This window comes from Lonchura striata, chromosome 1 (assembly GCF_050655825.1).
Source record: "Lonchura striata isolate lonStrDom1 chromosome 1, ASM5065582v1, whole genome shotgun sequence".
Lineage (NCBI taxonomy): Eukaryota > Metazoa > Chordata > Aves > Passeriformes > Estrildidae > Lonchura > Lonchura striata.
Window position 1 is genome coordinate 72,058,022 of NC_140703.1, and position 142,624 is coordinate 72,200,645.

General features: G+C 37.0%; 3 protein-coding genes across 5 annotated transcripts; 2 read left to right on the top strand and 1 right to left on the bottom strand.

Moving 5' to 3' along the window:
* Positions 1–1,497: 1,497 nt before the first annotated feature.
* On the top strand, positions 1,498–5,220 carry LOC110470765 (uncharacterized). The gene is made up of 3 exons (XM_085556628.1): positions 1,498–1,795; positions 3,313–3,375; positions 4,283–5,220. Exons 1-3 carry the CDS (start codon positions 1,630–1,632, stop codon positions 5,086–5,088), a joined length of 1,035 nt encoding a protein of 344 aa, XP_085412754.1. The 5' UTR covers positions 1,498–1,629; the 3' UTR covers positions 5,089–5,220.
* A 1,405-nt stretch (positions 5,221–6,625) lies between these two features.
* Positions 6,626–71,567, top strand: MIPEP (mitochondrial intermediate peptidase). Its single transcript, XM_021530635.4, has 19 exons — positions 6,626–6,826; positions 9,839–10,012; positions 11,800–11,888; positions 12,900–12,986; positions 13,948–14,011; positions 15,695–15,877; positions 17,350–17,506; positions 17,909–17,957; positions 18,585–18,645; positions 19,302–19,354; positions 33,271–33,424; positions 34,349–34,426; positions 35,409–35,613; positions 38,386–38,495; positions 44,264–44,338; positions 49,909–50,028; positions 63,591–63,712; positions 64,521–64,594; positions 71,326–71,567. Exons 1-19 carry the CDS (start codon positions 6,650–6,652, stop codon positions 71,418–71,420), a joined length of 2,127 nt encoding a protein of 708 aa, XP_021386310.2. The 5' UTR covers positions 6,626–6,649; the 3' UTR covers positions 71,421–71,567.
* A 14,878-nt stretch (positions 71,568–86,445) lies between these two features.
* TNFRSF19 (TNF receptor superfamily member 19) lies at positions 86,446–141,807 on the bottom strand. Of its 3 annotated transcripts, none has more exons than XM_021530631.4 (10): positions 141,755–141,807; positions 129,911–129,999; positions 129,269–129,379; positions 120,455–120,633; positions 117,729–117,814; positions 95,845–96,009; positions 94,461–94,586; positions 93,559–93,661; positions 91,126–91,526; positions 86,446–88,710 (listed from the first exon to the last, which is right to left on the bottom strand). In XM_021530631.4, exons 2-9 carry the CDS (start codon positions 129,974–129,976, stop codon positions 91,133–91,135), a joined length of 1,230 nt encoding a protein of 409 aa, XP_021386306.2. In that variant the 5' UTR covers positions 129,977–129,999; positions 141,755–141,807; the 3' UTR covers positions 86,446–88,710; positions 91,126–91,132. The 3 variants fall into 3 exon arrangements, with proteins under 3 accessions (XP_021386306.2, XP_077637586.1, XP_021386307.2); XM_077781460.2 differs by lacking the exon at positions 141,755–141,807 and adding an exon at positions 136,550–136,654; XM_021530632.4 differs by lacking the exon at positions 141,755–141,807 and adding an exon at positions 136,045–136,299.
* Positions 141,808–142,624: the final 817 nt, after the last annotated feature.

Genomic DNA, 142,624 nt, shown 5'->3' on the forward strand with positions numbered 1-142,624 from the left:
GTACATTCCTTTACCGAAGTTTCTACACTCAGTTTAAAGATGCCCAAGAAGACTGCAATTACCAGGTGAACAAGGTAAGTACAAATGTCCTGTATACATGATGATGATGTTGATGTCAGATTGTGGAGAGGAGTGCATGTATGGAAGCCAACCACACTGTCTATTCTTTAGGCAGGAAATGCTTCCCTAGACACCTGGGAATGGGGTTTTCTGTAAGTGGACATGGACTGTCAGACTTCTCCATGGAATGCATCATTACCCAGCAGTGTCATACAGAGCACTTCTTCCTTTTGCACTCTTATCCTTTGACTAAGGCAGCAAATATTTATATACCTCAGAAGGAGCAAATGTCTTATCTATTTCCATCTCTCTTTAGTGCCAACCAGCAGCAGCAAAGTGGGACTTTTCTGGTTGGTGATCTCTGAGTAAACCCATTGGCAAAGACCCCATAAATAATTTCTAATAATGGTTCCAAAGTGGAGGACTTTTCTGAACATAGAAGAAAAAAATTAAGGAACATGTCCCAAAGCTAAAGTCTTACTCTATAAATTAGATTAAGGGTGTAATTATTCTTATTGAGGACATACTGGTGTCTCTCGTATTTGTGTGCATTGTTTCATGAGAGTGAGAAACTGTGGTGAAAGTATTAAAGAGAAGACATATTTTTTTAGTTAATGCTAGTTAATATTGCAAAAGACATAGTGATTATACTCCTTATTAATAAAAGAACCGATTCCAAAGCCAATTGTGTAAAATTTACTCATACTAACAATCACTTTTACCTGTTTGAGTACTTAATCTATATAGTTGAAGCTTCTGTGCATTAGACATTTATGGATATTAATTCCAAATAAAACAGGTATTAATTTTGTTGTTATTTGCTTTTTATTCTTCAGTCTAATCTCTTCTCATCAATTGCTCTTACACTGAATTAAACCAGCTGTGCCCAGGATTAAGTCTTAATGTATTTAAATGGGCCTATATTCAAAGACATTATATAGGAGGGACTCTGTAGTGAAAAGATAAATATAAGATGGACTTTCAGTAGCAAAGTTACATGTATTGGGAGCACCCAACTAAACACTTGATTTTGCCAAAAAAACTATCTTGAACCCTCACACCTTTGCCCTCATCTCACTCTGCTCCAGCTCTAATCCCTCCTCTGAGGTCATTCATTTTATTAACCCAGTAGGGGACTAATTCGAGTGAATAGCAATTAAAAAAATTTAAAAAGTGATTGCTTTGTGCTGAATGAGGGAGTTGAATTGCCTTAGCTCTTCTCCCATGACACCACCTCCTGGGAGATGAAAGGTACAACTGTGCAGTCATAAATAGGTGCAGGGAGAAATGTGGAAGGAGAATTGTGTAAAGCTAGTATTTCAAAGGTAGAATGATGCCAGAACTGATATGTCCATTAAATAATTATTTAAAATAGAACTCGGTAGTCTCCAGGACTGTAATTAATGCTACAGAGAGATTTATAAATAAAACATAAGAATAAACATGGTGAAAACCCATTTCCTTATTTTCCTCCCTGTACCACCCTGCATTGCTTTCCAAGGTAGACATAGGCAGATGTACTTTTTCTTCTTAAATATTTCAGCCAAAGTCATATCACCTATCTAAAGAATGAAAAGCTGGATTGTACTGCTGGCTATTGTAGTCAGCACAGCAGAAACACAGAACCAGGACGTTTGCACCCAAGGGTATCCTGGCATCCCTGGCACTCCTGGGCACAATGGCATACCTGGCCGTGACGGACGTGATGGGTCAAAAGGAGACAAGGGAGATACAGGTACTATGTTCAGAATGAATGATTTAATATATCAAATGCAAGGCCATTCACTCCCTCTGTAGTTAGTCTGCATGAATAGGATTGTTCTGCCTTGCCTTCATAAACCATTTCAGACATTTGTCATTTACCTGTTTGAAGAAGGAAATACAAAGAAAGGCTTAATGAAAGCAAGACAGCAAATACTATGGAGATGTCAGGTTCATGGGATAAAAACAAAAGAAAAAAAGGATTTACCTTTTATCATGGGAATATTTTCAAGTCTATTTGAAAATTTTAATGCCTGCAAACCTACTCCTACTCGTTTAAGATATAAACTATATTTCTGCAAGGAGCTTCAAGTCTACTAAAAAAAAGCAACAACTGATACCTTGTTTGGTGTACTAGGAAGTATGCAGTGGTAAGATTCTCTTTCTTATCAAAATTATATATTTTTAGGACTTGATTCTGAGTGTGCCTACTTGCTGTAACTCATGAGCCGCTGGAATAAGTTCAGAAATGGAGACTATTGAACAACAATATAGGATTTGTTTCTGCTCCAGCAGGCGATAATAGAGATTTGTGTGAGCTATCAAAGCCAGAGATAATCTCAGCATCCTAAAGCTAATCACCCCCATAATACCTTAAGCCTTAGGTTAATGATGGCCCTTGTATCCATGCTGGAATATCAAGGTGATAAATCTGCAGGCATGTGGACATATAACACTTATATAAAGAACTGTTCTCTAGTCCATATGACTGGAGAGCTACTCTTGGAGTATGATTACAACCAAACAGCCAACTCTGTTTTAATTCTGTTGCTACACTCGGGATGTATTCAGTTACTTGATCAATCTCTTGGGCATCTGTACTACCTCTGTACTACAAAAGTCACTTCTATAACTGCTCTCTGTAGAGCAGCGGAAAGTCCATGTCATGCTAGGTACAGGGACCAAGAGTGTGAATGCCTTCCTCAGCTTTATAGGCAATATTATTCCACTGTAATGATCCATTATGATTGGTCAAACTCCTGCACATCTCTTATTGAGGTGAAAGTTCACCATTCTTTGAATCACAGAATCATTACAGCTGGAAAAGGCCTCTAAGGTGATCTAGTGCAACAATTAACCCAGCATCACCAGGCCCACCACTAAACTACATCCCTGTTTAACTGTAGGCTTCATGCCCCGGCAATGCTTCTTGCTGAATTTCCATGGATGGAGGCAACAAGAGAAGACATTTTCACACTGGCGATCCTTGCCAGGTTATAACAACTGTACATGTCTCAATAACTCACCTCTTTATGCCAAGGATTCCTTCTGCACCCAAAAAGCACCATCCTCAAGCAGAGTTTCTCTGCTCTTTGTTAATCTTGTAGTAAGACAAAACTAACAGCAGTGGCAGACACTAAAAGTCAGAAATAAGGGTATGCTTTACATTACTGTTTGGCCAGGCTTGAGAAGGAAGGATTAAAGATGGATTCTTCCCAAATTTTCTGGTAATTTGTTTAATGAATATCTGTGTTTTTATTTCTGTACTAGGTGAACCAGGAATTCCTGGCAGTCCAGGAAAAGATGGTGTCAATGGAGAGAAAGGTGAACGAGGTCAGAGAAGTGCTTCAATTTAATATTTGTCTATGAAGTGCTGCCCTTGTGTTTGTGAACTCATCATACAATCTCATTTATTTTAAATTCTCTCATTTCTAAATTGAGAACAACAAACTGTACAAACAGCATTATTCCTAACATGAGAAGCCAAAGGCTGTTGAGCAGAATTGATCAGCTTATTTTCTTGATGAATTGAGCATATGCTCTTTATGGTGTCTTTTGTCTATCAACTGCAAAAGTGCCTTTCACATCATGAGATCTTCACCTTCAAAACCTTGTGCAGCAACCAGAGCAGTTTTGAAGGCTTTGATCTTCTGATAAATGATGGATGATGGATAAATAAAGCAAAGGGTGGCAAGTAACCAGGACAACACACCTTTAGTTGTGCTGCAGTTGTTCTATGTAACCCAACAGAAGTAGAAATTATACATAGAAATTATGGAAACATGTGACAGTTCAAGTCAAGTTCAGAGTGTTGTAAAAATCCCCCCTTCCTCTTCCTCTGATTAAATTGTGAACCCTCTCATCCATTCTGTACACCAAAGTCTGTAAAAAAGTGTGGACAGATGTTGCTTTTGTATGAGATGATGTGAGCTGTCAGTGTTATCATCAACCCATAGAAAACCTTCCTTTCTTTGAGCTTATTCTTGCTGCTGGCAGCCAGAGCACCTGTTTTCTAACAAAATAGCAGGCTCTTCAGACATTATGCTTATCTTGCACTTAAATGTATGAGAAACTCTCTGTACAGTGAGCACAGTGGATATGCGCACCTGCACATGTATCTCCTCAAGATGAACCTCAATTTGTGCCTTCCAGTGGAGGATCACAAGAAAGTTGTGGAATTGTTTTTTTTTTCTTTTTATTATTATTTGGTTTTGGTTTTGTTTGTTTTTTTTCCCTTTAGGAACCAATGGGACTGTTGAAGAGAAGGGGAACAAAGGAGATAAAGGAGAAAGAGGACCACCTGGGAAACTGGGACCAAAAGGATTTATAGGATCAGTGGGTTACAAAGGTCAGAAGGGAGAGCTAGGACTGCAAGGACAAAAAGGGTTAAAAGGAGACATTGGACCCATAGGTCCAAAAGGGACAAAGGGTGAGATTGGCCATCCTGGAAGAGTTGGTTTCCCAGGGCCGATTGGCCCAATTGGTCATCCAGGTCCTAAAGGTAATACTGGAGGTATAGGGCCACAGGGTAATCCAGGAGTTCAGGGGGAAAGAGGCTTGAAAGGAGACAGAGGAGACAAGGGGAACGTAGGTGCCCCAGGAGTCCTGCCAAGGAGTGCTTTCAGCGTTGGCCTTACAGCCAACACCAAGTTTCCCCCTCCGAATCGCCCGATCAAGTTTGACAAGGTGCTGTATAACAGTCTGAATGACTTCAACTCAGCTACTGGCAAGTTCACCTGCAAGCACCCTGGTGTTTACTATTTCACCTACCACATCACCGTCTACTCAAGGAATGTGCGAGTAGCTCTCGTTAAGAACGGCATCAAGATGCTGCACACGGTGGACAGGTACCAGAGCGGAGAGGACCAGGCCTCGGGAGCCACCATCCTCGAGCTGCAGGGAGGAGACGAGGTGTGGCTGCAGGCCCACCAAGGAGAGGCTTTCAATGGGCTGTTTGCAGATGGCGATGACGATACCACCTTCTCTGGGTTCCTCCTGTTCAGCACCGCTGACCCACTGGAGCCACTGCTGCCGGCCACGCCGTAGCTCCGCGTTATCCCTGAGTGCTGCATGCCTGTGCCCCTCAGCCCTCCCTGAGAAATCTCTTATCTGCTGGGCAACTTCTGCTGGATTCAACAGAAAATGTTTGGTTTCAGGAACAGCTTCTGCAAGAGAGGACAAGTCTTCAGAATCTACAGTGCTAGGTTTAACACATTAGTGGTTTGGTGAGTTACTGTAGGCATTCACAGGGGTGTGTACCCCAGTTCTCAAGAACAAATTTTAAAGAAAAGTGGGATGAAATAAAAGACAAAAGTTCCGGAATTATGTTGTATGGGATATATTGTACAAAGAAGAAGCAACAATTATTTCCAAGCCAGTTTATATCTTCCAATGTGGCACGTGTAGATGGACTTGAAACTTGGTTAGTTTGCATCCAGACCCTTGAAAATTATTTTTAAACTTGAAATTAGTGTAGTTTGATAGCTCTACAGAAGCTACTTGATGTGTGGTGCAAGCAAGTTTCATGGTTTCATTTACAGTTTTAAAATATGGTTCTTTGCTCTCTGTGTAGTCACAGGTCTGAAACTGAGCAGAATGGAGTGATAGGAGGAAGTGCCATGTGTATTCTCTGATGTGGGCAGGTATTCAAGACCAGTGCAAAAATACAGCATAAAGTTGCCATACTTCAGAATTAGTTGGTGCAAAACAAAGTCTCCCAGATTAAAGATAATATTTAATCAACACTGAAGCAGCCATGCCAGAGAACTGATCAAGAGTTACCTCCTATACCATAGAACAGGACATAAAATATATATAAAAATTCTGTAATTTTTTTCTCCCAAATTTTTCCTTCTTCCCCTCTCCCTCCCTCCCTCCCTCCCTTCCTCCCTCCCTCCCTCCCTCCCTCCTTTTCTTCTAAAACTCAAAGATATTTTAAAAAATATTGGGAAGTCTCATTCACTTATCTTAGAAGAGAGTAAAGTAGAGGTGCCAAGGGAGATGGGTCAGCATCATGAAATTCAGTGCAAATGCAGCGTTAGGAGCTTATGGCCTAGTTCCCATCAGCACCTCAGGGTAGCAGGGGAATGTGGGCATGCTCTCACAGTAGTCAAACCCCCGAGAGTGGATCACAGAGCCCAGTGGAAAGGGCACGGTGGGTTAATTCAGGAGGAACAGCTGCACTTCTCAAATGACAGCGAGGGGGATACAAGGGCACTCAGGTGGAGGAAAGGGCTCTGTGACTTTTTCAGCAAGACGAAGTTTCTTCCCATAAGCCACACGCCGCAAGTTCGTATTACAGAAACACCTAGACCGAAAAACCATTTTAAAAGGGCCTTGAGTTTAACTGGAGAACGTGTAGGACAGGTACCAGCCGGCAGAGCCCCGGTGCGGGGAGTCAGGCGCTGGTGAGCCGGGAAGCGGGGCAGACCGGGGAGCGCCGAGAGCCCGGGGCAGAGGCGCCGGCAGGCTGAGGGGCAGCGGGAGCCCGGAGCTCCGCCTCGCCCCGCCTCGCCCCGCCTGCTGCCGCCGCTCCTCCCCTCGGCGCGGACGCGCGGAGGTCGCGGCCGAGCGGGGCCCGCTCCGCCGGGCCGCGCTGCGCTCCGCCATGCTGGGCGGCTGCCGGCGGGCGCTGCCCGCGGCGCTGGGCCGGGCGCTGCGGGGCCGGGCGGCGGGGCAGGGCGGCCGGGCCGTCAGCACCAGCTGGTGCCCCGTGGGCTCCGCGTTCGATGCGAGGCAGCGGCAGCAGCAGCCGCTGCGCGGCGGTGCGGCGGGCAGGGACACGGTGAGCGGGGACGGGAGGCCGGGCCTGCTGCGGCAGGAGCCCTGGTCGCCGCCAGCGTCGTGCTTTGTTCTACTTGTCTGAACTGTTGTAAGGGAGTTTTTTGGGGGCAGTTTTTCTCTTGTGTGTATTTTTTTTTTTTATAAGTGTTTATACTGGTTCTAGCAAACCCAAACATTGTGGCTTTCGGACACAGAAGCGTTTGACAGTGCGTGGGAACGCTTTGAGCCTCAGTGGTGCCCATAGGTCCCTGAAGTGGGGTTGCCCCTGCATTCCCCCTCCCCTGGCAGCCTCAGCGCTCCCCGGCCGTGCCGCTGCCGTGCCGCTGCCGTGCCGCTGCCGTGCCCCTGCCGTGCCCCTGCCGTGCCGCTGCCTCGCGCGGTGCTTCCGCAGCAGCCGCGCTGCTCACATCCGCCTGCCTGGGCGGTGTACTTGGTTGTCTTACCTGTGGCGAAAAGAGGATTTCTTTGCTGATCTGATCACTGTTGGGTTTTCTGACGCGTGTATTTTTAGGATGAGTCAGGGATGTTCGTTGATGTGTGTCCAGGGAATCAGCAGGCTCCCGGAGAGGGTAAGGTAGCACAGTGCATACAGAATAGGTGCAGCTGTAAAATCCAGGTGTTTGTCTGCTGACTCAGCTATTCCTGCCATGGTGCCCAGCCTGGCTGAGCTGTTGAATTTCGGGTTTTAGAGAGGACAGATCTCCGTTTATAATCTTGGCACTTGTTTGGGAAACCTTTCTTCAGGTTCTCATGCCTGTGCGAGTACACTGGTGTGAGTTTTGCTTCAGGAAATAATCCTCGCTTCAGGAAATATTGTCCATTTGACTGGTCTAGGGAATGTGTTCCAGGTCATTCACTTGGCCCACTCTTCTTTTGGAATAGAGGTGCGTATTTCAGGCTCACAAAGAGGCTGTGCCGGGTAGGATGTAAATGCTGAGACCACGTGAAGACAGAAATGTTTCAGCCATGCAGCCAATGACATTAAAGAACAGAGAGAACTACACCAGGCTTCATTTTTTGGTGATTTTTAATTTTTTTATGCTAAACCTGATATCATATGTAAGAGGAGTTCTGCAGCTAATTTATCTCTAAGAGGAAATACATCCTGGCCACAGAGCACTACATGTGCAGGAAGAGCTTGCTTGGGAGGATGGGTGATGATGTAGGACAGCAGAAAGACCTGGAGCTCCCAGGGATATTGCGGGACACTGCATCGTCTGGCTGAGGATCTGAGTGAAAGGGCAGTCTCGAGCATTTTACACAGCAAACATTATTCAAGAGTGCTGTGATACAAGTATATTTATATTTGTATGCACATGTGTAAAAATATAAAAGTACCTTTTTCAGTGTTCACTTCAGTCCTGTTCCTCTTCCCAAATAATAAATTGAAACATGGGAAGTGTGAAGAAAGGTTTTCTTTTGTTACCAAAAACGAAGTTGGTTTTAGTGACAGTGACAGAAAATAGGACAAAGCAAACCAAAATGTTCCCGATGTGTACTTGAAGGGTAGCTTTTGCTTCAGAATATAAACTTGGACAGATGAGCTGTCAATTTGTAGTTTTTTATTTGAATAAATACTAGCAAGCTGCAAACCTGCAGCTGACTGCAGTAATACAAAGAGTTTGCAGGAAGTGGATTATAAAATGACTGGACTGCAGATTTGAAAATGCAGATTGTGGTTTTTAGGTACTGAGGTTGAATTTGGAAGGGATAGATTTTGTGTGAAATCACATACCTTTCACTGTTTGATGCTGTAGTCAGGGAGTGAGGAGATGCTCACGTTGTAGTTGGGCAGTTGCAAAGGGAGTGTATTGCTTGAAGAGATTTTGCTTTTAACGTAAATGAAATTAAGGAATTACTAGGATAAGGTTTTTCACGCAGGGGGTGGTTGGGCATTGGAGCAGGCTCCCCAGGGAAGTGGTCACAGCACCAGCCTGACAGAGCTCAAGAAGAGTTTGGAGAGTGCTGTCAGACACACAGTGTGACTTGGGGAGGGTGCTGTGCAGGGCCAGGAATTGGAATTCGGTGATCCTTATGGGTCCTTTCTTCATGTGGAATAAAACACAAAGTTTTTCCAAACAGTGTTAATATGATAATATAAAAGCAAATCTTTAATTGAAAGCCTTCAAGTTGCACAACTGGTGATATGTACACGTGATACTGTAGTTCTACATTTTTATAAGGTTAGTTGATGAGTATATCTATCAAATATTGTCCAATTAGAAGAGCATCTGGTTTAAATAATCTCCCCTCTGGGTTTAGCCCCTTTGGAGCTCCCCCCTGAGCTCCCCTGATCTTCTAACTGCATTTTTTTATGTTTATGATACATGGTGCAAAATAAAGTGTCCTTGCTAAACTAGCAGGCAAGACTAAACAGAATTTCAAGAATGCATCAGTAGGAGTTTGTTAACTGTGAGAAAGAGAGCTGGGAAAGTAGTAGAAGTTTTAACTATGTATTAACAGTCTATAAAGCTACAAATACATGAGGAATAAATAAAACCCAAAAATCTTTAGGCATCACTTCCAATTCAGGGGATTTTGTGATTCTTTGAAATAATTTTTCTCTTGTAGGTCTGTGCTGTGGAACTTCTCTATCTGCTAGCATTAGTGATTTTATTTCATCAGTGGTAGAACCTCTCTGTCTCTTCCACAAATGCAGAACATAAGTGCCATCTGCATTTACCCGGCACAAATAAGTGTGTTTACCTTGTCCTGTGGGACAGGGCCAGGCTTCATAGGAACTTCAGGACTCCACAAGCATTTTCAGTTATTGTTGATTATTCCTTTGAGGTCTGCTTCCAGTATTGGTGGCTCATTTAGTAAGCGTGAAACAACTGTCCTGTTGCCTGCAATCTCTTGATACCTGGTGCTGCTGTCCAGTGAAGTGCTACAGTCAGTGTACTAGCTGGGGTCATTTTGGTAAAATTCTGTAGTGATAATTCAGTCTTGAACCAAAGGTGCAGAAATCAAGGAGGCCAATAGTGATGTGTTTTCACTGTGTTTTGCACTGCAGGGTCTGTTTGGTGTTCCAGAACTGAGCTGTCCAGAAGGATTTCAAGAAGCACAGGACAAAGCATTGCAAGAATCAGAACAGCTTGTCCAGAAGGCATGTTCAACACCACCTGGGCCTGAGACAGTAATGATCTTTGATCAGCTTTCAGATAGCCTGTGCAGAGTAGCAGACTTGGTATGTTATTTCTTTTTATTTTTGCATAAATGCTTTTAAACTGTGTGAGCTTACACTATGTTCCATTTTATGATTTTCTACAGTGCAGTAATAGCAGTGTAGAAATAGATCAGGCCCATGAAGTTTTGTGTTAAGACAGAAAATAAAATTAATTGACAGTGAATTACAAAGGCTTTTACCAAATGATAGCAAAGTACAAATCCTGTCAACTGTCCAGTTATTTTTAAGACAGATACAAAAATAGTGTAGAAGCCACAAGAAGAAAAACAACAGTGAAATCATACTGGTGCTTCTGCTGCAATATTAATACATAAGCTCTCCAGCATCACTTATATTGTGGAAAAGAGGGTTTTGATTTCAGAGTTAAAGTTGGTGTGGCAATGCACATGTTTTGAGTTATGATCATTTATAGGTGAAGGTCCATAAAGAACTTCCAGAGTAAGGGCAGCATTATCACTTTTTTATTAACACAAGAAAAAGGCAGCAATTTTTTAGATTGTAGTTTTTGTCGTCCACAGATTTAGATACTTGGTCTGATATTCTGCATCACTAAACTTTAAGTTTGTTAGAGCATTTCATATTGCTCTCTGGAAGTTTGCCCAAAGTATATCTTTTATCAAAGCATCATTCTTTGGTTGGAGGAAGCAGAACCAACCTTCATACTGAAATCAGTTCTTAGTTTTTTGAGGTCACATAGATTTTCACATTTGAATGTCTCAGTGTGTTTTCAATTCTCCAATCTTGTTTCTTATTCTTTTGTAGATTTAAGACATCTTTTGTGCACGTTTTCATTCTGAAAGTACTTAAAAGATGTGTCATTAGTTCTTATGTTTTGTATAGACTATGCCTAATTCTGCTTAATCAATCAATATCTAAGTAAATATTAATGTCAGAATTCAATGACCATAGTTTTGTATAAGTTTGCTGAGCTAAAATTATCTCCTTTGTACTATATTCAGGTTTTTTATGTTCATAGATGCACAGCTTGCAGAACTGTCTGGAAGTTATTTGGTGATTGTTATCTGTTGTTAAGAATTTTTGATATCTGTCATTCAGCACCTTTTCTGTCAGTATTATACAGGATTTTAAAAAGGAATTCTAAGAAGTAAAAATTTTAAGTGTGTAACATTTCTAAGGTTGCCTTTTCAATGGAAATGCAATAATATTTTATACTGTCTGCTTGTTGCATGTACTTCCTCAAAAATCATGCTTAATATCTTCAATATAGTCCTAGAATTTAAATAAACTCCCGATATTTTAAGTCTTATAATTTCAATGCTAAAACCACCCTGAATTCATGTTGGCAGTTGTGGAAGCCCCTGGCTCCCCAGCCCCTTCTAGCATACTTCTAGCCTTATGAACCCCCTGAAGGATTTGGAGATTTACAAAAAAATCAGTGTTTCTTCCTATTAGGAAATATGCTTTCTTCTTAACTATAAAATTTAGTTTTAAAAATCTTTTTTAATAACATTCAAATATGTTGGAGTAGGTCTGTATTTATAAGGACTCTAAGATACACACTGCTTAAAACGTTTTAAGAAGGATGTGAATTAATAACTTTTTTTGGAAGGACACAAGGCACTGTGCGGTTTAATAATTGTCAGCAAAGTTTTACAGTCAGCTTTATATTTTAGATCAAAAAAAAGGCAAATGCTACAAAATGATTGCTTAGAACTTTAGAAATAAATGTTAATATAAATGGAACTGCTTGAATGCAATTTATTTATAAGCTGAGAGGTTTTTTATTTGTCTTTTTGCCTCACTATTTTCTTCTTCCACTGTATCAGGCTGATTTTGTAAAAGTTGCCCATCCTGACTTTGCATTCAGAGAGGCTGCTGAAGAAGCTTGCAGGAACATTGGTACTATGGTAGAGAAGTATGTTTTCTTTTTTTCTCTTCTTTTTTTTCTGTTTCCATATGCAGTTTTAAAAATTACTGTATGATCATCTATGAAAACAGCAATCAACAAAAAATATTCATGCATGGGAACAAAGTGTCAGTCTTCTGTTACAGATATTTAAGGGTTTAGTGTTGTTACGGTATCTCATGAAAGTTTTTTCTGTTTTAGTTGCAGTTTATGACTCCCATGTCACTGAAACCCATCAAAGGCTCAAGTGACATTTTTCTAGGACTTGTGACAATTCTCTAGTGATTGTTAAGTTTATGTACAAAATGCTTGAAAGTGGATTTCTCAGGACTTTGATTAAGCATACCATATATAACAATATGACTTTAATATCTGAATACCACTTCAGGTATAAAATTAGTAGAAAGAGGAAATTGCTCATATATTATCTTGAGAGGCTCATAAACTGTTGTGTGCATGTGTTTCCTTGTCCACCACATCTCACCTGGGAGTGCAGGATAACATGCCAGCAAATCCGATGGACACAGTGTTTGTGTGGGGACAGTGCTTGGTGTGTGGAAATGTTCTGGGGATGATAAGCTCTTAGTCTAGCCCAGTGGCAGTCAGCAGCACATTTATCTGATGGCAATCTTGAGCACAGGTTTTCCTTTAATGGAGTCCTTTCAAAGTAAAGATTAGAAAACTGTTCTCCCACCTCTATGTTCTCACCATGATTATCTTTGTTCATAAAAAAAATAAGCAGTCAGTGTTAGATTTGCTCATATTGCCACAAAATACTGTCCAAAAGTATTTTTCTGTCACATGCACAAGACTTGTTTCCATGCTGGTTTGTCCACACATGCTCTGTATAGAAATTTTCTACATTTCAGCTGTGATTGTGAACCAGAAAGCACTTTGAAAATACAGACTTTGACTTTTACTGCTGTTTTCACTAAATACTGCCTTTGAATGAGTAATACCAAGAAACTGAAATATTAGTCTGTTGTTGATGCATGATTCTTTTACCCTGTGTCTTTTCAGATTAAATACAGATGTTGAACTGTGCCAGAGTCTGAGACGTCTGCTAGCTGATGAAACTGTAATGAGTTCCTTAGATCCAGAAACCAGGTACTTATTAATGCTTATAGATCTTTATAGATTATAAATAGGATCTTGTAGACTTATATTCTTAGATGGTTTATATTGTTCCTTAATATACTTATATTTTGTGTTTTCTTAAATAAATAAATGTAACTTTTGGAAAACAAACCACATCTCCATTAGTAATTTATTAGTTACTACCAAATTACCTGCACAGGAGTTAGGAAGTTTGTAGTTGTGTAATCTTGGAGAATGTGACTGTAGAGAACAATATATATTTATGCTGAATAACTGAGATATTTAAACACCAAAAAAATGAAAACGTAAGATTTTTCTTCAATAATACTCTTTTGATTAAAATTATATATTGTACTCTGGTGTATATATCAATGTTCTTAGGATTAAAATTAGGAACAGACTATATAACTTGATTTCACTTTATAGAAGTTTATTTATATTTTTCAAAATCAGATTAGCAGTATATTTATTGAAAGCTTACTTTATGATTGCTGTAATAGTTTCTGTTAGCTGTTTATGCAGTTACAGTTTTGAATTATTTATTCATTGACATGGTTAGACAAGCTTAATGTGTAAATTATTTCCTTCCTTCTTTTACCATGGTCAAGGATGTTAGATTTGGAAAGGTATTTTTCTGATGATAGATTAAATGAAGTGTGAAAGGAAATTAAAATGGTAATTTGCACAAATTGTTTGAACATCTAGATTAAGGCATTGAAATTATTCTGAATGATATTTTCAAAGCTGATGACTAAACTAAGAACAAAGGACAAATTGTTTCTCACTGAGTAAATTGTTAAGGACCTAAAACATAGGAAATCTTTGTCCCTAATAAAAATATTGATATAACTGTGATGTTAATCTCTGTGAAAGACATGGAACATAAATAGCTACTAAAGGCAAGATCTGTTAAGAAATGCTGCTTACTATCAAATGAGGCTGTTTTAACAGGGATTTACTGTATTTTTAGGCGAGTGGCAGAACTTTTTATGTTTGATTTTGAGATCAGTGGCATTCATTTGGATGAAGAAAAGGTAATTTCTGGCTAAAATGTATGAACAGAAATTTGTCTGTCTACAAAAGACCAGATAATGAAACATGTGGGATGTAAAATCACGTGATTCTGGGTCAGTTTGTCCTCTGTGGAATTTTGTTGCCTTAGAAGTGATTAATTTTGTCTATTTAAAATCACTTCTAAAGGTAGTTTTTAGATAGTTGGTTGTTCTTCCTAGTTTGGACCTCATAATTCCTTTCTGTTCTGAGGAGTTATAAGCAAGTCCTGGGATCCTATTTTTGTTCTTTGGTGGCTGCATCAGATATTTAAAATAGCTACTCAGTGATCAGAACAACATATTTACAAAGAGCAAAAAGCGGCACTCTGTGCACTTTGATGACATGTTAATCAAGTGGAGTGTGTTAGAAGGGTTCATGTGCGTGTCCAGGCAGTCCTGGGGTGCTCACATAACCAGAAGTTGTAAATCTTGTTCAAAATTGAGTATCTGGGCATGGTCTGATTGCCTGTCTTGGAGTTTTTATATACTTTTGCAGTAGTTAGTGATGGATTTTTCAAACCTAGCAGCTTACACCATACTTGGTGGTATGGATGATTTGTCCGTAGTTTATGTCACTGTATGAAGTTAATTCCTTGTTTATCTGAGTCATCCCCTCCAAAAAGATCTGTACAAAAGGTCTTCTATCAGATTGATCTATAGTGTTTTTGAAGATCATGGTTTTGGTGGTGTTTTGTGACCTAAAAAACGGTTATAGAATATATTTTTACAATTAACTTTGTCCAAAGAACAGCCCTGGAACTTCAGCTCTGGGGTTTATGTCTGATTTGACTATTGGTTCTATGGTTTTTCATCTCCTTTCAGTTACAATGTCACTTACTTTTGCATATTTTCCTCTTCCTCCCCTGCCTATCCCACTTTTCTTGCTTGCTGCTCAGTGTTTCTTTTAAATTCTCATTTAAGACTTTAGAAACCCTTCCCTGTTGTAAGTTGAAGTTTATTTCTGCTACAAAGACTTCCTGCTTTTTAAAATAAAACTCAAATATATATTTTCAGGAGAAAGGGGGAGAATGGGAGGACAGAGATCATACTGTGTCTTTCTTTGGACTTTAAAGTTATGTTTTATCTGTACCCTCAGCCTTTTTTCTTTTGAGCTGTGGACCCAGAGACAATAAGAGACCATACTCTTACTAATGTGAGCAAGTTCACTGAAGCACATCTTGCATGATTAAGTGTATGAAATACTGCGATGATGATAAAACTCTAAATCACAAACTCCTAAGAGAAGGATTGAAATACTTTAAATAGTTAACAGTTTCCAGGAAACAGCACAATACAAACAGGAAAAAAGAGAATTTTATTCTCTATCTGTTTTAGGGTATCTCTCTAAAAGATGCTTCTTTTTTTTATTCAATGTTTTACATAGCAATCAGTTACAAGTTGGAAAAAGCTTATGTAATTTCTACTTGAACACCACTATACATTTTCTTACTACAGAAATGTGGGCATTTCTTTGAAATTTCAGTGCTTTATCAGCATCGGATCTTGTTGACTTGCCCTGCATTATGACTGTTGATTTTGTAGGTATAATCTTAAGTGTTGTATTTTCTGCTTCATATTTGAAAGAGTCCTTTAAGATTCAAAAACCTTGAGTTCTGCTTATAATCTGTCTGAAGATATTGTTTTGTGCTTTTATTTTTCTTACAGCGTAAAAAGGCAGTTGACCTCAATGTCAGAATATTGGATTTATGTAACGAATTTCTGATAGGAACTCATGTTCCCAACAAGATTGACAAACATGTTTTGCCAGAGCATATTCGGTATAATTTCACAGCTGAAGGCAATTACCTACGAGTTGCTGGTCTACATGCTGATTGTCCTGATGATCTGGTTTGTATTCCCTGACTTTGGCATCCTTTATATCAGAAGTGCATATTGGTAATTTGACTGGTTAGTGAGGCACATTTGTGTGGTTTTTGATTATGCTGTAATCACTAACAAGGAAAAAAATTGGTAGAATGTCATCAGTGGGGTATTTGATAGTAGCAGGTATGAAATAATCACTCTGCAGATCCTGAATGGCTGGAAGAAGAGGAGGGGCAGAATCCAGACTGAGAGATGAGATTATAGCCCTGCTCTTCAGGAGTTTCTTCAACAGAGGCCACCAAGCTGGGCAGTAACTGGAGTGCTTGCACTGTTAGGAAGAGCAGAGGGATTTGGGCTTGTTCACCCGTAGCAGAGGTGGTTTGGGGTGCCCTTGACAGCACCCTGCCAGTACCTGTCATGGAGAAATAGAGCCATGCTCTTCAGCATGGTGCCCGACAGGAGAACAATTGTCAAAAGGCACAGGTTGGGATGGGAAATGTCTCCCATGTGTGCAGAGTTTTAGGACCAGACTGGAAAAAGCTTTGTGTGACTTGTCTTAGCTCTTAGCTGTCTCTGCTTTGGTTGGATTAGAGACCTCATAAAATCCCATCCAGCCTGAATTATCCTGAAAAGAACCCTTTAGTTATAGTTAATGTTGTTTTTCTAAAAAATAATTTAGAATTAAAAATTTAAAGTTAATTTAGACTCATTGAAAAGTGGCAATGGCTTCCTAGACTTTTAGATAGAATTCCAAGATCAGGAGCATATTAAAACATTCCAGGGTTCTTTCCTCACTATGTATAGAGAAGCTTAGTTCAGATGAAGGCAAGCATAAGTTGTTGATGGATTCCTTGAGTTTATTCCATATGTAGAAATAAAATTATATGTAATTGGCTTGTGAAACATTTTATTAAATTTTATGAGTCTTCAGGTAGGTTTTTTCTTTTAGAGCTATGTAGAGACCCAAACTTATTAAAAATATGAGAAAGGAGAAAGTTTGTGGGCAAATGGGCAGACTAATAGTTTTCTACTATGAAAGAAATAAGGCTTTTCTCTTCCTCTCTTTTTTCTCCCCGACCCTGTCTCTTTTCCTTGTCAGATCCTACTATAAGCAAACAGAACTGATATGCAGAGGACAACTTGGGTTTGTTTTCAGAAGTTTTAATGAGTTAAGACAGCCCACAGAGTGGTCTGAAAAGCACAGATGTTGGCAGAAAGAGGGAGGTGATGAGAGACTGTTGACAGGAGTAGAGAACAGGACCCTTTTTGGCAGTCTTGATCAGTTAGGTTGTCTCATTGCATTTCTTCATTCCACTTTCAATAGGTAAGAGAGCTGTAATTCTCAGGCAGTTGTAATTACTATTTTTAAAAGGCTTTAGGCGTTTTCCCACCAATATCAGTGAAATACAGCTGTTGAGCCAGATCTTCAGTTGCATCACTTGTTTCTGTTAAAAATTACTCTGTAGCAATGTGACTTTTTTTTTTTCTTGTATTAGGTGCGAGAAGCAGCTTACAAGATTTTTCTCCACTCAAACTCCCAGCAGCTGGCTCGATTGGAGGAGTTGCTTGCGAGCAGAAACAGCCTGGCACAGTTGGTTGGCTATGACACCTTTGCCCACAGGGCTCTTCAGGGAACAATGGCCAAAAATCCAGGTAATAAGGCATGTATGGAAGGACATGTTGAGAAGTCAAACGTGTAACATATGAGATCAAAGGCTGTTGGTTTCTTTAGCTCAGTTTACACGTACTTTTTATAGTGAAGGGTTTTATTGCAGTTGCATTTTACTGTATGCCATACTCAGTGGTCACTGTAAATAACAGTACTCACTGAGGAGGATCTGGTGTTTTAGTTCAGAATTGATGCTCACTCCTTAGATTATGAAGGTTTCATTATCTCAGCACATGACAAAGTTATTGGAGTACTAAATGCTCTTGAAATAATATCAATGGGGTAGTTTGTTAAAAAATCTAATGGAATTTTTGTTTGGAATATTCTCATGGAAATTTAGCATCCTTTAGGGAAGAATAATTTTAGTATTTTTTCCTTCCTTCTAGAAACAGTAAGACAATTTCTGGAGAAGCTTTCTGAGCAGTTGTCTAAAAGGTATGTCTTTTTCACTGAGGTTTTTTTTTTTTTTTTAACCATACTCTTTATTTCAAGAATAGAGGGACTTGTGCAGTAATAAGTTAGTCATGCTGCTTATTATGTGCTCTGATGAAACAAAAACCAAGAGTTCCCCAAAATATTAAGAGAAAGAGAAAGCTGTGTGCTTAGAATAAATTCTGTGTTTGTGATCAGAGAACACCCAGGACTGAATGCAAGAAGTGCAGTTAACAGCAAACAAGAAAACCAAATTGAAGTGTAGAACACCTCTCCTGGTCTTCTTGCCATATGCATAACTCCATATATTTTGCATCTATATGTCCTTCTTGTCACCCTGAACTCCACACAGCACAAAACAGTTTCATCACTGGGTGTAAATGTGGTGTATTGTAAGAATGAAAATGCTTTTGAGCTGTACAACCACAGGAAGAGGGACTGAATTTGAAAGTACCTGAATGTCAGAAGCAGAGTGAAAAGGTTTTTCTACTGTTGTATATGGGCCTGTCATTTTATATAGTACTATAAATCTCTGATGATGGACATTTTATTAGGATACAATATTATCATGTACTGTTCACTGCTCAAAAATATTTTTATTAATGTTTTTATAATAAAAATATCTTTCAGAACTCAAAAAGACTTTGAAATGATGACAAAAATGAAAATGAAGCTCAATCCCCACAATTCAGTAAGTTACATTTCCATATATGATTGTCTGTTTTGTTTCTTTTGAAAAAATATAGTATAAGGTAATCATGTTCTGCAATTACTTCTACTTTAGTGTACAAAATGTAGTAGAATTAGAAACATGCTCTCTTCTGGCCTCAAATGCTCTCTGACTACTTAGTTGCTGTATTAAAACCAAATACTGAATATGAGAGAGCTGTTGGTTTATATGAGGTTATACTGAGATAACCAAAACATAAAGCAGTGAAAGGGAGTATCACTTTGCTTTGAATTAATTGACTCATTTGGTAAATAAAGGCTTTACTTTAGGTTAGATTTAAGCCCAGTTGGTATACTACATTGACTGTATCTTAATGCTGTACACAGCTAGATTTATCTTTTTATTTGAACCAAGTGTATTTCTTCAAATCTGGTATGAAGTCCTATCACATAGTTGAATAAGAAGACCAATCTTCAAGAAATGTTAAAGAAGTTTTCAGTTTAAAAAGTTATCTCATATGTTATATGATGCTATTTTTGGTTTGAGCCCTGTTTCACATTACTTTTCAAAATTCTGTGACTTACTGAAACTGCAAAAATATGCAAGTGAAACAAAACTTTTACTTAGGGTTCAGTTGTTGTCTGTTATTGTACTTATAAGCTGGAATTCTCTTTCAGATGCTGATGCCATGGGATCACCCCTATTACAGTGGAGTCCTTCGTGCTGAGAGGTAAGCTCCTTATGTTCCTGATTGTAATGTAAATGTATGTCCTTGAAATAAAGACAAAGAAGGTCCTTAACATAAACAGAATTTCTTTTTCTGAAGATGTACCTCATTATGAAAAAATAAATACTATCTGGTGGGAGAGTTGTTTGTAACATTTTTTAGTTACTGCTGGAATGCCTGTACAAGTTTTTGTCTCCTGTGTTGTTTTGCAGAGAAGTATTGGTCCTCTTTGAAGATAAAAGAGGATGAAGCAGTTTGAGAACAGATAGAAAATCCTTATTCTTGCTTTGTTTTTAGTTCTTAGCTGGGCTGTAGTAATGTTTAAAAATAAATTTTGAGCACTAAACAACTTCATATTTTAACTTCATTGTGCTTCTTAGTGAATGTGCAACTTCATCCTCTCTTGCAGACTTGAACTAGGAACTTCTGTAAATCTTTACTGTTTATGGATAGAATTCATTCTTTCTTGCAAAGACTGGGAAATAAATTCTTTACACAGACTTAAATAGTGCACAGGGCCTTTGCACATAATGAGATGTCAGTTCTGAAAGATGTAAGCCCTGCATGTTGCCTTTATTAGATCAGCAGCAGTGACCTTTGAGGTTTCTGTTGGAAAAGATAATTGAAAGACATGCTGTTCTCCCAAGGAGGTTTAGAAAAAAAAAATCTTCTTCACTGCAGATTTACAGTTTTTTTGGTTTTTAAACAAACATAGACTGGATGTATCTGATTAAAACAGTAGTTTACTCTGGGTTAGAAAACTGTGGTAGTATAGACATGGCATGAAAGGATTGGGCAGCTGGCCTGGTTGTTTTCAGAATTGGTGTGTGCCATAAGGGTTAGAGCATTAGGTGTAGAAGGTGCTGTGTTTGTTACTTCTCCTGGAAGAGTGTCTTCTGATGGGGAATGTCCTTAGTCTTACTGGTCTTATGGTCCTTCTTAGATCTCCTCATGAAGCTAACCATCTCATGACTGAGTTGCTGATGATCACAAGTAGATTATTCTGCTCTTTTTGGTATTAGAAAGAAAAATATTTCCCTGGGGGGCTTTGTAAGAGACCCAATTAAGTTACTTTAAAAATTGCATGGTGTCTTTGTGAAGGAAGAGCAGGTAAAACAGAGCTAGACATTGGCAGTGTACCTTTGCTATTTTTTTTTGTATTCAGGCACCAAGTCTGGAAGTTGGATCAGTGTGAAGAGTTTCCTGAATCTGTGTAGGGCTTCCCTGATTACAATCCAGGATTGGGGCCCGATGTTTTTCTCCCTCCAGCTTGGGTAGGACTATTTGTTTCTGGCAGATATACAAGACGGGGGAAAAAAGTAATTTTCCTTTCCATTGTGTACAGAGCTGCTTTTCTTTAACACAAGAGTGTAGAACTTTCACAGTCCTGTTTTCTGGATAGTTGCCTGTCTTTGGAAAAAGTGTTTGATCTAACTGCCTGAACAAGGCTTTACATTTATTCTGCTCATATTGTGAGTGGTTAACAGGGTACTGGACACTGGGTAGTCAGCTCTGAAAAGTAAAACTCACTTCTTCTCGGAATAGTGACAGGGACTGCTCTATGAGTGAAACTCGGCAGGAGTCAGAGTATTCATACAGCAGCTAGAGGATGGGAATATACTTCGTCATGTTTGTACCCTAAATGCCCTGTTACCCGAGTAAGAATCTCCTATCCTTTTTCTTGTATTTGTACTTTCTTGTTTGACCACATCCATTCTTGAATGCCCTGTGCATGCTATGGTATGTTCAGTTCAGCACTTTTGTAACTGAAAGATGAGAACTGTATCTGTCACACAAACCTTCATGCTTGGCTGGAGTTTGTTGGCTATTGCTTTTTGGCTATTTGTTGTTACTCTTTTCCTAACTGAGCCAATTCTCTCATAGTATTAAATTATTCATCTAAGGAAAAGTGATATTTTTCTTGGTTGGTTTTTTCCATGGGAAATGATGGAATTTTTTTTTTTAATATTTTCTTTTTTTTTAATTTATAGGCTGAATAATTTAATTTTACTTCTATTTTATTTTGCATTTTTTCATCTTGGAATCACGAAATATGTTTTCAAACAAGATGCACTCACCTATAATGCATTTCTCCTGTTCTTTGTTTAGTCTTACATTTTTTTTGTTCTCCAAGGGTTTCTTTCTTTTGGAAGAAATTTACTTTTAGCTTTAGGTCTTTAACAAAAATGTCAAGGTTGTATTTGTAGTGCTGTGCACAGAGCATGGCTTATGTATTTCTCATGTTTTGGGACTCAATAGTAGTTTGTGTGGTGGGTTTTTGTATTAGGAATTTCTCTTCTGCTTAATAAAACATTTGTGTTGAAATGGAATATATGCTTTTGAGTATTCCTTTTGGACTACTGTTGTCACTGTGGCTCAGCTGAAGTACAGAGCCATAGTTTCCTAGGTACATAGGATGCATAAGAACACATTGTTAGGTACATAAGATGCAGACTGTCTTTACAGATGTAGGTATAAAGAAGAAGACTATGGAGATTCAGTTCTTGATTAAGTAACTCAGCACTAGGGGGTGCAAGAAATATTTGATGGGATGGTGTGTCTGCTGAAAAATGGGTACTGTTTCTTAGTTTGGCCTATTAAGCCATTCCTCTTTAGTCCTCCAGATTCTGACCAGCTACATCTCAAATTAAACTCATGACATATTTTTAGTGTTCCTATTTTATATTTGCAGTATGTTGTGTATTTTAAATGTATTTCTGTATTTTATCTTCTAAATAACAATTAGTCTTTACTGTAGCAGGATTAAATAAACAAATCCTTCACCGGGTTTCTAATAACTAGTTTTAAGATGTTTACTTCTGAAGGATGCAGGATGCCCTCATACGTTTGGACTGTAGAATTTTGATGTTATTTGCTGTCGCATTGGGTTGGTTTTTGTCACTTCTTTCCACGGCGTTGCCGACCGTTGCTGCTGTTCTGGCCCTTGAACAGCAGGAGGCGCTCCAGACTCAAGCCACAGAGTTGCGGCTGCTCTAAGCCCAGCCACAACAATTTTGTTTCTGTCAGCTTTCACCAAGTCTTTTCCCTGGAAACTTGATCCTACTTCAAAAGTGTAAGCCTCCCGTTGATGGGAACAGGATATTTTACTATTTTTTTTTCTCCTAGACTATGTTAAGTAGCCTCTCTGGCTTTAAAACTACACTTAAGACAGTGTGATGTTTTTGTAGCTATAGTTAAAGAGGCAGGGAAAAATAAATGTCAGTATAAATGTACTTTTAAGAGAAACAGGAGACAAAAGTCTGAAATTCATGGTAGTAGTGTCTTAAAAGAAGATAGAGTAATTAAGAGAACCTCAAGAATTTTGGCAGGGTAAGGGTAATAAACCAGTGAATGCTAGAACATGCTTCAGCGTCTAACAAGTAAGAAGATGTCTAATATGTATATTATAAAAATAATAATGTTGCATTTTAGTGCAGACAAGTACCCAAGTGTTAATTAAATTGCATGAATTCTCAGTAAGTGCAGCTATAATTCTCAAGGCCCTGATCTTGCAAAGATGTGGGAGTCTTGCTGACTTCTTCCAGGTCACAGAAAAAAAACACAAGAGAAAATCACAGCAAAATGCTGTGATAGACTTTTTGAGGTCAGCCATTTGCCTTGAAGGTAGGATTTGGTGTGCTTAGTCACTTATGACAAAGGTGCAGAATTGTTCTTGAGAACCATCAGCAATGAGTTTTGTGTACTTGGTATTGACTTCTGTTTCCTTAACCTGTGGTTCTTGTCAGGCTGGGTTGACTTCACTGGCTATAATTCACTATTACGTTTTTTGCCAAAATGTCCCAGATTTTATTCCACTTGAAACTGTGATGTGCTTGCAGAGTACTGACTCTGTGCTAGTCCCTTGCTTTGGGACTGCAGAAGGAAATAAGACCAGCCTTGAGGATGGCAGATGAATGCAAAAATAAGTTTGTTTCCTGATGTGTAGGAAAGAGAAGTCACCATGACAGCTGCAGGCATTTTGTAGAAATTAGGAACAAATCAACTCCTTTCTTGTTGGGACTGTATATAGTTTGCTGGCTTCAGGGGTTTTTTCAGAGGGGTACCAAGGTAGGAAAATGTGACTGGATGTTTCACAAGTTCCTAAAAGCCACAATTAATATTGAGGTTTGTAAAAGAAACTTGTTTGTGACTGCTCTTTGTAAAATTATTTTTATTTTTATGAAAGACTATTCTCTCTTGGGAATGCCATATGGAAATATAGCCCAGATCCTTTGCAGAACATGTGAGATAACTGTCACACTGTTCAATTTGAAAGCTGAAGTGGAAACATAATGCAAAATATAACTAGGAAGCCTTTCAACCAAAGTGCTCAGAGAGGAGGACAACTTTCTGTAACAAAATTTGTAAGAAAGGTAAGGTGTGCCTTCTGTTAAATCAACTAATGTAGGTCTAGAAAGTCCACTTTAACTTACCAGTCACTAAAATTAGTGGATTAAGCTTTTTGGAGGTAAACCTGAAAGTTATTGAAGAGCATTGCTGTAAAGCAGAATTCAACTTTCAATAATTATTTCTTTATTCAAAATGCTGTGGAAGAACAATGAAGTTGTTGATTTGAAAACTAAATCAAATCTAAAAGTTGTGTGCAGTGTTGATACCAATATTCTAAAGTACCCCTTGACCTCCTCCAAGATATTGTAGGAAGTACAATTAACAGAAAGAAAAAAAGGAATGTTAAATTCAGGTGCTATCTTATGGTTGATGAGAGTACAAAGGTATTCTGTTATTATTATTATTGTTATTATTTTTAAGAAATCCAGAGTCTTCTATAAATCATGGTTCAGAGCCTCCCTTTAGGTAAAGAATTAAGTTTCGTAGTCTGGCATGTAGTGAAAATTGGAAGGGGTTTTCCTTGTCTTGATCTCTTCAAGTTAACCTGAGGGGTTCATCTCACTTTTATCTTCACTAACAAGATCTTTTCAAGTTTCTTTGAAAGTTTTGACAGGATCTGTTTTATTAGAGATAGTTAACTTTGTAGTCTGTATTTCTGTGGATGTCAACAGGATAATAATTTTTCTCACAAAAACCCCCAGAGAGGTCAGGATATATCAGGGACTACATATAATAGCCACCGATAAGAATTTTTGCCTGGCAGCTAATTTGCAATTGTTAAGTGTCTGAATGCTTGTGTTCTGAAGAACAGTGATCCTGATTCAAATATCCCTTATGTTCAATTTTATAACAAGCATTCTTAATAGAATAGATGAAAGTCATGTTGCACAAAACAGTCTTAGCCTCGTTCCACAGACACAGCTTAAATTAAAGTGATTTTAAGAGTCTGCATTTTATTTAGACTCAGTGAAGTCATACAAGCTTAGAAATAATTATTTATAATCACATACTACATCTTTGTTTCTCACAGGAGCACAGTCTTTTTGTTTGAAGCCTGCTGTTCTTGAAGAATAACCAAACCTCATTGTGTCAGTTAACTTCTTTTTATAATTGTTTTTTTTAATTGGCTTGGCTACTTTGCTTCTCTTAAAAATACTGTTGGGCTGCAAACTGTGAAAGTAAAGTGCCTGGATTTCTTAAATGTAGTTTATCCTTTAATAAGAAGTAGGTATTTACATTAAAGAAACTACAGTTTTCTTTGATATTTCTGCTTTTGTTAGGAGGCTATTGAGATTTTTGTTTGTAAAGTTATGTAGCTCACATTCTGACATAGAGTATGTGAGAAAATTTTCATTCTTTCCTGGGCTTTGTTATAAATATAAATGCTTTGGCATTTGAAATCAGATGTTCAGAGTGAATTAAGTTATTGGAATCTGCAAAATGAATACAGAGAATACCTATTATGTTCCAGTTTGTGTCTCAGTTTTTTGCAGTTTTTGACAGATAAGCATGAGAGTTATGCAATTCTACAGGAGAAACAATTAATTTAAGGTTCATTATTACAATAAAAGGGACCTCTTTGAGCCTTGATTTTTTATCTTTCTTAAGTCAAAGCAGCTTAACTGAAAGTTTGGCACAGAAGAAAATACTCTTTTCCACCGTAGAGGAGTTCATGTATATATTTGTTGATGCTGTTACTGATTTGTGCAGGGCGAATGTGTGTTGGTGTCCACTTCTTTTTACATAAATGTTATATTTCCTACATCAAAACTAAATGCAACCTTTAAAATGAAATTATTAATATCTAGGCACATACAAAATCCTTGATTTCAGGAAGTCTTCTTTTAGATTAATCATTGTATTTTCTGATGGGTGTGTGTATGTCTGTAATGGATAGCAGTTTTGATATTTCCTTTTCCTGTTCTTCCAGAATTACATTCAAATCCTTTAAGTTTCACATAATGGCTTAAAAAAATTTATGTGCTCAAGTTCAAGGGTAGTTGGGAAAACCTTTTTATAGCAGTGCAAATTGAAAATACCAAAAATCAATCCATACCTGCATTTTTTTAACCGGGGATGCACTAGAGGAAATGACACATGGTAAGAAATCTTTTTGGCTGGAGTATATAGTTCTCTGCAAAGTTAACACTATCTGAGATCCTTCTATTTTGCCTGCATTTTCAAAGGCATATTCCCATAGAAAATACTGTGCTCTTCATCCTTTTGGTTTTCAACTAGACAACGTGCAGTCCAGTCAGGGAAGCCTAAGTTCCAGCAAGAAGCAAGAGCTCATAGCTGAGCTCTAGACTTGTGCTAGTTACCTCTAACTGGTACCTTATTAAGCTTGAAAGTGTCATAATACTTGTGTCCACCCTTCTTTCGTGACATGGGTATCCTAAGGCCCAGAACTCACATTTTAAGTAAAAGAGTATCCAGACAGGGTGTTTGATTCTTGCCCTGGCTTGCTTAGCTGCCCTGAATCCATTTTCTTCCTTAGGAAATGCTGTAACTGTGTTTGCCAGCTTTGGAGACAGCAGTACAGTGTTTTTCTGGTGATCTTACTCTGCCATGTGCAGAAGAGTCTGTCTGCTCTTCTGAGGCTGCAAATTACAGCATACAAGAAAACCTGTCTTCCAGCTCTCTCATTTAGTTATTGTCACTAAATGTTGTCTGTCTCCAGAACATTAACCTTTCTTCCTAGTAGCAGTAACCCTTAGCAGAACCCTTACTGGTAGCAGAGTGCCTGTTGCTGTAGTTCAGTGTGGGTCATAATTTCCTTTCTGATTTCTTTTCCCAAAAATATTTGAGTACACTTCCTGTTGGAGATAAACTCCTAAGTTGTCTGAATAAATGTGGAGGCCACTTAACAAAGAGTGTGCTCATAATGAAGCAGCTGCTTCTTGCAGTTTTATTTTAATATTTTACTATTTGTTTTAAATAGAAGGCACAAAGCTGTACAATTATTCAAGCTCACAATTGATAAAGCTTGAAAATTGTGCATAAAGTGATTCTTAGAATGGTTATTGCTTTAACATGTAGTATAATAAAAATAATTATATGTGCAGTAGGGTCATCAACATTTTTTAAAATGTAGATTTTGAAGATAGCTTGTTCTGGCTAGTGAGCATTTCAAGGGCAGGCTAAACTAAATCATTTTGGAAATTCTGCTCCTTTTTTATGTAGAATCACTCAGTATCAGTTAATTCATTGACTGAAGTTATACTTTCATTCTGTTGATTGAAAAATAATGTGCAGTGGAATCCCAGAATGACAAAATTGTCAGGGTTGAGAGAGACCTCTGGAGATAATCTAGTCCAACCCCTTGCCAAGGCAGGAATGCCTTGGTTTTGATAGGGTTTTGTTGGGAGGCTTTAGTCTGCATTTACAAATACACTTGGTTTCTTGTTTAAAAAAAGGGATCAAAGAAGCACCATACACCTGGGATAGAAGATGGGGAATTTTGAATTTTCCCTTTAGCTTCAGGAGATACTAATTTTACAGTCTTGGATCAACCCTCAAAACGGCTCTGCATCCTACACATACAAGTTTTGTCTTTGTTACTGGGCAATTTAAAATGCTAAAGGAGTGTATTGAGAGAAGTCTTAATCTTAAAGCTTTATGTAGTCTTTTACAAAATTTGGCCCAGGTCAGAGTGTGCTTTGAAGATATAACCTGAGACCCTTTAACAACATGAGAATTTTCTTTGAAAGGACTGAGGGAAGAGAAGTTTTGTTTGCTGTCACAATCACAGTCCCCATTGCTGCCAAAAGTTGAGCTACCATGTTTTTACATTGGTATGAATTTGAATGCCAAAATACTGTGCCTGGGAAATGTGTTCCTGTAGTCCCACTAACATCATGAAGCTGTCAGTAACTGAGATTGGGTAATCATTTGCTAGCTAACAGATGCTTTTTTTCTTGTCATCTGGAAACAATGAAGTTGCTAATGACTGCTACCATTTGAGTGTCTGAAATCAACCAAGAATCTTCAACAAGGGAGCATCTACTTTGTAAACTCTTCCAAATACTTTTCTACCTCCACCCATATGTCAGATTTAAGTTTTAGAGATGTAGTAGAGATTTCAGCATTTCCTGTTCTATTCATTGAGTATTTTTATTTTTGGGGAAGGTTCAAATCTTTCCATTTGTTCCCTTTTCCCCATTGTCATCTAATGTTACCTAGTGTTACACCTTTTATTTTTCAGTGAGTAGCATTCAGCCTTGAAGGTGGGGGCTCAGAAAATAGTCAGTCATATGCTTGCTCTTGCCACTGAAAGGCAAGATCATTTATCAGTAATAATTCCAGGAACTGAGGTTTTAGTTATAGAACATCAGTTTCAGATATCTGAGGTTTTGGCATATTGCTGTTCCTAAGTAAGCCCAAAGAGAAAGTTTTCCTGGAATCAGTGCAAGTTTGGGGTTAGGTTTTCTTCACTTAGGTTGTACTTAATTTGTGAAGATAGAGTTCATGTATGGAGGTAGGACCAAATTCAAAACTTGGGAATTGAATCAGTCTTTTGGTGTCTGGAATCATTCCTGCTTAGCGGTATAGACTGGTATTTAGGCAAAGATTTTTGAAGATGTATTACACACTTTTTGGAGGAATAGCTTTTTTGTTTCACTACCCAGTACTCACTTTGAAGTATTTTGGTTATTATAATCTGATTGTAATAATTGCACTATATTATGGGTTTTAACCCCTTTTTGCATAACTCCTAGGACATTGGCTAGCAAACAGTGGATGCCAGATAACTCAAAGTATAATAATCTCTGCTGATTGCTGCCAGGTGTGTCCAGAAGTAAGTTAAGTATTGAGTCTGGGGCATACAACACTAGTGGTATTTGAGGGTTTTTCAAAATCTTCAGCTTTGATTTTTTTTTTTTTTTCATGCTGGTGTAATAGGCAAGGCAGAAATGGACAATTGAGATCAGAAGTAGAAACATTTTCATTTTGACATTCTGTATAAAAAAATGCTGTTTTTCAAAACTTTTTTCAATTTTCCATTGGCAAGAAGAACATTAACACACATCTTTCATTAAATGTGGGAGAGATTTGATCCTGGCAATGTTCTACCAGAAGGGATTGACATTAACTTTGTGTAGTTTCTATTAAAGTGATTGTTTAGTCAGGACCTCATTGTACTCAAAATGTCAAGATTGTGACATCTTCAAACATTAGCCAGAGTAGAGGGCTATTTCCTCTGGGGAGTCTGCCTTGAGGTATAATAGTCTGGTACTGCTATTTTTCTGGGGGCTTGGATAAGTATCATGCTTTTTTCAAAGGACAAAACTATTTCAGACTGACTTCCTATAACCACCTTACCCCCTCTCCTCATTTTGGACAGTGACAGTATATTACAAAGTATTTATCAGAAAGCCTTCTTCCCATACTTTTCATCCTGGGATGGGGTCATGGGGACATTGTGCATGTTAAAGGAGTGCTGAGAATGAGAAGTAGGCATTAATCTTCTCCCTGCAATATATTAGTGCCAGCTGATCTACCCATGAAGAAATATTATTGCTTTGTCCCTCTAGTACATATCTGTGTATTTTACTGAAATGAAATGAAACTTAGTTTCAGAGGTTGTTTTTTTCCACCCCTCGAACAAACACATTTATCCAGTATTTCAGCTGGATGTGGTAATCCTTTGTGATTAGTATGAAACATTGCCTTCCTCTGATAAAGCTGGAATCTATCTCATGCTGCAGCTGTGTGGTCTTAGTCCTAGGTTCCATATGACATCTTCACAAAATAATTGGAGTTGGAAATTTTCTCTGGCGGTCATCTGTTCCAGCCCCCTGCTAAAGTAGAGTCTCCTAGAGCTCAGTGTCCACGATCATGTCCAGGCAGCTTTTCAGTGTCTCCAAGTTGCAAGACTTCGTAGCCTCTAAGGATAACCTGTGCCACTGCTTGCTAATCCTCACTGGTAAAACATGTTTGCTTATGTTAAGATGCAACATCTCATGTTTCATTTTGTGCCCATTGCCTCTGGTCCTGTCACTGGGCAGCACTGAGAAGAGCCTGTCTCTGTTGTCTTTGCATGCTCGCTTCAGGAATTTGTACTCCTTATTAAGATCCTTCTGAGCTTTCTCTTTCCCAGGCCGAACAATGTGGCTGTGTCTCTTTTCCTGATGAGCTGAGCACTGGGCACAGCACTTCAACACTGGACACAGTGCTGAGTAGAGTGGAAGGGTCACCTCCCCAAGCCTGCTGGCCATGCTCTTCCTATTGCACTCAGGTTGCCAGTCACCTTCTTTGTGGCAAGGGTTCCTTGCTGGCTCATGTTTAACTTGTCTACCAGGACCCCCAGGTCCCTGTCTGCACAACTCCTTTCTTGCTGGGTCTGGGTGTTCCCCAGCACATACTGGTGCCTGGGGTTGTTCTCCCCAGCTGCAGTGGAGAACTTTTTGAACTTCTCGAAGTTTCTGTCAGCTCATTTATCCTGTGAGCATGTAAACGTCCCGCTGGATGGAAGAAAGACCCTCTGACATATCAGCCATTCCTCCCAGTTTGGATGATAATTCAGTGTTATCTGCCAATGACTAGACAGGACAGGACTGGACCTAGTACTGACCCCTGGAGCACATTGCTAGTCCTTGGCCTCCAAGCAGCCATTGTGGCACTGATCACCCTCTGGGCCCTGCCATTCAGCCAGTTTTCTGTCTGCTCTTCCAGCCCATACATTGACAGCTTCTCTGTGATGGTTTTATGGGCTCACTCAAGTCCAAGGAGGTGATATGCACTGCTCTCCCCTTTTCTGCCAGGCCAGTTATTTCGTCATATTGGGTTATCAAGTTATTTAAGCATGGCTTGCCTTTGCTGACTCTATACTGACTGCACCTGGTGACTTTCTTGTCTTTCATATACTTGGAAAGGGTTTACAGGGTTAGCTGATCCGTCAACAAAAAAATTATGCTCTTAATTTTGAGCAGTCTCTACACCTTTTGATTTTTCTTATTTCTTGTGAAAAAGTTATCTAATTTCATGAAGTGTTTTCAAGGGGCTCTTCTTTAATGTCTTAGTATTTTACTGTTGGGAGTAACATGTTTTAATTTCCTTCAGCTGTGAAAATCTGATGTTTTGTTATGAATGTGAGCTGTTGGTAGTGTTAAATTTTGATTTGCTGAAGTGTGTGTTTGTAGTACTCTGTCATATGTTTCTTTCTTGAAATACTTTGTATGCTTGTCTCTCTTCTCTCACTGGGCAGGGAGGAAATAGCACAGGAATCCTGGATGATACTGGATGTCTGAGGGGTAGGAGGGTGTGCAGGCTTTGCAAATACGCATAGATTTGGCAGGACTGATTGAAATGCACTTGGCAAAAAAGCCCTGCAAAGAGCCCTTGTGCAGTGAAGCCACTTGAGCTTGTCCGTGGTGTGTATTGAGACAGTTCTTTTGTAGATATTAGTTAAAGAAGCAATTCTTTGAATTACAAATGGAAAACTCAGCTTACTATTCATAGTGGCATGTAGGATGATAGTACAAGATTTTAAAGTGATATGACAAAAACCAGTTCTAAACTATTGTGGAGGTTGTTATGATTTGCTCTCAAAGAAGGGTTGTTTTAACAGCTCTCGTAGTCTGTATGCAGGGAGAGCTTCAGAGGAGAATCAGGAGGTCTGAAGCACTTGGTGTTGTGTTCCAGTTTTCATGGTAACAGTCTGGCCAGAACACAATCACTGGACAATTTAATGAAAGTGTGGAGACATCTGAGACTTACCTGCTAAAGCTTTGCAAAAAGAGCCACTGTTGAAAGTATTGCAATTCTTAGGAATTACTGAGTTAAAAATTCTTAGGATATTCAACACAGACCCTTTATGTCAAAGTGGACAGGGGAGCTCTGTGTGTCAATCAGTGTCCTTTGTATCTGAATTTCTGTGGCTTATATGAAAATTACCTCATCTTTTCTGCTTTCTTTTAGAGACTTGCTTTCAGTCTTTTTATCTAACTTGATCTAAAGTGATTTATATCATGCTTATTTCCTTGGGTGTAACGACTTTTTGAGTAAGAAGGAATATGTGTACATGGAAGCATGCATTGTATGAATTTAAGTGTGAAATTCTTGAAAAATTGTGTCAGTGTGGTAGAGGCAAAATCTGCTTTATTTTCTATGTTCTAGTATAGTTTAAAATAGAATGGAATACACTGACTTTCTTGCATTTGTGGTGTGAAAATAAGCAAAGTCTTGTACCTGACCATATTGTGGCTTAGAGGAGTAACCACACCCTGCTGTGTCTCACAGCTCAGTGATGCTCATCAGTGAATTGGAGCTGCAGTTGTCAGCAGCACTTTGGCAAATGAAGTATCCCTAGGGGGCTTCTTTTTCAGGTCTTCTCTGGGGGAGTGGGAAGGAAGGAAGGGTAGATATGTAGGTAGGGACTAGCTGGTTCTGTTCACAGCTGGTCTGTGACTAAGCCTTTTGATCCCAGGTCTTAAAATAGCATGGTTCTCATCTTTGGTGTCAAGCTATAGTAGTCTAGCTGATGCATGTTTAAATTTCAGTGACTGAGATTGTCTAGACTTAAACAGTCTTTGCTCTCACTAGAAAATGGTATAAAATAACACTTGGGCTTTGTATGTGAAATGAGGCAAGAGTATTTTTTGCCATTTGGGGTGCACACATAACTATAAGCAGATTCCATTTCTGATTTTACTATTGCCTCAAAAGAGTTGTGTGGTGCTAATCAGCTTCTGAAAGGTGTAATTTTGCAAAGCATTTATTTGCTTGATACACTTGTAGTGTGTTTACTTTTTAGAGTCAGTCTCAGGGAGTGTAAACCCTTCTACAGACTGCATACATCACTGAACTACTTTTTGAATTTTTTGTTCATTCTGTTTATGTGCATGCATGCAGATGTATGATTTCTTCCTCTCTATGAGTGTCTTCTGTACTACAGCATCTTGGACATTATTGGTTGAGGTTAGGCTCAAGAAGTTATGTTGGCCGTATTTGAAATCCGTGTCGCATACTGAAATTTCCAGGTGCCTTGCAGCTGTAAGATATTTTCTGCATGGTTCAAGAGAGTCCCCAGAGCTTGAGGTGTAATTTTTGTGTGGGAGGTGATTGTGTGTACTTGGTGTTTCTGTTGCTGCAGTGAAAGGCAAGATTGCAGACTCAGCAGTGCTTACCAGTGGGTTTCCTGCCCTGGCTGGGGATTTGGCTTACACCACAGCCAAAGCCATCTTGTTTTTCTGATCAGTCACACAATGCAGCCTTGGCATGGGAAAGGCACTTGAGTGCCAGCAGCCTCTTGAGTATCAAAAGCCACTGCTTGGCCACCCATCATGTTGCTGTGGTCTGTTTAGGCTACATGTTGACCATATTTCTAAAAATCATAGTCAACATCTGTTGAATTTGGTATCCAGATTTGAATGTAAGAAAAATTGAGGTACTGCAAAGCATTGTGTCTGTAACTTGATTTCACTATTTGAAAAATAAAGCCAGATATGCTCACTGAGGGTCTTTGGGCTGAGCTGGTATATTTTGTGGCATTCTGTAGCTTGAAGGTGAGTACTGTAGTTTATGTAGCTCTGCTGACTGACTGGTTTGGGATTCTTGTATTCCCTTAGGTACAACATTGATCCTGGCTTGTACTGTCCATTTTTCTCTCTTGGGGCGTGCATGGAAGGTTTGAACTCTTTGTTCAGTCAGCTCCTAGGGATCTCTCTCTATGCTGAACAGACAAAGAGAGGAGAGATATGGTCTGAAGATGTTCGAAAGTTGGTAAGTATTCTTGTTCCCAGCCTCTGAAACCAAAGGGAAGATAAACAAGATAGTGTGTTCCTGTGAGCTATGAATCAAACTTTAAAAGAAAATAACTTGGATACCTATCAAAAACACGAACTAGTTGTCTAATTTTAGTTGAAGTTAGACCTCAATAGCATTATCATCTCTTTAAGTGCCTTTTGGATGTTTGGTATTTTATATCCTTAATAAGAGCTCTGTGTCAAGGATGCCTGAATCAAAACCAGTTTCTGTTTGGAGATTATTGTTGCATCTTTCTGAATGGGCCCTGTTAATTTTAGTTTCAATTTGTAGATAACCATAGATGACTAGAATGCTGGAGATGTGTGTCCTAGCTGTCATGTGTCTTTACCTCTTTTTTTTTTACTCTTTAAGTCATCTTTGCTTTGAGATTGATTTTTACTTTAATTTTTCTGCCCTCTTTTTAGGGGAGGGTGGAAATTAAAACTTGGGCAGTAACTTACTCATCAGGTTACCAAGTTCCTATTTATTCATTGCCACGTTTTCTGCACTGCTCTTATATCCTCAGCCTCCAGCAAGAGATGCTGTTCTTTATGTACTGTGGGTCAATTTATAATTACTTCTTACTCTTTCTTTTATTTCCTTGGTAAATCAGCTTCTATTTGTCATTTGTGGGCTTTTTTAACACAGAAAGTACTTTTAATACTAATCTGTGACTGGCTAGTTTTGAGTGAAATGCAGAAATGTCTGTAGTTTGAGATACAAGATATGAATTTTGTCCATGTATTTATTTTCAGTTAAAATTAAGAACAGATTTTATATTAATTATTCCCAGTTTGTTTGTTATTTCTTCATTATAAGTCTTGGGATTTGAATATTAGGTCTTCAGTTTGCATGTTATCAGTGCTTTCACTATGGAAATGATATTCTTTTTTTCTTCAGGCAGTTGTTCATGAAACTGAAGGTTTGCTAGGGTACATCTATTGTGACTTCTTCCAGCGACCTGATAAACCACATCAGGTAACATTTATGATCTGACTTCAGCTTGGGTTTTATATAAGTAATGACTGTAGCATTAATGCTATTTGTGTTCAATATAAATCCAGTAAAACTTGCCTTATTTTAAAATAAATTTAAACAGGGAATGTGTGTAACTTCATGTGTGGATTCAGGTAAAATATTTTTTAGTGCAAGCTTTTATTTAAAAAAAACACCCCATAGGCTGAATTCAGACTCTTTGTGGTACAGAATAACAGGTGTTATGAAGTGTTTAGAGAACTCTGTTTAGAGAAATGGTTGATATTTAAACACTTGTTTTCTGGCCTACTATTTACAAGTAGAAACAATCTCACATTTATACTTTCTAATCTTTACACTCAACTAATTTTTATTCTAAATTCTCTTTAAAAATGTAGACATTTCTAAATGGTGTGGCTCAGTCACTACCTAGTGCCACTATATTTGTAATAGGATGCAGTACAGTAGACACTTCACTCAGCAGAAGCATCTGCATATTACCACCTTTCGTGAGGTGATGTATGGACAATCTTTAAATCTACATTAGTTCAATATGTAACTCTGTTTTGCTAGTATTTCACAATATACTAGTAGTTCTGTGTAGTATATTTGAGAAAGAAGTTGCTGCTGAAGGTGGAGGAGAGACTTTAATCTGTACATTATGGATTTGACACATTAGTAAATTCTTGTCACTGGTGATACTTGTTAGAAAGTTTGAATGGTTTTGATAATTCTAAAACATAAATAATTTTATTTTCTAAAAGCAACACAGCCTTTCCTTTATGGAATAAAGTAATTACTTTATGAATTTGAAGTCTATAGTAAGGATGGAGAAACAGTGTTGTTCAATAGCAGCACTGAATTCTACTCATCTAACTGATGATATGTTCAGATTTGATTTAACAGTTTAGTTTAATTTAATCATTATTTTAGTATCATTGATACAATGACATTGGCTGTCCATGTTTGCTTTTACCTTGAAAAGGACTGTCACTTTACAGTTCGAGGAGGCAGGCTAAAGGAAAATGGAGAGTACCAGCTACCTGTAGTTGTTCTTATGCTGAGCCTTCCCAATTCAGCAAGGGGTGCACCAACGCTACTAAGTCCTGGCATGATGGAGAATCTCTTCCATGAAATGGGACATGCTATGCATTCTATGCTGGGAAGAACTCGGTACCAGCATGTCACTGGTAAGAAAGTTATAGTAATAAAGTGATTTTTTTGTTTTAGTCAAATGTTTAATTTCCAGAAGAAAGGAGTAGATTAAAAAAACAATTAAAAATGGACAGAACAAAACAAAAGAATAAAAGGAGTATGAATCAAAAATGGTTGTCATGTTAATAGTTCTATACTGTTGATGATTTAACAATACAGTATCAGATCTGCATATATTATGTAGAACTCAACCAAACAACACTTGAATATTCTTTTTCTAATAAGAATTAGGTGTTTGTATCTCTTCTTTATGTACTGTTGATTTTTATTCTGTTGGTGGTATCCACTCTTTCAAGTTTGTCTTATGTGGAGTTTATAATCATTGGAATAGTTGGAGGTTGGGAAATAGGTTGTACCTACTGTAAAACCACATGGAATCCTGGGTTGGAAATTACTTAGGAAAATGAACAAAGGAAAATTAGTGAATTAGGTCTTTCAGAGAGTAGTGAGGGTATTGGCTGGCAGATCTCTGGCTTCTATTACCTTCTGCAGCTGTGCCAAAGAGGTCAAAGACCCATGTTGGCTAAGGCTGCTTGGTATGCTACTTTTTTAACCTGTGGACAGCTTGGTACATTCTTTTCCATAATAATGTGCTGGAACTCTCAAGTGCAGTAGACATTTACGTATTAAAAAAAACCAAACTATGAAACAGGTGAAATTATGAATCCCTTGTCTGAAAAAATATTTTTTAATATATTTTACCATTTTTATGCTAATGATACAAAGGGGTGTTAATGTTAAGTTAATGTTTTATCAGTAGATACCTTTGTACCCAGTAGCAAAATACTCTTTTTTTTAAGTTGTCCATTTAAAGTTAATGTTGGCTGAACTATTTTATAAGTCTGTCATTACTGGACATAGTTAAAACAGATGAACACTGCATAATTCCTTCAGTATAAGTTCTGTATAGTCTTTGGGACAGCTAAGGGCTCTCTCCTACTCCTTCCACTCATATAGCCTTGCTCATCTTGAGCTACAGAAATACTTATATGCCCAAAATAGCTGCTTTGGTGTGAATTCTCCTCTTGTGCTGAATCATGTGTTTCTGCATGTCAGACTCTTGAAGGGGCAGGAAGTGGCTAATTGTGAGGCTCAGATTTTCCAGGAGTCCCTGTGTATGGTTTCTGTGTTGCCTTAGCTCCAGGCAGTCCTGCATCCCAGGGGATTTCACTCCAGATCTAGTATTGCAAAAGCAGCATTGGAGGTTGGAGGTCAGTGGTGTTGTTTCTGCAGAGAATCCTTTTTTAATGGATTTGGAATGTGTAAAAATCAAAGGGCTTGTCCCAGGGATGTCTGTTAGGGGCTGTCTGCTCACATGGAACATGAGGGTGGTGAAGTATCGAAACAGGCTATTGTAAGCACAAAAAAATTTGACATTCTAGTTGAGATGAGCTGAGTAATTTGGCATCTTTCCTGCTCTCTCTTGCCTTACTTTTCTTTAATTCAGAACTACACAGTACAGATCATGCGTTTTCAGAATACAAGGAGAATTTTTGCTACCAAACGGATTTTTCAGCAGTGGTGGACAAAAAAACCACAGTTTTATGTATCAATGCAGAAGTCCATATAGCTAATGTGTCTGTGAAAAGGTTCAGGGTGATTTGAAATTACATCAGAGCTATATCTAACAGCAGTAAGTATTAGAATGGTAAAGGTACTGGTGAAAGTGTTTGGGCATGTTCATTTTGCATGTCTAGTCTGAAGGTGAATTCAAACTGCAGCAGGTACAGAGAACTAGAATGCATAGTTTCTTAGACTTTATCTTGCCTTTGGATAATGATGGCTCAGAGAGAATACAGTTTCTCTTAATTTAGTAGGTAAAAACTAGTATGATAAATGCTATTTATAAAGAGCAGTATCAGTCTGAATCACTGAATGTAAACAGATTATAAGTTAAGATTAAAAATTAGAGAACATTTGTAGAGGTCAAAGGAGTGATTTTAAAAACCAATCTTCAAATAAAAGTAAAAGCAGACTGGGATTTAAGACTGATTCTGAATGTTGACATTGTCTCTGGCTGACAGGGATAGATGTGTTGACCCAGTGGGTCCACTGTGAAAGCAACAACTTTTCATTGTTAACATTATAGAAATTAGAAATTCAGCTTTGATTTGGCAATGTGTTATGCTTTTTAATAACTTCCATTGGGTAAGCTGCTGATAAAGATTAGAGTAAATAAGGTTTTTGGGGAAGTGCTTTTTGAAAATAGTAACAGCTGAGGTATTACCTCATTGCACTTACATAGAACTTGTCTTGAATCTGCAAGCGTGTTCCTTGAATGAATGACTTGGTATCATAAAACAAGGTTAATATAAAGCATAAGTAAGCTCAGCAAACAGATGGAAGCTAAAACTTGTAACTGTGAATGGGATTAAGGCAGAGTATTATTTACATTGTAGTTTAATTTAAGTTTAGGACACTTAAAGATTTGGTGTTTCATGTAGGGCCAGTTTGGCTACAGTCTGGTTTAGTTTAAAAAGGGTGTGATCCAGAGCTTTATAAGGTGCCTCACCCAGCTGTTCAAATATTTTGTTTTACTTTGTGATTTATAGTAAAATGTGTAGGATTATAATGAAGCTTTTCTGGCAGTATGTACAATAATGGAAATAAAATATTGACTTAATAAATAAAAGAACATTAAAGTTCACCAAAAGTCCAAACTAAAAGTTGCAAAACCTTTTGGGAAGAGTTAACTATTTGTTAGTGAAAATAGCAGATGCTAATGTGTACAATTATTCTACCTCTAGGAACCAGATGTGCTACTGATTTTGCTGAAGTTCCCTCAATTCTGATGGAGTACTTTGCAAATGACTATCGAGTGGTTAACCAGTTTGCAAGGCATTATAAAACAGGACAGGTAGGGAAAAATGTAAAATTTTGAAAATAGGAGTAAATGTATGTAGGAAAAGAATCATCTTTATATGTGTTATTAATGGATAATGTTTAAAGTAGAAATAAGCAATGGATAAAGTTATTTTAGTATTACAATTTCAGTTATTAAAAAATAATGTTAATACTGTCATTGCAAAAAAAGATAAATGTGATCTGTGGAAGAATACTAGATTCTTACAGCCTAGGTTCCAATTGCATATTTAAAACTTCCAGCCTTGTTTTTTCCTACAAGGTATAGTAGGTGAACAACTTCTGTGTGCATCAAGTTGATTGGAATGATTTAATATAATGACAGGTAAGTTACAACAAAAATAGCATTTGCTATTGAACTCTCTTAAGTCTGTCTTAAAATAAAGCTCAGGTAGCCAATCATGGATGTGAATGGAAATGATCTGCAGTGGTTCAAAATTTCCATTTTTAGCACAGTGTAGGGCAGTGAGTGAAATATTTTGTGATGAAAAACATACTGCTCTATTTAGGATTATATTGGTATTAGGTTCTGTCAGTCATGAATTTTTGCATTAAAACTCTGGTGCCGTTTGTACATAAAGTTATTCTTTATCAGTCCATTGCAGGATCTGCTTTCTGTGGGGTGTTTGGAAAGCAGTGCTTTTTGTAGCCAGGTGACTTTTAGTAGTCACTTTAAGAATGGTAATAGAAAATTATTTATATTTACACAGACATTTCAAAAATTCCTCCTTAGTTGTGTAGTGTTATACTTAATTGGAGGTTTTTATCCAATACTAAGCATTCAGTGCATTTCAGTATTATGGGAGTAGAATTATGTTTGCCTCCATTGAATAGTTAGTAAAATGTTTAACTTCTATTTTAATAGATACTGTCTGAAAAATTTGCTCTGTAGTTTTTTCTTTTTTTTAATAGTTTTTATTTTTTCCCTTTTTTCTTTCTTTTTTTATCTTTTTAAAATTATATATATATATTTTTTTTTTTTTTTTTTTTGCAAGAGAGCAATACTTTTTGCAGAATTTATTGCACTAAGAAAGGTCTCTTTGAAATCTGGGACTTAAACTCAGTTCAAGAGTGTTGATCATTTATCTGTTTGAATCCGCATACAGAAATATGACTTTCTAATGTTCTCTATAAAGTTCATGTAGTGTTTAAACAGCATGGAGTTAATCTGATTGCATATGAGTTCAGAGAATGAGCTTCACTAAAACATCTGAAAGAGATTTGTGGAGCATTATTTATGGCTTTGTATTTTCAAAATGACTTGACAAATCTAAAACATGTTTAGTTTCAGTGCAAAAGCTAAGAACCAGACACTCTGTCCCATTTGGCATTTCCATAAACTACTTCTGTTTATTGGTGATGAAATCTTCCCCTTTCAGAGAGCAATTGAGAAAGGTTTTATGTAAAAATCCAGTCTTGAAGAGGGCAGGAATGGATTATGCTGGAATATGAGAAGAGGAGCCTGAAACTGCTCTGTGGCTTTTGAGAGCGTTAGATGGCTTTCTTTTAATTGCTTTTTCAAAATTTTAGAATGCATTTTTAAGCCATTATCCAACATATATAAATCTGCTTTTGCTTATTTGGTTCATCTAAGCTGATTTTAACTCTGATATCATATTTCTGTGTTTATCATTTAAATATAAATAGATTGAAGTAATCTTTTCTGTTGTGTCTATGTTATGAAGTACTTTGACTTGAAAATCCCATCTCTCTTACATTTTCAACTTCACAAAGATCTTTTTGGGGCTTAATTTCTCTGCTTGTTCCCTGATGAATTCTTCTGTTGTGCAAATCGGAAACTTGATTTTTTATTTTTGTTTCTCCAGTTTTTGATTTATTTGGAAAAAAAAAGTCTACTTTAACCCTTTTTCAAGGGGGAAGTAAGGAAGGTGGTCAAAAAAGGTAAAACATGAAAATTGTGAAACCATTGAATCAATATGTTGTTGCTGTTCTCAATAAGAGAAGTTCCATTAATTTTCTTCTTATCGATTAAGAGAATGAGCTTTTCTATGCTAGAAGGCTGCTAGAAAGCTTTTTTCTGCACCAGCTACACCAGCTGAACTCTGCTGGATGTTGGCAGAAGGTGAACTTGCTACTGACCCAGTTTGTGTTGAAGGCAATGTAGATAATTTGACAGAGCATCCTTCTTTTGTTGTTGCTGCATCTACACTCTATTTTTTGCATGTAAACTTCAGGTGGTATGGTTTCTAATACTCCTACTGAACCTAATTGCATCAGAAAAACTTGCCAGTGTGATCTCATCTTACATTAGCCATTTCTATAAAAGTCAGTTTTAGAAGGACTAATCTTTGAGGATCTGCACTTACAATCAGTGCTTACACTTGTGGGAAGAGGAGGGGAAAGAGGTGCTTTGATTATTAAAACATGTGAATGGTTGAAAATTCTATTTCAGTAGCATTGTAGGAAAATAAATTGATGGGCAGACCTTCAAAGATGAGAGTTATTTAGATGTATATCATGAGGTTCTGGCCCAAAATATCTTGAAGTTTATAGAAAGCTTGTCTCTGCCTTCTCCCCCTTTTGAAAGGTTGTGCTGTTGAATGTTGAGCAGTGACAAAGCTTGCAAGCTCTTCTGTCAAAAGGAGCAGTTCTTTTTAACTTAGTTGAAAAAGCTGGCCAGTACAAATCTAATTGTTTCAAGAAAATAGCAAGCCCAGTTTTCCTTTCATCTGAAAGATGACTCAAACCAAAAAATCCTTGAGAAAAAATGAATAAATAGAGAAGACTGTAATAATTAGTAACTAAAGTTGGATTAGTCAGGTAAGCTCATGAAATCAAGCCATACCAAAATGAGGGCATTACAGTGCTTAAGCAGACAGTCTGGTGCATGAGTGCCATTCTGTATCACTGGGTTTTTGTTTAATTTCATTTGTAAAGTGCAGAGATATGTGGTAGGTCTGAGCTAAATAATTTTAAGCTTATGACTTTGGAGTCTTTCTTGAACAAAGGCCAGTGTTTCAGCCATTCAAATTTGAACTGAGTTAATTTTTCACAGAGATGGAATTACAAAGCCAGTATTATATTAGCATGATTACAAGAATAAGCCCACAGATAGTACAGTTGTAATGTGTTGCAATTACTACACAACGGTAAGGAGTTAAGCATGCTTTGGGACACAAGGAATTATTTTCTTTTAGCCACCCTGAAAAACATGCTGAAAAATTCATTCCAAGATCTTAAAGTTACTTAATGGAGAAGGTTAGAATAGTGGACCTCAAAGAAAGGCATGTAGTGTTTAAATTTAAAAAATGGAGTGGTTATTCAATGACATAGTTTCAGGCAAAGCTCTATGAAGTCTTTCTTTTAGAAGGAAGATGACAGTCTCATTCTGGTTTTATCGGAGAGTTAATCTTTCAGGAGAAGTGATGTAAGAATGTTGATGCCTTTTAAAAATTCATTCAGCTGCTTATTAAGCGACTGCGTGAGATTGTAATGGAGCAAGGAGGAATAGTTTCTACTGCCTGAAACAATATGTGCTCCAGTTCAACATATCTGTGTGCATGACATTCACAGAAGCATACCTTGGAGTGGAGCTGTGATCTTTGAAGAACCCTCTGGAGTCACATTTTGCTTCCCTGAAATCTTAAGTATTAAGATGCCAAAGGTGTTTTGGGAAAAATAACAGACTTCTTTATCAATTTAAATTCTTTCCATTTAATCTAATTTTGGCAATGTTTTCTGGTGCCAAATTATGCTTGGCTTGTGAATTCTGATAATAACACAATCTTTGAGCCAGGTTATTAACACCGATAGATTTAAGAAAGACATAAATGTTTTTTCCTCTTTGCCTTTTTGTCAACATGTGTAGTCATAAGAATGACTTGTACTTTCTTAATTTTAATCTGCTCAAACAGTAGAGTTTGCCCTTCAATGCAGTCAGTAGACTGGCATTATTTGTTTGACATTCATATGGCTGCAAAAAAAGTTAACAGCAATTTATTTGACACTCTTGGTAAAATTACCTGTGTTTTACTCAGTGTCGAGAACTTCCTCTTGCCATCATTTAATATGGAAGAAATATAAAATTGAAATACCATTGTGTGGTAAGAGTTGGTTTGAGCTTACTGGTAGGAGAGCTCTTTAACACTCCTTTATGACAACTTTGTAAAATATACATGCTGTTGCTGAACTTTTGGTTGTTCAGGTCTTTAACACTGACAAATTACAGTTTAAGAATTTCTATCCAGTTTTCTCATACTTTGCTCTATTTGACATAAGATGCCCCTAGAAGAAAGTTTTGTTTAATTCCTTGTTGTACTAGTTCATTAAGAAAAAAACAAAGCCTGCAAAAAGCTGCCAAAACTTGCTGATAGGTTTTGTGCTTAACAAAATCTGTTCAAAATTCTATAGGTTTCCTTGTTGAAACCATGTTACTGAAAATCCAGATGCGCTTCAGTTTCGAGATGAAAGGGCATTGAAGGATGCCATACTTGTGTAAGAGAATGAGGCAGAGACATTCATAGAACAGGGAGAATAATTGTCCAATCAAAATACTTTAACCAATTGTAACTCTTTTTCTACTTTACTTTCTGCCTTATTAAATTCTCTGGTTATATACCATGCCTGACCTAACTAACTTTTGACTTGGAGAAGAGGTTGCAAGCCTTAGCAAGTACTCTATAAAGCAGCTGTACAAGCAGAGAATTCTTCTTACCTGCTTCAACTTTGAGATTTTGGAGTCAACTGATAAAATTTTCTTCACTTAGGTGTAACTTCTCTAGAGCTGGGTTTTTATTCTGTGAACATTGTTTGTCTGGAATTCATATAATTTGCAAAGACTCTAAACATATGACTCTGCCATATCTGTAGACTTTCTTGGATTATTTCTTGACTGCTTCAACACACTGTAAAAGCATAGTTATGATTTTAGTGTCAAGTTTAATACCTAGCATCTTTGTAACATAGAGATGCTAGGTATTAAACATAACTCTATACACATTGTACAACTTATAGTACCTTTTCTAATTTTGTAGCAAGAATATAGTTATTTTAACCATATTTCATTTGTTGGGTTAAGGAAGCTGCTAGGGAAAAAACCAAAAATATTTGTTAGGAAAAACATTTCTTGAAAAGCTTCAGCAAGTAGTGGAAGAAGCATAAGGTCAAGCATTCATAGACAGATTTCTTAAAAATGTGGCATTAAAAAGTCTTTGGATGTATTTTCAGACATCTGGATTAAAAGGTTTTCTTATAATTACTTGAAAAGTGTTTCTGACTTTTCAGTATGTGGTGGCACGGATAATTTTATTGCCATAGATGTGGAATAAATTTAACTTTGTTAAAAATTTTAAAGGGTAGGAATTTAGTGTTCAGTACAGCTAAATATTTTTATGTGGATTAGGGTAGAAGGTCTGATGCTGTCTCAGTTGAAGTTATGAAAACCCAGTATTATTGAGCTCAGTATTATGAGTTATATGATGTGGGAGGGCTTTAACTGCCCCAGTCTGTTCTTTATGTCTAAAAATAGTAATAACATCTTTAACAGGCATATAAGGGAATGTGGAATCAGTTTATAGAAAAACAAACAGCTTTTTGCTTAGTGATTTCCCTATTGCTATGTGGATTAATGCTGATTTAATGCTTTGCTGGGCAAATATTTCCTTCCTCAGTGCAAAGAACTTCAAATGTCTTCTATTACCACCAGGGATTTTTTTGTATCTTCAGGCTTTTCTAGTAATTAGCTATTTAAACACAATTTACAAATAAACAAGTCTAAATGTGACCTGTTTTTTTTTTTCCAAGCCGCTACCAAAAAACATGGTGTCTAGACTATGTGAGTCCAAAAAGGTGTGTGCTGCAGCTGATATGCAACTCCAGGTATGTGTTTTGCATTCTAGTTTCTACTCACTGATCAGCACTTATGAAACCTATTTTTGTTCTTATAATTTGACCAAAATTTTTAGTTTAATGTAGATGTGTTATCTAAGTGTATGAAAGTTAATTTAAAATTATTAATTTTTATATTACTTTTTTATATTTGTTTTTCTGAACATATTCTGTGTTGCCTGCTTAAACCTAGATGTTTATATCTATAGGAAAATATAATGAAAACCACAGCTTTTGAAAATGGTTGGATTATCAGAATTCCCAAATGTAGTTTAAGATCAAATTCTTCAGTTAATGGAATAATTTAAGGAGAACTTGAAGTAGAGGAATATTATGTACCTTGGATCATTAAAATATAGTAGGACTGAGAGATAGAGGCTACCATAGTAAAATCAAACCAGCACATCTATTTACTAGAATGTGATTTGAGCTCCTTGTCTTCTGCAGCTCCAGATGAAAGTGGCCATTTGTCACATCAAAATTGCTGGCTGAGCTGTAAGGATCTAAGACTTCTCTCTCACAGTGTTAGGAGAAATAACTAAATTCATAAACCTTTATTTTCTGTGGGTAGATGTGATTGATTAGTCATTTCTATAAATGATCAGTGATGGAAGGAAAGGAAATCACATTTCTATCTAAAATGGTATTTGGCCTTTTTCAATCCTGCAACAGTAATTCTCAGATGTGTAGAGTAGCATTAGCATCCAGCCAAGTTTTTTTTTTATAGTAATCATTTGGCTGCTCTTAGTGTGCTACAAGTTCTTGCTGTTTGATTGTGTTTTCTTATTTGTTTTGTCTTAAGACCAAAGCATATAGTTTTTCCTCCTACAATTAACCTGGTGTTTAGGTGAGATAACTCTGCTAGTACCTTAGTGAAGGTTAGTTACTGATATGTGGAAAGAAACAAATTTACACATCTTTGGTATTTCATCCTTTGAGAAGTGGCTAAATGATCACAGCCCTGTCTATAAACATGAGCTGGGCTGGTTAACTGAAGCTGATCTGAAAGAGAAACTTCAATATTTGCAGTTTTCTCTGTGCAGTTACATAGAAGACTTTAATCAGAAGTCTGGGCTGAGGACTTGTAAGTTGTATATATGTCATTACACTAGTCAAAGCCAGACTGAACACTGTTTTCAGTGTATACATGTATTTTTCATTGGTTAAACTTAATGGACTTTTGAATTGTGCTTTCAGCGCAGTGCTGGTTGTCAGCAGCCAGTGTTGGCTGGGCAGGTACTACTTGTGGCTATACCTCTGTGACATGAGAATATAACTGCACTGTCTCTACAGGTCTGATTTTAAAATGCACACTGCTGGCTTTGAAAGAGTCTCATACAGAGGTCTGATAATCCAGGAAGAATGTGGGCAGGAATATAAATAATTAATACAGGAGGTTTTTATTGAGCAAAAAAATTCTGGATTGAAATAAAATTTATATGCTTAATCGTGGACTTTTATTCATGAGGGCAATGCATATGTACAGATTAGTAACCACCAAAGTGTTGATCAAGTCTGTTGACATGCACCCATTCTCTTCTGATGTCTCTGTCCATAATATCAATCTGACAGATTTCTTTCACTTTTTATATGTATTTGCTATGATCTTGTCAAGGTTTGAGACCAAGTTGACATTGTGGAGGCTAAATGGACTTGGATATTGAGCAATATGTCACAGATATATTCACAAGTGATATGGCCTCCCTGTTCTGTGGTGCAGGAGAGGGTATTCCAAAAGGAGAAGTCATTGCATCACTTGCTTGTGGTGAGGCTGTGAATGCTGTTGTTGGCCCTCAGCTGCTCCTGGGGCCTCTTTAGAGTCTGTCTTGGAGTCATTCCACACCCTCTGTCTCAAGAACACCCACTTTTGGTGGGCTCAAGTTCCCATGGGTGCCTAATGATTGACTGGTGCTGGCAGTGGTACAGTGATTTAGCAGGCTGCTTGCCATAAAATTTTTCTTGTGGAAATTAAGTTAAACTAGTTCCAACACATTCCAGATGACCACAATGCCATGCTGAATAATATTATTCATTTCCTACTTTCAGCACTATGTTTTTGGAGATGCCAGGTGTAAAACCTGCAGAAGTGTGCATTCATTTCAAGGAGACAAATTGGCAGAGCTGTTCTGTTGAATAATTAAAAAAAACATCCCAGAGAAGTTGACTACATGGCAAATACAAAGCTGATACCTTCCATTTTAGAAGTGCATATTGCAAGTCATGCAGATTAAAAAGTATAATAATTAATTGAAGCAAAATCTATTTTAATTTGCAAATGTGAAAATATATATGTACTGCTAGCTGTATACCTGAAAATACTGTGAATGATTATTCTAATACTGTTCCTTCAGACTTTGCAAAGTCTATATTCTGTATTGATGGCTAGATGCTATGTGAGCTATATTTGACCTCTAAAAGTAGAAAAAATGTTAACAAATATTCCAGCAGTGTGGAAAACACCTAGAGGTTCTTCTATGGCCTGTTCAGAAAGTAAGTCTATTGGCACATGAAAGTGAGAAATACTACTGCTTTTTCATAACTATAATACCTCTGAATTTTCTTTTAGGTCGTGTAATCAGTTACTCAGAAGGAAAGATAGGAGAAACCCCTACATCTTCTCCTAAGGCTTTTGCCAGGCAGATTGAATCCCAGTCTTTCAGTCAATAGTAACTTCACTGGAAAATGCCTAAATGTGTGCATATTAATGCTGTTAAGCAGACAAGGAGCTAGAAAGAACTGGAATCAAGTGAAACTAATAAATACCAATGTAAGTGCAAAATAGAGAGACAGTATGAAGATTAACAAGTATTGGATGGCATTTTTATATTTTTAAGTCTTTTGAGAAATGTGTTTTACTGAAATTAGAAATCATCTTCTCTCAACTGCTTGATATTAAGTATTAGTTTGCTCCTCACCAGTATCACCTAAAATCCTGTGGTCCTGGGATGTGTTTACCTTTCCCATTTCAAAGGCTTGTGTAAACACACAGAACTGTGGTTTGTAGATGGAAATGCATGTGGGTATAAAGTTCATCCAAGTTTATTTTTAGGGATGGTTTTTTTAACCATGCTGTCCAGGTGGCCTGGCTCATAGCTTTCTTCCCACACTGTACATGTGCCAGGATCAAGGGAGAGCTTATAGCTGACTTCAGTGACTCATTTCCTTGTCACCACATTGTTCTTTGGGCAGAACATTTCACTGGCCTTCAGTTGACATTTCCCCACTTCCTAGCTATGAGTTTGGCTTTTGCTCCTTGACCACAAACGACTTCACTCCAAATTTTACTATAGAGAAGGTCCCCTGTAGTGCAGATGCAGTTCCCCCACCTTGTGAAGAACACTGAAGAGCGATTGCAGACTGGTCCAAAGAAAGATGGGAGATAGAAAAAAGAGGATCAAGGCTGTGCTGAAGCTTGGCACTAAAGTCTCTTGTCAGATGCTGAAGTTCCTCATGTTTGATTTGGGTTTTGTAGACAGGAAAGGGGAAGTAGTGTGAAATGACTACTGCAGAGTTAAAAAGTTCTAAGGTGACAGGAGAAAGTGAGCTTTTTAGGATATTACATCAGGTAATTTGCAGGTCTATTCATGGTACTTACTGTGGCCATCCTTGCTGTCATAAACCTGTAGTTTTTGTTAAACTGTGTAAAAAAATTAATGGGATCCTAGTGACTAGGAATGCAAAGCCATTGTAAAGCTGCTTTCTCTTGCATAAATAAGAATGAAAAAGTATTTTTGCAGTGTTGTGTAGATTTCTCTTAATATTTTCTTAATAATTTTAGTCTGAACAGATGCTTGCTGGCTACTCTGCATTTGTAGATGGACAATGTTGGGTGCTACAGGTCTTGTTCAGTGTTGCTACCTGGGACATAAAACTTGCAGTATCATTAATGGGTGATTGTTCAAATTGAGTCTTACTGCCCTCTCTTCTCCTCATTAGCCATGGCAGGAAATCTAGGAGTAGCTCCTGCAAGTCATGGTTTATTCACCCCTCTGCTTATAACCCTCAGTTTTTCTTGGGAAAAAAAATCAGTGTGCACATTTGTTATTTGCCAAGAGAGACTGTCAAAGCATTTATCAGAATTCTTTATGTTAGAAGACAGCTTATTCAAACAGAAGGATTATACTCCTTTAGAAACAGCCACAATTTTGGTGAATCTACATGTTGTATCGAGAACAAATAAAAAGATTCTGAATTCTGATAAATTATTAAAGAGTAGAATTATTTGTACTAGAATTCCATAATAAAGAATCTTTTCAAAGGTTCAAGGGGTTGTGTTATTTAGGTAACATAAAACATACAAAAAACTTTTTTTTCCATAAAATTTCATGGTTATAGTCCCTGGAACAGTGTGTTTATTATCATTGGGGATGGTAATGCACCCTGGGAGTGTGACTGGGCCTGAATCTCTAGGTAAATTATTTACTTCATTCAATCCTTGCAAAAAGCTTATTGAGGCTCCTTATTGTCAGCTTTCCTATGAAGTGTGCCGACCATAGGATGGCCTGACCTCTTCCCTTAAGCATCTGGAGCCACCAAACTTCTTAAAAATATCTTGTGTTGTACAGCAGTGGGTGTCATCTGTCTTCCTTGCACTGCCACAAAATAGGAAATCTTCATACTAAAAAAAAAAGGCTGCAATAATTTCTTCTGTCCATTCCTGTTTCATGTTTTTTGTTACAGTACCAGAGACTCCGCTTTGCTCTCTTTGCTTGGAAAGTCTTTTAAATTGTGCTGCTTTCCTGCTTTCCGAACACCTCAGTTATTTGGTCATGCATCTGCATTCTTTTGTAGTTCACATGCACAAAAATTGCTTATGGAGCAGCTCGTACTTCTGGCAAAGTACCCTCCTGGTGCAGTGTTCTGTGAGCTAACCTTACACAATTTATTGCTCTGATGGTGAAAGCTAAAATAAGGATCAGCCTTAGTACTACACTGTTGCAGGGCTCTAGCAGAAACTCAGCATCAGCAGCTCTGTGTAGTGGGCATGGTGCTTTTAGGTCAAGGCTGGACTTCATAATCTTGGGGGCCTTTTCCAACCTCATTGATTCTGTAATATTCTTAACAGAATTCTTATGTTCACTGCCTAAGCCATAATTTGCCCCTGCAGGGATGAAGTGTTCTCATGGCTGCATGTACATGTCTTGAAATAGCTTATTTTGCAGTGTCCACTTAAATAACTTTAAAATAAATAACTTAAAAATATGAGTTTTTTATTAAATCTATTTAAAAATACTTTTCTTGAAAAGGGGAAGTGCTGGAGGGCCTTAGGGACAGATCTTAATTTATTTAAAAGGTGAAGACAGTTTGGTACTCTCAGTGTGCTGAGTGACGTAAACATGGATTTATGAAAGGTCATGATGGTGGTGGTTGGTGTATTCCAAAAACCTGTTTCTCTCCTTGTATAACATTAGTATGTTATACTAATTATAGAAGATTTCCAAACCATATATATTTAAACTATTCCACCTCCCTAGTCCATCTCTCATGTTCTTTACTTTGTCTTTTTTGGTTTTCCTATGTCAATAACATGTGCCAAAGACAAATGTATTTCCTCTCTTCAGGTTTTTTATGCTGTCTTGGACCAAATCTACCATGGTAAACACCCTCTAAAAAAGTCAACCACAGAAATTTTAAAGGAAACACAGGAGAAAGTTTATGGATTGCCATATGTACCCAATACGGTAAGTAGCAACAGAATAACTGTATAAACTGCACCTTTTCTTTGATAGACTAATATTACCCCTTCCTCTCCCCAACCCGACCCTTGCCCTGCACACTCGTGTATTTACTTCTGCACTGTTATATTGAAAGGGTTTTCTTTCTTTCACTCACTTTATTCAGCGAGTAGGGATGTTTTTGTGCAAGTGTAGTCTTTTAATGATGAACTTCATTACCTTGCCTTTATTTTCTTAGTAAAGAAGTCACTGGAAACAATATATTGGAAAGAGGGTTTATTTGAGCTTTTCAAAGGCTGCTTATAAAAGGCAGTGTAACACTTGTGCTTCACATTGGTGTATGTATGCTGTCAGCATGAGAGTGTGAAACAGGAAACAGAAGTGTGTTCTTCTCACTGTATTCCTGTGAACTTTGTCATGTCATTTATGCTTTCATGTGTTATCTGAAAGTGGAGAAGTCTGGAGTTCTACTGATCTTCATCACAACATGCATTTGTTCTGTATGTCATGTGACAGCCAAAAGTGTAGTTTGTATGTGGCAGCCATGGGATTTCCTATGTGAAGCTGAATTCCTGCCTGGAGCCTGGCCCCCCACCGTTTGACACTGTGGTCAGAATACTCAAATGCTTTTGCTGTTTCACAGGAAATGTACTTTTCTCATTCATTTCCTCATCATAGCTGTACTGCCCCTGCTCACACTTCTAAAAGAGTGTAGCATCTTGCAGTGAGGCTGTGATCATTTTGAAGTGGGACAGCAGGTTTTGTCTTGGAACTTAATCCCAGCAAAATATACTGTGAACTTCTGAATAGTCAGAAAGTCTGTGTTTATATTTATTAAATGTAAAATTACTGTCAAGAACTGTAAAACAGTTTAAATTTCAGTAAAACATTGTGAAAAATTGCATTAGAATAACATTAGTACTCTGTAGAGTATTTAATGTCTGTAGTTTGTCTTGCTGTCCTTTGCTGTTCCTCCTTCCAAACTTGAGACATGTTCACATATTTAATTTGTAATCCAGATAAAAAAAAACAAAAGCCTTGAAGTAAAGGTTGGGGATTTTAAGTGAGGAGAATATATTTCTTCCTTTGATTTGATTTCAGAGCTAGACATTGAAGTACAGTAGTAGGGACCAGTTTTTTAGTTTGGTTTTTATTCTGTCTGTTATTGGCTAGGTATTTATAGACCTGGCAGAGAAACAAAGTGTTTTGATTAATGATTTATGTGTTCTCTCTTCCATTATGTATTGTTAAGTCACGCTTCTATATCTTAAATTAGTGGTGTTGGATTAAGAGTATGCCTTCCTCAGTGAAGATCTTCACTGCATTAATGTGATTTTTCTGTAGCAGCATTGTCTGTCAGGACTGCAAGCATCCATTATTATCTCTTCCTGATGAACCCTAATTCTCTTACTGTTCTTGACAGGCAAGTTAACTCAGTAAATATCCTCTCAATGTACTTGGTTGGGCTTCAATCTTATTGTGCAGACTTATTTTCTGGAGTAGAGCCACAGCGTATGTCTTTAGCAGATGAATTTCTGTCATTCTCGGGCACAGATAATAGGAGAGCTCAGATAATAGGACAGTTTGCATGTGTCTTTTTGTTACAGTGCTTTCAAAATGACACATATAGACTACACCTAGTAAGTGACTGCTGCTGCACCTATGGGGTGTACCTGTATAAGGTAAACCTAAGCATCACGTGTTACGTGCCAACAGTAGGAGGGATAGTGCAAAAAAACGTCCTGTTGGAAGATGATGGAAATACAAGTCATGTTGAGATCTATATTTGCCATTCAAACAGATTTTGCAGGCACTGGGGCAGCAGGCATTGCACACAGCAGTGTTTGCATTTGGCTGCATTGACGCAGATGGGTGCAGGAGTTGGTGCCACATGCAAGGCAGGAAGGAAGTCAGATGGAAACATGGAGAAACAGCACCCCACTAGACTTTGTTTGAATAATGTAAATCTCAATTTCTGGCTGGCCATTGCTTATCTGTTCAAAAGTATACGGAGTGTACTGCTGGCTTCTGGAGGATAAAATTCCACTGGGATTTCATTGCTCTGTTACTGAATCCAGAAGCTAATGATTGCCAGGCAGGGGGCAAGGAAATATATCTGTCTGTTTTTGTAGTGTCTGGCAGTTTTGTTGCCAGAGGACATTAGTGTTACTCAGTTCAGAAAGTGAATAGCAATTTTGTACAGGCTGGATTCTTGAGTTCTTGAGATACATTTAAAAAGCAACCAGTCTTCTTTTTGACTATTCCAGGTAAGCAAGATAAACAAAATAGTAGTGACCATACTTTTTCCAGCCATTCCTTCCTGAATATACATTGTGTCAAAATCTGTGCACTGTGGGGAATTCAGTACTATGCTTTTGCTCCAGACTTTTGTTCAAATCATGGCTTATTTCTTATCTCTTGTGAAGTCAGTTTTCATTAATTATGGCCTGCCTTGCAGTTGATGGTCTCTCCTGGTCTCTTTTACATTTGTCCCCAGGATGCCCAGAGAAGCTTTTGAAAATGTATCAGGTGACCCTTTGATCAATCTGAGACATGATCAAAGTTTTTCCCCATAATCTGTTGCTTAGTCCCCTCATGTCCCCCAAGTTCAGACTTGAAAAGTACTTTCCTTTGAGATAGTCATCAGAACTTAATGATATGCCATTGCTAGTCCTTCACCAAGTATAATAATTCCTATCTCCTACTGGGGGCTAGGTTTAATATTGCAACAGAAAATGACACACTGGGTAAACAGACTCTGCAATGATAGTGTAGTTTGCAGCCTCCTGCAGTTGCAGAAAGAGCTCTCAATAATGAAGTAGTACTACAATAAACACCACCTGCCCAGATCATCATACCTGTATTTTCTTTGTGAAGTAGTTTGAGTTATTGATTCTTATTTTCAGAAAATTATGGACTTAGATATTAATTGTCTGTCCATTGATGTAACCTTTTCTAATTTGGAATTCTGGTGGGAGATGGTTTGACTGTGACTGTGAGGAAAAGTGGTTTTGAACAGTGAAGCACAAGGACTTCTGATAGGCTTTTCTTCAGAAACAGCTGAATTTCAAGTGTGGTACTTGAATACAAAGTGCAATGATGGAATTAACCCACACACATCATTATAATTCAATTTGATAGGAGGCAACATGTTGGTATGTAGGGTGCCTTTGATATTTTTTGGAACACTGAATAATATGCTGTATGCCTTTTTATTTTAACATATTAAAAATACATATTACTTCAGAAGGACCACCTTTACTGATATCCTAAAGTGTGCACCAGGTTACAGGTTTAATTATATAGTTTTGTCCAGAGTGCAAGTTTCTTTGGCAGCATGGCCTATTGTTGCTAGTGTTTGGAAAGCCCAAAACAACTGTGAGACCAAAAATGTTAGCTAGTCAAGTTTGCCAACAGAAGACAAGGCAGGTATTGTGAGAGATACCCTAGAGCAAAGATGTGTATGAAAATGGTGTATCACCAATGTGGTTGTTAGTCTGTCTTCTTCCTGCAGCTGGGAGGACTCTGCCCAGACAGGGATCCTGACCTTGGAAGGCTCCACCTAGGTACTTGTCTTAACTTGCTATGGTTGAGTCTGTCATGTTTCTGACAAAGGAAATCAATGGATGAGATGCAACCTAACATTTGGAGTGCTTGCTCAGGGAGACTGTCAGGCACTATGGGAAGATGTTGCTTGCCATGGGAGCTGAAAACACAAGTTTTTCATTAACAGGGAACATGCAGAGGCATGGATGTTTGGTCAGCTGAGAAGAAGTTGATGTCAATAGGCAGAACTGGCTTCTCTACAGAGAGAAAATAGTTTTTGCATCACACATGGTTGTCATGAGCCAAAGCCTTCTGTTTTGTTGTTGAAGAAAATCTGTGTGGCAGAGAGTGTAGTTTTAACAGGCTTATTCCTCAGCCTACTGAGGGCTGGTTGGCAATTCGGGTGAAGTATCTTGTTACAGAATTTGCCATCTGTGTCCTTGTGGCGTCTGTTGTATTAGAATTCCTTGCTGGATTCTTGGAGTGGCTACTAATGTGCAGTTATATATAACTCTGTTTTTGTATAACATTTCATGTGAATATGAGTAATGTATATAAAAAGAATAAATAGTCAGATTGAGCAAGCAATAAGGCAGCTGGCTTAAAGTAAATAAGAGATAACTTTTAACCTCTGATGGTAAAAGTGGTTTTGAATTCTGAAAACTTAAGTGGTGAACATAAATCTTAAAATTATTGATAAGGAAGGCTAAGTAGTGGACACCTATTAAATTTTAAACTTCACTTCATATTTATTCTGTCTAGAACCTTCCAAAATTCATTTTAGATTTATTAGGCTAAACTGTGATGTAACCTTAGAACCTAAGCAAAACTGAAAGCCAGATTAAAGAAAATGTAAAAAAACCCAGTTAAAAGGTAGAATGGGTGCTATTGGCAAGTGCTTTTAAAAAAAAATAATTCTAGGTGGCAGAAGAGGGAATAAAATTGATGGTGCTAATCCATAAGACACTAAAAAGAACTCAGTGGGAGAAAAAGCCTGTATATCTGACTGTCTGAGAAAGGGAAGTTATTAGAAAAGTAAAAGCCATATAAAAGTGTGAAAAACAGAATGCATGGTAAGTTCTAATGAGCCAGAAGTAAAACTGTGGAAGTTTCAAGCAGCTTAGAAACCAAACCCAGCAATAATAATTAAAAACAATGCATCAAAAAGAGGAAGGCTGCCAGATATTTGCTGGAACTGGAACATAGCTAAGTATGATGATTCAAAAGACATTATGTAGTTATCCAAGAGACTGAACCAAGGATACAAACCATCCTGATGCAAAAAAGATTTGGCAGTAAAGGACCAAGCCCTTTAAAAACTTTATGAAGATAATAAAAAGTAGAAATCATTATATGACTGGAGGTAATTACTTAAAGAATGCAAGAATTCAGAACAAAAAAGGCTAGTTTCTCTACTTGCAATTGGCTGAGTTGCCAATTGCAAGTAGAGAAAGTAATAGAATTCCAGAATTACTCAAGAAGAGGAGAGTGGGAGAAAGAGCAACAATAAATGTCAGAGAAAGCAGTGGTATTCTATTCTACCTCAACATTTTTTGAACAATAAGTGAATTTTGATTAGGTAAGTAATACATGCAATTTTTGAGATAGATTAAAACAGTAGTGAGATTACAGAATAAAATAGAATAATATATTAGATGTAATCAGATTGTCAGAATATTTAAGCTTGTCAGAACAGTCAATGACTTGGAGGAATTATCACTCAAAAACACATGAAAAACTACTAGTGTTATGATAACTGATCTTATGAAAGGAGAAGAACTTGGGAACTGTAGACTGATTAATTGCTCAGATTTTGTCACTCAACAAGTACTAGAAGCAATTATTAAGCAGCTCCAAAGTACCTTGAGAACAGTCAAGTGAGCAAAATAACCCCAGTTTTGTTAAGAACTGCCTCTTGATTGATCTTGGAAACAGGATGTAAGTAATTGATAGCATAACTCTATGCATAATAAGCTTTCTAACAGTTGCAAACCGTAATTGTACAACCAAACTGTGTATTTGTGGCAGAATCAACACACAGAAAACATGCTGACAAAGCAGGTGGAAGCTTAGTTTCAGACAGGGATATTTTAAGTGGGCATCACCAGGAACCTGTCCAGATTGGAAACATGTACTATGAGAAAAGTTAAGGAAATCCAGTGTTGGGCTAGCAAAGAGAAATTTATATAAGCACACATGAATGGTATTGAAAACCTTTATGAAAAAATTATTTGGAATTGAGGCTGTGATTATTTGTTTCTTATTAATGAGAAAATAGTGGGAGGGGAAAATTATGTAATTTATAGCAAATGTGACTATGGGTAGTATCTAATCTTTTAAAGTATTGTTAATTTTTTCCCTCATTTGTTGAAGAGGTAATCAGACACCCAGCATGTCTTGCATCTCTCTTATAGGCAGTTTTAAAAAAACCACTGTTGTAGATCACAGAGACATAAGTTTCATTGTAAAGCTAGAGAGCCTTCATAGAGGAGGATGGCTTTTCCACTTCTCCCTCTGCAGTCACTTGAAAGGTACTGATGTTGTTCTTATTGCACTTTTTTGAGTTTTCAAGAGAGATGAAGTCATATGTTATTATTCAACCCCTTGAAGTTTGTGTAACCCCTTCAAGGTAATTTTTTACCTTGCCATGTTGGAAACTAAAGTTGTTTATACAGAGTGCAAGTCCCTGGATTAGTTTTCATATGAGCCTTTTCAAAAGTATACTGTAAAATCAAGTTGAAGAGTCTGGGTCTGAGGAAAAGATTAATAAAGGAGTGCACAGTGAACTCTGGGGAAGTGATAGTTCTATAAATAATTAATAGCTAAAAGCCATTTCAAGAAGATTGGTGCCCTGCTGAGGTCAGTATTAAAGTAGATGCTGTGACTTTCAAAAGCTCTTAAAGTCACCTTTCAAGGTTTGTTTAGGTTTCTGTCTTTGTGGAGTTGAGTTCATTTTATGATAAAGAAAATGCTGATAGCAAATACTGTGAAGATTTGTTTTCCAGTGGTTGTATGACACTATTCACTGGGCAACTATCTACAGCAGTAGAGTGTTTACAGATATCATAAGATATGAAGCACTTTTAAGGAAATTCTTTTGCCAAGTGTTAGCCCCATGAAACTCAAACATACTTTAGTGATAGCATTTGCCATATTTACCATGTGGTAGACCATGTTAAGGAGCAGTGCAAGAAGTAGTTACATACATCTCCTGTTAAAATTCTGAATATATTTAGATGTATTGTACATATATATGAAAGCATAGGTAGCTTTATCCAGTTTGATGTACTTCTGTTTTCATGGCTCACATGTTCTTTTTCCCCCCTGAGATTGCACTACTGGAGCTATATTTGACAGTGATAGATACAACTACCTCATTGCCATAAACACAGCCTAGAGAGTCTGAAATGAAATTCTCTTCAAGTGCAGTGGTGGACTGTCCTTTCTATGAAAAGTCAAAACAGAAAGGAAAAGACAGAGGAACTATTAGCACCCTTACTTCACAGGAGATGGCTGAGATGGGGTGAATGCAATTTCTTTAAATTCACACTGCACTTGTGGCAGATTAAGGATTAGAGTCATGATCATTTCTAAATGACTCTAGTAAAAGATAGTAAATAAACAGTACTGTAAACAGGTAGTGATTTAATCTTCCAGTGTTTGTTCAGATACTTTACTTGATTAAGTTGCACTTGAAAATATATTTTGCAGTTACCGTGTTGCTTAAAGTATTTCTTGTTTATTGTAAGCAATGGTTATTTTAAGCAATGTGCTTGATGTTTATTTTAAAATAATAGGTCAATACTTAAAATTAGGTTTAATTGGAAAAGTAGTGTAAAATATTAGGGCTTCAGTGCAAGTCTGTACCCAAAGGAAACAGTGACCTGATTCTGTTTATCTCAGGCTTATGAATTTAAAGCTTAGGCAATAATAGAAAGTGATAGTTATAATTGAAGAAGGGGAATTGCATGTGTATGTATATCTGTGTAGAGTTGCATGGTATGACATGAAAATTTGTTTAGAAATTATATGTTTTCAAATTTTTTATATTTTACTTCAAAGACTAGCTATAATGTTTACAAATAACACTTGTCCAAATAAGATCAGTTAAAGGACACAATAAAGACTCCATTTTCATTTTTCTGTTTCTTTTAAAGATTTGAAGCAAAGCAAATCATACATACAGATTTTTTATGTCAGTGTTCTTTATTATGACCCACATCTTCTTCCCTCAGCACATTTCTGTGGAGAAGAGGATATAGACTAAATAGTTTTTAATGATTTTGCTATAAGCAGCTCAAATTCATGAATAGTTTATAAATAAAAAGGAAATATTTTTCTTTAAGCAATTCAAAGACCATATGGTATGTATCTAGAATCACCTAAGTGGTTAATTGCATGTTAAATTCCTTTCCTCTTCCTTAGTGTAAACAACTGCAAAAATATTTACATTTCCTGCCTTGCTAGATTTATTTATCATTTTATAATAAAAACACGGAAGTGTTATAAATTGAAATCTTAATCTCTTGCTTTACTCAATTTCTGAAATGTCAACGGTGTCTCTGGTTTGGTTTACTTTGTGTTCTCTCCATTCCTAACACAGAAATGCACAGCACTGGAAAACTGAAGAGTACTGATCTTAGGCAAGTTAGAGGTGCGGCACAAGATGAGGTTTCTTGAAATTAATTTTCTGTTATTCTAAGCAAGATTAGAAACTGCAGGAAAGAAAGTGGTTCTTTATTGCATTTTATTATTATTGTGAAACTGAAGAATAATGATGTTATTCTATAAAACTTAGAGGGGTTGAGGTCAAAAATGCAGATTGTAAGTTGACTGAGCAAGCTGCTGCTGACCTATGGAGAGAGTTGTTTCTACAGTCAGACAGTGCTACAGCTTTTCTCTAAAGGTAGCTGCTGGCACAAACAGTTTGCAAACTCTGCACTCTGATACTCATTAAACCATTTCAAAGCACTGGCCAAAGTGTGCTTATCTGCATGGCAGAGCAGCGTTGTCCTGGATTTCCACTGGTGCTGATAAACCTCGGCCTCAGCAGAGGGAATAGCCTGTGCTGATTCCCACTGACCGCCCTTCTCTCCTGGCTCTCAGGAACCAAAGCCTGCAGCCTCCCCTTGCCCCACCAGAGTTATCCACCCCTGCTGACAGCTAAATTCAAGGGCTTGAGCAGCAATAATGTCAAGTGAGTGCCAGACACAAGGGGTTCTCCACCCAGTAGTCCCTGAAGGAGATAAGTTGGCTGCTCCTTTGTTGGGTTTCCTGCCAATATAAGATTTTAATTAAGAAGGGGGAGGGCACCAGATATCATCTCCATGAAATATTGTTCTTCATGGAAACAATTCAACAATTTGCTCATTGATGTAATTATTGTAGCACAGTTTTTGTGATTAGAAGTCTTAAGTGACAAAAGTACTCCCCTTAATTTAGTATTGGGTGTTTTCAGGTTCTCACTTGTGTTTTTTGTCTTAAGATGCAAAGCAAAATAGACATAAATGTCCTTGAAAGTACCTAAAGTTACAGCAGAAACTGCTGGAAGAACATCCAAGCAATAGACAAGTATTTCTGTAGGATTTGTTTTCAAAGATGTAGTAGGATTTTGTAGCACTGATTGCTGATGAAATTAGTGAAACCCTCCAGAACCATGTTTACCCACTCAACCAAAAGCTAGCTTAGTATATATTAAGGTACCTACAGATTTTCTTCCAATTTTGTCTTTTTGCCATCACATATAAAACTTTTTATCAGGTTACTTTTTGTGACAATATTAACAATTCTAAATTTAAAATTCAAATAATTGAATCCTAAAGTAATGTAGCCTGCAAAATAGTTTGGTTTAACTGATCCTACTATATTGTTAACGTGAATGAAGGGGCTTAACTTTTGAATAGAAGATGGAAGGTGTAGTAAATTATTCAAATTTCTCCTAAAGCAGTAATCCTATCCTCTCAAAAGATAACCGGTTAAATATTTCTGTCCTCTAATATAAAGGAGGTCTATGTCACTAGTTTGGGCAAGACACATAGTTTAAGGTAGCTAAAGTAAAATGAACTGAATTTTACCCTAAGAATATATTCTACAAGGACTTCAAAAAAAGTCCTGATAAGGTGTGAGAATACAAAAGTATCAGTAAGGTATTTTTGTTTTTACATGATGGGGTGAAAAGCCATTGCACATGGAATTTTGGAAATTATTCAGACATGGTTATAAGAAAAGATTGATAATGTTGGTGGAAAAAAAACCTGTTTAATAGCAGCAGTGGATCAGTCACACACCTTTATTGCAGTCTGTTGTGCTGAATAAAAAGCAGGCATGAACATGACCTGTGGATGGCATATTATCATAACCCATGGGCAATGCTGTAAAGTGCACTGTTTTATAAACTGCTGGAATGGGTTCATGGAACTTTTTGAAGTAAGCAATTACTTGCAGTCTTCATTAACTTTCTAGCTGCTTACCAAAAATGTAACATTTAATAAGGAGAGTGCTCTAGTTCTACATGTCTAGCCTTTACCTTGTCCAAAAGGGAATTTGATATGTCCTTTTTTTTTTTTAATGAAGAAATGACTCCTTGTTGGAAATGACACAAGAAATCAAGTCATCATATAGCTGAATTTTTTAAAATGGAGAAATGGAGTTTTATGCTACAAGGTCATTAATTTAGTTTTAAATATTTGTGATAATTTTTAATGTCTCTTTTTTTTGGTGATAAATACTTTAAAATGTTATTTGTGATAATCACCCCAATGAGAGAGAGTGTCTTTGTATTCATCATAGACCTTTTTAATGGAGCAGCCTATATATTCTTGTGGTTTTTGACCATGTTATTGCCTAGGTCATAATCTCTGTATGAAGCAGGAGGAGAGGAAGAAATTTTTTTATGTGGGCAGGTAGCTCCTTGTGAATGAAGCTAGAGGATGGGTGTTCTAATGTTTAAATATATTTTTATAGGTAGCTAAGTCCAGTCTTGAAAAGTTAATTGTTAGGAGAAAACAGAATTAGAAATGTACTTGAATAATGTAATGGGTTCTAGGTAATATTGAAGATTGGGAGTTCCAGATCAGGAACTTTGTGTGAGGACTGGGACAAAAGTTTTGACAGGAAATTATGACATGATAGAGTTATTCATGCTCTAGAGTGGAGAAAATCTGATTTAAAAAATAATTAAATTCAGGCTTCAAATTTCAGTAGGGAATAGTGGGAAAACATTCTTAGTTTCGGTTGGACTCATCCTCCATTTCTGTTTCTTGTTTTAGATACTGTCCTGCTCCAAATGAATTTTTAGAATTTCCACTTCCTCATATTTTCAAGCCTCTCCAGATGTAGTGAGGGAGATGAGTAGTGTCATTCCTTGGTCTTTCTGTACTTTCCTTTTCCCTTATGAACAGAAACAATGTGACATTTGTTAGTAAAGCTTAGCAAAGACAATGTCAAACAAAATTGAGCAGGGCGTACTGAGGCCATTTTAGGTGCAGACTTTGAAATCAAGCTTTTGGTCTTGGACAGATTGCTGAGAAGTTGTTCTTTTCTCCTTGCTTCATTGTGATGCAGAGTTTCAACAAACCAAATAAATGGAATAGTTGATCAACCTGGAAGTGCAGATTATCTGATTTAGGTGCAGACCATTAAATGCTGAGAGCATTTGAGTGAACAGTGTAATCTGAGGTTTCAAGGAAGACATACTGCCTTAGTTACAGCTTACATGATTATCAAAGTAATTCCTTTCTGATGGGGGAGGTAGAAATATCCTTTACTATGCCAAACACCTGGAAATTATTTCTGTTTGTAGCCTAAAAACCATTTCTAAGTATGTGAAACCAATTCATCGGTAAAGTTTTCCACATTCCAGAGAGTAGAAACTTCTAATCATAACTTAAAAAACTTATTATAAAAGAAACTGACATGCTTTCCTGCTCAGTCTTCTAAAAATGTAGTCTCTCTGCTCTGTTTCAAAATGTGCTTTTAGTTTAATGATTATGGTTATAATTAAGGGACTAGTTAGAAAAAACTACAGCTATAAAGTATAAACAAGGCAACCAAAGTACCTTTCAAAGCAAAGAGGAGACTGTGTCTGAGATGGATGTTGTAACACACTTGCATTACAATGAGATACAGTACGGTGCTTTACCTTAAAGAGAAAAAAAAAATTATTTTAAAGTATTTGTACCATGCATCAAGACTCATTGGAAAATTGAAGACTGGAGATCTTTTTCCATCTCATTTAACCTTGCTACTTGTACTTTAGTTGTGTAGGTCACCAGTACAGGCTCAAGTGCTCACCCATGGCAAATTCCATTTGTTTGGGGCATCTGCCTTAGGGTGGAGGTAACTATCTTGTAAAAAGTAGTTTTTGAATGGCTGAACTACAGCTAGCTTTGAGAACTTTATTTGTACATGTTGCTCAGGAAAGGTAGCATAGCTAGCAACTTGTTCAAACTGATTTAGATTATGAGGTATTGTTTGTTCCCTTTTCTTTTAAGAAAAAAAAAGACTAAGTAAAAACCAAATACTTACTTTTTTCCTCCCTTTCAGTTGGCCTTTTTTTTTAGAATACACATACATCTTTTTGGGTAATGGAGAATAAGATAATAATCAGGACTTTCTTGAATAAAGAAGTATAGTTTATTTCAGCTGTAAAAAAGGAGTTTGTTAATTACCATGTGCTGAAGAGTCACAAAGACAAATAGTTTTGGAAAATTATATATGTCCTTTCACTTTTTTGTTAGACTTCATCAGAATTTCAGCCATTTACTGTAGGATAAGAACCAGCATCTCAGAGCCCATGGATTTAAATTTAAAACATCTCTTACACTACGTTATTGTTTATCTTTTAGTACTTCTTTGAAACTCTATTTTTTATAGTACCTGCAAAAATCATGACGACAGACATATCACAAGAATGTTAAGAGTTTCAACTTTGGATAGGAGGGCAAATAAGATAGGGCACTTGTTTTCTCCATGGAGTTTCCTCAGAGCCAAAGGGCAAAGGAAGTTTCATACTCCTTCCTTTCTACAGTTGTCCATTCTCATTTCAAAAGCTTTGCCCGAATCTGTTGGGAAACACCATTTCAGTTTGGATCTACTTGCTTTACACATCACACTGGAGAGGTGATGAAATTTTCATCCCTGGAGACCTTAGATAGAGCCCTGAGAAATCTCTTCAAAGCTGGCTTTGCTTTGAGTGAGGATTGGACCAGGTAGCTTTTGGAGTCTGTCACAATTTAAATTATTCTGTTGGAGTCAGGAAAATAAAAAGAAATAAGTGTTTTGATTTCTGTGAAGATAATGCTGATAGTTTGGATTTTCTTTGCTAAGAAATCATAAGGAAACAGTCAACACTAAACAGCATTAAACAAAAGTCTATCCTCACTTGAATGAGTCACTATGCGAAGTAAAAGTCCATAAATGAATAGCTATATAATTGTGGACTATAATCTGCTATATATACACACATTTAAAAATGTGCAGACAAATATGTGAATTATGATGTTGCATGTGGATGGAAGTTGTGTACCTCTAAGATGATTACTACATGGAAAGATGTATTTTTTATAGTATTAAACACAAATCACTTTTGCCATTTTGTTTCTGACAAAAGTTATAAATTGAACTTTTCTGAGTGTAAGACTGCACTTACCCACATGAAAAATTATAAAATATTGTGTTACTTATAACAAGGTAATTGTGGATTTTGTTCAATACCAGTAGAACTACACAGCTATTATCAAATATGAGTAATTTCTTTTCTCCCCTTCTGATCCCCTTCTGTTATATATAGTTTCCATCCTGATGATCAGTGTATTAGATGTACAGCATTTAGATTGAAAAATGCTGCTTCTGATAAAGGATTGTTCATTCTGGAATTTATTTCTGATGGCTATTTTTTTTTACTTTATTTTTTGTTTGTCATTAATAGGATCAGGTTTCTTCCATCATACATAAGAAAATGTTGAACAATATAAAGAATTCAAAAGATAACATGGGGTTTGGATTCTTTTTATTTTTTACAGGCCTGGCAGCTGCGATTCAGTCACCTCGTGGGCTACGGTGCCAAATACTACTCCTACCTCATGTCCAGGGCTGTTGCTTCTATGGTGTGGAAACAGTGCTTTGCTCAGAACCCATTTGATAGGTAAAAACACAGAAATCTTAAATAGAATGAAATGCTAGTTGCTTCTGAAAAACATGAAACAAACTAGGTTTGGGCTTTTTTGACACAAATTAGTTTTTAGTCCTTTTCTTGATTCTAAGAGGACTACAAAGCAGGAAATAACTATGGAGATACACACACACATATATATATACACGCACACACATGTATATGTGTGTATATAGATACGCTTTGGGTCATGTTCATTGGTGCAAAAAAATTGTGTTGGTGTTGTAGAATACAGGTGTGTCAGTTGGAAGGCACTGAAATCCCTATTTAGATGTAATTAGAGAGCTTGAAATTCATAGATGCCTAATGACTTGTAATTTTCTATTGAAATCAAAGCAACTGTGGGTATTAAACAAGCTTCATGTCACCAACTTCAAAGCTCAGTAGAGCTATCCTAGTCATTTTGCTTTGTGAAATTACAAAAGCAAATTGTGAGGTCACAGATTGTAAGCATTCTTACATCTATGTTGAATGTTCAGGACCTTGTAGAGGAGAAACTTTTACCTTTGGCACAATGAAGCCTGAAATGTTGTTTGCAAATTAACTTCTATAAGTACCAACACACACTTATATGAATAAAATTTGTCTAGTTCGGTTCCTCGTAGTGGGGCTTTTAAAATGTAATTTGATTTTGAGGAGCCAGCATGGCATTGGCCATTGTTTTGGGGTGGAAAATTTAATTTGGTTTCTGTCTGAGTTCTGTGGAAATGCTAGAAGCAAACTTGAGTGAAGGCTGGACAGGTTGTGTTTGCAGATGGCTCTAACACCTGTGTTTCTCCAGGGCAATGGGAGAGCGCTATCGTAGAGAGATGCTGGCACACGGCGGTGGAAAGGAGCCCATGCTGATGGTGCAAGGTAGGAAATAAATGATATCTCTTCTATTCCCCTGCAAAAGGAAGGAACTTCAACTAACTGCATTTCTCAACTTGGTGTTTTTACTTTTAATTATGATGTTCACTAGATTTATGAAAGAAAAATTCAAGTGGACTGGTCATCACCTTTTTATCATAGTCAGTGGAACTCCTTGTGGAGTACACACAGCTGGGCTGAAGTGTTGAAAGATTTGTATTACAAGGCTGATTAAAGAATTCAGAATAAACTTCAAGGAAGATAGATTACATCATTTACTGGATACAATAAAGTAGTAACTTTTCCATACATGGAATTCATAAAATCTCTGGTTATTTTGTAGAGAAGTTGAACTTGTTTTGGCCACATCATTTCTGTGTCATCAAAATATCTTTGGCTGTATCATTACTTCGAGTGTACATTTTCATGAAATGCAGCTCTGACAGCTATAATAAACATAATTCATTATTCATGTCACTACCAATATTTACCTTTGGAATCTAGAAAATAGCTTTTAAAAATCATTCATACCCATAGCAAAAATACTCTGTGTGTTCATAACTTAAAAAATAATGCCAGGAGAATGAAACAAGTTTGAGAAACGGTTGACTTTATCTCAAATCTATGAAATCAGGGTAAAGCCTTGCCTCTGTAATGTTGCAGAATTCACACCAAACATTATTTTTGCTGTTCCTTAGGTGAGCACTTGCTACATCTTTCAATTTTCTCTGAAATTCTTAGTATTAAGAATGAATATTAATTCACTGGCCTCTGTTCACTCCATTTTAGCAGACTGGAACTTGTGGGACTTTTTTCTACAGATAAGGAAGACAGTGGTACATGTCTGTATTTCATCATGAGATTGGCACGGTTTCATGACTGGAGCATTTCAGTTCTTTGACCTATCTGTTTATATTTGAGGCCAGGACCTCTGCTGCCCTTAGACTCATCATATATTAGGCAACTATATATTCTTTAGGTTGTCTATTTACGTTTCTGATTTACAGGGTTACTTTTCATTCAGTATGACTACCCAAACTTACTTCTCTTTACTGTTCTTGAAGAGTTTGTGTTTGTAATCTTGAAAAACTGTAGCCCAGAACTGTGGATTAAGAATTTGCAAGACAGGAATGTGCATCTCTGCAAGCATATCCAATTTTTACTTTGTAAGTCATATGGTGGAGAAAGAAAAAATGTTTTTAAACACCAGATACACTTATGATCTCTTTCTGGGATATACTCTTTATTTTACTGAACATGGGATTTTCCTGAAATGTTCTGGAAGCTATGTTGAAGTTGCTGGCAGTATGCTTCCATGAATCAAATACTATTTAAATGAAGTTTCAAAATTCATCTGTGGATGGTGTTACAGAAAAACTGTGGAAGTAAAACTGTCTTTCCCCCTTGCATGTGATAGGATCTTGTGGGAAAGAGTGTCAAAGGGCTCACTGAGGTCCAAGGAGGTGGCGTGCGCTTCTCTCCTCTTTTCTGCCAGACCAGTTATTTCATCTATAAAATTATCAAGTTATTTAATCATGCCTTTGGTGAATCCATGGTGACTATTCCTGATTATTTTGCTGTTCATAAGTCTGAAAACAGTTTCCAGGATTAGCTGGTCCAGAACCTTTCTAGGGACTGAAGTGAGACTGACCAGCCTCAGTTCCTCGGGTTCTGCTGCTTGCTCTTCCTGAAGATAGACATGACTTTTACTTTTTTCCAGTCTTACAGTACCTCTCCTGTTTTAATACATTGCTGAGAGTTTCCTAGCAATGCCATCTGCTAGCTCCCTTAGCACTGAGGGGTACATCCTGCCAGGGCCTATGGGCTTTTTTATGCCCAGTTTTCTTAAGTGTACCATGATCTAATCCTCTTCCATCAAAGATACACCTTCTTTGCTTCAGATTATCTCCCTGGCCACTTTTGTATTCTGAATTTCACTTTTACACTGTTTATTCAGAAATCCTAACTGATATTCAGGATCGTAAAAATAACCAGTGTTTATCAGCAGATTCTTTGTGCGTATCATGATGTTCATTTGTACACAGTAAAAGTAAGAAACCTAACAAACATGCTTGAACGACTCCCTGAAGAATGAAATCAGGGTGACTCAGGTGTTTTGACAAGACAATAACTTGATTGCTGATTTGGAATTATTGGAAGCTAAATCATAGAACACACCTGATGAAAAAAGTTATATTTGTACTTGATTTGTCTGTATTTCTTACAAAAAATGAGAATGTATGGAGAAAAGTAGGAATAATCCAATTTGTTTAGGTTTAATGAGCTGATTCCTCTTGCTGCTTTTTTCATTATCAGTATTTCAGACTACTTGATTTCCGTCTCCTGTTGGTTTCCATCAGTTGCAAAACTCTGCTCTCATAGCAAATAACAAAACATATCTGATTAAAGACAGATTCCACTTTAAAGCTTGTTGATTTTACTCCTCTTCAGAGAAACAGTCCAGAATCTGTGCTAACTAGTGCCCTATTTCATAAAAGTTCTTTAGGTTGTTATTTCAGGTGTTTTTTATATGGGCTTGCACATGTCTGGCTTTCGGATGCACATCTGCAGCCTCACCCTTGAAGTGTTTCCATACCTCATTAGGAAGTTAGCCATGTTCATTGGCTGTTTGATAGCAGGTTACTTCACAAGCACATTTCATTTATGCAGTTTCTTTGTTATGATTTTCTTCTCAGAAGCTTTCTATTGTTTTTCCTTTGTGTTTGGATATGACCCGAGCTTTTCATCTTTTTCCAGTATGATTCCATAGATGTACTGATTAGGAAAGATAAAGGATCTGACCTGTGGAGCTGCTCACAAGGTTCCTGTTTGAACTAGTCTTTAATTAGGAAACACAATATACTTTTTGTTGTTGTTGTTTGCATTTGATTCTCTTGGTATTTGTTTCCTTTAAAAAAAACCAAAATCATAGAGGTTTTTTGAAAACTTTTTAAACATTTTCTGAAATGACCCATTTTATCTTACCCCTTTGATATTCAATGAAATACAGAAATAGTCAAAATATGGATATCAGAAGCAATTAAAAATCAGTGGATGGTGTTTTGTCCAAGAGGCTTAATTTTTCCTTAGAGAAAAAATATGTTTTGAGAAGAACTTGATTCCTCTGACATTTTGTGTTGACTATGTGACTCTTGCAGATTTTCTGCTTCCTAGGACTACATGGCATTAGGGATTGCAGATTCCTTTAAAGTTATATAACCCAGGTGTCCCTTCCAGGTCCAGTTGTGTCTGGTTACAGGTCTGAACAAGATTTAGGTGTGCGCCATTCCTCCCTCTCTCCCTTGGCACTCTCTGACTGGAAAGAAACCCAGATGCATAGGCAGAAAGTGAATTGCAGTGTGAAAACTACTGGGTTGGATGTTTTGGGAGCTAAGAGCATGGAACATATCCTGGAGTGCACTTCTGCTGCCTTGGTGCAGTCACATTGCATGTGGGGCCTCTGAAGAAGTCCTTGTGAGGTTGTGTTCTGGTTTTATTGATGCTGTGTTGCATTGCAGACAGTCATACTCAGCTCTGTGCCCACATAGTAACCAAACCAACTGACTGTATTTATATAAACACCCATTTGCTCCAATGCTGTTTGAAAATTTGCTTTTCCGTGCCTCAGATCATACTTCATGGAGTAATTAGAAATTGAAGAGGCTGAAAAAATCTTCATAATGATTGTACATCTCTTTGAAAGTGTAAGAAGTATGCATAAATCCTAGAAGGTGATGTGAACAGCAACATATGTTAGCTCAAACTACATGGATCCAAAATAATTAGTGTTCCAGGGGGCCAGAGGCCAAATTTTGCCACAGGCTTTGTTCTTCTCTCAATTTTCAGTGATTGTAGGTTATAGCTAACCATCTCTCAAAAGGGTGTGGTTAACCACAGTGCTGTAATGTGAAAGACACTTCAAAGCAGTGAAGATAAGCTATGCAGTTGCCTTAGGCTTGGGAGAGACTGAGCTGAAATAGGAGTTGGGCTGAACGTATTAAAATACACTCCTAAATTTAAAAACTGCAACCATCAGACCTTGTGGACATCTTACTAAATCATTTAGACTGAAGTGCTGAGTACTTACACTATATCAAGGCTGATCTTGCTTTGATATATTTTAATGGGGTTTGAAGAGAGACATGACCACTCTTTAGCACATCAGTGTAGAGTAAGAGGTTAAAACACAGAAATACCATCATTGCCTGTTTCTTTTGGAGCTGCCTTACTCTAAAATCTGTAGTTATTTATTTAATGAGGGCATGATCATTTCACTGCAGTAGGAGTTCTTTAGCAATGACCTCAGTTACTCTTCATCCCTTCTATGCAAAATCAAAGTCTTCTGGTGTCTGCTTTTGATGTCAGTGTTGGGAAAATAGGAGTGCACTAAACTACTAATGCAAAAAAACTGAAATCTGTTTTTATTGTCAAAAGCTGGAACTACTGGATCGGAGGTCAGTTGACATCACCATTGCCAGAATGATTTTGGAATCTCCTACATATTTAAAGCAAACTTGGTTGTAATAAATAAATACAATTTGTAACAAGTTTTGAGTGATATTTGAGAAGACTGTATTCAGCTGCACTAAAATACATCCAAGTATACTGTAATTAATTCTATTTCCCTTATTCATTTTGTAATATTGAGGGTTGGAATGTTTTTGTTATGATTTGCCATTTTTATGTAAGAGGAGAAATTAAATCTCCTTGAAGATAACTCCAGCTTCAGTTTCTTCTCTTCTGCCTATCATTATACTATTGGCTTTTGGATTTTTCCAGTGTATTGATAATAGGCAGAGTAATTGTTAGTGTGTCAAAGAATTGGCTGAACATCATCCAGACTGGCTGTTTTTTATAAAGTCAATATTGGAAGAGGAGTTTTATATAATGGGGCTAATGGGTTATGTCTATTATGGCCATCTTTATGTAACAACTGTGCAGTATTTTAGTCATCTCTCCATACCGATGATATCTGGTGAAAAATGAATGACATATGTTCTGGTGGGCTGCTATCCCTCTCACCTTCTTAAGGCACTCTCTCCTCTTCTGTGAAAACAGAAAATATCAGTTTAACTGGAATTTTTCCAAGGCTGTTAGGGAGCAAATATGTATGTTCCCCAGCCAGGAACTGGAGAGAGGGAGTCTGCAAGAGGCCATGTCTCTCTGGGGAGCTCAGATCAGTAGCTGGGTATCTGCACACATCTGTTTCTCAGCCCAGCACATAGCAAGCCATTTTTCATTGTGACCTACAAATAATTCCACCATGATTTTTCTAACATTAGAGTAGATGACAAGTTTACCAAGTACTTGGAAATACTAATTCTGTTCTCTTTCATTTTGAAAATAGCTTGATGCAAACTTATTTTAACGGCATTTTAGTCAATCTGTATATAGTGTGAGATTTGTTTTCCTTTTAGTGCTTGCTATTAATCTACTGGGCCATGGCAGTTTGTGTTGACACTTGTAACATGTGTTTAAATCAGACTGAAATGGAATTCTGTAACGTCTTAGCGAGAAAATTCATTTTGGCTGCTCACTTCAATTTACTTTGAGCTGGCCTGTTTCCTGATCGGTTTTGAATCATTGTGTCATAGTAAAAGATTATAGTATTTTAGCAGCATGCAATTATAATTTCCACCAAAAGCAAATATTGTTGAGGATGTGAAAGAATATAAATTTATGTTCAGTAGGTACACTGATCAGAAAGGGTAGAACAAGGTTATATTTACATTGGCATATGCCAGAAAGATCACTTCAAAGAAATACAAAGATTAAATTTTACATTATTTGGCAGTTGTGCTGTTGGATTTTTTTTGTTGTTTTGGTTTGGTTTGTTGTTTTTTTTTTTTTCCTGGTACAAGTTATGCAGTAAATTTTCATGTGCAGTCTTGAAAATGTTAATAACAGTGAAAAGACCAACTGAATGTGATGTTAAGTACAAAGAAACATCTGGAAATAATTTAAAGGATAAATAAATAATATAAAGGGTGGCATGCATCTCATGCCATCTAAAAATTCAGATTCTGGAGAGGAAGCTTCTCTGTTTATAGAATTACCTGATGAAGTACTTGGGCATGATTCTAATTCTAATTCATTATGCCAATTTTCATGTCTGTTATCATGTAGCTAAGTGCTACAGGTAACAGATGCAGTAATTTAAATTCTTAAGAAAAGGTAAGTCCTAGTACTGTAAAAAAAGAAAAGCAAAATTAGAACTGCATTATGCTAAAAATGCTTTTGTTTATGTCTTGTGCCTTGTCAAAAATTCCAGCTATAGCTGTATTTTATTTAATGCTAAATTAAAATGGTTCTAAGGTGTGTGTAATGCTTTGAGAAAATATAGTTTTTTTCTGGCTTGGTCAGAACTGAGACTTAGCAGATAAGGATTTATATACCTGCTCAATCACTAATTTGTTTCAGTCATTAAGGAATGACTGAGTCTGCGGTTACATTGCTTTAAAACAGATATGATTCCCTGCTTAAAGAAAGTCTTAATGACAAAACTCATTTAACATCCTTGAAACCTGTCAATTCTGTGACAATGCATAACAGGTATCTTGAAGAAATTAAATAATCCTTCTGCACTGTAATTTTACTTTTTTCTTGACAAAGAAATCTGATAGCTGTTTCTGTTATATAGCAACATTCAAAGTTAGTTAGCAGTAAGTGCTATCACTGACAAAGCTGTCAAGGTCATAGCATCCTGATGAAAAGTGTCTTGTCTTGCTTTTTTGTAGGTATGCTGCAGAAATCACTTTCAGTTGAAGATTTTGTGGATGCCCTTGTTTCAGACTTAGACCATGACTTTGAAACATTTATCATGGACTCATAACAGCAGAACTGAATTATTTTAGGGAAGATTGTGTATGTCTTCATAATTGTGGATAAAATATTGTTGTGACTGTCTTTGCTTTTTGGTGAACACTTTTAGAGTTTGACTGTTCATGTTGGTGGAATGGTAATAAATACTTTCATTGGATCACCTGGTTGAATTTATGACAATGACTGTTTTCCATTGCATAGGAGATTAAGCATGAATCTGGGATTCAAATTCTCTAGCATGGTCTGTTAGAAAATGTTATCTTGTTGGAAGAGAGTAAATGGGAATTGCACTCATCTTTGGGGGTGACTGGAGAGGTTTGAAAGATCTTTTGGTACATGCATTGATTCACTATTAGGGTTTACCTCTTAATATTATGGTCCAGAACTGCTCACAAAGGTCTTTCTCACGTGCTTATGGATTTTCTTTAACTTTGTTTAACCATATATTTTGTAGGAGTCCTGCATTGGTGAAGAGCAAATTGTGTTTGAAACAAAGGGAAAATTAGAAAGAAAGAAACTAGGAGCTGTATTTGATATAGGGAAGAGAAAGATGAGAGAGGTAAATCTGTGGTCCTGCTGGTCTGTAATGGAAAATTTTAGGTGAGAGAGAAAGAGATATGTTGCAACACATAAAAGAGACAAAGGAGTAAAATAGATACCCTACAGATGATCTGGTCCCTGCATGTTTGTTCACAGAGAGTTTCCTTTTAATGATGAATGGACGAGTTTGGGGAGCTGTTTAAAGTACATTTTGGGTGCATTTTGGAAGGGAAACAATTCAGAACAAAATTTTTTTCCAGGATAGGCTGGAGCAGTTTGGTATGGTTGCATATTATATAGCGGATGATGAACAAAGGGAATGTTATCAATGGGTTTTTCTTCTTCCCTCTAAATAAATTATGAAATGGTATTTGAAGGTGTTTTCAGGGGAAAAAAACCCAACCACTAAACAAACAAAAAAACCTTCCAAAAAACTAAAAAAACACAAACAAAAAAAAAAACCACAAAAAAAACCTGGTGATTTTTTTTCTGTAGGAGTGGCCTTGTGTAGAGGTCCTCTGTAAGTTGTTAGAAAACATATTTTAAGTGTTCTGCTCAGTGGAAATACTGTGAAAGAAGCAAGAGAGGAAGAAAACCAAAGCTGAGAGATGTGGACAAATAACAGAGAGAAGCAAGTAAAGATAAAAGAACTCAGCCAGAAAAAGTGGGTGTTCAGGAAGGGATAAATAAGCATGAGAGATGATGGGATTATTTACCTTCTTTTTAGCAGAATCTGTGCAAAAGGGTATTGTTTGATATTTTACCCTATTTTTCTTCACTGCCATGCTTTTTTGCAAGGTGGAAGTTGCCTTGTTGAGTAGCACTGTCATTCTGGTGGAGCTGGGTTTAGACAATTTTAGATGCTTTGGTTAAACCGTAGTGCATTTTCAGACTTGTACCACAGCTAGGCTTATTTCTTGTACCACTCACTGATTCCTCTGTGTGTCTGCAGTTGGTCCCTGAGAGGAAAGAATTAATGGTTTTGCTTAGCAAACTAGGTGGGCATTTTGCTGCAAGTAAAGTCATTAAAAAACCCACCAAGTAAATGTCAGTTTAGGTGTGAGTAAAACCACATTGTGAAGACGGGAAGGCCTGTAAAGTATACAATAGCTGATGAATGTAAATTTAAGAATCCATAGTGGGGTATTTAATGGAAGTGTATTTCAAAGGGAATTCAAGGGTGTTGCTAAGGGAGCCTCTCATTGTTTGTTGCCTGGGTTTTGTACTGGAACAAACTAGCGATTATGTTTATCTGGAGCTGGCACATGTTGAAAGATTCATTGTGACAAAAAGAACTGAGCAAACGGAAATCCTCGTGCTGACATGGCTCTGGAAGCGCTGCGGTAAAGAAAATAAAGCATCATAATTGGCGGAATAAGCAGAGCATTTACAATTACGAGGTTGCCCCTGCATTTTAATTTGAAAGAAATTCAAGTGATATTGGATTTAGCGTATAGATACTCTTTCAAACTATATGGAGTAGTCACATTGCTTTATGCTCATGGCTGCTCTTACTTCCTTAATTCACATCTCATTTAATCCTTCTACAAAGAACAGTCTTTTCAAGGTTTTATCAGAGTGGCATTAGACAATATCTTCCTAATATGAAATCAGATATCAACAAAGAAAGGAAGAAATCTTGCCTTTTGTCAGAGCATGGTGGCTTGCAGCTTATTGCTGAGATTTATAACTCGTGAGATGTCTAACAAAGATGAGAGCTGGTAGAAAAATAAATACATCTCAGAATGACAGCTTCAGGTTCTTTTATGAAGAAGCTCTGTTGACTTCACTGATTTTTTTAATGAAATAACCTTTGAGGATTGAACAGTAGACATGATTAAGCCCCTAGGGAACATATTATATACCACCACCATGAGGCTTACTACAGAAGGGGAAATATTATTCTAAATTTTTTCTCTTTTTTTGATAGTTTCTAAAAATGCTTCCAGCTGTTCAAATGTCTGATGCTTTTTCCTTTTTTTTTCTCCCCTGCTTTTCAAGAGACTTTTATTTTCCAGCAAATAATGTGTATTCTCAGTAACACAAGACCTCTCTTGTGACCAGCAGTGTAGCTCTTCATAAATGTAAAAACCACTGTAATCCTTTTCCAGCATTCCATGCTTTCCCACTGGGGCTGCTGAACCAGCTATCCAAAAGTTTGCTTTATAATACTGTAACTCAGCATCATGCTTTTAATCTGAAATTTTACAATGTTTTGGATTTTAGCTGCTATGGAAAATAAGTAGTGAACATCTTCAGAAGAAATTATACCCTTATGCAATCCTGAAATAATAACGCATAATTATAACACATCAGAAGAGCACAGGTGGATTACATTTGAAAGTCTGAGGTGTGAACTTTGCTGCTTTTGTTTTTTTTTTTAATGTTTGATGTGATTATTTTTCTGATTCACTTAGGATAGACTGCAGTATTGTGTAATAATTGCTTTCAGATGACATAAATACAGCGGGTGCTGGATGAAGTTCTCTAAACCCTGAAGAAGATAACAGGAGGAAAAGGAAACAGTTAAGAAGTCAGGGAAGAGAAGGGAAATCAGACAGAGAAGAATTGAATATAGATTAGAAACCCACCCATGGTAATGGGTTGATACAGAAGCAAAAATACCTTCCTGAATTAAAAGCTTGGGCAGAGAAAAAGAGAGCTTTCTTTGCACAGCAGTAAGTCTGAAATGGAAATTACAGCACTGCCAGTAACAGAAAAGGCAGAGGTGTTAAAAAATACTTCTGCTTTGTGTGTCACTGGAATGCCAGATGGAAGAATGCATATCATATGCTGATAAAAGCTTTTCTGCAGATGTTAAATAGCTGCTTGTACAGCAAGTCAGAATCTAAATCATTGTGTAAAAATAAAAAAATTAATTTCTGTCAAAGTAAGAGACTTTACTATTATAGATGGCATTAAGATGGAAATGAAGAGATTATTGTAATAATATTTTTTTTTATATTAAAGCAATATTGTTGGCTTAGAAAATATGCATCTTAGTCTATCAGAGGAATTAATGTAATGATGATACAGAAGCATAAATTTGAAAGATTGAACATTGATCTGAAAATAAGTGTTTAACAAGAGCTGGTAGCTAAAATTAGACAAAGTTGCACCTGATTTCTAGTTTATATATTGGCAGCAGGGACAACATATGAGAAGAGCTGGGGTTGACTGATCAGCACCAGAAATGTACATCAGAACTGGACTGTTTTCTGAAAAGCCTGCCCTAATTCAGAGAAGCTCTGTAGCCTACACCAGGGCAGAGCCACCTTTTGTGGTCCAACAAGCTGTGAGTGAGCAGAGTGTCTTTAGAAGGAGGTTTTTCCACAAGGGTAGCAAGTCCATGCTTGCTGGATAACTGTCCTACTGGCGCCTTCCCCTTGTCTTCCATGGAGAGCTGGAAAAGCAGTGCCAACCAAAGCACCTCCTCTGCCTGCTGTGAAGTGGGAGACACTGTGTGTCTGCTATTTCATATTGCTTCTGGGCAAAGTATTGGAGATTTTGTGTTCTCAGAGTCAGGGATTTATCTGTGTGCTCTGATGAACAAGTTCAGATTGGCACTTTGCCCCAGCAGGTTTGCATTGTACCAAAAGGAGAATATTTCATTAAAATTAGAAAGAATTCAAGAGTTAAAGAACTTGAGAATTGAAGATGCACAATAGCAGAAGGCAAGCGCATGGTTTTCCATGGGAGAAGGACCGTGGGAGAGCAGCTAGTGTGCTTGGGGAGGAGAGGGAAGGAGATAAAAGATAAGGAAGTATAAATCAGCACCAGTAGGGCTGTCTGTCGGTGCTTCTGATCTTCCCTGGGCTGAGATTTGTTTATTTTCAAGTCCACTGCGGCCGCTCCTCAACAGCTGGCATGTGGAGCTGCAGGGGTGTAGGAAATCATTACGACTTCTTGTTTGGAGGTGGTATCCAGAAAACTTCTTGTAGACAAACTACTAAAACCAGAAGCAAAGTGGTGATACAGATCTGACAGGATGACTGGTTGGTGCTCTGCTGCTGTGTAGATTAAAAATCACAGAGGGAAGGGAGTGGGATGCCTCTTGCTGGCAGTTGCCAAAAAGCCAGTAAGTGGCTGAAACTCGCCATTCTGGCAGCATTCTTTATGAGAAGAAACAGACATCTTCAAAATGGAGTATATCCTACCAGTCTAAGGATGGGGTTGAACCAGCTCTTTTATGTGCCTTTTGTTGCTCCAGTAACTAGAGAGAGAGAGTACAGATGGCTGGAATAGAAGTGTCAGGAACCCTGGTTTCTGTTCAGAACACCTCAAAGCACTGGACTTTTTTTTTTTTTAATGTCACAATTTTTCAATTGTCAGATGCCACCATTTTTTACTTTAGCTGCCTGTCATACATGACCGAGTTCACTGTTCATTAACAGCATCACGTAGTACAATACCAGAATAGCCACAGAAGATGCTCTTAATTAATCTTCAGGACATCTTGGGTTCTGTGAAGTGCCTTTTGGTCCTTGTCCCTCTGACTTCTTATGATCCTTTCACTTCACTCCTTAGGCACCTCTAGATGCCCCCATCTCCACCTGCTCTTACAGCTGCACTGGGACATGACCTAGATGGTAGGAGGAGGCGAGGGATGCTTTGGGCTGTGACTGACCCATGGGTTGTGATCATGTCAGAATAAAAGCAAAATGGCAGCATGGCAGGTTCTTCCCACCCTGTCCACAGCTGCTGCTGCCCGTTCAGTCTGGAGACTGTATCGTGCTCTAGCAGCATTTCTCATCTGCCTTCCCTGTGCTGTGGGAAGGCTGGACCTTGGAGAAATGCCCTGAATGTGACCCACTAAGAAGGTGAAGCGTTGCCAAGCTGAGCCAAGTTGGGATGGATGAGTCCCTTTAGGTTGCAGGCCACAGGACAGCAGCTCTCAATACACTGCAAGCAGCTGCTCCTCATGAATAATTTGTCAGGTAGGTGTTTGAAAATGCTTGTCTCTTGGTCAGAAGCCAGTGTTTGGCTGATGTTTGCAGTGGCCCTTAAACTCATCAAGCTCCTCTGGCATACTCACAGCAGATTAGCAGGGCAGTTGTTCAAAATAACCTGTTCATTAATGGTGCTCTTCAGAAGTAGCCACAAGGATCAATCACAGCCTACTTTCAGTATTTAAAATACATATGAAATAAAAAACATAAGATCAGAAGGACTTGCTGATTCCACTTAGTGCACTCTCCTACCAGCCCCACTTTTCTTTCTCACAAAGATGGAATCCAATTAACTCACCTTGCAGCTTCCTGCACAGAGACAAATCCTCATCTCACATATCTTTCTGTAGCTCAAATGAAGTTATTAAAGACTTGTGTTATTTATACCTGTTGAATGTTTTTCCCCAAGGTCATTTGACAGCATCCCAGCTCCTGGGTTGCTGAGCTGCAGCATCTGCTGTGGGCAGCCACGGGCTGTGTGGAGGCAGCTGAGTGACAGCCTGGAAGCAGAGGGTGTCTTCAGCTTTGGGCAGCTGATAGGGCTGGAGCCCACAAGTGCCTGCATTTCTTCACGTGGATGTTAGAAATGAAAAAGGCATTAAAAGTGCCTTGTATGCCTTGGCTTGCAATACTTCTGACATGCAGATGTGCTCAGTTGTCTGCTATTCACTTCCAAGGAGAATATGGTTGTAACAAAATCATTTTATAAGAGAGCCCTGGGGGAACACAAGCGATAGAGCAGCTTTTATAACATACTAAAACTTCTATAAAACTAATTATATGCGTTATCAAAATGATTCATGCTAGCCAGAGTAAATCCTACTCATTACAAATGAGAGTTGAAGTGACAGTTAATATTTGCACAAATATATTGCCTTTTCTCCCTGTGCTGTCACAGGGAGGTTGAGCAAGGAATTCCCCAAGAACTGGAGGTGCCACTGCAAGAAAGAGGCAGTGCCAGTGGGGCCCGTGGCACCTCAGCTGACGGTGACAAGGTAAGTTCTGATCACACCTGATTCCTCACCATTGTGGCAAATTCTCTTCTTATCTCCTGTGAGTTTATATTGTTGTCTTGCCCTGAAGCCTGCTCAACAAAGTGTCCCTCATGCATGGAGAAGTGCCCTGTGTCTGTTGGTATTGCTCTCGTTGAAACTCTTTAACATTGAAGGTCTTTTGCAAAACGGTGCTGAATTGCTGGCTGTGTTTTCCCTAAGTAGGGATTTAGATAACTTGTTCTACTTAATCAAATTAGCTATCTTTGATTTAATCTGGTGTTTAAGCCAAATTCCTGAGACAAAGAGGTTTTAATAGTCTGTTCAGTTTGTAATCTCTGTTTTCCAAGAAAATCAGCTTTTATTTATTTTTTTTGTTTGTTTCTGACAGGCTCAAATGTACATTAAAAACTGATGTAGGCTGGCTGAGTACAGGGAAATAGCTAATTTGACATTGTTTCTTCCTTTGTGAGCTATCCCATTCCCCAATGCCTTTCCCTCAGTTTGTCAGAAGTGTCTGTCAGCTGGTCTGGCATCTCTGCCTCCCTGGCTACAGCCTGTATTTTTTTTCTTCTTCCCTGATTCATGTTTGTTTCTCATCCCATCTTTCAACTCCAGCTTTTTCTCCTTATTTGAAAAAAAAAAAATTGCAAATTCAAGTGTGTCAGTAAAAGCAACAACCCCCCATTTTTAGAACGCTCTCTGTCTGTGCCAGCTGAGACCTCTGCAGATTCCAGTCACCACACCCTATGGAAAAGGTCACTTCAGAAGTGCAGGACTTGCTGGAGCAAACAGGAGCCTTGAGCTTTGCTCTTCCTTTTCCCTTATTCACCTGGGGTTTTTGGCTGGAGCAGAGAGGCTGTGCACCTCTTATCAACATCTGGACTGGGGAAGGTGACCCTCAGCTCACACTGTGTTCAGCTGGAAGTTTACAGTATTTGAATTACAGTTCCAGGTCTGAGTTCCACACTCAGACCAGTGAGGTGGGATCAGCTAGCAAAGGAGGAGGTAATTAAAGGCCATTACAGCAGGCTGGTCCCAGGGGAGCCATAATGGTCCTGGTGAAGCTGCTCAGGCGGGCACTCAAGTCACAGCTCGGCTGCCTGGCTGAACCCTGGGCTCGGGAAGCTCCTTCTTATGGGTTGGTTTGAACTGAAATGTGTACGGCACAGCTGTGCTCATTCAAAAAGAAATTCACAAAGTTCTAAAGAGGGAATTTATACCTTGCTGTGAGGCCTGCCAATAAAATGTTGAGATTTTTTATTTTGACTGGAAACATGTAAATCACCTGAATACCTTACTTAGACTTAAAAACTGCTTTCAGAAGTGTTCATAGAGAGAGAGTCCAGTGTCACTGTCTTCACACAATCCCAGATGGCATGATACAAATTTACTCTTCTAGGATCTGTTTTGTACAGCCTGCTTTCCATCTAGATTTTCTTCCCCTTTGGCAGTGCTGATGAATATGTGTCACTTTCCCATGGCTTCTACTCCTCAGTGCGCTGCCAGCCATGCCAGCTCTCTGTGTTGTGTGGAATCCCCCTCCTTGTCCTGTTCAGCCTGAGACTTCACTTTTGCTTAATTAAAGCAAAAAAGGAGCAAAATATCCCCATCCAGAAGAACACTGGAAGAACTTACACATGGTAGTGGCAACATCTTCAGACAGTCCTAAATCTGAGCTTCCACACACCACAAACTGATGGATTAATTGCAGACAGAAGTACCTTTTTCAGCTGCTGGAGGTCCATGAGTAATGCTAAGAAAAAGGCTCACTCATTGATGCCAGTTTGCAGTTTCCCACTCCATCACCTAATAAAGAACTGGAGACAAGTAGGCCAAGTGCAAGCACTCCTTTGTGGCCACATGTCACAGCATGGCAGGACATGGCAGTGGTACATATGTACATGTTTCCTGTGTAAAAACCATTCACCCACTGGAAGACTTTTGAGCAAACAACGACAAAACACTTTGCAAAAGCAAAGGGAGGGCAGATGCCAGGATAACACAGGATTGCTCCTGCTGCAGGGACAGACAGAGGACTGCTGTGAGCCATGGCCATGGCATTGCTTCTGCCTTCACAGGGGGCAGGTGAGGAGCTGCAGAGGGACTGGATCAGCCAGAGCTGAAGGGGCTCCTGAAAGTCCCTATTTTAGGGCACTGTAGTTTTTTTTTCCTGTAGAAGTGTAAAGATTGTAACAACATAATATAAAAAATATATAATTTTGTCATTTACAGTGTACTTGTTCACCATCAGTAGCTGGGGAGGTTGAAGAGATGAGCACCCCACAAGTGGGGTGCTGCCAGTGAGCCTGCAGGCAGTGGGTGTTTCCCTGCCCAGGCATCCTCTCCCGGTGCCCATGAGGACTCTTGCCTGTTTTGACCAAAATTAGATTGGATTCTTTCTTCCACTTCTTCCATCTGGCTGTTCTTAAGTTTTTGAAGTGTTTTAAAACATTAGTGTTAAAATAATTTCTGTTTAACTGAGATGTGATTTGGGCTGATTAATAATTAGTAGTTCTAAGCAGGAGACTAATTTAACTGTGTCATCCTTTCTGCTGTAACTCCTTTGCTCTTTGGTGCTGTTTTCCACCAGCCTAAAAGCACAGGAGGGAATGCCCTGCTGTGTCTTAGCTAACGGGTCAGCCCAACCTGCTTTGACTCACCCCTTTAGGAAAGTGAGGTGAATACCAGGTGTGCAAAGTAGATCTGATATGAAGGATTATTTGTTTTGCTGTAGTATTTCATGGTAAGATTATCTCAGGGTAGAGAAAGTGAATGTTCCAGGCCAAAAAAGAGGGCAGCTTTGTGTTCCTAGTCAGTTTAAACCATCACACTTCCCAGCTGACCCGTCTAATCTTTTCTACAGATAATTTTTTTGCAGCACCTGAGGGTAAGTCCTGTTAATCAGCAATTTTAAAATATTGTGATGGATAGCTCTAACTCCCTGCTGTGACCAGCTCTTGTCCCTAATTTTCATGGAGGGTTCTTGCAGAAAAATCCCAATCAGGGCGTGTGCTTAAAAATCACCATTTTAAGCACTTTATGATTCTCTTCCATTTCAGAAGCAGCTGTTCACAGATAGGAATCCAACCAAATAAATCCTTGGGTAGACTGGCTTTGAATTTGAGCTCTCTGCCTTTGTAAAGGCTAGCTTTACCTTGTGCATGTGTTACATCTTCCTAATTAATTGATTTAAACCCCCAATTCTATTTTCCAGTGGCAAGGGAAGATCAGACCAGGCAGTTGAGGAGAATGGGAAATGCAGGTCTGGAGGAAAGCAGGCAAACAAGTACCTGACAATTGCAGCAGTGATAAATAAGGCAGACAGCCATAAAACAGGAGAGGGGATAAGAGAGAGAGAGACATTCCTTTCCTGAGTGGAAAGAGTCTTCAGTGTGTTACTATTTCTGACACGGGGCAGGGGATGGGGAGGACAAATCCTCCTGTGTCAAGAAAAAAGGGGTAAATGCAGCATGTCTTCTTCACAAACTGGATATCTTATGGAGACTTAGAAGATAAAATGTCTGGTATGCTTGAGGGGCAGGGTAATTCTAGAGAATACAAGAGTTTTCTTTCCTACTTGTTTTCCCATGCAGCCCAGGGTTATTTAGCTAAACTTTTAATACACAAGTAGGAAGTTGTGTATTAAATCATTTGCTGAATGATTCTCCAGTACAACTTTCATGCATTTTTTTTCTCCTGTTTCTTCCCCCCCACACCCCTTTTTGTTTTCTTTTGTTTGAACTACCCATAGACAGTGGTTCCAATAGCAGACTTTTAAAGAATGGGTTTTTGGTGTGGGTTGGGGTTGATCTGGTCAAAGATGTGGTTGTTTTGCTTTTTTTCCCTGGCCTGGTTGCCAGCCCAGAGGACAGAGCAGCAGTAGCAGCATGAAGCAGTAGCTGATTCCAGGGCCATTAAGATTCTGGTGGCATTAGGATATCTGCCTTGTTTTGGTTTTTATTCACGAGAAAATGTAATGCAAGTTAAGCAAAATCTGAATACAGTCTTTTTTTTGTTTTGTCCAAAACCTGAGGTAATTAGGAAAAGAACAGAGATTGTCAGGCATTTAAACCCTCCAGCTCTCACAGCATGGAGTGTGACAAGGCTGAACTGAAAGCCAACTTCTCTTCCCTGAGATCAGGTAAGAACCACAGGGGTATCCTCAGAGGAGCTGCAGCAGCTGTAGACCTTGGACTGGATGAAAAGCAAACATCAGAAAGCAGATCCAAGGAAGCCTTGAATCCAAAACTTCGAGTTGTTTTTGTTTCACCCCCTCAGCTAACAGATGATAATTGAGTTTTACTTACCTCTCTCAGCTGTTGCAGTTACTACGCTGATACATGTGCAGAAGGTGCAGTATTGCATCTTTGGGGATTTTTGGGCTTCCAAGCACTTTAAAGCTTATGTCTGCCCCTCTAGACTTGCAGAGGGAAATCAGCTGCAAGAATGTGTGCTGGAAATGCCAGCACTGCTCCCTGTTGTCCCCTGCCTCCTGCAGCTGTTGCTGCTGCCCCCACTGCCCAGAGTCCCCTCGCTGCAGAAAGGCAACTAAAAGGTTTCTTCTCTAGGAAAAGAAAGCATCTGGGCTATAAATGCCACAAGCCCTCCTCAGTGACACTCTGTGTATTAGGAAACATCATCTGTCACTCAGATATTTTCCAGGACTTGCTTCTACAGCACTTGCCAACACCTTGAGTAAACTCCAGTGCTGTCTATTTGTTGTTGAAAGCTGCAGGAGATGTAATTTATGGCATTCTTGAGCTCTTCCCTGCAGATCCCACAGCTTCTCTCATTGTATTAATGAGAAGGCTGAACCCACAGGGCTTGCTTCTATTAACCCATCAATACAATAGGCATTTTATCACCTAAAGGATTTAGAGTGTCTTCTGCCTGAGTCCATCTGTTTTGACAGTTTCAAAACAGTGTATGAAGATAACTTTGAGGTTGTTCTTGACCATAAAAAAATAATTGGTCCTCCTTTAGTAAGCAACAGATCCTCCAAGGTTTAAAGTATATTTAAAGGTATATTTAAATTGAGGATTTCATTAGACTGAGGGTTTAACATGGAGTAGCTGCACAAACCTTCCCACAGAAAACTTCCTTATGTAAATTTTCACAGCATTTTGTCAAAGTGTATAGATTTTTTCGATCAATAATTTTTTTGTCTCTTTTTAGTCCCAAAATATCAAAAAAGTGTGATGAATTTTGACAAAATGCAAGTGTTATTTGCTAGAATATTATGAATCTGTTTTGGTATGACACTCAGAAAGATATTCGCATTCTTGCACTGGTGCTGTGTCCCCTTAGCTTTAGTTGTTGAACATCCTTAGGGAAAAGGTTTAATAAAGCTGAAACTGATAAAGGAACACAACCTCTGTTGTATCTAACAACATAAATCAACACCAGGTTGGTCAGAAACTTTCTTTTTTCTCTTGCAACAGAGAGACAACAAATGGCTAAACAAATGGCCAAGCTGATACTTGCTGCTGAATTTCTTCATGCTAAACTCAGCTTTGCTGGAATCAAGATCAATATGCAAGAAAGCACATTTGCAAGGTATGGACAAAACTGGCATGGTAAATGCTGTTACTCTGCTGATTCCAGATCTGCCTCATTTTGCTTTGGGCTGCTGCAGAGTTTAGGTGTGTTTAAGTGAATGTGAAATTAGAGAAGTAAGGTGGCTGTAGACTAGTGCTTTACTTTGGCTTTTACAATATGTTTTGCAATGGAATGGCTGCTTTTGATCTTTCTTTTCTTTTTTGGTGCACTAAAAGCTAGATATTATTTTCTCATTCCTATTTTAATAGCAAATAACCTCTACTGCTGCCATTTTGTTAAATATTGGTCTGTGGAACACCTATTGTGTGCAACTTTCTCCCCTGCCTAAGGCTCCCATATTGGCCTGTGAAATGTCTATGGTGCTTGGAGACCTGGGCTGAAAGGCATTTTAAAAAGCTGAAACAGAATCTTTAGTATTTTTTTTTTATGTTCTCAGTTCATTTTGTAATCTATGCCACATGCAGAATAAATGCTTGGGTGGTGTGTGTACAGGCCTCCTCTGAATTGGTCCACAGTGTTCTGTAATTTCTTCAAGTTTAAGGATTTAGGAATAAAATTACTAACTGACCTGGACAATGCCCTGCCTCAGGTCATGTGCAAGGTGACAAGTTAATTATTTTGCACACATTCTGTATTTATATATGTTTATTGTCATGTTCCAATGAACTGTGTGATACAAATCTGGGGCAAATCAAAATGGTCTCTGGAATTCCAAGGTTTAATATTTTTTTCTAACTTGTAAATCAGTGCTCTCCCTTAAACTGTTGGTTACAACCATATTTTGATATATTAGCTGCTATACTTCAGAGAATTTTTGCATGTGAAATAGCATGTGAATTATCCATCCATAAACTGAGGCTGAAACTTGGGTAAAAGAAATGGAAAACTCCACAAAGGCTCAGGGAAAGCACTTTCTAAAAGCTGCTTTCTCTTTTTGTCTACTTTTCCACCAATGCTTTAGAAAAATGTCATTTATAACCTTTTGAACAAGCCAAATCTCTTTTTGTCAGATCAATCAAAAAAAAAAAAAATTCCAACTCTGGTAAGGATTTAGAAAATCAAATTATGGGAAAAGCCCCTTGGTCCTACTCGGCTGACCCTGCTGTTGAAACTGTGGTGCTGTGTAGAAGCCTCAGTGTGCCCCCAATCTGCCACCTTCTCCTTCAGTTGGCTATTAGAAAACATTTCCTCTAATCCCATCATTCAGTGCTGTTGTGGAAACCAGCAGGCTCCCCAGCAAATCCACCCACGATTATTTTTGTCCTATTGAAAGCGCCACCTTATCGGACATAATCGAAATGGCTCATGTGCTGCTATGTGAAGAGCAAGTGGGTTTTACCATCACTCAGGCCAAAACTAAATATGGATTAAATTGCACCCTGCCAGCACAAAGTGTGTATTGTGTGGCTCTGTTCTGCAGTGCCCAGCCTCTGCTTGCTCCATGCCTGATAGAACACTGCACCCTCCTTCAATCCCCCCTTTTTATAAGGGCAAAACAAAGCAGCAGTGTCTGCGCTGGAATGTGCTGCAGGTACTGATCTAAACCTCCATCACCAGAGACAGTGAGAGGATTAATTTAATGCATGGAGGTTGTTGCTTGGAGGGACTTCATAGGAATGCAAACCAAAGGCCCTCAAAGAGCCCACAACAAAGGGAAAAGCCATGTGATCTCAAACTCCTGGTAGGATGAGGAGGACTGGATTAAGGGCTTGTCTACCTTGTAGAAAAGGCAGGAAATACTGTTGTACTGAATAGGAATGCAAGCAGGGAAAAGATTTTGGGGTGGGTGGATTTTTTTGTAGACCTTCTGGAAAGCTTGGATGGAAAATTGCAGCCTTGTTAATGACATTTATATGTTAATGACATTTATATACTAATTGATATGAGCAAACATTATGCAAATTTTGTGGTCATGTATGTCATGTGTTCTCAGTTGTACTTAGTTTCCAGATAGAGTAAATATCTGATTTTCAATTCCTGTTTATTGATTATATTTTAAAATTTTTTTGCTGGGGGCACTCCATTGCAATCCTGGCAGTGCTGAGAGTCATGAAGATCCTTGTCTTGGCACAAAGTGACCTCCCAGACATGCCATGTGCTGCTGTGCAGACTTGCAGACCTCCAAGTGAACTCCAAGGACACTCAGGTGGGCTGGGCATGTGGCAGTCAGAGCAGAAAACAAGGAGAAGACTGCTCAGAAATGCAGCACATGGACACAGAGGTAATAAAAAGTCCTCGCTATTCTGGGCAGGAGATCCCCAGTTAAACTCTGGATTATGTACTTCAAAGAATGTAGAAATAACAGCATTACATCAAGAAGAACCAATGTGAAATTTGCTCAACTAAACCAGAGACAGGGACAGAGCAGCTTTTGAGTATCCCCCAAATTTCCCCCCAAAAATCACACACTCCAGCACAAGCACCCTGGTTTTATGTTATCTGCAATCCTGATCTGGATTCAGTTTCCAGTTACTGCTTATGGCTTTATCATAAGAACCAATTTTATGCAATTATCAAATCTCTCTTTCTTCTCAGTCTTCTGCCATTCCTTTTTTTATCATTTAAATTGGGGCCATGACTCCAATCTTGCTTCAGAAATACAGCTAGTCTCATTATTTGCTTATCTGTCTTGTCTGAAACAACCAAGTGGTGTGGAGCACCAGGTTCTCTTCTCTAAGACATTGTAAAGACAGCAATCTGACTTTTTTCCTCCATCTCTTTTTTCCCCCCTCATTTTTTGGGAAGCAGAATTTTTAAGCAGTTTTGAAGCACTATGTATTTAAGGATTGATGTTAATTTACTGCTTCTTCACGGTCCTCCTGCTTGAAGAATGATGTTACTGCTAAACTGCAAACATCTCAAGACAAAGACACACCAAATTCTACCATAACCTTAATACAATTACCCCATTATGGAATTCTAAAAGAATTAGAAGAATTCATCACTAAATTTGTACAGAAAGCTATTATTAATTTGAGGTCAACAAACCAAGACTGGTTCACATAACATTTTATTCACAAGTAGAAAAAGTATTACAAAACAATTTATACAAGGTTTTAATTTACATTTGTTAAAGGAGTATTTAAAACAGCACTGTTAAGTCCCTAGACATGACATGTGAGCAGTCTAAATGCAGTGATAGTGGATGTTTTCTATTGGCATGTACAACATTGCTTGCCACAGGCAATATACAAAAGACCAATTTGGTTAAATTAAGGAAAAAAGTATATACAAAATATACACATACATCTAAAAAACACTCTCTTCATTTTTTCCTCCCAATTTGCTATCAAGCTTTCACTCATTAAAAAAAAATCTTTCTCTAGGGTTGCTGAATAAAAAAATTATACAAAGTTTAAATTCCAATGAGAAAACACACTGTGGCAGATGCTTGCAAAATTTTTGAACATTGCTTTTTCAATAACTGTTATTAGTGAAAAGTTAAATCTCTATATGTTCTGGAAATATTTTGCCATATACTGAAATGCACATTGGATTTTTTTTCTATTTACAAAGTATATACAGAGGAGCACACATCTCTTCATGCACATGTAGTGAAAAATAATGTTTTGTAACTTCTTAAATGTATGAAAGTATACAAAGAAATTATTCAAAACTACTCATATTTAAATATATATGTGAAAGTATTTATCTGAGTAATTGTACTGTATAACTGCTTATTATTCCATCAGTGACCAAAAGGTGGTATCTACTACTTAAAACACCAAACCCAACAACAGCAAAGAAATCACTTGGGTAGCTTGTTCAGTTTGGCTTGAATTTGGGAAGTGTTGTTCATGGCTTTTGCACAAATGAATTGTCTCACTGGTGAAGAGCTGGAGTGTCTCTCTGCCATGGCTGCCTGTTCTGTTTTTAGCTATCTTTGTGCAGGTCCAACCTTCTTCTGTGTGCTTCAAAGCAAAAGTCTTTTTCCATAATGGATTCTGAATATTGTCTCAACCTTTCCATTGCCACACAAACCATGTGTGGAAAGATGAGTAATATTTATTGCCAATTTGTTGGCATCTGCTTTGCTGATTGCTTTGCTTTAGTCAAGGCACATTGGGTACTTTAAGGAATAATTGCTAGAGTTCATCACAGACAAGTATGAGCCTGTTGAGTGTCATTAATCAGTGGAGGTTATTGTCATTATCCACAAAGCAAAAACTATTTTAGGGATGAAAATGCTGAAAAAAAATATTAAGGGGTGTGATAAAGCAAACCACTTCTTATGTTTTGTGTGGAAAATTTGAATTGACAGTAAGAATTACAGTAAGAAGAACAGAGGGTCTTGATTCAAGGTGACTCCTAAAAGACAAAATTAGTTCACCACAGAGCTTGACCCTTAAAAATAATGCATTAATAGAAAATCTTGGTAACAGTCTCACTGCATAAATACTTTCATGGCATACCTGCTATAGTCTGACATTTTGATTTGACAGTTGATTATAATTATTTCAACATTCAAAATTATAAGCTATAACAAGAAGTGCTTTATTCCAATACTGAGACTACTAATTAAATGTCCTTATCTATATGTCTGACCTTCATGAAACTAAATCTAATTTAAAGCTAATCTCCTGATACACTTAACAGAACAATGCCACCTCCCAAAAATGTAATAATTAGATGGAGGGGACTTCAACCACACATACTGTAACATGCTAATTCTCTAACTCCCCAAACTAGCTTATTGACTATAATGTAATACATAACAAAAGCTTCAGTTTATTAATAGGTGATCCTTTTATAAACATAAATGGATTTTTTTTTCATCCTTCAATAGCAAGAATACTATTTAAAATTAGAACCAGCAGAAAAAAAAAAAATCCTAATGCATGCACAAATCTGCAGGCAGAGTAACTGGCACCATGTTGTCCCACATCTTCTGACATCTATAGCCATATTTGAGACCTCCCCCCCTTAAACAAACTGAAATATTTTTACTTCTTACTGTATTTACATATACTATTAAGCTCACTCCATTAGATGTTTTGAGACTCTGAGGAATTAAAAATAAAGATTGAAAAGGTCATAAATCCACTTTCAGGGTCTTCACAGGATGCTTCTTGAAGTTTAACTTCACAGCTGTTACAGCTCAGACACAACTGCTCAGAAGGTGTGAGATGATGCCATTTTTTTTCCAGATGGATTGGAAACCATGGAACACTGAAGACCAGAGTATGTTTGATGAGAATCAGCAGGGGAGTGTAAGGCAAGCATTCAGCTTTACTGCTGAGAGAAACAGCTCCAGTCCCTAAAACAAAGAGAGAAAAGAGTGGTTACATAAATTTGTAAGAAACCTATATGCACTTCTGTATTTGACTAAACAATAAAAGAGTAGAGGTATACTTACTGCCTGCTGTAAAATTCACCTACACCTGAAGATTAAACGTGTATGAAAACCCACAGTAAAAAGCTTAGACTTGTGTGTACATATATAAAATATGCTATATTCTGATTTTATGTTATTCTTTCAAAATATAACAATAAAACATTGACCTATGCAAGACTGTAATACATCCTCAGGCAGTACAAAGACCATCCTTGCCTCAAAATATTTCAAAAAGACAGGAAAGATGAAGAGCAGATGGGAAAAAAAAACTATAGACTGTGATGAAATAATTGTTTTGGAGTTTTACAGTAAGCCAGTGTTTGTTCTCAAAATACATCTCAAGTAAGTCTAGTCTTGATCCTGTCCTGTGAACACTACTGAAATTTCTTTGCCAAAAATGCACACATAATGATGCACTGTAGAGCCTGAATGGGGAGAAATTGTACAAAATTATCAGTAGGGTCGGTCTATCATAGGAAAAAAAAAGAAGAAAAACTTAACCTTCCTGAAGACCTTGATTATTAAAATGTATACAGAAATCTCAGTAGTAATAGAGGACAGTAGACTACTATCAAAGCATACAGGATTTTGAGATGCTAGAAAAGCTGTCTCCATACACATAGGAATCAATAAGAAAATTTACAGTTCATATACCATAACAAGTATAGTGAAATAAAAGCTAATTTTTGTAGCCATATTTTGAAATCCTGTGGTTCTTTTGAGCTAAGAAAATTCTTAAATAATATTAATTGCATGCCTCTGAAGTTGATGCATGGTTTGGTGGGAAAACACCCACAAATTTATGATTTTTAAAATCTTGTTAATATGGAAATGCATTCTCTTAAAACTGCTGGGAACTAGCAGTGTTGAGATCTGAAGTTGTATCCATGTCACTGTCCTCTCCTACACACAGCTACAGAATACGACTGTCACCAAATGATATTGGGCACACACAAAAATAAAACTGTCAGTGCTGCTATCTGACACATGGGCAGGTAGTGCCCAGCATTGTTACAGACAAAACTTTACACTGTAAATAATACATTGAGAGAAACATGTGCCACCTGGATAAGGCTGATGTTATCACTGACACAGTAGATGTTCAGGGTGACAAGTTCCATTGAAGTCAATGGCAAAACTATTCTTGATTTAACAGTCAGATCCCTTCCCTTTCCCCCTCTTGACAATGTCACCTAAACAATTAAGGCCGGATTTACAAAGAAACTACTGCTCTTGCATACTTTTCAGAATATGTGTGGTTTTTACTAAATACTACTTTCTACTTCATATTTAGGAATAATACAAAAGTGTTAATGCAAATCAAATGGAAGCGGATCAAAGGAATGCAGTTTTACTTCTGCAGATGGCCCAAAATTTTAATAATTACAGATAGCATAATTTTCTTAATTAAGTTTGGTGCATTATTAATATTAGTGGCAACTTCTTGTGTTCCTGCCTCTGAGTTCATGCACAGGAGACTGTTTCTTTCAGCCACAACCTGCATAAGCCTGGAGTAACAACACCACTTGCCATCAGAACACAGGCCATAATTTGGGATCCTTTCACAGATTAGTTACTTGAGGCCCCGGATTACTTCCAAAAGTAGAAAATTCCATTTTAAAAATATGGAGCACAGCTAATATTCAAAAAGATATAATGATGAAGCAGCAGCAGTGTGACTTTTTGCAACAGCTCCATTGTTACATAGTTGAGACAATTGTTTATCACGTCTTTGCACTTTGACCTCAGACCTGTATTTTCTCTGAGCTTTTATAGATAAAGTTGCACTTTATAGACTAACTTATGTTTTATCTGATGACATGGGAATATAAATGGCATTATAAGGCATTTGAGATTCTCGTGTTTCTAGTACTACTGCAATGACTCTACAGAAAGGCTTTGTAAATATTTTTAGATGAACATTGTATGTCTTTTATGCTTTATTTGCAATAAGCAAAGCCAATTCCTCAGTTCTCATTCATAAACAAAGGCTAGCCTCACACGATGATTTGGTCACAAGACTATTGAACTGAATTTTTCTTTTGAAATTTAATGAAAAAAATTATCCTTGATAAAAGCTGACTGATGTACAGATTTACTCCTGTGTTCTGAATAATATTTCAACACCACAGTTTACGTAATTACACCTTTCAAATGTAGTTAATGGTTTAAAAACGTGAAACTGCTGGATCTCTTGTAGAGGTTTAATTTATTTCAGCAATAGCTAGGTGTAACCTATGGAGAAATATAACCCTAGAACTTCTTGCAATTTTATATTTATCTAGCTCTACATGCCTGGAGCACTTATTCTCATTCCTTTGTAGTTATGTTTTTTACCTCTTTGTCAGTCCGTAGAGTCATTTGTTGTTCCATTACACTTTGTCTTTGGCTGGCCCTCAGCAGTCACCGAGTTCTGAAGTGATGAAACTTCTGTGCATGTTCTGTGTTCGGAGATTTCAAAGGACTTTGCAACATTTCCATCAAGAGACTTAGCTGAAATAAGTACTTCACTTGGTTCCTGGTTATTATCCAATTCAACAGCGGCTGCATTTTCAGTCTCAGGGCTGCAGGATTTTGTAGATCCTTCAGCCAGTTCTGAATATGATTCACAGATAGAAATGCTGTCACAACAAGCTGAGTTTTGCATAAGAGGCCAAGCATCTGGAATGTCTCCACAAGTAGAGTGTGAAAGAGAACCAAGGAAAGCAGGAATCATTTCTCCAACAGAATCAGAAGCTCTGCAGAAGGATTAAAAGGCACATGGTTTACAGAGCATTCCAGAAAATATTATCAGAATTTTAATTACTGATCATTTGTAATTATAGGTATTTCAAGAAGGTTTAATAGAGTTACATTAATACTCTAGAGACATCCTGTACAAACTAATTCTATTGAGAAGGAATACAGTTTGTTCCTTGTCTGGAAATGACAAAAGGCCTGGTGAACACTACTTTGGACAGTGAATCCAGGATTCCACAGAACATGAACTACAGTTGGGGTTGTTTAGGGTCAGAAATATAACAAAAATATTATAGTAGTATTCAGATATAAACACTGTCACAAAGAAGAAGGATTTTTTTTTTTCTCACTGCATTGATAGGGGAGTATTAAGACAAGATGTAACAGGCTTGAAGTGCAGCAACAAAGGTGGTTGGGCAGTCTAGCATCTTCAACACCAGGGGAGGGGTTTGGTTTTTCTTCTCCCCCAAACTGTAGATAGACAAAAAACTAATGGAAGTAAAAGTAAAATGGCTTCAGACTGGAAGAATGGAATGGGCAACAAGGCTTCTTGAAACTTCATGTTTGCTTTAAACCTGTTAAGGCATTCACTTTAGATTTTTCAGTTTGTTATGTCTAGCCTTCAAAATGTGAAATAAGGACATAATGTTAAAGTAGAGTAAGAATTATTTTTATTTTATGGAAAATGGAAGAAAGTAGAAGTGGAAACTCAGTATTATCTACCTCAAGTTTATTTAAAGTGCATCATAATAGTGACATGTGCCAAACGCTGTTGAAAGTCCAGTAGTGTTTTTCACTATATATACACCAAAATAAGTATTAACAAAACCAGGAAGTTACACCAATATGTTTTACTTCCAAAAATCTTCTACAGATTTTTAAAAATGCAAAGGCTATATTAAGTCTGATATGCAGTGTGACAAAACTTGTCCCATATCAACATGCCTAGAACAATTTTTAAGAAGCCTTACTCATTTCCAAAACATGATGCTTTAATAGCTTTGATATACACACAAAGAATTTGCAGAGATGAGGCCAAAAGTCAGGACATTGCACCACAATTGAAGGAAATACATTATTCTGGTAAAGGAAATTGGCACAAGCTCCATTTCTACTGGAAGGAACCACAGGATCTTTGATGTCCACATAGCATGGATATTACAGTTATTTTTAAAGCCTTAACCAAAAGATTCCTCAAAAAGTACACAACTCTCAATTTGTCAGCCTCAGTGGTATACAAGGATGACTCAAGCTTGTTGGTATTTAAACAAGTTGTTATAGAAGATTTAGATATTTGTACTTAGGTCGCTAAGTCACCTTGCACAAACAATACTTATGAAGAAGCTGCCTCTACATTTTTAGTAACATGTGGCCATAAGAACAAAACAGCTGAAGACCAGTTTAAACCTTATATGGAAAATCATTCTAGCTAAAAGAAATAAATACATCCTGTATTAAAATCTGTAACCGGGAAACTCTGAAGGACACCATAAATTTTATATATTTAGCTCGTGGCCCTGCTGTAAAAATAACTACTACTATACTTATACTCAGCTGACTGGGAGAAAATAAAAGTTAAAACCTGCTAGAAATTCAGAAATAACAGATATTTCAAATCTTGCCATCCTAAAGTGTTTCTTAAAAAAAAATCTTCATGCCACTTGTGAGCTGCACTTCAATCCCCCCAGATTCATGGGTTTATGCAGCAACTTGCTAACCATTAGCAGAAGAGGGGGTGGCCAAAGCCTATAAGGTACCACAGAGTAGAAGGAACATTATCTGCTTGTGAGAGAAGCCACTTCTTCAGAGAAACCCATGGATCAAATCAGTATTTACTAAGTAATACTTAATTTTTTCACCATAAACCTATTCTTGCACAATCTATTCTTACACTGTCATCTTGGGATGATATGGGTACAGCTCATCAAAATCCCTCATTCCACTTCAAGCAGCTGTTATGTCTGTATAAATATTAATTTGACTGCATAAAAAATACTTCATGTTTAATACACATTTGCAAATCTAAGTTACCTTTCATTGAGCGTGGTCTGTGAGTGGAAAGCACAACTGTGACTGCTGTGCTCCATGCTACAGGTTTCATCACAGCACAGTGAGGGAATCAAGTGAACTGGTCCTAAGGAATGAAAATTAATTTTAGTAGTGTTTAAACTATCAAAGCTCTGTATAAACTTAGTCTCTGATTTTTTCAAATTTGAGTATTATTTTGCTAGTTACATTATAATACATGGATTGAGGAAATGTTTTTACAGCAAGAGATTTCTTGCTGTAAAAACATTTTTAAAAAATCTTTATTCTTTTAAAATTGAAATTTTTATAAAAGCCAGGTCTTTCCTCTAGTAGTGACATAGAAGCCAGTCATGAGTACCTATTTTTAAAATTAATTTTCTTCTCAGTTGAATACACATAAGTGGAAGCATTCTGAGTAAAGCTATCAGGATGATATTTAAGCCAGTGCTTTTGTGTTAAACTTTGTGTTTCTTAATTATTATTATTATTATTTCTTATTGCCTTATTATTGTTTCTTAATGTCGTAACTGCATTTTTTATGACATGACTTCAAAAAAATGACAATTATTTAATTATCCAGGTTGTTAATGTCCTTTAGCATTCATATCACATTCTTAGATACTCTCTGGTAAATCCTTCACACTAATTTAAGTCTCAAAGCCATATGCAGTGCTATTTTTATCAGAAATAAATGAGATAGACATTTTAATTTTTTTTTCAAGTGAAGTTACTAAAATGAATACAGGAAGAAACAAAAAGCCCCAATAGCTACTTAAAAATCCTTTCTGCTTATTAAGAAATTAACCTAGGACAAAGGATAGTTTGACAGTGTTAGCTCTGGAGTTGAATTGTCACAACTCAAGTGTTAGATAAAATAAAGTCACCTTTCAGTAGACATAACATACCACATGTCTGTGATGCACTTCTTTGGCACTGGCAACATGTTCTGTGGTCATATTCACTTAGCCGTGGTCTATCAAAACATGATAATTCAGAGCCGTTGTAGTGAATGTCTTGTGATCTCAGAGACCCTGGGAATAAAGTGAATAGAAATCTATGTCAGTAAGTGTTACCCTCTTTCCTCCTCAGAGCTCTCTATCTTTACAAAATGTGTAATTTTCATGCTATAAAGTATGTCCATACATTTTCCAGTTGAAAGATCCATAGTGACCGTGTGGCTTCCAATAATGTAAACAATGGCTTTTGCAACAAAGCCTAGAACAGCTGGTTTAACTACAGCCTCTTCTAGGAAGACATCTGCTCTCATTTTGATGATTTGAGAGTATATCTTATTCACTGTTACATTTTTGCAGTGGTTAATGATTCTCCATGATTCCCATCTGAAATTTTCCAGAGTCAGCTTTCAGCCACTGGGATTTTGTTTATATTATCTCAAAGAGCTTTATATTAACAGCAGACTACCTTTAATCTCTATAACTGTAGGCCAAGAGAAACAAATTACTGCACTTCACTAAATGAAGTCTGAATTCAGTGTAATTCGTGTCAGAATTTCTCAAAACTCATGTCTAAAGCAAATTCTAGGTTAGGAACAATTCTTACAATGCCTCTGTAAATTTCCGCTTGTGCTGAGAGCAGCAGTAAGGTCAATTCATCCTAGAGAGTGTTCTTGTTTGGCATCCAGGGTTCATTAGATGCTATAAACACATTTTAATAAAAGTTTTATAATGGGAATTAAGAGTGCTTTTCACTTTCTTCTTTCTTAATTTAAATTAAGAGGCAGAAAAATGTTTACTATAAACAAATTACATTGATGAGCTGTTAAGGATTTAAAATAAATTTACAAATCTGTCTCAGGCATTTAATTCATCTTGAATATGCCCATAAAACCAAAACTGTTAAGGACAAATCTCTCATCTACACTGGTCATTATCTGGCCATTCATTATCTGGATGACCTAATCTGTATTTCACAATAGCATTTGATGCACTGAAATACCAAACTGGTATTTCCACATTGACATTGCAACTCTTTAATGTCCCATCATGAATAGTCCAAATGTATCTGTGCAGCATCTAGCAGAGTATGACATGGGATTGATGCAATTGGAGTATTTCTGGGCATTTACACAGCATTTTCTCAATAGCAGCTGAAATTCCCACACTGAGCTGACAAACGTGGATGGAGTCCTGGACTCTGCTACATTGACCATCTCAATGCTCAACTTGCTTAAAAGATGTAGACATTTAATTTCCTTACCTACAGAGAGATCTGCCAAACTAATACCACTCTATAAATATCACCAAGAAACAGGAAAAATTTGAAACTCACAGCTTGGTTTCTTCTCCATGAACTGCCTCTTGCAATAGATAACACAAAGGATGAGAAGAGCCAAGAGCACTGTTGCAAGTGCACTGCAGATAACAGCTGCCAGAGCAGTGTCTCGAGGGCTGGAAGCAGTTGAAGGGATCTTCACAAGATTCACCTTGGTAGTACCTGAAATATAATTAAATAATAGTTAAGGCAGACTGCAGACATTTCCAGAAAATAATCATGTAAATGAAAGTCTGGGAAAAAGAGGTGTGTGGCACAGGAAAAAAAAAAGAGAATGTTTTTTTAAAATAGGAAAATGTCTTTATTTGTGCAACATTAGTTGCATATATAGATAGATATGATCATCGGCACCTTCAGTATGAAAAGGAATCTTAGAAAAGATATATTGCAAAATGTGCCATAATGAGCGAAGATGCACACAAACACATTTAAACTGTCCATGAGAATGGAATCAGATCCTCACCATGGAAACAAAGACATTTGAATGTTTAATGCCACATGAATTTAATATGGAGAACATTTCCTAGTGCAGAGTTGAGAGGGTGATCCACTAGAGGGAGGCACAAATACATGAACTTCCCTTAATAAGGAAATTTTTGGGCACTGAGACACCCACAGAAGTTCAAATGCTGTCAAAATTATCATCCTGCTTTGTTGCATATGTCATGATATCATGGTCACTTCCAAGATCAAACCCAGAATTTCAACTCTGCAAACTTTTTCTTCAGTGATTTTTTTTTTTTTAATACTAGATAATATCTCTAGTCAACATTAAACAGATCAACTTTATACCCAAATTAGTGAAGACTTAAGCAATGTTTCCAGCTACAAATGTTTTTATCTTTAAGTGGAAAGTGAAAAATAATTTTAAAGGATGAAAATTTTAACTACAACTGTTGAAACTGTCTTAAATTATGTATTTTAAAATTAAATTATTTTTTAAGCAACCTATGAATTTTGACAGCCCATCTATTTCAATCAATTGTGAAGTCTTCCTAAATTCAATAAGAAAAAATGAATAAAACATAGAGTACCTCTATGACAGCAAAATTTTAAGAAACCACAAACCATATTTTACTAACTTTCAAAAATAAATTACTGTGCCTATTTATCCCAGAAGATATTTGGTTAAAACCTAAAGACTATAATAACCTAAGAAATGGTCCATGCAGTCGTAAGTCTAAATTTTGAGATAAATGTCTGCCAGAGTATGTTAAAACCTCTAATCAAATTGTACATAAATACAATTGTGCAATATCATTACTGCAATTTCATAATGTCAGGAGAGAACCTCCTAGCCTAGCTAGTGGAATTGTATTACTCAGGAATAATTTTCTGGAATAGCTGTGGTATTTCCTCTACACACATCAAACATAGGCACCAAAGAGGTTGTGATACCATATTGCTTTGTTATAATACCTATAGGGATTGAAAAAACCGAGGAATTTTGAAAAATTTACTTAATTCTAAGACTTTAGACCACTTAACACCAAAGAAAACACTCTATTCTATGAAATAAAGAATCCAGAAAATTAAAGAAATAATGCACCAAATGTATTAAATAAAAACAGTTTTTGTAGCTTATAGTATCATGTAGTTGCTAGTAAATAGGGTAATATAAAAAGGTGGAGAGATCAGATCATGGCCATTATACAGAAGAAAGAAAGTTTCATTGTTCATTTCCTGATTTCAGCATGAAGAGAAATAAGTGTTGCTGCATTTACATTTGCTTAAATTTTTCCATTTACATTCAATTTGTACTATTATGTTCCACTGTCACATCAAAATCTGAAGAGCAAATTCATAGCAGATCTTTTTTACATGCTTTCAACTTGCCAAATTGTAGAGTGGAGCAACTGGAGAAAGTACAACAGAGAAGCCACAAAAATGACTGAGGAACTGGAGATTCTCTCTCCTGTGATCAAAGTTTGAGAGAGCTGGGATGCCTCAAGCTCAAGAAGGGTCAGGGGAACCTCATCAGTTTGTAGAAATCCTTGGAGGGAATGTGCAGAGAGGACAGAGCCATGCTAGTTTCTCAGTCATAGCTAAGTTCTATGGCCTCTTTTCCAAATGTCCAATGTTACTTTTAAAGAAAATGCAATAAGTGTCATAATTATTTTGTCATAACTTGAATGCTCTTGGCAGGAGCACCTCAATCTCCCACAGAAAAAAAAAAACTTTTCATTCAGTGTCTAGGATATTGCAGCTGTAATTTTAAGTTTATAGTTTTAGCAGACTGAAGAAATTTCTGCATGAAGTTCCAGGATATCTGTGAGAAGCAGCAAATATATATAAAATCCTTTCTATATAGCAAGGTGTGCTGGTTTTAGTGTGAAGATCCGACTGTGCTTTGGTATCAGGTTTTCAATTTTAGTTAACTGCCTGATCTAGTCTTTAGAAGATTAAAGATAGACTGGACAAGCATTTAAAAAACAGACAATAAAAAAACTGATCTGAACATCTTCAAATATTTTTATATCATTACATCTATTTTTATTAATGTACTTAAGAGCACTAAATAGTTCTTCACAATTTGCAGAAAAAAAGAATTATCAATTTTGAAGGGAAAAAAGAAAAAGCACAGGAGATGAAGCTTCTATATTTTTGTCTCTATTCATTTGCTTAAAAATACATCTATTTTCAAGTATGGTTACATATTATGTATTCTAGGAAAATATAAATTATGTATTTCTTTAATGTCCATCAGCAATATTCAAACTGGAAATACAGTGATTTCATTTTAAATAGGGATGGCAAAACTTAAATTTTTTTTAGCCACCTAGCTATTTAAGATTTATTTTGTTGATTTTTTTTTTTTTTTCACTTGAGAAAGCAATTTTCTATTCCTGAGAATGCCTACCACTCATCTTCACCTTCAAAGAACTTCTTGGAATAGCTACGCTGAGCAGTCCATTGTAGTCTAGCTCTAATTATAATGATAGAGATCTTCCCTGCAGAGACCAACATTTCAGAAGCGGATTGCTATTGTAGAAGTGGCCCATTGGGCATTGCTGAACTCTGCTTTCAGTGTTACTCAGACATGTATTCATTTTCATAAACTCTTTTCACAGAATTAATGGTCCCACTTCAGTAAAGCAAGGAGTTGCATTTTAAATTTAAACTTGTACTTACATCTATTAGATGATTACATGATTAAATTTAAATATGCAATTAAACACTTTGTGAACTGGATGGGATACATTCAGAAAGGAGGGAGGAGGTGTACACTGTTTTCTGATTGTGGAAAGCATGTGCATATTATCCATATTTTATCCAAGAAATTGATTTTCTTTTTTAAGACTTAGTTCTAACATATTCTGAAAATGTGCTAATGTTGAAGAATTACCCAAAGTGTCTCCTGCATAATTTTGAGCAGTAAACCTAAATACACATTCTTTCCTTAATTTACCAATATTACATTATAATGGCAGTATATGCAGAGGTGTGGTCCTTAAAAGCAAGTAAAGTTTCTGTGAATCCAAGTCAGTTCAACAGCAGTAACTCTAATATGGAACACATGAATCCCAGCTGTATCACTAAAATTTCTGCCAATAAACAGAATAAACAGAATAACTGAATTTTCTGCCTCTTATACCAAACAACAAGAGACAGGGCAAAATGTAAAAATACTTTCTTTGCCACTGATTTTATGTTTATTTTCTCCAACTTTTTCTTTTTCAGAACCATGATTAATTACAGTCGCTACTGGAATCAGCAAACCTAAAAGAAAGCTTTTTTTGGTACAACCATGTGAAAACAGAACTTGCAACACTGTATGTTTCTTCCATGGATACAGGAAACATATACTAACTAGTAAAGTTGAGGAGAATAAAATGTAGAATATTATGTTTGGGTTTCTTTCTTAACATGTCAAGTCAATGCTAACAAGAAGAGAGTTTACTCAAAATAACAAAGCTAATCCAAACGGCACTTAAAAGCAGTAACATGGTAGCATTGTACAGAGTACCATCTGTTATTATCAGGATAGGAAGTAAGATGCAAAGGTTAAAATTTTTTATTCCTGGAATATGGGTATTCCTGGTCAAAGGGGGGAAAGAATATTTGCCTATTACAAAAACTGCTTTCCCATGACCTTTGCGTTGAATGGCCCAACTCAGTGGTATCAACCTTAATTTGACAAGAATTAAGGGCTCAGACATACCCTCAAGTTATGTAATTTTACAAGCTGCTGCCTGTCAGCTGCACTGCAGTGGCTATCTGTGTGTGTGCCCTTGATCCGTGGAAAAGGCAAGCCAATGTAAGGCCATGTGGCTCACTTTGAAATTCCTTCATAAAGGAAAAAAAAAAAAAAAAAAAAAAGTGAAGATGTTTATATTCATGTAAAAGTTAGAAGGTGGTATGTTTACCTAGCCCCAAATAAGCAAAAGGATGTATTCTATATCCTTATATATTATATAGACAATTCAGATACTATATGTACAAGATCTGTATATATAGATTAAATATGTATGTTTTATATACTATTGAACATCAACATAAATGGAAAGCAAGTTTCTCTGTATATATCTTTGAGTCTTTACAGAGCAGCAGATTGGCTCCCTTCTCCTGATCTTTCAAGTAGGAGGTAAGAAACTTTATTAAACATTACTGTTGGAGACTGTGGTAAACACTGGGGATGAAGTCTCCCAACATCTGTAAAAAGACAGCCTCTTGCATGCACAGCCTACACCCAAAAGTTCATCATGTCAAACCACATTTTTCAAATGTGCTCCAAGTGCTGACTATAATTTTTTTCTTTTAGTTTGTTTTATTTTGCTGGTTTTGTTATTTTTTTAATAAATGTACCAAAAAGCCCTAAGGGAGAAAATGACTATTCAAGTATTTATCCATTGTTTGGAAATTCTGAGAAATATGCTTATAAATTAAAATCTTTGAAATTTGATTTATTCATTTCCAAGACCATTTCTCTTGCACTGTGTATTTTCATGAACTCCAGCTGCTGACAGCCTTTTATGTTTAAAATAGTAGAACAATTGCACTGTGTATGTGAATTTAAAATATATGTGAACTCCACAGTACTGGATACACACCATAATGTCTATAAGGCATAGTCAACCTCTGCTATACATTTTTCTTTTAGCAATTCAGAGATGTGAAATCTTGGTATTACCATGGTGATCTAAATCAAGCCACTGTATAGGCACAAAAGTAACATTGTTTAATACACAAAACTTCCAACTTCAAGAATTGTCTAGCCATGTGAATATAAAAACCCATGAGAGTAACAGCCCAGACCACTGCTACCCTCAAATAACCTGAAAACACCCGAGTAAGCAGAAAAATACTCAGAGGAAGTGCGATGAAATCCTGACACCACTGAACTACACATTCTACCTCCCAACATAACTGGTTATTAATAAGAAAAGACAGATCTCTCCTCCATAACCTGGAAACACCCAAGTCTGTCTTCCTGTTAATGACTGTGGTGGTATCAACAATTTCCTTTCTGACTTTTGCTTCTAGAAGTCAACTTTACATCACTGACAGTTGAGGGTGGGCAACACCTATTTTCTTGAAAATGTAACTTCTTTTTTAGGTGCTTTCATATGTTAAAACAATGTCCCATAAAGCTTATGTCAGAATATATCAGATTGCTAGATACAGCAGAAAATCTGTTTTCTTACATCACCTCTAACTTGTACTTTTAACCACATTCTTTGCAATATATGTTCTGTGAAACAGAATACGCTATTTTAGGCTATTCTCTTGTTCAAATCCAACTCTAAAATGTATCCATCCCACACAGGCTATGAAAGCTGTTTCATCTTTTCAACAGAAAATGAAAGCATGAAGTATCTTTTTGTATTTTTGTACTTTGTATTCTGTATATGCAGTCCTATTTAATCTTTAGACTATCCAGTTAGAAAACAAAAACATCCCTGTGCAGAATTTGAGTCAGTTTAGTCTGTTTATGACAGCTTCTGCTCTATTCAGTCTCTGTACACACTCTGTTGCTCTCAGTCCCAAAACACTTAGACAGGACACTGCCCACATAAGCAGAGGTGGAGTTTGCATAGCTGAAAAGCAAACCATGTTCATGGGAGCAACTACTGCCATCACCCATTTGCTAAGGGAGGAGAGGGGGGCCATGAACCCTTCAGAATCTCCCTGTATATTCACAGTTAAATGACAATGGCACCCATGTAAACAGAAGAGTAAGCATGTCTGAAGGGTGTCTCTTTAGCCAACAGAGAATAACCCACTTTCATTAATCAAAAGTGTGATTGAAGATTGTGAATCCCATGCATACAGGTTACAGATCTGTTACAAAAGGTTCAAACAAGCTCTTAAAGCTGCTGTGTGATGAGGTTGGATTGGTGCATAGATGGTTTTCAGTAGATTGAAATACTATTGTGGAAAGCTCTGTCCTGTGACCACGACTGAGGGCTGGTAGAGCAGCTAAGCCTGCCCCTGGGCAGGGAACATACATGCTCTTCTATATACATCTATGTAGTTATTTGTAGGAATCCCAGTAAAGCAAAAAATTACATGTAAATCAGTCATAAAAGAGCCTTTGTCCCCCTCTGATTCAACCAGAAGTAATTTCTAACACTTTACTTTCTATCCCAAATATTTCCCTCCTTGTCCTGGCTCAGCTGTGGTAACACAGGGAGTAAAGCAAAAGATTTCATCATGATTGCAAGCCTGTGCCCTAAGTTTGTTGACACAAATTTACATAAGCATCACTATGCAATATATATTGCACATGTCTATGCAATACATTTTCAAGAACTATGGCTTTTGTCCTTGCTTTAAAAATGCTTTGTAAAGGTAACAGTACTCAAGCTACGTCACTTCTGTTTGCAAAATAGCAGAGTATACTGTGATACAATTAATTCATAAAGTTTCTAAAGCTTTAGAAAATAGTGATTTTATATTCAAAAACAAATATATGAATAAGTGATACATTAAGAAAAATATTGAATTGAATATGAAATTCGGTGCCGGAATAATTTCTGTATTTTGGTCAAAAAGCAGCTTCTTGAATTGGCCAAATAACTTATCTTGTCCAGAGAGCTAGATGTTTCAGCAGCTACCAGAAAATTCAATAAAGTTTTAGTACCTTTCCATTGTTGCCTCCTGACCTAAAATTAAAATCTGAAATAACTGGGAAAGGAAAATGGAATCTTGACAGTTAGAAACATCTTCACTCTTCAAACTCTGTAATGTACTAATATTTTTTGTTACTAAATATGAAAAATATAAATGCTAAGGAAATTCTTCTAAGTATTAGAAATCCCATGCAGAAAGAGCCTAGTTATTAGATGTGATCAACAAAAAATCAGTACTCAAAAGATCTGGAGAGACATATGTGTGTGCAAGCATGTTCAACACTGGACTATTTATTACATTAAAATTTAAAAAGGTTATTTAAAAATTGAGAGAATATATGAGAAATAAAATACAGAAGACTCACAACTTTCAGATTGCAGATAATTCAGGGTAATCTAAAAATCAATACACATAAAATATTGATGCCATTGTATTTTGGTATCCATTTTGAAAAGTGACAAAGGGACAAGGCCTAAGTATGCAAAAATTAAGCTGTAAAATCTGTTATTTTAAAATCCAAATCTATATGGGAAGCTAAAGGCCTCCCTATATAGTGTGAAGAAAAGGTTAAATACAGAAGAGAATCTGAAATATCTGTCATATGAGTAACATAGTTCCTTATGTCATCATGCTCAGCCTATAGATACAGAAACCTAGAGAAGGATAATGTACTTTGCTCTTCCCATAAATTACTCAGAGGCAGAGAGGAGCCTCCACTTCTCTTAAAACTCTATGGGGAAAAAGAATCTATGATCTTATTTTAAAATTAAATTAAGAGACAAATCAGAAGCATGGCTTTATAATGCCTTTCAGATGCAACTCTTGAAAGAGGAGGTAATGGAGTTTCTGCCTTCTGAGAAAGCTTAAGAGCTCTTTGCCAAAATGTATGAAATGAAGACCCTCCTACCACCTTCATGGAGATTGTTTTAGCCACTAGGCTAGAAGCTGAGCTAGGTAAAATCTTATTTCTTCTCTCCAGTTGAATTTGCCCAGCTGTAAAGCTTTGTCAGAAGGAGTAAGGGCCCCTCTTTGCACAGCCAACAGTCACGTGATATGTAGACTGGAACAAAATTAAATAAACTAGACTTAGGCTTGCTCAGCATGTATATTTTTCCTGTTTACAATTAGGTTTAAATATCACTAAGTTACCTTAAATTCTCCACACAAGGCACATGTTGGGGAGAGAGATAAGTGCACTAGGGAAAACAAAAAGTATGTTTATGTAATTAAGACAGTTTCATAATACTCTGCTGAGCTACAATTCTGAATTAAGGTTAAGAGTTGCATAACCAATGCTACTAGTATTTTTAAAGTTTTTAACTTTGCAATCCCAAGATCTTTTAAACCCACTTTTTTTAGGGGCTAAGTAACACAAAATACATGGAATTAAATATAAATTTTCAGAATTCTGTAACATAGAGATTAACACCTTTAGAAGTTGGCCATGCATCCCCAGCTTGTTGTATTACTGCAAAAATCATAAATGGTGTCATTTACTGCAAAGAAATTACCTACAGTGCATCACTGCGCATGCCCATGCAAACTGTATTACAAATGAAAAAGCTGTAGCTTTCACATCAGAAATAACAATAGCTTATGAAAAGCAGTTATTAATTGACCACTTAAAGCTGTGGGGATAAAGTCAAGTTATACAGAACAAAAAGCTGCTATGTACCAGATCCTTGCTTTCTTACATTACTTAATCTGAAACATAACATCTTTCCTCTTTAACAGAAGTCAGTAGGAAGTAGCCATAGAATACAGAAGACATTCTAAAAGGTTATCTTTGAAAAGTCAAGCTCTGCAAGTGAGATTCATCTGACCAAAGCAAAGATCTGCTTTGCAGGGAATCACCTGAATTTTCTCTACAGGGGATGGGGATGGCTGGAGGAGTGTGTGGGTACGAGAAAGGCTCTTTTAGGGTGTAATTAGTCTGATTTGTTTTAAACACCACCTTTGATCTCTACATTGAGTATAGAGTGAACTTCAGATCATCATCTCACAGATGTCGTCATTGCACATACTCACAGTCAAGAATGTGGCATCCTAGTCTAGTTTTGTCAAGAATCAGTGAAGGGTTTTGAGGGCCTTTGACTTCCTCTGTTTCAGTTTAACAGATGTTAAACATTTTTATACCTCTTCCATTGTAAAGATAAAAGTCAGTCACAACTGCAAAATCTGTAACAACTTTACAGTAGCAGAACACCAGAAAAGTCCAGCATTATTTAATACCTTACATTCTGCATGGAATATAAAAGAGTGTGTAGAAAATAAAGTGAGACAGAATTTTAGGTTTTGCCTATCCTGTGCTTTAAATGAACAAAAGCCTAGTAGGAAATAATATGCAACAATGTAAATACAACCTGTATTAGAGTAACTATGTATGAGGGAATCTCATGGTTGCAGGCCTCAATTCTGGCATATTCTAACTTTAGCAAGTCCTCTTAGAATATGGGCTTTGGTTTGTAAGAGACATTTTATCAAAAGTAAAAAAATACTTTTCTAAATTTTTTGTTTGCATTTTTACTTATATAGCAGGAGCGAAAAAATTACACTAAAAAGTAATATTCCTCCTTAAAATTAATTAAACAGAAAAAATAGTAAGATCAGGTTTTAGGGAGTCAAACACAACTATTCAGCAGTTTTCATCTAATCTGATATTGGCATCTAGATGAAATTCATAACTATAGAAGTCTGAAGGTCTGAAGACAAAGACAGACCCAGCTAGCCACCTTAGGCTCTCTCTTTAAACAAAGCCAGGAATAGAATCTCCTGAGAAGTACTTATTCTGAAAAGGCTTGAAAGACTGCTTAGTGTTAGTCACTGAAGCTTACCTTATCTGGCTTGCCTGAGAATTAGGTACCTAATTCTCACCTCTGATTGGGAGCTTGGGCTGGCAACTTCAGTGCCAAGCATTAACTTTTAGATGCCCAAATTAGGGTGCACTAATTACATGTTAAACTTCCACATGCAGACAGGGCAACTACAAATCACATTCAGTAATATGCACATAGAATCATACCACTGGACTGAAATGAAACTTTACTAAAACTGGTGGACACAAACCCTTCAGTTAAAAAAGCTCTGACAAAGAGCTCATGCTTTTAGGAAATAGTCACGGACTATACCTCAAAGGCACATGTCACTGCCCAAAATAACATGTGAGATTATTTTATGATCTCTGTAAAAGAGGAGTTTGGCAGTACACTGCTTTAGCACAAGTGAACCAGTAAGAGTGAGAATGTGTGAGGTCTATCACCCAAAAAATTAAAGGTGAGCAAAGTAGAGGACAATAATTTGAAGGATCCAAGAGATCTGTAGGAGCATTATGCCCTTCTATAAGGCTTCTCCAAGCTCATGAGGTGTAGAGCTTTATATGAGGTTTATAATGAGTCATTATTGCTAAAGTCCTCAGCACCCAACTCTTGTTATAAGGCTATTGCATTTATTCCTATTTCCAATGCATTCCAGTCCTCCAGGCAATTCCAGTCCTCTGGTGTGGTATTTCAGTGTTCTTTTGCTTGACAATGATTTTCTCAATAGAGAGTTGGCAGTATGGAAAGTTTGAGCCTAGATGGATTCCATGTTTTCTTCTGTATTTTCTTAAAAACAAGAAATTTAAGTGTAACACAGCCAAATAATTTTGTAGCTGAGCAACTTAGAATCATTGAATCCTTAGAAGTTGAGAAGGATCTTCAAGATCATCGAGTCAAATAGTACCTACCAACACCAAGTAGAATAAAAGCCCCAACACAATACTCTGCACTTGTTTAGCAGTATTTTATATTCACATGCCAGCCACAGCTTGGACTCTGTACCCAAAGTCACAGCAGTCAGCATGGATTTATACCAGAGGTACCAAAGCTCAGTGCTTCTGAAGTGGTGCTAATGCAAGCATTCCCTTTGTGATTATGAGAGATCAATTTGAACCAGTATTTTCAGTCTGAATGCAGCTTAAAAGCATGATATTAAATTAATATATTTTAAACAGTCTAATGCTTCTGTAGTTGGAAATTGTCTAAAAAATACTGAAAAGCTGTAACATCTACTTTTTTTCAGATTGCCCCTAAAAACAATAAAATAAAAGTTAACTGAAATAAATGTTTTGCAACTTTACTGCAATGCATGCAATCTTGGAATAATTTTGAATAACCTAATGGCCAAGTTAAATAAGAAACTTGCAAATCCACTCCATACAGAAAATAGGTAATTGCTTATAGCTACTGCAAGCCTGGGCTGAAGGACTACCCACATTAGTAAGTGCACATAAGAAAAAAACATAGGAAATAGTACTTATTCACTACAGGTCACAGATTAGCCCCTTCTCTGTAACTCAGGAATTTCAAGCTCACTTTAATCTAGTGTAATTGAGCTAACCAGCTCTTACATTAAAAAGTAATGATTAAGTTAAATTTCTTGCAGACTTTCTGTACCTAAAACAAACATGCAGTATGCCTCTGGCAAAGAAGGATACTAATTATAGGATTGACTCATAAGATGAAAGGTTGCACAAGTTACTACTAGAAACTGAAGTATGGTAAGCTGCTTTGAAAAAACACATTGAAATTCCCATAGTCTGCAGTTGAGAATTTAGTGTTCTAACTGTACTTAAATATGTCAGGAAACAAAACTAAATATGTTTGCAAACTGCTTGTTCATATTTTAGATGAACAAGTTAGAAGTGAATAGTGATTACTTCATCATTCTGTAATAAGGATTTTTTAAATGTAATAAAGAAGTGAGCTCTACAATGAGTTTTTATTACATGAAAGATGCAAAATTAAGTATTTTTGGTCATACTTAACTTTCTTTTTTCATACTAAACATGGTCTTACAATGGGTATTCAAGAATTCATTGCTTGACTTTACTCTATGCAACAGTTCCCTAATTTAACAGGAATCATAAAAGAAACACATCTCCAAGGCTTCAGACATCTCTGAGAAAGGATATGCAAGTTCAAAAGTAATTTTGCATTTCCAGCTGCAGCTTTCACTGCCATTAGCAGATAGAGTTGCCAGCTGTGAGTTAGAACAAAGATACAAAATATGCCCTTATGTGTTGCCATGAACTGATCAGATAAAACCTTCTGAACACCAGATGGGTACTGCTTGTGTGAACTTCTATTATCAGCTGCATGAGCTGTGATGTGAATTCATTAAATAAATGAAATATGATTCAATTTATTTTAAAAACCACATGTTGACATTTCTACTTTCATTTTAAGATATACACTTTCCATCATATTCTAGCATGAAACAAGGAAAGTATTTTCAAAGAACACTGTGGAATACTGTATTCTCTCCAAAATACATTAATACATATCCTGGTAGATAAAAATGGATTACATATAATTAGTGCAATTCTCATGCTGAAACTAGACAGCCAAGGCCACTCTGAGAAATTCAGCTTGGTCAAACTTCACATCAACTTCATCTACTTTAAGTTTTACTGGATTATGACCATATATATTTTTTTTATATTACATTTCCAGAGATTATGAACAAGTAATGTTAAAAAAAGACATTTCTATTCCTAATTTATTCAGAGACTTCCATCTGTATTTTGGAACCATTTACATTATATTTGCTCACCTGAAAGAATTTTTTATATTGCTAACACCTTACTAAGTAGGGACTGCTAATACTAATCTAGATTTTATATTAGATAGATGGTTTTCTTAAAGTTTCAAACTTTAGTATTAAAACTTTTCCATTCTTTCCCCCAGTCATAATAAATGAACAGTTTCAAGAGGTTCAGAAATTATAATTTGTTTTCCATTATTTTCTTTTCTGTACATTTTCTGCCATCAACAGATGTGGCTGGAGTTTATGCCACAACCTTATTATCTCAGTAAGTGCATTACTGTGGGTCTCTCTTCACTACTCATTCATTTGTTTTTGTAAAATCTGAAAATTCTTTGTTTGAGATCTCTGTTACTCTGTCAGCACAGACAGGAAATAGTCATTGTGGTCAAAAGAATTAAAAAGGGATAAATGACAGCAATATAGATACACTGTGTTCACCTAGGAAAGCAAACTGAAAAAACCCACAATTCTATTATTATCTTTAAAACTTTACAATAACACTTAAATTTACAATTCTGAAATTATTTTTAGCAGACAAAAATGACAACTGGCACACCTATGGGCCACAGACAACATTCGCCACGCTTAAATACATAATAGTTAAAAGCAATGGAAGGCAAATTCCCTGGTCTCAGAAATCTAGCCTTCTGTGGCAAGGAAGGAAAAAACAGTTTTCCCCAAAGAATACAAAACTGGCAGGAAGGAAAATTCTTGTACAGATACAGAGATTAATGTGATGCAGGCATTAAAGAAATTATCCACGTCCTCAATAATAACCACCAAGTGCTCTGATAGGTGTTCAGTCAACAAAGCCAACTCGGTTCTTAACTCAGAACTTAAAAGAGTGCTGTAGAATGACGGGAGATGACTGAGCAAGAAAGCCTTTTGTACCTGCAGCAGTATCTGTGAGAGACAATCAGCACTGTGTGGGACACAAGCTCATCAGTTCTGAAGAGAAAACCTTATGGCTGCATCCCACTTGTGTTACATCACAAGCCTGTACAAAGTAACAGCAGGAAAGGACTAGGAAAGCACTAGGCTTTTCCAGTTTGGTATTTTTCCTCTGTTGCACAAGCTACAGCATTCTTTCATATATAGAAGGCCTTCAGTATGGAATTTTTTACCTATATTTTGATCCAGAAGAATGTGTCACAATCCATCTCACACAGCCCTAATTATGGAAACCTGTGCGAAATCAATCTAACAAACCATGTTTTGTCAAAAGAAAAATCACATACTATAATTACCATATGTAGTTAAAGGAAAGGTTTAACATTTTTCTGGGAAATTGACACACAGAAAAGGCAGATTCAAAGCAAGTTCTCTAAAGCCTCCAGAAAGAAATACCACCAATACATGTGCATTAAAATCCAAATTGTGTTTGGCTTTGTACTTCTACTGTAAACTCTGTTACTGAACCATACCCTGGTCTTGCATACTCCACAGAAATATTTATTTGTGTATCAAGGATATTTTGTCTTTTTATGCAGAAAATATTTGCACTTCAGAAGCGTAAATACAATTATAATGACGGAAAGACATGAGGACAATACATTTCTGAATTAAAAGGGGCTAAACCCACACCAGTTAACACAGAAGAATGCCTTCTAGTGATGCTTTTGTGTAGATTCATTCCCTGATGTAGAGGATTACTCATTATAGTGCATGAAAAAGTGCATTAAACCCTTGCAAAGCCTCCACAGTGTCATATTCAGCTTTTTAAGTTTTCATTGAATATTATCCACAGACCTCCTTTATGACTTTCTGGTCAGTTTCAATGCATCTAATAATATGTAGTAACAATCATAACAGAGGACTGCCCACTATTTGAAATTAAAGAGCAGAATAATTGAAAGTCTGACCCAATCTCCTGTACTTTACACACATAAAGCAGGAAGTTAGGAATAGAGTTGAGTTGATTAGTCAGATAATAATTTAAATGGAAATTCACCAATTTGTAGCCTGAACTTTACTTCAAAAACACAACTCAAATTCTTATTTGTTTGAACAATTTGTACTCAAAAAAAGAACAGTCTTATTGGTATACTTTCATCAGGATATCCAAACAGGAAACAGAGCATATATGCTTTTCCCCTCATTTTGAAAAGCTGCGAGTAGTAAATTAGATTCTATTATTTAACCATGACTGGGTTGCAGTCAGAATGTGAAAATTATAAACAGTGTAATTATCTCAGCAAGAGATCTTAGAGCCATTGAGCTGCATTGCAACTTGCTAATTTGAGAAGTCATGAAACCAGCATCACAAACAGGCCCAGGCCCTGCAGTGCCAAGCAGGCAGCACCTGAGCAGCATCCCCAGTGCTGGGAACACACCTGGGACAGAACACACTGGTGATGCAAGAACCCACGAGGAACGGCGCGGAGCAACACACAGTCAGTACACAAGATAAGGGAACAATTCTGCACTCAAAGAAGTCACCAAGAAAAGGACACACAGCCATTATCCCAACCTGCTCTGCTGAGTTTGCCATCACAAGGCACCACAGAACAGACTGTTCAGAGATGAGCAACAGAGCAATTAGCTCGTAGATCCTCGTGGCTTCGGTGGCAACTCTGCGCGTAACTGCTCAGTATTGAAAAACTCTTTGGATGACCACTGAAGGGTGCAGAGAAATTTGGAGGTGCCTCCTTAAATTCCAATTCCATTACCTCTTGGACCAGCTGTGATAGAGAAAGGGGTCTGTATTGTCCAGCTATATACCTGTTCAGAGCATCCTGCCCAGTCCATGCATATGTACTTCCTTCCAGGGCAGTCACAGCAAAGCAGATCAATCAAACCTTTTGGCCTAAACTAAAAGTGCAATGTGTCCAAGCCTCCTGGACACAGTAGTGTTAACAAGCTACATAATGAAGCACTTCCATACATATAGGCACAGAAATGAGAGCTACATGCAAGGAAAAAGAACATGATTAAATTGCAATGTATTTGAATTTCCTCTCCACTAAGTAACACTTCAGAACTATTTAAACTCATTTTAGTGGTAATACCTCTGTTTTTAAAATAAAGAAAAATCTGCCCTCAATTTTTTAACAACTTTTTTTAGAAGTGGAGCCCAACATGTGAAGTAAATTCAGAACAGCAAGAAAAGGAGCTGTTTTACTCCAAGGTATACATGAACCCCAATGGGTCAGAAACAATTCAACTACCAAGGACAATGATTTAAAAACATTTAGGTTTCCTAGCTTAACTCTCTTTATGATGAGTGAAAGAAATAAAATAGTAATATAACTTTTTAAGACATTAATAGCAATTCTCATCTCTCTTAAACACCTCATGGAATTTGTTTCAGACTTCCTGAAGATAAGTTACTCTATCATCAAGTCACATATGGAAAATATCAGACTGACTTATTTTACAAAAGTCTCCATTTCAGTTTTGAAATAATGGGAAGGCAATGTCTTTGTAACAAAATAGTATTGATATTTATAACCTAATGATGCTATTATCTATACTTAAATTAGCTGTCACTGCTTATGAATGTTGTGAAAGGTTTATGCAATATTCCAGCTGCTTTCTATCACAGTGTTCACAATGGCAAAGAGGACTATGAGAGATGCTGTTAAGTAACCTCAAATCAGAACAAATACTGAAATAAGAAGGGGATATATGTTGGAACAAAACCAAATAATTAAGAATAATTTTACTTGCTATATAGTTTCAGATGCCATTTGCCTCATGCACATAAAAGCAGCCTTCCTTGAAAGGCTGCTTTGCATTAGTAATACAAAGTTTACTGTACAAAGCAACCAAATAAAATTACAGAAAACTGAATTGATGGGAAAACATTATGTGGAGTCTGACAGCTTTAAAATCACAAAATTCTGTAAACAGAAAGAAGAAAGTGACACAAATAAATTAAAAATCCACTATATAAACAGTGGAACTAATGTGAAATTGTCATCCAAAAATTACTCTCAAGATAAAAATTTATGTATTTATGTTTAATGAAATAATAGAAAAAGTTTCAGCAAAGCTGAGACAGTGGGATTTTTTTCTGTTTTACCATTAGTGAAAGTATTTTATGAAATACACATGTAGCCTGCAAGCTTCCAGCTCCCCTCTTATAAAACAATGTAAGTTATAACCCCATGGACTGAAATTTCTAGCTTTTTATCTTCTTTGTTCTGATGTTTAGTCCTTGCATTCCCCAATACCCATTACACTCACATGAAAGTTTACAAAGTCACAGATCCTAATCTTGTTAATGTAAATAAGTAGATCTTACTTTTCCTACACCATCTACTTTCAACACCAGCAAGAAGGAAATAACACCAGATTTTATTCCTTCTATAGTACTTTTCATTAGTGAAACAACATACCTTGTAAATTTGAAGAGTGACACTTAGCTCTAAGACCCTTATAATTTAGTTCCCAGAAAAAAACAATACTGTAAACCTACAGGAAATAACTAATAAAAAATCTACACAAGAAAACTGTAAAGGGAGCTTTGTGATCAATCTTAATTAAGGCGGTCGAAATGTCATAGGGATTCCTTAAAGGAACAAAATTTAAAGTAGTTAATGTATGGATGGCTCATGAAAATGTAATGCTTTCACATTTAATGAAATTTTAAATGTATTCTGTCTCAACAAGCCTTTTATTCCTCACCTTAGTAAAAAACTGTTTCTTTTCTACTTTGAGACATTGTTTATAATTGAAGTCAATATGGTTCATGGTGAAAAAAAGTAGCAATTTTAGACCTGACTGCCAGTTTATTTCAAATGCACATGATGTTACAATCAAACTGCAGATATGTCCACTGCTGTGACTTACTCAACAAAACATTTCTGCTTCATTGAAGCAAAGAATGTGTTTATTTCCTGGAACATGTAGAGGCTGGTTTCCCAAGCTCCACATGGAATGGCATCCCTCCCCCATCCTGTCCCCCCCAGATTCCCATGCTCCTTGATCTATGCCATGAAGACAAGCAGAAATAATCATGGAGAAGGAAGAATGAATTTGGCTGGACAATCTGTGCGATTTTTCATTATGTAAAAAATCAGTATTTTTATAAATCTAACAGTGTGGTTACTAGAGGGAAAAGTCTGTTCTTTTGGTGGCCGATTGGCTGTAAAATACTCTTTTGTATTAATCTCCTAGGTGGTAATTTTTTCATTGCCTTGACTCTCTCAATTTATTCCAAATTAACTGTTTGTACAGCCAAATTCTACATTAAATTTTCACATAAAAGGGGAATATCACTGATTTTTGAATGATACAGAAAAGAACATTAATGAGGAAGTTCTAGGAAGTATTTTTGTAATACATCTCAAAAAAGTTCCATGTCACAGGCTCTTCTGCTTAGTAGAAAGCCTGTCCAGAAACTAAAGGATTCTTGTGACTCTAGGGCTTTTCCGCATTTTGAGTTGAACAATACAAAAGGAAACACTTGTAAGAATATCTGACATAATAATTCTCTTGCTTCAATTTTAATCTACCATCTTCTTATGACTGAAAGACAGTAAGTATGATTTCTAATGGTGGGGTTTTTTTGTTTATTTGCTAAGACAGACTAGCTGACAACATAATGGTTGTTCCAAGAAAGCAATGGTATCTTTGGAAAATGTGCTCAGTACCTGAATCATTCTCACATCTCTCCTTAATTTGTGCCACCACAAGTGTTGTGAGGTCAACGAGCTCATTAGATTTAAAAATAATCTTAAGAAGGGAGTTATTCTTGAAGTTATTCTATGAAGAGATTCTTTTCTATCACAGATAGATTCACAGTCTAGCTTACTGAGCAGTTTCAGTAACAGTTTAAGCATAGCCATAGGGAAAGCAAAACAGTGGCCTGAGCAGACAGGAGAGTGAACTCTGCAAATCTAAATTGGTAGTAAGAAAAAAGAATCACTGAACCATATCAATGTTACTGTTTCAACACTTTTGGACAGTGTATATTACCTTCTATTTCAGAATTTACATATTTGATATATTCTAATTCCACTCTAATTCCCAATTCAAAGAATATTCTGTCATTCAGATGAGAAGGAAAAAAAAAAGTCTTCAGGTAAGGAAAAATGTCTTCAGTTTACAAAATGAGCATAAATCACAATTTTAAAAACATGCTTTCATTTCTAATGTTTAGATGCTGACCAAATACATAAGATTGGTCTGTACAGTTTATTTACCTGAACTAAATAAATTAAAATATAACTATATAATTGTGTATTTAATTTTCTGACATTTTAAAAACACACATAAGTCATTGTGTCCCCCTTTAAAGTTTGCACAAAGGTGATAGCAATTCTCCTGGTCTCTAATACTCTCTTTACCTGTTCATTATAGAATCCTTTCAACTTTGCCTCCAGCAATTCACAAACTCATTTTTTCATGAGTAAATATTTAAACCAGATCTGTTTTAAAATGTCTACAGAAAGGAGATAAAAGCAAGTATTTAGATTTATAGCAAACTGGGTAATAATCAACTGCTACTAGAAAGAATTTGATCCATGTCTCAGCTTTAACATGAACCTGTAGTCCAGGTAGGGGGCTGTGAGCCTTTGTGCCCTTATGGTAATGTTCTTATGCAAACAAAAGATTGCCACACACCTTGGAGGACAATTAATTCATTGAAACAGGACATTTAAACTTTTCCTTTTCATCTGTAACATAAGAGCTAGCTGCACTAATATTTGACTTTCTGTTTCACAGTGGAAAGAGAGAAGGATAAGAAAGGCAGAGAATTAGAACTTGGTTCTCTGATCATTGAGAGCTTGTCCCACACACTTAATGGTCTGTCTCCACTTAGCTTCAAGTAATGCAGTCTTAACTATCAAAATATATCCATTTTTGAAATAGACCACTAATATTTTCAGCATTAAATGGAAAATGTTCCACACATTATTTATGTATCCTTACAGAATCATATTTTTTTACTTGGACCTAAATTTCCCCCTATTTGATGCTAAGTAAAACCCAAAAGTACTTCAGTTCATTTAGCTACTGTTGTAGGAAAAACTTATTGGGCTGCTTGAGGAAGGCATATACACTTTCCAAAACTGATGTAGCTGCTGTCAGAACCTAAAGAATCAACAAAAATTCTGAACAAAAGTCTTCTGAAAACCACAGCAACATATGGCAACTGTACTTCATGTAGCATTTGTCATTTAGGATTTTAATGGGCAGTTACTATGCAAATAGCAAATGTTTTAATGATTTCAAACCTTTTATTATTGCTTCTGTAAAAGCTAGAAATACTTGCCAATTTTCACAACTTTGCTGTTACCACTTCTGCAATTGAGCCAAAGGTGGTGTGCCAGCCATGAGAGTAGGGAATGAAAATGTGTCTAATCTGGATTTACCACTTCAGCTTGTGCCAGAGAAAATGCTCTTTTCCATGGGGTTGCCTGTTGTCCATTTAAAATGAGTAATAGCTTCCTAATGGTTCACTTCAGGATCTAAGCTCAGGCTCAATTACAAAAGCCAAATCACTATAAACTAAAAAATCTGAGTTATTTCAGAAGACTTGGCAGCAGTTCTTTCATCACCTTTCCAAAATATTAATTTGTGACTTTGAAAAATATTATATACACAAGTCACTAATTACAGTCAAAGCCAAATGATAAAGGAGATAATTTCTTCTTCCTGGTCTTCAATTATGCTAGAGAACAGAATTCATGTTTGAAGATCACACTTTCTTAGAAGGGAGCAAACAAGAAAAATAGGAAAAAAATGTGTTAAATGAGATTGACATTTCACTAACTTTCTTTTTTGCAGATAAAAAAAGAGTAAAAACAGTTAAAGGGGATAATACTGAATTTTCCCAGTTGAAGAAATTAAAATACATACATATATGAAATGGCCTGTCTATACTCTGTCTAGAAATAACTTCTGCAACTCATTGAATTTGAGTGATTTACTTCAGTAAGTTGAGATCAGCATTTCATTCTTGGCATCAAATCCGACAGTGTTTGATATGAAGAACATTCTTTCTAAACACTCTAAGATATTGTCTAGACTACAAAAATAGTTGCACATTTTTGAATTTACTTTCTAGACTAATGTTATACATGGGTATGAGTTACTGATACAAACATTAAAACTTGACTTATTCTCTGATTTACCAGCTTTGAGTGTTGCAGTCCTTAAAAAGTAAAAGTTTTTATAGCTGCAGAAAATGCTTGAAAATCTGGTTTTGAAGTTTATTACCCAAAAGGCACTAAAACTAGGATGGAAACAAAAGAAGAAAGTTTGGTTTATTTGAAAAAATACTATGTAAGCAATTTATGGAATGCTGAAGAAGAATTATTTCATTGAAGTTAATATAATATAAAAGTATTAAAAAGTATGGGTTTAATGCACAATAGTATACTCTTGGTTCTATTTTAATTTTACACAATTAAAAAAAATATTTATAAGAAACTGTGTGTATTTATTAAAGTAGCATAAAGTATTTCAGGAACCTGATAATCTATTCTTTCTATAAAAAAATGTTCCCATTTGAACTAGGGAGAAAAAAACTCCTAAAACATAACTTCCCAGTCACAGAAACAAAGAAGTAAACCCAAGATTTTCCACATAATTATCTTTAATGACATGTATTTTTTATTTTATAAAGTAGACAGCAATACTCACAAAAAGAATAGCTCACTCTTTTCATTGAATTAAAATCATGATGCAATGTAGACCACCAACAGTCTTGGAAGAAGTGGTAACAAGACTTGTGCTACAGAATAAAGAGATCCTCTCCTTTTGAAGAGATACTAATTCTCTCATTGGCAAAAACAAATAGAGAAACCAATTACTTCCTTTTAACAGTATACAAGAATATAAATTTGTTATCTATATTGTTCTCTCTCACTGTAACCTTAGTATAAAAGTTTTTCTAAAGGTATCAACAAATACTTTTTTGGGTGTCAGGAAAAGATACTACCCTACCTGATAGTTGTCAGAGGGTCTGGGAAGATTGCTTTTCTTTTGGCATTAACAGAGTAATTTAAAAAATTATAAGAAAAGACCAGAAGTGGAGTCAAGACTCCTTGATCATGTGGTGTGACAGGAATGTTTATCTGCAAGGGACTGGTTATTTGTGGGAACTTTGAAATAATAGTACTGGACCTGCTGAAATGCATGAACAAAATCATATACTAACATAAGAAAATGAGTTTTAAAAAGAGTTTGTAACTGTGACTGTAATTTTTTTTTTTTGCCAGACTCTGAAGTTAAAAGAGAAAACACTCTAAAGGAAAAAAAGCACTTACAGTGAGGCTCATAGGGAGGAGGAGGATCACCACAAGGAACACATTCCATGTCTTGAAAGCCTCCAAGCTTAGTCTTCCTATAAAATCTAGAAGATAAAAGAATGTGAAAAATTAGTTAATTGAAACCAGTTACTATTCCTCTCAAAATAATTCAGGTGTTTTAACAAAATCTTCTATAATTGCAAGTTTTGTCCATCTGAGTCTCAATACAAACAATCTGGAAATAAAAAAAAAGTAAAAAAAAATACAGTAGCAATTAATTAATAGTACAAGATAAATAAAAAATAAATCGAGGAAAATATCTAGATCTGGTAGTCCAAATGCATGGTCACTGTAATCTTATATTCACAGAAGAAATAAACAGTTCTGGAGATTTTGGACAGAAATCAATATCTCATTTTCCACATATATCACAACACACATGACACGCATTAAGAACTTACCTTATGCAAGCTTAGTTACATGTCTAAAAAATAAAAGTGAAATGATTGATTTATATATTACAAGGTAATTATCACCTCTAAAAATATATAGCAGGCTGTATATCAGTGACATTTTATTTAAAGACCCTTCAAGAACTTTACTCCTTAGTTTATGTTTGAAGAGCATACTGCCTATAGTGACTGGCAAAACCCTACATTCCTAATTAGGGAACAAGAGTAGCACCAAAGAAAAAGGAGAACCTTAGAATGCTGTGTTTCAAATTTTTATGTATGAAATCTTCTAAAGAACTTACTCACAGCTCCTAATCAAATAGGTCTGTCTGTCTTTCAACCACTCATTAGTACTAAAACAGAATCAGCAGCAGTGGCCTTTTCAACATGAGTACATGAATTTTTTCTGCAGTGGTAGTGGCACATAAATAAAAGGTACTAACTCTACTGATGTTATATTCCTAACACTGCAAATGCCATTAAAGTATGAAGCTTTTATCAGCTAAAGCAAACAGTTTTCCAACTTCTCAAGAAACTCCTGCTTTAACAATGTGAACAGAAACAGATCCATAGGCTGCAAGACTGAAGGGGTCAGTGTGATCATTTACACTGGACAAACTGTGTTAATATTTGTTTTTAGCTGACATGCTCACTGTGGTGTTTTGGAGCTGAACAACAGAGAATGGCATGTTGGAAGCCCATGCAAAAAATAAATAAATAAGACTGCTGAGAGGTAAAACATCAGTTAAGCTATTTGGTTAGGCTAGCTGTATCCTCCACTTGCTGGGCAGCATCTAAACTAAAGGACAGGTATGAGTGGTGGTGTGTTTTAAAGTTCTGTTACCCAAAACATCCAGACCAGATGTCCCATGATTGCCCTTGCTATGGCCATTACTCCCTCTCTCCTCTGTTTCCAGCTTTGCTGCCAGAAAACTCAGGCTGTGGAAGCAGCTCTCATTTTAAAACATACTCAATACACCTATCTAGGATGCATTCTAGACTGGAATACTGAGAAGAATTCCCAGGCCCTCCAGTTTAGCTTTACCTTTAATTCATGTCCTAATGTGGCTTCTTTTTTTTTAACTTTCCCATCTTCCAAAATTCATCTTATATTGTTTACAGAATAAGAAAATCTCACTGCTGACAACCAAGTAAGCCCTACAATACATATATATTAATATGCCATAAGAGCATAAATCAATTTATCATGTGGCTACAAGTAGTATCAAAAGTTATTGTGAGTAACATCTATAATGCCTGGGGCTGCACCTTCTTGTACAGTAACTTAAGCTAAGATTAGCTACCAAACCTTTACTAAGTGCTTTTAAATGAAGATATTTCACCTCTGGCTTGACAAGGAATAATGGCAGAAGCTTCAGCAGTGTTCAGGCATTTGATAGTTAGTATTAAAATATATATATATAAAATAAAATAAAACAGCTGAAATATAGATACTAAACAAATGTATGAACTTTTAAGCATGTCTGAAATATATACTCTGAAAATATAAAGGCTGTTACAATTGCAAATCAGTTCTCATACTCTACTCCTGTCAGTTAAATTGCCAGTTCAAAAAAGAAACAAAAATGTCTTTTTACAAATTCATGGCAGGTGTTTATAATATCAGAACTTGGCAACAATGTAAAGAATAGCCTTTTAGAGATCTTAAGATTTAATACTACAAACAGAGAAAATTAGCGACAGAGTTTTGGGATGACAGGACAACAAACAAAACACAGCTCTTGATTTGTAACAGCAGTTTCAGCAAACAATTCTTTCAGAATAATTTATGATTCTCAGCTAGGATCATGCTTTATGAATTTTGAAGAAAAGAAAGGTGAAAGAAATTTCAGACAGTAAACCACAGCCACTGCTTTTAATCTCAGAATATATGTGCATAAGAATTATTAGGCATCGACCTAAGGAGGGGAAAAATGCAGGCAAATAATGTGATATTTTTTAAAGAAGATAGCAGTGTATGTTTTCAAATGTTTACATGTTTTTAACAATGAACTAAATCACCAGTAACACTGTTTGAGGTATTTTGCTCAGGTGCTGTACAGACAATACTCTCATAGACCACGTAGGTAATTATCAAACCATTTTTGTGGATAATTATTACTGTAATTCAGAAATTATGTGCTCAGATAGTACAGTAATGCCAAGATTAGAACACAGGACCTTCATACATACACAAGGGGCACCAACATTTATCCAGAAAACATGAACAAGCAATTTTAATGTAAATTAGGTTAGAATTTGTTCAAGTCTCATCTTCAGAAATGGTCTTACCCTGGTAAACAGTCCCCACATAGAGCATTGCTGGTGGCAGAACAGTTGGCCTTCTGGAAGCGGTTAACCGAGGCACAATCCAGACAAGGCTTGCACTTCTGAAAGCCCCAGTCTTCCTTGAATCTGTTTGGCCTGCATGTCATGCACTGTGCATCCTCCCCATATCCAAAGCCGCATTCCTGCAGGGATTAACAAGCAATAGCAAGCTATTCAGTCACTGAAAGCGTGAACAAGAAGAGAATGCCGGGATAAAATGAAGACCTGGTGTAATTATTACTGAGAGTAGGTCTTTCTCGAGACAAAAGCCAGCCTTTCAGCAAGTTCAAATGTGTCTTCCACTGCTAATAATCTCCCTTACTTCTATAAGTAATACTTAGTCATCCACTTTATTCATGAAACCACTGTGTATTTGAATGATAAAGGGCTTCAAGGACTCCCACAGTTTCATTATTACTAGCTTATGGTAGAATTATTGAGCTGTCTGTTTTTTAATTAGGTCACTCATGTGAAAGCGAAGAAATTGGGACAAGTGAAGTATGAAGGCACTTACTCAGTTACAAAAACAGCAAAGAAGCACTTTGATATTAAGGTTCATAGCTAAGGTGAACAAAGTTAATTGCCAAAGAGAGTGCACTGATCTTCAAAAGCTTAGGACTTCTGTTACCAAATAAACCAGAGCTAGTTAATGACTGTCAGCTAGGCACAAAGTGTTGCTTAGCCACTAAGAATCTCAAAAACTCAACCCACTACAGTTCAAACAGTTCTCAAACTGTTGGAAAAGTTTAATAGATCTGCAGATCACAGGGAGGCACAATATTTTACTATAGAAGTAACATCATTCTGGTTGGTTATTTCTGCCAAATGTAGAAATTTAAAGGCATTATTTCCATTCATTTGAAAAAGGGTGCCTAGTACAATGGACAAGCTGCAAAGATAAACACCAAGCCATATGTAAAAGTTTGGGGACTGAATCCTATGAACTGAGTACCCAGAACTATCAATCAACTTCTTAGGAGTTATCAAGTTACTATTCCCTCTTATCATCCAAATATCCTATCAAATTTGCTCAGTACTTTGAAGCTCAGTTTGATGCATTAGTGACACACTACAAAACTGCAAGAGGATACAACAAATTGCCAGAAGGAACTAATTAGGAAAGGCACTTATGGGGACCTCGAGTATGTATGTTCTGTGGAAGAATAGGGGATCTTCCCAGTGGGAAAGCTGCAGGAAGTCTTCAACTAGGGCAACTTCAGAGGATGTTTCCACCGGTTCAATGTATATAAACATGCATGATGCATGTGTTTGATGCATATAAAAAACTTTTCCCAAAGTCACTAACCTAACCAAATATGCTGCTGCTAAAAAAAAAAAAAAGCTTTTAAACTTTAGAAACACTCTCAAGATTCTCCAAGATCCAACACACTTGGATTCTCCAAGGCTTTATGCTGAGAAATCATCTGTGGGAAAAACTTTGTGAGCAAGCTGGCCAATAGGCATTTTATAGTGCCTCCAACCTGAAATGAAAAATTAACAATAAATAATTTCAGACAAATTTTAAGGACATTCTAAGAATTTTTAGTTTTCCTTTATGTTAAGAATAAACTTTACTTGCTGAAGAACAAGCCTTCAAGTATGCAGAAAATGAACAATATATGAAAGCAATTACAAAAAGACACTAAGAATAATCTTCTTCATCTGTCTCTTGATCCACTAACTTATGCAATAATTTTTAGTTTTTGTTTTGCTTTCTTTTAGCTGAAATGTAGTTTATTACTACTGAGTACTTTTCAGCTCAAGGAGCAGACAGGCAAATCATTGCAGTTAGTAACAAAACAAAAAAACTTCCTACAGTTTCATGCACTGTGTAGTACAGTACTCCTGTGATATACTGGAACCATATTAAAGCTGGTGGGCAAAAAGCTTTTAAAAAATATAAAAATATTTTCTTTTTTTTTTACTTACTTCAGATATAGAACATTTTATACCAAATTGACAAGTTTCTACTAGGAATCAATGCCAAAGTTGTGTCAGTTGTAGCTGTACCTTCCTGTGTTAATTTTTACACTCCATTTCATTTATGCAATTGTAAGACTGTATACAAAGATACATGATTACCACCAGGGACTGGAACCAGACAAACTTGTGCGAGATTTTGCTCTCTCTAAGTCTAAAAAAACTTTTTCATTGAATATCATTTATCTTTAACACAGTCTTTCTAAATACCTACTCTTTCTAGTTAGCTTATCAAAATAGTAGCATTATGGAATATATTATACCACTCAGTTAAACCATTTATATTTGGATCTTTTGATAAATCACTTGGAATCAGTCCCTCCCAAGTCCTATCAAACCTTCAAATATAAGGCTTGAATTAACTTAATTATAAGTTTTCCTTTCCAGACTACCTTTGAAGCTTTGGATCAAAAAACAAGCAGGAAATAAAAGTTAGAATTAAATGCTTTCACTCACTGGTCCAAACTACCAGAGCTAAGTAAATTGTCTCTAGATCAGATCTGCTTTGCTATAGCTGGATGTATGGACACATCCTAGTGATCCTTTGCATCATGGAATGGTTTACTTTAAAGCTATATAAAAATGGTGGATGCAACATAAAGAAATCTTCTGCCCAAGGGATTTAAAGTCTCCCATCTTTTCAAAGATGGTTTCTAAGTTCTTGCCAGGAATTCCACAGATACTAATTCTTAACAACTAAGACTTTATGTATGTGCTTTTTATGTTCATGTAATATTTGAGATAGTTAACTGCCTGGCAGGTGCAAATAAATATTTAAGCTTGTAAACCAGGCAGAACTTCAAAAATATCTGTACTCATAATTAACCACATTCCCCAAACTGAAGGACATGATTTAGATTATGGATTCAAACCCTCTGAAATCTTGGATTTTATAATTTAGCAGTCCAGCAAAGATACAAACAATTGACTGTTCATCTTTTATCAGAGCATGTGCAAAACTGATGTGCACCAGTTTTCTCCGGGTTCGATTTACAAAGCTGTCAAGTTATATGGCTGATGAGATCTGAATAGTTCCCAACTCCTCCTCACCCTCTCCATCCTCCCACTCTTAACTTTAAAAGAGAGCTCATCTCTTGTGACATTTGACCTTAGGACTGCAGAAAAGAGAAATAAATTTTTGAATATCAATAAGCTAGATTTAAAAAAATAATTATTTTTGTGCCAGAAATAAAACAGCACAAATATATGCTGTCTTTTTTTTTTTTTTTTTGCTGTTGCAAAGCTTTTTGTGAAGAACAGTTAGCACACTCCTCCTTTTCCCTTTTCAATTAATGAAAATTTTCTCTCTCAAAAGATACACAGTACAAGCCATAAAAACTTAAACACTTCTTTAGAAAACGGAATTCAAGTTAATTACAAAAAAATCTTCGGAATTCAAATGCACCTCAATTTTCTTGATATCTACACAGCTCTCACTATTCCAGTAATGTGCCATCTCTTGACCTTTAACTTACGTATCCTCCAGAACAACTCTGCTCAGAAGTGTTTCACTGAGGTATCAAGTGGGGTGACTGGCCTAAGGAATCTGCAGCAAACTAGTTAATCAAACTCATAATTTTGTTTCCAGCTAAAAATATTAAAAGCACAGAATAATGCAGACACCTCTTCAAGAACCACCAGGCCACTGTTAAAGTTTTCTTTCACTATGTACTACCCAAACACTGATCCGGACAGAACAACCATAAGTCGAGCAGACTATAAAGGGTACTGGAGTTAAGTGGTATGGTTTTTCCCTAGAAGCTGAATCCAACACAGACAGCAAATGAAAAGTAAATTAGATTTTAAACATTATTTCAATTAAAATAACCTCAAATTTCATTTAAAAAAATGCTTTCAGGCATCATTAAGATCGTAATCTGCAAATACATTTTAAGATTGTTTCTAGTTCCACTGATTATCCACAAACTATGTAAATCCCTAGACAACACAGCCAAAGCAGTTCCACTTATGTCATGATGATTACAAGAATACTTGGTATTCTCAAGAAAAAGTCCTCTAGGCATTAAGACACTTAATTGGTGTCGGGTCATGTAACAGGCTGTGGCACTACACTGGTGCTGGGAAATGAAGCTTTTCCTAATACCTTTGAGTACATGGCTTTTTTAAATAGCACACAGTTTTAGCTTTCTAAAGTACCTCAGCTTCATCTAGAATGCAATAATGAGCTGGATCTATCAGCAGAAGTCTCCGAGCAGGACAGGCTGCAACAGCATGCTGCAAACATCAGACTTAGCTGCTGTGTCAAAGTGCACAGCTAGGGTCAGAAAAGTTTCATTCTCAGTGAAGATGATTTGACATGCCTACAAGCAGCTGCTTCAGTTTCCAGAAACACATGCTGGCACTCCTGAGCTGAGATCTGGCAGGCTTCCTCACAAGCAGCTCTCTTGCTTTGAAAATGTGAGAGTGACTGCTAAACATGGCAGCAGCGGCTCTTGGTGGCTTCACTGCGACAACACATCAGTGGCAGCACAGCGCTCTGGTACATCCAGGAGAAGCTCCAAACAGTACCTGCCTGTTTAATTCACAATTCCTTTTTCTGAGACAACATGCAGGTCTCCTCTTTCTTCACCATGTGCCTGGCACAAGGAAGCGAGCTGGGATACACAGCCCCACCTCAGCAACCATCAAGCTGCCTCTGACCCAGCAGCTCCCTGTACAGCAGCTCCCTGTACAGCAGCTGTGTCTCAGTGACAGTATTTATCATGGCCTACTTGATGGCAGTGCTGGCTTCAGACACTCTCACCTCTTGCTTTCTATTCCTTCCTTGACATATATTGTCCTCAGTGCACAGGCTCAGCTCATAACTGTAAAAAATGATGGTGAAAGGACTGGAAGGACTTTCATTTCCATACTAGAATATTTTTAAGACAAAGGTTGAAACACAAACGATGTCATTTTTTTTCAGCATTATTTGTGATTTGTATAAATTTCAATAATATATAAAGCTTGATTTATTTCAGAAACATATATAAGATAGGATGAAAGGCTGTTACTATCAAACCAAACCAATGACTATTCAGCCACTGGCAAACTGAAGCCATTTAAAGAATAAAAGATATCAAATGATTTGTGCTTAACTATGTGATGCTTTGCTATCTTCTAAATGAATGAGAAATGCAGTAATGCTGTGCCACACGAAGCAAACACTTCCTTCTGAATCAATACAACTATTTCAGTCTCCCACCCTAGAATAAAGTACTGCTAATAAAAAAGAAAGAAAAAAACAAGAAACCTAACAAAACCCGCCCCCCAAAAAAAAAGAACCAAAAAAAAACCCAACCTGAAACAAAGACTGCACACACTGAAAACTAAACTAAACTAATTCAGTGATTCAAAGGCTTCACAAACATTACCAAAGACATGTTTATGAGAAGAAAAGGCCATACAGAGATTTTTTTTTAATTAACAAATATAAGCAAAAAAACATGGGAAGCAGCTTTCACTCTCTTCCCCATCAATTCTATTGATAAAAGAACAAAGCTTCCTTTCTTCAGATGGCAATATGTTAAAGGTACTTAATAAAAATACAATTAACATAAGTGATCAATGGATTTTAGTTCTAAGCTAATATAACATTGCAGCATTGTTGTTAGAACAGTATCTAGGCAAAAGAAAAGCTGAAGGTCATACTATTTCTTTCTTACTTGAAGGAAAAAAAAATTACTTTCAAAATATTTTTGAAAAAGAGAGCACCATTAAGCTGGGACAGAAAAAGCTGAAAAGAATGGTCTAGATTCAGAATTAGTTATATGAAATAAGGCCAGGTTTTTTGCTGGTTTTGTTTTGTTTCATGCTATCAAAGGTGTCTGAAGTTTCTTACCTATACAATAAGGTCAATCCAATAGACAGCACTGGTTTGCAACCAAAATTAAAAGACTCACCACTGAATCCCAGAACAGCCAGATTAGATGAACCTTGAAAGAACATCTCAATCAAACTTTCATGGGTCTGGGACCTGAGCTGATCTGAGATGATCTAGCACCCTGTCCAGTTGCATCCCAATTGCTTAAAACACTCAGGGGGAGCTGAATCAAAAACCCCACCACTAACATTGCATTTTACTATATACTTAGACACACAATAATGCTCACACATGCAGCAGTATATCTAGTTTTAACTATGAGTTCTAAATATTTAATAGGAAAACTGACACATTATTTAGAAACTGTTATTAAACTATAGCATTATTATATCATTGCTTTCTCGCATGTAAAAAAACCAAGCAAACAAAACTTATCCTGGGCTGCAAATTACTTCAAGTGTATCATTAAATGCCTCTTCCCTTTGTGTTCTGACCTTTGACTTTACATATTTGTTGCTTCAAGCTGTAGTTCTACATGACTACTTTCAACCACATTTCAGTTACAGACACATCCTTCACTATGATTCACAGAGAATTGTACCTCTATTTATAAAGGAAATTATATTATTCCACTCATTTAGGTTTAAGCAAAATCTATTATTTCATTTATAGTATAGAAGAAAAAGTATTTTTGAAAGTCTATTACTGTCTGTGACAAGTAATAGATAATGTCTGTGACTGCTTACATAGTGAAATTAACTAAGCCTTGCATTCATATTTTCAAAAACACCAAACTAGTCCTAAGAATCAGGACTATCAGACTGTAAACAAAAATAGGTGAATCAAGACCATAATTTCAATAGTGTACTATTGCAAGCTATGGTCTTGTTGGTTTAGTTTAGTATTTCTTTATTAAATTGAGTGTAATTACTGACGGCCTTAGCTTTCATGCTTTTGGGTTTCATTTGCCAGCTAGATAAGTCTAGTATCTGACTATATAAATGCACATAGTATTGGCCCACTGTTATAAAGTGCCATACTTACAAGTGCCTTTATAAATTAAAACATCCTCTAGAACATCTCAGTTCTCAAATTTAAGACCAATCTGAAAAAATCCAAATTAAACCACATCCATATCGTAAGTCATGTCTAAATCTCTGCTTCAACAGCATTGCTTGTATGACTAAGCCTTAACTAATACTTCCCAACATACAAAGGGATTCCCACTAAAGTGTGAAACTAAGTATTTCTGTTAATGCACTGAACACTCACCACAGGCGGTCAAGAGATAGAGAAAAGGTGTCACTCAATTTCAGTAAATCCCTTCAAATCACACTCAAGCCACAATACTTAACTTGTGCTTTTTTCAGAGCTGAGCATAATAGGAACTACAGAGCCACAAACTGAAAGGTTCTTTTTTCCCCTGCAGCTTGAACCCACATACACGCCAAACTTAGTAATAGTTCATGTTTAAAAATTTTCAAAATAAACATTTCAAATTCCCTTAAACACCCTAAATTCCACCTTCACCATCCTTTTCACACTATCAGTGGAAGAACAAGGCAGTTTGCCCTTCTGCATGCACAGGGCGTGCTCTTTCTGGCCCCACCTCACAGCTATGGATCTGGCTGCACTGTAATGGAAGGTCACAGCTTCACACTCCCACAATGGACAAGAGATAGGTTTAGAGCTGGACGCTGAAGAAAGGGTTTTACACATGCATGAGTCTTGGTAGGTCTGCTCACCCTTGCTGACACCACCCTGCACTCTTCTTTGCCTCACCATCCTCACGTCTCTGGCAGGACACACTTGAGCCCTCAAGACATCCAATCTCCCAAGACACAGATCTCATTTTGTTGCCTCTTTCACCTCCAGTAACTGAGTTAATGAATCCCAACAGATTCCACCCCTCCAGCTATGTCTTCCTTCATTGTTCTCTATTCCTGCTCATGCACAGCACCTACTTTCACTGGACTGAAAACAAGATCCCCCTTGTGACTTGCATTCACACTTGGAATTTTTTTGAAAATTTTGCCAAGTGAACTTTCTAGTTCTACTGAATCCCAGCCAGCATTCATCTCTGTTGATTCATTTCCTCTATCCTAAAATCCTTGTAATTCAAAAACTTTTATGGGGATTTTCTTTTAGAAGAGATGCAATTGTTAAAAGAGCAAAATGCAATTATGTAAGATTCACAACAGTATTTCCTTCTCCATGATATCAAAAGAACTTCTGACATGCTTTCTAAATATTATCATGTATTTTTCTGGCCTCAGCTTTTTCAATTACTTTACATGGCATAAAGAAAAGAATAGGTTTATATCATTTTTAATGAATTGTAAAACAAAGAAATTGAGCCTGACTTGAATCTGACTTCCTAAAGTGCTCCAACCACAGACCTAGGGAAAACAGAACAATCACCTATCTCCCTTCTGTTCTAAGGAAATATATTAGCTCTCATTTGAATCCTATTCCATATTTATGTACTTATGACCTTTTTATTATAAACCATTCTGTTAAGACAATAATTCATATATAAAATATTTACACTTTGTCACCTAAAATCCAGAACCAATTGTGAACATCAGCACTGTAAAAATTAAGCCCCTCCATGTCAGCAGTCTGTACCAATCAATGGTTTTAAATTAATTTTTCACATTGTCTTCTATGGAGTAAGGTTATACAGTCTTAACTCCCTGTAGTTTTTTCCCCCTTTGTAGTTTTTCCCCTCCTTTGTTGCACTAATTTGAGAGCCCATCCAGATGTACTGCCTACTTTATTAGTGGCATCATTTTCTGAACTGAGAATTTTATATTATATGAAATAGATAACATGGTTCTTGAAAAACTGCAGAAGGCGCAAATGCCAAAACAGTACATATTTTCATGTAAGTACAGATATCCATCATGTTAGATCAAATTCATAAATGCTCTTATCAGAAGTAAAGTAAATTCAAAAAAGCATGATTTTCTTACCTTTGAGAGTTCCATTCCAGGCCCACATTGTTTGCAGAGGATACAGTTTCCAGTCTGGTCCCTAAATTCTTGCTCTCTGCAGTCTCCAGTCTCACAAATTACCTTACTTAGCTAAACCAAAAAACCAAAAAAAGGCAAATTAATCAAAATCTATTAAATCTGAGAAATAAATCCATGTTTAAAATAACTTTCTGAATAACTAACTATCCTTAGTTCTACAGCAAGCCAGAGTTAAGTACACTGAGCAGGCAATGTAATTGTGTGCTGTGCTACATTCTGTCCATAAACCAAATACACCAAGCACCTAAACCATGTACACAGCACACTGGAGTAAGAGATGGCCACCTCTGAAGTGAAGCAGTATCACCTCCACAGCACTATATTCACCTGTATTTTCTGTTCTAGTCCAATCCTACATCCATGAAGAGGCTCACAAGGTAAAATTTTGTGGATGAGGAGCAGCCAGAAATTATATGAATCAGTGGACCAAGCTTAGGCTCAAATCAATAAAATGTGTAAGCATTGTCTGTGTACAGCATTTGAAGATCTTTAGTGTTAGCAATAATGTGCAAAACAAAATACAGTTTCTGTGTTCACTACAAATTTTTCAACATGGGGGAAAAATATTAATCTTTAACTTACCAAATACACTAGTAAAATGACAAACACCTTCAGTTTATCACCTCTTTGTAATCCTTTAGCATCCATTTCTTGTGATTAAATTTTTCTCCCTAGAAAGATATATAAGAAAAAAATTCATTATATTTACATTGTTTAAATTGCAGAAGTCATGTGCCCATCGTACTTCATGACACTTGGCATGTCAAAATACAATCAGTCAATGCCATTAACATTTTCAAATGGATTCCTGAAAGCTGCTAAACAACAAAACACATGCTTTAAAAATCATATGCCTTTTGAAGACAAGACAATAAACACAAAGTTTATATAGTTTTAAATCTCAAATGAAGGGATTGCTGTCAATCCAGATTAGAGAACATCAGCATTTATTAATCTAACATCCCTAACATATGTTTCTTGCTTGTTAAACACTCAACTAAGTACGTGATCAACAGACAAAAATAAATTTCTTCAAATACACTTTTTTTATAATTTAAGAGTAGAAACTGACAAATGAAAAGATGGAACCCAAAACAAAAGGAAAACATCTGAGAAAAACATTAAGAACAGTTGGAAAATGCTTTCCAATGTGGAACTACTACAAGCATAAAATGTTTTCAAAAAATACAACCAGAATGAACATAAACTATAATTAACACATAATTTCACATTTCATTTCATGAAGACCCTAGTTAATAAATTCTAATCAATAAGGATAAAGGATACTTCAGTGTCACTATTGATATTTTTTAAGATAAGCTGTGTTTTGAAGTGTAAAAAGAGCAAAACTCTACTAGAAAGAACAGAGCAGGTAGAGATGTGTCAAACAGCACTCCATGGGAAAGCCAAAATGACATTTTTATGGTTATTTCTCACTTAGTGATGGTAATGGTCTATGGATCAATGACAATTACCAGATTAAATGCATGTCAACAGGGGTAAAAAAGAAGACATACTCTCAGGGAATACAAATACAGATATAGTATTTGACATAGGTTTCTTTTCTAAGTCTGAGAAAAAAAAATTTTAAGGCAAGAAATATTAAATGGAAAAATCTTAGAAATAATTCTGGATGGCCAATACACAACTTCATGTAAAATGTACTGTAGAACAACTAGAAAAATGAAAAAGGAGAGTCAACAAATATTACAAATTCTGAAGTCATGAGAAGCTGACAATTCTAATGCTGAAAAAAATTAGGTATGCACGAAGAAAACAATTTCTAGTAATAACAAAGAGCAAACAGTGGACAGGCACAGTAAAAATACAATTAAGGGAACTCAGAAATTCCAAGAAACGTTTCTCATCTGTTTTCAGAAACATACAAAATGGGTAAATACACACACCATACATTATATATCTTCTGGTCAACAGGTAACCAAATATCTTCTAAGTGAAACCAGATTAGATAAGAGATAAATTGTGAGACTGCACCTCAGTAACCTTGAAACAAGTATCAAGAAAGTCTTAATTTTGATTCTGTTCAATTTTGCTCTTCATTCCCTTTGGAATGCTACAGAAATTCAAGAATAATATATGGAGAAATTAAAATAGCTAAGAATCATAGTACAATAAACAACTCTACACTGCATTACAGAAAAGCAGTCCTGTAAAACAAGCTTGACTTCACTTGATTCAGAGAAGACAAGATAGCAAAGCTAAAAGTCTAAGAGTTAAATTAAATAATGATTTAAAGAATCATGATGAAATTAATGGGATTTGGGAGAAAAATCCCCATTAACTTCTTTATTTCATGTAATACTGTTTAGTAGAAAAAATAAATACTTAATGTGCTTTCTTAATTGCTACAGGACTTAAAATTTCACAGAAGTGTGAGAGGGAAATAAAGGTGTAAATATAATTTCTTAGATTTGAATGTCAAGTAATTATGCCAAGTCATATGTATTCTTAAATAATTAAATATAGCTAAATCATAACACAGTTCTAATGCAATTATGACCATCTATAGAATACTACCAAAAACTTCAAAACAAGGATTTTTCCTGAGGTTAAATGTAAGTTTCATTTTAAGTTTCACTATTTACTTTTGCTTCTGAAAATAGATGTGTAACATATCTAAATGAAACTGTCAAGTGTAATAATTGTATATTTTTCTGTCAAGCTTCACATAGACTTTTCAATACAAAAAGTACCGGTGAGATGTAATAAGCCTAATGATCTAAAATATGGAGCTGTTATGTAATCTAAGAAGTCTATTTTTTCTGTGCAAGCTACCTGAAGCATGGAAAATATTAAGCAAATTAAGAACAGCCAAATTAACTGCCCTTCAGACTAATTATCTGCAATAAAACTATATTAGATTAATTTAATTCAGGTATATTGACCCCTATACCTTTTCGCCAATATGTAATAACTTGAAGATTTAATATTGTTAAAAGATCAGTATATATACAACTTGTCAAAATCAATACTGAAACAAAGCTGATTACGTATTTTCATCTTTTAGTATTCTGGAGTCACAATGGAACAAAAATCAAATGCCAGTACAGAACAAAAAGCAGTAATAAAAATCTTGGTGGTCATGCTGACGTCTTGTATTTCAGTTCTGGGATTGCCCTGTTATAAGATGATTTTCTTATAGCAAGTACCTCAAAGACTTTTAGAACATAAAAACCACAAGGCAAACCATCCTGTACCACAGTACATTTTGTTCACTTAGGTGAAATTTGATTGCTGCTGAAAATCTACTGCCTTTGTAACAGTCGTGGCAAGTCTAATCACCAGGAGTTCCACAACCCAAAGTAAATTTTCAAAGTGAAGCATTTCATAAATGGCATCAAACTATCAAGGACTTCTCCAACTCATCCTACACTTGACTAAGGTTCAGTTTTTGACTGAACATTACAAGTTTCATGAGATCTTATAGCGTTAGGCCTATGATATATCTTCTATATAATAAGTCTTCTATAATCAACAAAGATTCCAAAAGAAACTTGCAGGTCTATGGACCTTAAACTTCCGAGCATTTCAGCAGCACCAAAACACATTTAAATAATTTCAACAGACATGTGTGTATGAATGCCTGTGGTACTCCATCATGCCATCATTTTGCCCATTGTCACCACTCCTGCCGAAACAACACCGAAGACTCTATACTGACTAACATGTGAGAAAGAAATGAGACAGTGTAAAAGAAATAACAATTGTTAAGAGGACAAATAAAATGTTTCTTTCATTACAACATTTTGATAAAAATAATTGAAAGGCACCTTAATAACTCATTGTATTGAATGCAAGTCCCAAAGGAGAGATAACTGTGTCAGCTGCATGTTTCATGTTCCATTCTCCAGTTTGATAAATTCCTGCTTAAAAAGCAGAGACTGCAACACTTAATAATAGGTCGCCATTGGGCAAATTTCTTCTCTCATGATATCAAGTGGCATTACACTGATGTCTGTTGGACACCAGCCATTCACCTTGAAAGCCATGCTTTCAAGCAAGAAGTTATTAGAAGCTTTTTGCCTCTAAAACATTTGCGAGTAAACAGAGGTTCCATAAAGACTATTTGCTCTTGTCCAGATACTGTTATTTAAAATGCCAAGTTCAGTTATACTCAAATTTATTAGAAGAAAGAAACCTGTAGAGTTTTTTGAGGTCACTAAATGATTCCAAATACATCTTATTCAGCTAACAGTAATATGGTTACCTGAAATACTCAGGGAAAAGGAATCATTATTGATAATGTACTGAACTCAGGATAGGGAACTTGCATTAGGAAATGGAGTTGCATAATTTTAAGGTCATCTGAGGCCTACTAAGCATATGCATAAAGAGGGCAATATCAAACAATAAATTAGAAGCATGTAATAAATGTATTGTGGAAGTAAGAACTTCCAGCCTTTTAGGGTTCTAGAATCCATGGCCCTCTAAAATTTACTCTTACATTTACCAGCTTGCTTGAATAGTAGTCATCATTTTATTTCAAAGTCCGTATCAGTATAATACTTGTTTTTTCTCTCCAAAGAACTTCAAGTTGCACCGTGAAAGGCATGCCACCTCAAAAATCAAAGCAGCATGACTAAATTATGGCTGACTAACAGGTTTCTCAGACAGGGAAGCATCAAAACTTTGAAGTCAATATCATCCATCTTCCAAGGGAAATTTTAGAAATGGTGAAGAGTCTCAACTTCACATTGACTTAACTTGAAGGTGTGAATTCCCAGTTAATTTACAACCAGGTCTTTGAAATTCCTCTTATTTGATACTTTTACTTGATGACCCTTTTCACACACTTTATAACACTGGCAGAGTACTCTGAGAAGTTCTGGGTAAGAAAGAGGGATGACAATATAACCATCTTCTCTTGCCAACAGAGGTCTCTGGTATCCAACAAACAGGGTCTCAGCTCCTTTCTAACCACCTACTTCCCACCCGCAGCTGTCAACTGCACGCAATAAAACAAGGAGTGGCAGATGGCTTTAGCAGAGTCAGTGCCCCAGGGGCACGAAACAAGAGAAGGGAAAGTACTCATGCTGCTGCAATGACAAAGCCAAAGCCAGAGCAAGTCAGAGACAAGAACTTCCACTACAGCACTGCACATTGTTATTTTCTGTCTCACAGGTCTAGAACACCTTCCCTTTGCACCCTGTCCACAACCCTTGTAATCTTTCCCTTTGTGAAGTAAATGAGGTCTTGTCTGACAACATTTGCTCCAACTTTTCCAAGAAATGTGGAGAAAAAACTCCATACAGTCAGCTAGGGCATCACATTCATCACATGAAATATCACGTTGAAAAGATGTGTATTTTACCAACCTGACACACATGAAATGTACATTAGGTCGCTATGGATTTATTTCTAATTTTGTAAAGACAGAGGTAGCAGATTAAAGTTAGAACCTTGGTGGTGATTGAAAACATTTAGATGCATTTTAGGGGCTGGGGGGATGCGAAGGAGTCAGGGCCACAAGACACGGCCAGGAAATATTTGTGCTGCTTCTGAGTACCACACACTTCAAGCTATGTTAATTGAAGTACTTGTCTTTACAGGAATAATGGTGATAAAGCAGCTTATCGTTTGTATTCTTCAACACATCCAGCTTATCATTAATTAGATATTAGAGTGAAATATTGTAACAAAGGTGCAATGTGGCAACATTTTTCCTACACATAAACAAAGCTTTCTAGAGGATCAGAGCCTGTGATTCACACAAGAACTCCCACACTCACCAAAGCTGATGAGCCTACTCACACAACATCAAAACTGTGGCAAAAAAAATGTTGCTCCTTCTGTTTAATACATCTCACCCATTGCAAGTTCTAGGAGACACTGGTTTGCTAGATGAAAGTTCAGTGTCAAGATGCACTTGTATTTTTGTACTCAAATATGTGAATAAGTAATACATTGAGAATGCCAGTATTATATTAATACTTCATTTACACCAAAATATACTAATAGTTCTTTTTCAAAGTAATTTTTAGGGATCATGAACTATAAAGCATTGGGCTGGTTAATACAGTTAATACACTTTTCAATGGCACAATGCCAATATGCTACATTTATCCAGCCAGCCCTGAGCAGTGTTGGATGGCATGCAATGTCTTAAAAACCACAGACATGAGCTACTTTCATTCACACCATTCTCTTTTACTAGGATTGCAAGTTGTTGAAAGTGAGAAAAAGCTACATATTACCTCCTTAACCAACATTTTAAGCATCTTACTAGTAAACTAAAAAGAAGCTTACTTCTAGGTCTAAAAGAACCAAAAAACCCCCAACAAACCAACCAACCAAATCCAGCAACAACAACAACAAAAAAAAACCACTCAAAAAACCCCAACCCTTTTCTCTTATGGCAACAAGCTCCCAGGTAACATACCTAAGTAACTCGTTTTACACGTGATGGTGAAGGTGTGCTTGAAAGAGATAATGCGGTAGTTAAGAAACATACTACAGACTGAATCAATTTGCTTCTTATATTAAATGCTACTGGATCACTTTATACACTTGATAAAATCATCCATCTAAAGCAGTTGTAAATATAAAGGTGGTAAATAAGTATTTAGACTTTTCACAAACATCAGGTAAAGCTTTTGGTCCAAGGTCAGATTAAATGGGGACAGCCATCAGGAAAGTCAAACAATCAAAACCTTTTAAATAAACCGAACTGTAATTGGAGCTTTTAAACCTCTTACCAGCCAAAAGAAAAAGTTGGGAGCTCCTATTCCTTCAACTCCAGCTCTAATACTGTTTGAAGCAGCTTATTTATGCAGCAGACACGAGAAGCGCTTGTGCACATGAAAGCCCGGCTTTCAAGGGCTTTTTGTTCGCCGCACTCCGGGGCGTGGAGCAGCCACTCCAGGGCTGTGGAGACCTGCAGAACCCAGCAGCAGCCGCGGCTCCGTGGCCGCGCCGTGCCCCGCGCACCCACCGCGGGACGCCGCGGGGGCGGCTGGCAGCGGCGGAGCGGGGCGGCCGCGGGAGGCGGGGCCCGGCCGAGCCCGCCCCGCGCCCGCAGCCTGCGCGCCCGCGGAGCTCGCCGCCGCCACCGCCCTCGCCGCGGGCCCCGGCGGCGGGCACCCGGCGGCGGCAGCGGTGCCGGCGGGGCCCGGGCAGCCCGCAGAGCCCCGGCGGTGGCGGGGCAGCCGCCGCTTCCCCTCGGCCGCCCCGATCCGCGGCCCGGCTGTCGCACGCACCCACCTGCCCGCCAGCCCAGGAGCGCTCGCCCCGCAGCGCCCCCGCCGCTCCCGCCGCCGCCTCCCCGCGGCGGCCGCCCCGTCACCCCGGCAACGCCGCGCCCGCCCCGCCCCGGCCCGTCAGCTGAGCGAGGGCGGCCAATGGGATATGGGAGGGATGGGTGGATGGATGGGTGGATGGATGGATGGATGGATGGATGGATGGATGGATGGATGGATGGATGGATGGATGGATGGATGGATGGATGGATGGATGGATGGATGGATGGATGGATGGATGGATGGATGGATGGATGGATGGATGGATGGATGGATGGATGGGTGGATGGGTGGATGGGTGGATGGATGGATGGGTGGATGGGTGGATGGGTGGATGGATGGATGGATGGGTGGATGGATGGATGGATGGATGGATGGATGAATGGATGGATGGATGGATGGATGGATGGATGGATGGATGGATGGATGGATGGATGGATGGATGGATGGATGGGTGGGTGAAGGGATGGGTGGATGGGTGGGTGGATGGATGGATGGGTGGATGGGTGGATGGGTGGATGGATGGATGGATGGATGGATGGATGGATGGATGGATGGATGGATGGATGGATGGATGGATGGATGGATGGATGGATGGGTGGGTGAAGGGATGGGTGGATGGGTGGGTGGATGGATGGATGGGTGGATGGGTGGATGGGTGGATGGATGGATGGATGGATGGATGGATGGATGGATGGATGGATGGATGGATGGATGGGTGGGTGGGTGGATTTGTGGGTGGATGGATGGGTGGGTGGATGGGTGAATGGATGGATGGATGGATGGATGGTGTGAGTGGGGTGTGTGCCTGCTACCACTGGTGTGAAGCCAGGGTGAATCACAAGTGAGGGGCTGATGTCCCTTTTATCCCACCGGGAGGACAGGATAGCAGGGCACTCCTGTGCCCACCTCTGCTTCCAGATGCTGCCTGGCACTGGGACTGCAGCCCTGGCATTGCTGATCCCTCTCAGAGCTCAGGCTTGTGGTTGCTGGGCTGTTCTAAAGGTACTGGCCCTTGGCCACTCTTCAGGTGAGTGTACAATGAGTCCTTGTAATTCAGCAAAGCCCTTTCCACCTCTCCTGCCCAAAAAACATGTCAGTGGCTTTCTGACAACACACTGCAAATTCTCCTTTCTGCCAGCCCTCCTTTCCAAAGTACTTGAGTAGCTTTTTCTTCCTGCTAACTCAGAGCCTGAAATATTTTATCCATTCTGCAGGTAATAAGTTACCCAGCTGTAAGCACAGTGTCTATATCAAATGCAAGTATCCATGGAGAAATGAAGAAATCCAGCCCTTCACAGATAGTAAATTTTTCATAGTCACAAAGTTGGGTGTTACTGTGACTTACTGTGACACAAATTAGGAGGTTTTCTGAAGTTAGTGATTCTCCAAGACTGAGGAAACTAATCTTGGAGACCTTGGTAAAAATACTGTTGCTGCAGGGATTTCAGGTCATTAGTTTTATTTCTAATGATTCACTTACAGTCTAGGCAACTGTAGAGACACGCAATGAACTGGGTTAGGCTCTGAAAAAATGAACAAATTATTATACTGGGAGGTAAAGTATTTTCAAATAAACAGAATTTTTGGAGCTCCGCACCAACAAAGTTTGAATATCACCAGCCACAGGGCTTCTCTAAAAACAAGGAGTGCTTATTGAAATCCAGCAAACTGTATGAAAAGAGAGAGATTATTGCTGCAAAACTAGTTGTTTTTAATTATAAAACCCAAACAACTCAGAATGAACAGTGATTTCCATGTAATTCTCTTCTAAAGGGCCATCAAAGCAAAGCATTGCTTCAGGACCCTTGCCAGGAGGAGCTCTGCAAGAGGCTGGAATTTCAGTGAGGAATTGGCATACTGCAGTGCAACAGCAGCACATCTGTTGTGAATAGCAGCTGCTGCACAGCACTGAGCATTGTACACAGTCTCACTATTTACAGACAATCTGTTGTATCTTATCTGTTTTCTGGAGCCACCAGTGAAATTATTGCATGAGTTTTTCTTAGTAGAATCATTATGTATGTTTCAGATACTTGTTTTAAAGCAGTATAGTTAGACAAAGTTATTAAAATATCTCAGAGTTCTTGAAGTGTTGACTAAACACTCAGGATTACCATATAAAGAAACATTTAGACTTTCATCAGGCAGTGGGTTACTATGCTAATGAACTCAGAGCAATGTGTTGTCTGTAACACTGAAATGTAAACGTTTAAGTCCTTGTTGTAGCATGTAAAATCTTTCCTTTGAATGTAAAATGGATGAACTAGTTCCATTCATCATTGAAAGGTGTTGAAAATTGTAGTGTTGACTTTGTTTTAAATCATGATGCTTCTCAGGAAATTGAAGAAGTTAATTGTTACAACTAGTACAGAGATTCTCACTACAACAGAGAAAGCAAAAAAGAAATACTTGGAAAGCAGTTTCAGCTGACCCCTTTGATAAGGCTAAGTTGCATGACATATCTGATGTGGAAGCAGAAATTGTACAGCAATAGGAAGTTGTTATCTCCATATCTCAAATGCTAACACAGTTCCCCCAGTCAACTGTGAGATAGATCTACTCTTGTTATGACAGCTGTTGGAAACTGATGTCAGTATAACTGTGCAATGTCTTTTGATAATCTTAACTATTACAAACCTTAAAATATGTTTGTGATGTTATCTAAGGCACACTGTTTGAAAATGGCTCTATTTATAATCAGAAATTGCTCAAGCTATTTTAATAAATAAATCATATACTTGGGAGTTTCCTAGTTAGATCAACTTGAAAAAGCATTGTGAACTTTTTGTTTCTGAAGGCTTAAGCCTGAGGATTAATTAATGTTTATACAGCTCTTAGTAAAAGCAAAGTTACTAGTGCCAAGAATTATTACTATTTAATCTTTAAAAGTCAGATCAATGACAGGCTAAGCTGTCAGAGAACTGCTATTTAAAACAATAAAATTGCTGAAAATTCTCTTCCCACCATGCTTGAATGTGTTCTAGTGTGCTTTCATTTCAGCTGCACTTACATACAGACAAGCAAAGATATTTTTCAGCTCAATTGGGTTGACGCCCATCTTTGTTTAAATATCTGGGGAGATTACCTAAAACCCTAGGGACTTCTTACAAAATTAAAAAACTTTGTTTCTTAAATGCATTTTCAGGGCCTAAATGTTGAGAATAATTATCTATACAAATCCTACTCAACAGTGTAATCTATCTGATTAACCAGTGTTCCTTCTGTGTGCAACTTCACCCATTTGTGTGATAGGTCAGACCCTTATAGTGATAGTTTAATTGCGTTAGACTTGCACAGCTATTTTGACTTCTGAGAAAAAAGACTCCTTGTGTTATTTTTTAAAATTTACTTCCCTTTCTACTTTACACCAAGCAGAGGTAAAGTTTAGAAACAATTTTCCTCAGAAAATAAATGTACATATTGGAAAACAAGCAACAAGCAAGAGGGGACTGGAAAGGAATAGATGCTCATCAGTGAAGCATAGAATTGATAAATAAAGCCATGTTTTCAGGGTTACAGGAATGTATTTTAGTACATCATTGTTACTTGGGGAGAAATACTAAATTTTGCTTAGGCTACTACTTAAATGATATTCTTTCTTGACATCTTCTTACACATATTATTTATACAGTGCTAATTACTTTCCTTATAATATAATTGACTTGTTAAGTAAGAATATGAGTTAATTGGTGGCATAGAAAACCAAGTAATTCCAAGTCAGGCCTAGTTAATCTGTGTCTGGCATATTATCTCTTGCTATTCAGTAAATTGAAGTTTTATATTTACAAATATTGTTTTAATTAGAAGAAACTTTGCAGACTGACTAATGAAAGCTATCTACATTTATCTGGAAGTGTTGATAACTTGATCTTACTCAGATGCAAGCAGATTGTAAAATTTTGGGTTTGCATGTTGCACTATAGTGCATACTGGACTATGAACATCTTGAAGGTCCTGTGGACTGGTAGACATCTCAAAGAATAATGTTCAGGTGATGCTTGACAGCTATGATTTATGCTGACTTTTAGTTGAAATTTGTTAATAAATGTATTTAATATTTTTATACACTTAAATTTAGACTTAAGACTATATAAGTCAGTATTACTAACCACCATTAAGACTGGATCTTCAAAGACCTCAGTGTCTGGAATGTTTGCAAGTCTGATCCCAGTTATGGGTTCTAAGTTCTTCTGAAAATCTACATTATATTTAAATACTACCAAAGGAGTTTGAGTCTTATTTTAACAGCCTGAGCCCAGCTGCAGGCATAGAACACTCATGGATTTGGCCCAAAATCACACAAATATCTGGCCCTTTAAAACTGAAAATGTGTGAATAATCCTAAACCTTCAAAAGATTGTTCCCTTATAATGAATTTCTGGAGTAGATGTCTTAGAATTTCTTCAACACAATACTTCTCACAAATATGAGTTTGAGGAACAGAATACAAAACACTGTGAGTGGAAATTGCATCACGAAAATGCAGCAAAACTTCTACAAAGCTCAGCAAAACTAGCTGTCGATTTCTTAAATGTATTTATTAAAATGCCTTAGAGGAAACTTCTATCATCAGATTAGAAGATTACTTTTATTTTCAATATTTCATATGGTACAGCTGAACTATAATCTCTTCAATCTGAAAATAAAACCATTTCCTTTTGTGCATAAGGATGTTATGCTTATAAATTTAGTTCCAATAAGTTGTCGAAGTGGAGACTTTTCTTCATCTCAAGTATGGAACTATTAGGCTTAAAAGTGTTCTCTGAAGAAGACACAGTTTAATAAATGCACTGAGAGCAAACAAAGTATTACCGTGTGTAGGAGATATGGTTGGTCTTTCCTTAGAAAATAAGTACTCCCCTGAGTATTCAAATATAAATTTACAAAACCATAGATGGTATGAGTAAGCAGTGCAACTCAAAATGTTAGGTACCCCCAAAGCATTGAAAAATACTGGGTTTGCTTCAGTTTTTCTGTCTATTATTCTAGATAGCCTGTCCTATATAAAATTCTGCCCGAGAGCTGCAAACAAAATGCTGCATAAATTACATACAATCTTTTGAACTTTGTACACACAATGATGTGTAGTATTATTGGTTATGTGAACTTTATAATTCCTTAAATTCTTGCAACACAAGAACTGAAAAATAACCCCAAAATTCAGTACCTGTTATCTGATGAAGTTTTCCAGTGCCAGTTTCTGCAGCTTAATTTCACACTGCCGGAGCTTCTGTATTAAATGCTTTTACCTCCTTAAAAAAAAAAAAAAAAAAAAAAGAAAAAAAAAAGAAAAGAAAAAAAAAAGAAAAGAAAAAAAAGTATGTCAGCACAAGCCCAGACGAAACTCCAAATCCGGGAAAATAAAATTAACCATGCAGATCAAAGGCAGACGAGCAGTGAGACCAAATGCCTGTAATCTGATCAGTGATCAGTTGCCGTACATCAAAGGCAGTGCTTTGGCGAGGAAAAAGAGCTCCTTTTCCAGCAGGTAGCTGCACTCAAACTCTGCTTTTCAGTGCTCCGCACTGGCTCTTTTCCCCCTTTCCTTGCTTGTGCTGGGAGAATGCACACGATTCTGAAATTCTTGGGGTTGAGTGGCTGGATCTGTAGCTTTTGAGTTCCCAAGCTGTGTTGTGGATTGTGTGTTGGAAGCTTTCCCCAGTGCCAGCGGGTTCCGCTTTATCCCTTTCATCTCGCTGAGCTGCAGATCCCATGACATCATTCAATGCTGTGGGACTGGTTAGAGAGCTGTAATACAGCCTGTGGGGGAATGCAGCTAAAGAGCAGCAAGAGTTTGCATGATTTCTAATCAGGTTAGTCCATTGTAACAAACCCAAGGCTCACTTCAAAGTCTTCACTGTGTTTAAGTTTCCTCTCGAGAAGGGAGAATAGTGTAGCTAGAAAATTTTCTTTAAAAGATTATTTATAATTTTGTCTGCAAAAGGAAATTACAATCTTTCATAAAGTTCTGAAAGTCAGACATGTAGGTCAGTTTGCTAGGCACTGTAACACATGAGAGAAAACTACTTTTGTTCAC

Excerpts from the sequence above, each read along its gene's own strand:
- LOC110470765 (XM_085556628.1), top strand. The coding sequence starts at position 1,630 with ATGAAAAGCTGGATTGTACTGCTGGCTATTGTAGTCAGCACAGCAGAA. Across the intron at positions 1,796-3,312 it reads AGGAGACAAGGGAGATACAG|GTGAACCAGGAATTCCTGGC; the intron begins GTACTATGTTCA and ends TTTCTGTACTAG. Across the intron at positions 3,376-4,282 it reads TGGAGAGAAAGGTGAACGAG|GAACCAATGGGACTGTTGAA; the intron begins GTCAGAGAAGTG and ends TTTTCCCTTTAG.
- MIPEP (XM_021530635.4), top strand. The coding sequence starts at position 6,650 with ATGCTGGGCGGCTGCCGGCGGGCGCTGCCCGCGGCGCTGGGCCGGGCG. Across the intron at positions 6,827-9,838 it reads GTGCGGCGGGCAGGGACACG|GGTCTGTTTGGTGTTCCAGA; the intron begins GTGAGCGGGGAC and ends TTTGCACTGCAG. Across the intron at positions 17,958-18,584 it reads TCTGAGCAGTTGTCTAAAAG|AACTCAAAAAGACTTTGAAA; the intron begins GTATGTCTTTTT and ends AATATCTTTCAG.
- TNFRSF19 (XM_021530631.4), bottom strand. The coding sequence starts at position 129,976 with ATGGATGCTAAAGGATTACAAAGAGGTGATAAACTGAAGGTGTTTGTC. Across the intron at positions 94,587-95,844 it reads CATGGAGAAGAAACCAAGCT|GGTCTCTGAGATCACAAGAC; the intron begins GTGAGTTTCAAA and ends CTTTATTCCCAG. Across the intron at positions 93,662-94,460 it reads AAGTGCATCACAGACATGTG|GACCAGTTCACTTGATTCCC; the intron begins GTATGTTATGTC and ends TTCATTCCTTAG.